This window comes from Schistocerca cancellata, chromosome 8 (genome assembly GCF_023864275.1).
Source record: "Schistocerca cancellata isolate TAMUIC-IGC-003103 chromosome 8, iqSchCanc2.1, whole genome shotgun sequence".
NCBI classification, from domain to species: domain Eukaryota; kingdom Metazoa; phylum Arthropoda; class Insecta; order Orthoptera; family Acrididae; genus Schistocerca; species Schistocerca cancellata.
The window spans coordinates 489,465,560-489,609,738 of record NC_064633.1 but is presented as its reverse complement, the minus strand read 5'-3'; the positions used below and the strand labels follow the sequence as shown (position 1 = coordinate 489,609,738).

General features: G+C 42.7%; 1 protein-coding gene across 2 annotated transcripts; it reads left to right on the top strand.

Annotated features, from left to right (window-relative positions):
* The first annotated feature begins 35,420 nt into the window (after positions 1–35,420).
* Positions 35,421–143,191, top strand: LOC126094542 (gamma-aminobutyric acid receptor subunit alpha-6-like). 2 transcript variants are annotated; one of them, XM_049908973.1, is made up of 11 exons: positions 35,421–35,503; positions 65,731–65,907; positions 76,824–76,891; positions 86,691–86,914; positions 91,403–91,485; positions 94,591–94,728; positions 108,940–109,092; positions 122,200–122,390; positions 125,742–125,828; positions 135,864–135,978; positions 139,393–143,191. In XM_049908973.1, the coding sequence occupies exons 2-11, from the start codon at positions 65,739–65,741 to the stop codon at positions 139,731–139,733; spliced, it is 1,569 nt and encodes a 522-aa protein (XP_049764930.1). In that variant the 5' UTR covers positions 35,421–35,503; positions 65,731–65,738; the 3' UTR covers positions 139,734–143,191. The 2 variants fall into 2 exon arrangements, with proteins under 2 accessions (XP_049764930.1, XP_049764931.1); XM_049908974.1 differs by lacking the exons at positions 35,421–35,503; positions 65,731–65,907 and adding an exon at positions 75,727–75,778.
* The last annotated feature ends 988 nt before the right edge of the window (positions 143,192–144,179 follow it).

Here is a 144,179-nt window from a genome sequence, read left to right as displayed (position 1 = left end):
TCTATGGAGCCCATTCTGCTGGCCTATCAGCACCCGCAGTTGTGGTTTAAAGCCAGCATCACAGCTTCTCAGTCAGTCGGTCATGATATCACTGTGCTGTGGCACTGATCTCACTACATGTTGTCATTTTGGCTCTGGCTTTACTATGTTTTGGTTTCTGATTTTCATTTACTCATTGCACTTGTTATTCCAGTAAGCCATCTTAATTGCCTGTCTTTCTCTTATTGTTATCCACTTGTTCACTCTTGGACGACTCTCTGTTGAAGCTATTGACCAGTTGGGGAGTCTCGCATCATTCCTGGTCTTGTTCGATTCTGGTCACTGTAATAATGAAACTGTAATTTGCCGTGTATGTAGCAGGACTTATCAATCCTTGAAACAAGAGCTACACTGAAATTACACTTACCAAGAAAGAATAAGCATAAAACTTAAAACAGTATTTCTACCAAGGAATAAAACTGTACAAGAAATTGTCCATGGAGATTACTAAAAAAAACATATTTAAAAGGGTAATTGAAAAGTGCTTATTAAGCAACACATTCTGTACAATGATGAATCACTTAAATAGCAGAGTGTAGGAGTTTGGTTAAAAACTGTAACGCAAATAAATAATAACAACAATAATAAAACATTTACTATTTCGCATAAGACTTCCACACTGTTTTTTCTTTCCTTCTTTCTTTAGAAAAACTTACTCTCAGGGTGATGCAACACACAATACTAATACCTTATCATCTTTCTGAGCTCAACACCTCACTCATCATAGAGGAACGCTGACAGTTTTTGAGGCTAGCAAATGAGAAGTTGTTTAACACAAAATGGAAACCAAACTTGTAGTTATGGTCTTAGCGTCAGCTGATGGTGTGTGTAGTGTTACATTATAAAACAATGTGTTTATGTGTGTGCAGTGACTGGGAGTGAGAAATGGATGCCGAGTGTTAACAGTGTGTGTTGTACATTAGTATGTAACTTCCTTGAAAAATAATAGTGTACAGTAGGGATAAACCAAACATGGCAGCACAATTTTTAAGAGGCTGGCCTTGTATTCAGGACGGTGGAGTCTCCAATCTTCATTTGACCACCCTAATTTACTTCGGGCAAATGACACAGCTAACTACCTGTCCTATCCTAGTCAAATTAAACCTGCAATTATATAAATGCCTCTTTAAGAAATAGATTTTTTTTCCTCAAAATTGTAGTACAAAGACATGGCCAACATCGTGTGTTCATGTGTAACACAACTAAGCACTGTTATATACAGTGTTCATGCGTTTCTATTTTTTCAGAAGTATAATATAACAAAGTATCATGTTCTAATTATGTAAGTACTTATCTTTCTTTTGTATATAGTAATATCTTTGTAGAATAACTATATGTGGTTGTCTTTCCTAATCAAGTATTGGGTCAGGTGGTTAAGACAGTGAATACACTGGACTCGCATTTGGGAAGAACGGAGTTTGTGCCTTGTCTGGCCATCCTGACTTTGGTTTTACCAAGTTGCTAAGGCAAATGGCGGGATAGTTCCATCGATTAGATTCTGATCGACTTCCTGCCCTACTCTTGCCTAATCCTGTCTGTTATATTCACCAGGTAGTTGATTCCTCCGAACACCAGGCAGGCCTTGAGGGCAGCAATCTCACCATGAGGATGTGCATAAATGGCTCTATGAACACTGAGATATTTTTCTTGTATGGCATGGAGTTACACATCCCCCCCACCCGCACAGCACCTGGAGGGCACCAGCATGGCTGTCAGAGCAGAGAGTGCTGTCAGCTGGGCACTATTTTGCTCCCCACATCACGTCCCCTCATAGGCCAACGATCCATCTGTGCTCCACTATTTAGACCATGAGTGGACCGCGCTAAGTGTGTTATGACCTATGCCTCAAGTTGTCAGTGATGGCAGTTCCATCTGACTGCATCAGCAGTTCAGTTCTAGCACTACAAATTGGCAGTACGAGCAGTTTCATCTCAACACCCCATGCCAGCAGACCTGACCCAATTTGTCATGGTCTTCACCACCTGCCTGCCAGCCGTCACAGCAGCAGCACTGGCCCAGTAACGTCCCATGTCTTCACACCACTGCCTACTATGACTGAGGTTCATCGTGTAAGATTGTCATAGACAATGCCATGCGAGAGAGATTTCTATTGTAAGTAGTTGTGTGGATAGTCATCCAAGGACATTAAAATTGACCTTTGTTTTGTTAATAAAGAGATATTGTTTTAATGTGCCTTTGATGACTCCTTAGTTTGAGGATACTTCACTTTCCTACTTTGCTTCTGTTTTATTTATGCATTTATTATTTCTGTTTGTATATGAAACATCCTGTACTGTTATACTGTATGGCCCAAGGATGAATAAATAAATCAAATAATAAATATAATCTTTGTAAAATGCCATATGGATCAATAAAACTACTATTGTTAGTATCACTATATTAATCCAATACCCCTGTGTTTATTACAAACAATCATTTATACAAATGATAGATGCAAAAGATCACAGTAAAAAACTAAGAAATAGTGCTTGCTGGTGATTTTAATGTGGATTTATTGAAAAGCTGTCAGTAAACAATTATTGCAATCAGTAACACTGTCATCCAATTTAATTCTTACTGTGAACTTTGCAACTAGGATATGTAAATGCTTTGAGAATCCTATTGATAACATCTTTGTACACAAATCTAGGGAAAAAAAGTCATATCACAAAACCAGTAGTAAATGAGCTATCTGATCATGACATGCAGCATCTTGTGTTAAATGTTGAAACTTGTCAGGATAAAAAATCTGTTAAATCTGAGTACAGGAGGTTAATAAATCAGTCAAAAATTGAGATGCTTAGGAGACTGTCCGAAGACACGAACTGGATGTATGTTTACAGTGCTTCTGACTCAAATGGAAAATGCAAAGCATTCATTAATAAAGTTATTTTCTCTTTTGAAAATTGTCTCCCCTAAAGATAACTCAAGTCAAACAGAAATCTAAAAATAAAACATTGGTTACACAAGGAATAAAGATATTGTGTGAGGCGAAAAGGAGACTGTATCTACTATCTAGAAACAGCTCTGATGTCAGCATTGTAATGTATTACAAAGAAAACTGCAAAATACTGGAACAAGTAATCCAGAAATTTAAGCAGCTTTGTTGTGAGAAAAAGATAATTACATTAGGCAACAAAATAAAAACTATAAGGGACACAGTAAAGGCAGAACAGGTGAGGCCAAAAAGGAAGAGGAAAAGTTATCTCTAAAAATAAACGAGACATTGGTAACAAGTGCATGTAGTGTTGCAAACCTCTTAAACAAGTAGTTTGTTTCTGTTACTGACAGCTTGGGATTATCAGATTCAGTAAACAGGGCACTGCAGTATCTGAGACCAGTCTTTACAAATAATTTCAGTAAAATGGAAATGACACTCATGTAACCCAAACAAGTAGTATCCATCATAAAATCCTTAAATCTAAGTATTCTAGAGGTTATGACAATATATCAACAAAGCTAATCAAAGAGTGCTCATGCGAGTTGAGTTCTATCTTAATCTATTTGAGTAATCAATCTCCTATCAGCAGAACATATCCAGGCTGGCTAAAATATGCGAAGTTAAGCTTCTTTACAAGAAGGGGGATAAAGAGACACTACCAATGAATTTCACTTTCTCTGGCTTTTTCAAAAATATTTCAAAAGGTTATGTAAGCATCCTCTTAAGCATTTGACTGCACATAATATATTGTCCAAGTCACAATTTCGATTTCTTCAGGGTTCTGATATTAAGAAGGCCATTTACACATACAGTGAGAATGTACTTAATTGACTATGCAATAAATTAGAGGCTACTGGCATTTCTTGTGGCCTGTCAAAAGCCTTTGTGTGAATCACAGCATTCTCGTAAGTAAATTAGAATATTATGGTGTCACCAGTAGTGCTGTGAAATGGTTGGAGTCTTATGTAACTAATAGGATATCAGGGTGTTGATGCAAAATATCTGTGCAGAAAGCAGTCAGTCTTCCTCTGTCTGGGAATTAATTACATGTGGTGTTCCTCACAGTTCCACCTTGGGTTCATTGCTTTTTCTTGTGAAATTAATATTACATTACCAGATGCTAAGTTTGTTTTGTTTGCAGATGATACAAATATTTCAATAAGTAGCAAGTCCAGTACAGATTTAGAAAAGTCTGCTAATCAAATTTTCAGTGACATTAATAAACGGTATAAAGCTAATTCACTGTCATTAAACTTCGAAATGACCCACTATATGCAGTTCGAACCTGTAAGAGATTTTCTTCAAGCATGTATATACCATATGAAGACATGCAGATCAAATTGAATGACAATGTTAAATTTCTGGGATTACAACTTCATAATCAATTCAATTGAACATACCACAGAATTGCTGAAGCACCTAAACAAGCCTGTATTTGCAGTGAGAATGATGTCAGATGGATGAGACACAAATATAAAAAGTTTGCACACTTTGCTTACTTTCATTCTATAACATCACATGGGTTCATATTCTGGGGCAACTTGCAAAACTGAGCAAAAGGTTTTAGTGTGCAAAAGTGGATGATAAGATTCATTTGTGGTGCAAATTCAAGAACATCATGTAGAAATCTGTTCAAGGAACTCTATATTCTAACCACGCTTCTCAGTATATTTATTCCTTAATGAAATTTGTTGCAAGTAATACATATCTATTTCCAATGAATAGCTCAATGTAACAATATTATGAAAAAGAAAGTTGCTACTCAATATATACCGGAGATGCTGAGTCGCAGACAGGCACAACAAAAAGACTGTCACAAATAAATAAAGCTTTCGGCCCTTAACAACACACACACACACACACACACACACACACACACACACACACAGTCTTAGGCAACTGAAACCACACTGCGAGAAGCAGCACCAGTGCCTGATGGGAGTGATGACAGGGTGGCGGTAAGGAGGAGGCTGGGTTGGGGAGGAGGAGGCATGGTATTGTGGGAGTGGTGGACCATGAAGTACTACAGGTTAGATGGAGGGCAAGGGAAAGGTGGGGAGGAGGTGGGGAGTAGTGGAAAAGGAGAGAAGTGTGATGGTGGGATGATGGCTGTGTAGTGCTGGTAGGGCGTACTGCAGAGAGAGTTCCCACCTGTGCAATTCAGGAAAGCTGATGTTGGTGGCAAGGATCCATATGGCACAGGCTGTGAAGCAATCATTGAAATGAAGGATGTCATGTTTGGCAGCGTATTGAGCAACAGGGTGGTCCACTTGTTTTTTGGCCACAGTTTGTTGGTGGCCACTCATGCTAACAGACAGCTTGTTGATTGCAGCCTAGCTTGTAGATCACATGACTGGTTTCACAGGTAGCTCTGCCTTTGCTGGGATAGGTGATGTTCATGACCACACTGGAGTAGGTGATGGTGGGAGGATATGGGACAGGTCTTGCATCTATGTCTATTACAGGGGTATGGACTGTTAGATAAGGGATTGGGAGCAGGGGTTGTGTAACGATGGACCAGTATATTGTGTAGGTTCGGTGGACGGCGTATAACACTGCAGCAGCATTTACATAGCTTGTGTAATCAAATACCAAATTTGGTTTATTACGTACTATGCCCCAACAGAACAACTAGTCCTGTCACAGAAAAGCACCATAACCTTAAAGCTGGAAGCAGGTTGTGAAATAAAACAATCTTATTAAAGCAATTATGGTATAACGCAACAGAACAGTGTTACCCTCTGAGAGGAATTTTGCTAGGTTGACCGTGTTGTACCCAACGGAAATGGCTTATCAGAAATGAAAGTCAGAATTACGTAAATATTCGAACAGTAACAAACAATATTTTTGCCTAGCTATACTGTTGAAAGAATAAGGAAAACGGTCACCAGCCTAATTAGGCAAGAGAAAGATTAACATTCTCGTTTAAGAAAGTAGGCATGAGTAACTTTAACGGATAAACACAACCTATACGTAGCCATACGCGAGTACAATGAACTCTGACACATACATATGTTTACGGTAAGATTGAAGCTAACAGCTAGAGCAACACAAACTATTGGCAAAAATATAACAGATACCGAGACACACTATTACTTTCAGGACTTGTTCAAACTGAATGGTCTTTATAAAATTACTATTTACATTCACTGCAGGATCATAAATTGGACATAGGTTAAGTCTCTCTCAGTTAAATACTTTACTATTTGAAATGGAAGTTAATTGGAATCCACTAACAGATTGCTTCTCACTATCTTTTGAATAAATAAATTATGGTTTTCATAAATAGTGGTATTCCCGTTACTTGTTACCTAGCATTAGTACAATAGACAAACTGTGGATCCTGTTATACTATTAATATGCACTTCCAATACACAAGAGAGACAAACACTTAGCAATCATAAACATATAATTTTCTACTTTTGCAGTTTTCCACTTTTACTACAGTGAAACACAATGTTAACAAAATTGCAAGAAACTGACTCACCTCTTAGAATTTACTACAGGCAGCAATGTAATCATTTACTAAGCAAAACTTTATAAACCTCAATTTTGAGAACTTTTAATTTTGAAGTTGGCAACAACACTTTAATAAGTAGTTTTAATAGGAAAATTATTTTCAGTAAGCATCATTTACTTTAACTCACTCTCTTGCCACAGTAACTTTAACTTTCTTTTTACTATGTTCAAGAGGCATTAATTAGCAAAACACTGGTCTTTAATGTTCTTTCAGTAGGGACGCTCGGTAATCACTTTAGTTCAAATGGAGAGGAACCTGAGAGGTGTTATGATACGGGAAAAATTAAGGTAGGTACATAAATTCAGTTATAAGTTACCTTATATTTGTGCACACTAAATCACCCAATAAGCTGATCCTTCACTGTACATTATTATAGTATTCCGTTACAGTGATTGCGCAATGTGGTGGCAACTGCATGTTGGTAGGTGGATTCACAGGCGGAATTGGTGGACTCTGGCCCTTCTTGGTGGCGATGATGAATACCAATTCCAGAATCGTTCCAGCTATTTATCCATCCATCTGAGGCATTAGAAAGTAGCAGAAAAAGCCTCTCTTGGAACCAGCACAAAATGCAACATCTACATGGCAGTGCACAGTTTGGTAGCTCGTCCCCGACTGACTCTTATTCCACCTTTTCTACCTAGGTCAACCACAATTTGCGCGTGCTACACAGTTCCGTTGCCGAGGGGAACCACAACGCCTTTTACATACAGGATGACTAAGAACCCTAAGTGAGGATCAGCAGTTTACAGAACAGCAAACAATCATTTTAAACAAAACATATCATTTGCACATATAGGTAGTTCTAAACAAAATTATTTAAACAAATTTCAAATGCTTACAGTAAGTTTTGTCTCCCTCCAATTGAGACAAAGAATTTAAATGACAGATACACTACATTGCATAGAATCAAACCATGACATCAAAGTTTTTACAAAAGAAAGGAGTATACAATTTTCTGTTATCAATTCAATGAAACAACATTTACAGAAGCTCAATGATGTAACATCAAATAAAACAAAAGCAAAATAAATCAATACAGCATAAGAGCTATGGTGTTACAGGCGGAATAACACTCTGTGGGAGGGGTGGGAAGGATAGTGGGGAGGACATTTCTCATTTCAGGATACAACAAAAGATAGTCGAAACCCTGGCAGAGAATGTAATTTAGTTGCTCCAATCCTGGGTTTGTACTGAGTTATGAGGGGAAAGCTCCTTTGTGGTCAGACGGTGGGACTTTGGGAGGTGGTGGGAGACTAGAAAGAAAAGACATGGGGGATTGTTTATGTACATGTTTGGGAGGGTAATTATGGTCTGTGAAGGCTTCAGTGAGCTCTTCGGTATATTTCAAAAGGGACTGCTCATCACTGCAGATGCGACGACCACAGGTGGCTACGCTGTACGGAAGGGACTTCTTGGTATGGAACGGGCTGCAGATGTCGAAGTGGAGGTAATGCTGGTGGTTAGTGGGTTTGATATGGATGGAGATACTGATGTAGCCATTTTTGAGGTGGAGGTCAACATCTAGCAAAGATGGCTTGTTGGGTTGAGTAGGACCAGATGAAACAAATGGGGGAGAAGTTGTTGAGGTTCTGGAGGAATGCGGATAGGGTGTCCACACCATCAATTCAGATCGCAAAGATGCCATCAATGAATCTGTACCAGGTGAGCGGTTTAGGATTCTGGGTTTTTAGGAAGGATTCCTCTAGATGTCCCTTGAATAGGATGGCACAGGACGGTGCCATGCAGGTACCCACAGCCGTGCCCCGGATTTGTTTGTAGGTAATGCCTTCAAAGGAGAAGTAATTGTGGGTGAGGATATAGTTGGTCATGGCAACTAGGAAGGAGGTTGTTGGTTTGGTATGCATTGGGTGTTGGGAAAGGTAGTGTTCAACAGCCGTAAGGCCACGGGCATTAGGAATCTTTGTATAAAGGGAGGTGGCGTCAATAGTGATGAGCAGGGCACCATAGGAGGGTAGGTTCTGGGTAATAGGTTGAAGGCGTTGGTCTATGAGAGCTGAGATTCTCACAGTGGGTGCACAGTAACTGCTCACAATGGGGCGTCCTGGTGGTTAGGTTTATGGACTTCAGGTAGGAGTGTGGGGGAGTGGTAGGGATGAGTAGAGAGATGGACTCTGGGGAGAAGTTCTGGGATGGGCCTAAGGATTTGAGTAGTGACTGGAGATCCTGCTGGATTTCTGGAATGGATCACTGTGGCAAGGTTTGTAGGGTGGAAGTATCTGACAGCTGGCGGAATCCTTCTGCCAGGTAATCCTAGCGGTTCAAAACAACAGTCGTTGAGCCTGGAACACATATTTTCAATAAACTGCCAGGAACCACAAAACTTGGTTTCAGATAAAGCACAGTTTATACAGAATTTGGAAGACTTTTTGATAGGCAACTCCTTCTAATCTATAGATGAATATCTTTAGAGGGACAGTTAGAACAGCTTAAGTAAAAAAGTCTGTTAGATTTCAGTTTTAACTGCACTTGGTCATAACAGTCAAGATTAAGTATTTTGTGTATGATAAATTTATCAAAAGTACATAAGTATGTTTCATTCTGACAGAGTACTAATTCTGTAAATATTAGCAGTTCCAGTTTAATGTATTCACATATTGTGTCAGTCTCCTGACAAATGACCAGTGTAGTGAGTATTATATCCAGGTGTTTCATGTTTTTTATATTTTACTTTCGGACTTGTTCCACACCCATGAGAATCATCTCATTTTTGGGTCTATGGAATGAAAACTGAATCTAATCTAATCTACGGGGCTTGTACATGCAAACCATGTCCAACTGAGCTTCTGCATTTGTTTATCCGTATGTTGACATAATTTTAATCTGTATGCAGTTGTCTGCCAAAGATATTTATGTCCATTGTTCATTTAATGTAGAGCCTTTCAATGTCTTCTTCTGGTACTGGGAGATAACTTTTCTTTGTATGAAGTAGTATAGTATGAATATTTTTGAGATTAAGACTTACAATGTTTGTTATGAACCACGAATACAGGACTTCATTTGTGAGATCTTGTTTGGCTTTCCCTGTGGATATGTTGTAATATTTTTGTGGACTAACTATATGTGGTTTTCTTTCCTAATCATATAGCAAGTGAGATGATTAAGCCAGTGAATGTATTGGATTCAGATTTGGGAGGAGCAGAGTTCGTTCCTTGAAGCCAAATGAAAGCCACACTGAAAGGCAGTTAACAGTTCATGCAAAGGAAAATGAATCAGTATTCCCTCAAATTCTTTTGAAAATGGGTGAAATGGGTCTGAATGTAGAGGTAGTTTACTTATCTCCATTTAATAGATGGAAATTAGTACAGCACATTTAAGCCTGTCAGAAAATATGCAGTCAGTGATTGATTACAAAATATTTCATGAATAATTAACAACTTAGCACAAGATTTTAATACTCTGCTGGGGACACCATAACAGCCAAAATAATTACCACATTTTAGTGACCTAATGAATTTATGAATTGTTAATTGTATTTTTGAAAGTAATTGTACTTGGTAGTTAATGACTTAGATGTTTTAGTTGTTTTTCTTCTTGAATAATACAACAAAAATTGCTAAGGCATCAGTTTTCACCTGCATTTATATACTGCTCACTAACTTTATTACATTTTGAAATGAGCTTACTGTATTTCATTTAAGCCTCAAGTGGGTGTACCTCTATGTATAAAGTGTGCCAGCCACAGATAACACTGTATTGTACTGTTCCATTGTTCTTTTACAATTTCAAGTCCATACCTGTTCCTTCATTCTTGCTTCAGCTAATACAGTGATAATTCATGTTGTCATACGTCCAAGTGAACAGCAGCATTATAAAATAAACTGTGAGGTAGGTGAGAAAAAATTTACAATTCATGCAAGAAAATGACTCAGATGGTGAGCTAGCAGCAGAATCTGACAATGAGGCAGTTGTCTACAAGATAATGAGTAACTGAATAAGCGGTTGGCTCAGATCTGATGCAACCATGCCGTTCAGTGCTAGGATTGGATGATTATTATGGGGTAACACTTGTAAGTGGCAACAGAGTGATATTATGAAAGTTTATATTATTGTTGTTTAATCAAACAGTGCTTCAGCTTGTATAGGTTTATTTTATCATTGTTTAATTATAATAAGATTAAACTGTGACTTTGTTCATACATGTTTATCTTGTTAACATAAAGACAGCTCTTCTTCAGGTGTACAAAGAATGCCGCATGTTGTCTTGTGTCATGAAAAACAGTGCACCCACTAGACGGTTAAATACTCTATTAAGGACATAACAACTTTTTTCTAGCAGATATTATTTAGCAGTTTTCCCAAAGCAACACAGCTCACATATTTCTTTGATCTCATTTGGTAAGTTATTGCAGTTTTATTCCTCGGTACTGTGGAATGTTTTAAGAACTTACTTTATGTTTTCTTTCTATGTGCAAGCAATCCCTGGGTTTTGAGTGGCATTCATGTATGGAGATGCTTGTGGTATCATACAGTAACACTTGGAACATATATTCACAGCAAAATATTATTATTCTGAGATATTTTTTCTGGAGAATTACATTTGTTCTGTATATACGATAAAATATGGAATGACCTTTGCATACAAGTTTGTCCTTTTCTAGAGACTGATAAAGGAGAGAAGTGGGAGAGAGAGAATTATGTTTTATACAGGTATATCTAATTTAACGTTACCTAACAGTGAACGATACAGGTATATAAGTGAATGAAATTTTCACTCTTCAATTATAAAGCTGTTAGTACACCTTTAATGTGTATGTATGTCTTTACACTATCAGCCTTACATCCAATAACATAGATCACCTTTTTATTTTTTTTCCCTTTATTGTTATTTCAGTTCCCAAGAAGGCGAGAGCTGGCAATGAATAAAAGTGCTTTTCAGCCATAGATTACATGAATTTAAATGACAACGGCTTAAAATACATAAAACAGATGACAATAAGTCATGATTTTTCTTAAAAACACATAGGTGGACAAAATTTATGATAGTTACAGAAAAATGGATGACTGACTGAAGATTTTACAAAATACACTGGGGGACAATATTCATTATTTTTTTAAAACTTCGTGGATGAATTTGTATTACAATTGAATAAAATCACTCAATATATGAATGATGTTATGCCGACACTGATGACATATGAAAATGATCATGCTTATGGCAAAGGTAGAATGATGAGTATGACTATGGGGCGCAGTAGAGCCACAGGGTGTGACTAAGATCAGCAAGGTGGAGGATGTGGGGTGGAGGAAAATGGAAGGGTGGTGTGAGGTGGCATGTTGTGAATGGGGATGTATATGGGATGGACTTCATCACTGGGGAGTTGTTGTTGTTGTGGTCTTCGGTCCTGAGACTGGTTTGATGCAGCTCTCCATGCTACTCTATCCTGTGCAAGCTTCTTCATCTCCCAGTACCTACTGCAACCTACATCCTTCTGAATCTGCTTAGTGTATTCATCTCTTGGTCTCCCTCTACGATTTTTACCCTCCATGCTGCCCTCCAATACTAAATTGGTGATCCCTTGATGCCTCAGAACATGTCCTACCAACCGATCCCTTCTTCTGGTCAAGTTGTGTCACAAACTTCTCTTCTCCCCAATTCTATTCAATACTTCCTCATTAGTTATGTGATCTACCAATCTAATCTTCAGCATTCTTCTGTAGCACCACGTTTCGAAAGCTTCTATTCTCTTCTTGTCCAAACTATTTACCGTCCATGTTTCACTTCCATACATGGCTACACTCCATACAAATACTTTCAGAAATGACTTCCTGACACTTAAATCTATACTCGATGTTAACAAATTTCTCTTCTTCAGAAATGCTTTCCTTGCCATTGCCAGTCTACATTTTATATGCTCTCTACTTCGACCATCATCAGTTATTTTGCTCCCCAAATAGCAAAACTCCTTTACTACTTTAAGTGTCTCATTTCCTAATCTAACACCCTCAACATCACCAGACGTAATTCGACTACATTCCATTATCCTCGTTTTGCTTTTGTTGATGTTCATCTTATATCCTCTCTTCAAGACACCATCCATTCCGTTCAACTGCTCTTTCAAGTCCTTTGCTGTCTCTGACAGAATTACAATGTCATCGGCGAACCTCAAAGTTTTTATTTCTTCTCCATGGATTTTAATACCTACTCCGAATTTTTCTTTTGTTTCCTTTACTGCTTGCTCAATATACAGATTGAATAACATCGGGGAGAGGCTACAACCCTGTCTCACTCCCTTCCCAACCACTGCTTCCCTTTCATGTCCCTCAACTCTTATAACTGCCATCTGGTTTCTGTACAAATTGTAAATAGCCTTTCGCTCCCTGTATTTTACCCCTGCCACCTTTAGAATTTGAAAGAGGGTATTCCAGTCAATATTGTCAAAAGCTTTCTCTAAGTGTACAAATGCTAGAAACGTAGGTTTGCCTTTCCTTAATCTTTCTTCTACGATAAGTCGTAAGGTCAGTATTGCCTCACGTGTTCCAGTATTTCTACGGAATCCAAACTGATCTTCCCTGAGGTCGGCTTCTACTAGTTTTTCCATTCGTCTGTAAAGAATGCGTGTCAGTATTTTGCAGCTGTGGCTTATTAAACTGATTGTTCGGTAATTTTCACATCTGTCAACACCTGTTGGGAGTTGTTGGTTGAAATCCTGGTAACAGAAGATGGATAAGGCATGAAGATGCATGGATGGCAGAATATGTTTGTATGGCATAGCAGAGTACCTGGATTGACGATTAGTGGGTGGAAAATTGTGTTTGAGAACTATGTTTTGAGATCAATGTATCAGATCTGTGGGAGCCCTAGGAAGAGAAGGTGTGGGAAGTCTTTGAGTTGCTTCAGAATTTGAGTCGGGGAAGGCAGGCAGATGCAGAAGGTGAGACGGTGCAGACGTTTTGCCAGGATTTAAAGGGACTTGTAGAATTTAGGGGAGGCAGGCATCCAGCTAAGGGTGGCGTAGGTGTGGATGGAGCGGATGAAGTATTTATAATAAGGTAGAAGGATGTACACTCCAGATGTGTCAGTTCCTTATATTTCTCAATATACTGCAATCCATGGAACATTGGCGCAGTTGAGGACGGGGCAGGTGGGGGATTTTTAGGTGAGGATAAGGTAATGGGATCCCCAGGTACCTCAGTTCATTATGTTTCTCATTATATTGTGCTATACTGGAAATTGACTCGTATCACAATCATTACAAGTCTCTGAATCGCAAAAACCCATTGCAATTATGTGACACGATTTATGGGGGGGTTCCTGATTTAATGTAAGAGCTAGTGGAAAATGTTTCGCCAGAACGGTATCCAAACATGAAGTACAATGTCAATTTGGTCACATATTTTCCGTTTTCTGACTGATCGAATTGCCGAAAGTGACACAAAATTGAAGACGAGACGGTATTCGTTTCCATGCGACTCCTCTAGGATTTATCGAATAACTATTTTAGAATAATTACTTCTCACCTCTCTGTCTGGCATAACTTTTAGTAAAAGTGTATCGGTTCTAGTGACTACATTCTCATCTCATTATGGAGTGAAACCTAACGAACAAATGGAATTCATTTGGGGGTAGGGGAAACAGTAGCGCTACAAAAAAAGAAAAACAAAAAAAGTTCAATTTGGATATATTAAGAAGTCATTAGACAAACGCTGCTTATTAACTTATTAAGTACTTACATAAACTTCTGACGAATAGCGGTGTAATGTCCAAACTATCACTTTAAATACCGTAGTTGACTTGTCGAATATCGATGTTAGGTCGAAAACATTTCAGGTGTTGCAGACTATATGTTTGTTTTATTACATCTATTTCTCACCTAATAACTCGTGTGGTTGTAATTATTTTCTAGAATGCTTTAGCTTTCATTTGCAGTTTGTAGTATTTATAACTTCGGTGTAAACAGCGCGCGAAAACTTATGTTCTGCTGATTCGAGCAGACTATTGTATATAGCCTTTGCGGGACGACTTCCCAGGCTGTGGACGAGCCTGGAGTATTTATTACTTCATGGTGTTCGTTACGTAAGATATTATGCTACTACTAAAGATAAATATCCACTGGGTTTAGCATAACATGAGTATAATAACAACAATTGTCCAGAAAAGAGTCACAATATCGCCAAAACTTCAACAATGTTGCAGATAAAGAGGATGTTCCTTACCTCTCGCATAAGTACGTTTAATAGTGAAGATACTGACTGCAGAGTTGCCAGTCGTAGCGCATATCCCTACATGAAGGGACTTCTGGCTGTTTTTCCCAAAATGAAGGGACAGATTTTCGATCCCAGCGTAAAACGAAAAGAAAGAAAAATTACATAATAAGAAATTAAATAAGAAAAAGTTGCCAAACTGTAAAATTTTTAGGCATTATATATGTCTGTCACCACTGTGTACGGAAAGTTGGCCAGTAAGGACCTACCCCACGGACGAAATGAAGTGAAGAAGGGAAGTATTTTAGCCACTGTCTGAAGAGGGTGCGTGACAGAGGAAATGCTGACATATTTGTTGCTTAGCACTCCTCGTGCCGATGAGCTTCTGCCTCCTAAAGAACAAATTTCGCACGGAAGTAACAGCCGGGAATGAGCATTACGAGACAATCATTTTTCAAATGCGCTAATTATTTGCAGCGAAGAACGTAAATTAATGTTGTTATAATACAAAGCAATATTAGAAGCAAAATGGCCACTGTTGAGGAAACCCTGAAGATACGAACAATTGGGAATAGAAGACAACCAACACGAAGGCTCCGAATCGGGCCGACACGCGACAACCTAAACCAGGGGTCCATAAGGCAAATTTTAACGCTTCCACTGTAATTGTGCACCATTGTTATTTCCACAGCTACATTCTTAACTTCCGCAATGGCGACTGTTTCTTTGTTGTGTGTCCACTTGTTGAAAAATAAAGGATAAACAGCTCGCGTAGATCAGATCAGTTACTTCAGCCTTAACATAAGCTTCTAAAGTTCTAACGTTTCATTTTTTTGGGTGTGTAACTCTAGTACTAGTATTTTTTATTTTGGTTTCAGCATCGAAAAAGAAAAGAGTTAAAAAAACCGAAAACAGAAATTTAGGGAAGTGTGGCAAGAGGAAGAACAGTTTACAAGGCGGTTAACTGCCGATCCCAAAAACAATTATTTTGCTCGTCGCAGGACGTGTGATATTAGTTTGTGTGCTGGAAGAAGCGAACTTTTGAGCCTCGTAAATCGCGAATCACACAAAAGTATAGTGTCACAATTTAATATGCAACCACCGCAAGTCTTAAGCACAGAGGACACCATAGCTGCTGAAATAAGATTAGTGACAGCGTTTGCTGAGCGCTCGCTATCCTTGTCAACAATAGGTCATATAAGTGAGCTCATAAAACACATTTTCGTCGATTCTAAGACTGCTCAAAACACTAACAGCAGCGAGTTCCCAAATAACATTGTGAATATTTTGTTTGAAAACGGTGGCAGTTCAGTGTACAAAACTGTTAAAAAAAGGGAAAGCTTTATTACCCAATACGTGGCTGTCTCTTTTTTTGTCGTCAGAGTAGATTTTTTTATATCTGTAGTCTTTCAACGCGAACGTAGGGATTTTTTCACATGTAGTGTAGAGGAATGGTCGAAAATGAGTTGGCAACACTCCCTAATGGCGGAGAAGACGACTCGCTCTGCAAGGTAGATTTCTGTAGATTAAGATCTAGTGCTGAGACGTGAGTTAGCTAAAGTTAGTTTTATGTTCCATGGATCATTTTGCACGGTAAACCATTATGACGTGGAACGAGTCATATATTGATGATATGACAATGAAATCCTCATAACTGAATTTTGTTAAATTTTACAGGAGAAGCGAAAACGGTTTCGTAAAAATGATGTTAAGTGAAACAGATAAAGTTTTTACAGTGTAATAGGAGAAATGGGTTCACTGGTTATTAAAAGTAAGAGGTTGTCGCAGACATATGGAGTTACAAGGTTTCCATCGCCTGCCATCGACATATATGTTCAGGGTGTAACCATATTTGCAAATTAATTTGCGATGTAAATGTAAAATGGCTCAATGGCTCGTTCATCATTATGTTCTATCGTCCAGAATGCTCCACGGAATATAATCGTTAGAAATTCTTACTAAAAACGTATAATTTCTAATATTATTACGATTTTCTTGTAATTACAAAGTTTTATAAAGTTCATGTTCCTCTAACAGCCTGAGACAAGTCTTAACGGACAGTCTGGCTGACTTATTTACAAAATCAAATTACCCTTAATATAACTGCAGTGGTAATCATGTTCCCGGTGCCACAGATAAGTTGACTTACCTTCTGGCTGCTATCGTTGCTCCGTGTACTTATTGAATTTAGCGATTTTCTTGAGATTTTTCTAACTGGAAACGGGCACATGTTGCTCTCCAGTCGCTTCGTCTCAAACTGTTGCTAGGCAATGGCGTAGAGACCTCTGTATTGTTGAAAACTGCAAAACGTCGCGATATGTTGTTTCCTGTAATAAGAGAGAGTACGTGGGAAACCACTGCAGCATAATTAAGGAAACTACCTAACTGTAACAATTGGGACGTAACTAAGCTGGACGATAAGGAACTAATGGCAAGAAAAAAAAAAAAACAGAAAAAACTCGACGGAAAATTAGAATAAGAAGGAATCAAAGTCTCAGGCGGTTCTGCGACTGAGCAGGTTACAGATTCCTTGACTTGCGCAAAAGGATGGAGAGGTGTCGGAAAGCATTGTAATAGATCAGGGGTCTACTACACACAGGAGGCTGCTACACAGGTACTGGGCCTGTGTGAAGTGGACTGGGCGGTCTCTTAGGTTAGAGGGTTTCGGAAAAGTACATGTAGTGGTTCAGTATCAAAGGGTGCAGATCAAATGGAGGACGAAGGTAGACTAGGAAATATTGGAATTTCAGTTCTAAATTGTCGTAGCTTTGTCGGGAAAAAAATCATAGTACCAAGCCCTCGTAGAAAACACTGAAGCAGAAATCTTAATGGGTACTGAAAGTTGGCTAAAGCCAGAGATAAATTACGTTGAAGTTTTTGCCGAGGATATATTGTGAAGGCAGGATAGATTAAATACAGTTGGTGGCAGCGTGTTTTTGCTCTACTGAAATTGAAGTAGATGATTTGAATTGTGTGAGCAGAGGCTATACTCGACAACTGTAATAAATTAACATTGCTTTTGCGGACCGCATTACTCCCCCCCTCCCCCTTTCCACCCCCGTCTCAGAAGATGTAGTTGCTGAAGGGTTCAAGGAAAATTTGAGTTATTTCGAATACATATCCGACTCATAGAATTATAGTTGGTGGTGAATTCCGTCTACCGTTGGTGTTGGTGAAAATATGGGGGCATAGGAAAAGCAATGCCTCCGAATTTTTTATCCTGTTGTCAATATCGATTGAGGTATTACATGTCACGCAAATTACTCGGTCGACATTTCTGCTTCGCTGACGCAAGTTGCAATCGTCTGCAGCTAAAGTGCTCCAGATTGTAGCGTGTAACATGGCGATGTGTGAGAAACAGTGCGTTGTAATCGAGTTTCTAGTCATCTACGTATGGGGCACCTTCTCCTTCATGACGACAATGCCAGACCACACACGAGCGTTGCGCTACGTGCAGCAGCCCGACACCATGGGTTCACTCATATCGAGCATCCTCCATACAATCCCGACTTGGACCCATCCAATTTTCAACACCTGTTGCTAAAACTTAAAGAACACCTTCGATGACTTCACTTTGATAGGGATGAAGCGGTGCAAGCAAAGGTGAGGTTGTGGCTCCGTCGACAAAGCCATACATTCTGCAATGACAATGTCAACCAAGTGGTCTCTCTTATGGAGAAAAGTGTTCGTCGTCAGGGTGGCGATTTTGGGAAATAAAATGTAAATATGAATAATAAATATGCAAAAGGTCAATAATTTTTTTTTAAGGCTTGAAGAGTTTTCTCGTTAAAAATGCGGAGGCATTACTTTTCTTCATGCTCTCGTACACGTTTAAATCCATCAACATGCTCTCGTACATGTTTAAATCCAGTGTTAGGTATAAAAAGTCGTCTGAAGTTGTTCTAAGGCAAAATTACTATGAGCAATTTGTTCAGGAACCTACATAAAATGTAAATTCTTGTGGTAACATATTAGCCCTCCTAGACACAAACAATCCAGAGCGAATAAAGTGCGTCATGATGGATACAGGGATTAGATCACAAGGTCGTTGTAGGGAGTAACATTCGGATTCACCAACAATAAACGCTAATTATATCTCTTTAAAAAAAAGATAAAAATTTGCTTCACGCCTTCCTAAGGGACAGTCTCTACTCTCCAGTTCTTCCAAACTAACTGTGTAAGCATAGATTAGATGTGGATTAAATTCGAAGACATAGCATTGAGAACAATTAAGAGCTTCGTACCAAGTAAATTAATAGGAGCCGGAACAGATCCCCCATGGTACAAAAAGCAGGTCAGGACACTGTTGCAGAAGCAAGGGAAAAAAGCCTACCAGATTTAAAAGAACGCAGCATCTCGGTAATTTGCGATGTTTTTGTATGAGCAGTCAGTTTCAGTTGTAGATCTCGGTAATAGGGCAGCAGCTTCCGTATCGCCAGCAGCACAGCAGAGGCCAGCGTTTTGTTTGCGAGTTGTGACGAGCTTCCAGCAACTACAGAGTGTTCTAAGAAATTTCGGGATTGCAGCCGGTCGTCTTAAACTTCATTCCACGATATTTCAACTGGACACCTGCCAGTTATCTTCAGGTGAGCCATCGAAGGCAGTATTCGTCAGTCTTCGATGGTTCACCTGAAGATGACTGGCAGGTGTCCAGTTGAAATATCGTGGAATGAAGCTTATGACGATCGGCTGCAGTCCCGAAATCTCTTCGAACATTTAATTCGCCGGGAAAATTTTATATTTCTCAACTACTGAGTGGGACAAATAAAAGTGGTCCGGAAAACAGAGTTTCAAGGTACAAAGAAACACAGCAGAGGCAAAGAAATACAGTACTAACCTGACTATACCAGATGTTGAAAGTGACCACCATTCATCTCTTAGCACTTTTGGGCAAGTTGCTGAAGGGGGATCGAAGCTGGACTGCTGGAATTGCTGCAGTCTCATCCGAAATGTTCTGCTGCAGTTCTTGAAGACTATGAGGGTTGTTGCGATACACCATAGTGTGGTGTCACCGCCAGACACCACACTTGCTAGGTGGTAGCCTTTAAATCGGCCGCGGTCCGCTAGTATACGTCGGACCCGCGTGTCGCCACTGTCAGTGATTGCAGACCGAGCGCCGCCACACGGCAGGTCTAGTGAGACGTCCTAGCACTCGCCCCAGTTGTACAGACGACTTTGCTAGCGATGCTACACTGACAACTACGCTCTCATTTGCCGAGACGATAGTTAGCATAGCCTTCAGCTACGTCATTTGCTACGACCTAGCAAGGCGCCATTACCAGTTAATATTGAGATTGTAAAACCTGTACAGTCAAGAGCGATGTACACCAATTATGGATTAAAGTTAAGTATTCCAGCTGCAACGTACCTTATTGGCTATATTAATTACATTGTACTGTTCCAGACCTCACGCCAGTTTGCGTGAGCTTAAACGCGTGCATTTCGGCCTCTTCTAGCTACACGGTGTTGGCTCTTCAGCCAACACATCACATAGATCTGAGGGCTCCCAACACAAGGTAGTCGCACACTAACACCTGAGGTGACCTGCGTGGCCAGCTAGGGATGACCTCTGCTAACAGCTTTGTCAAGTGTGAAGGTTGTGGAAATGTACTCCGAGATTTGGCGGGTTGTATGGGCAGTTGCTCCTTCCTGTTGAAGTAACTCTAGGTCTTTTCCTCCTCCGTAAATGCTGCCACAAAAGGATTCAAGGCACGCTCTTTCCTCAACTTATTTTATGTTTAATCAAGAATATTTTGAACAGACTGGCGGTGTCGCTATGGGTAGCCCCCTGTCTCCTTGGTGGCCAACCTTTTTATGGCTCTGAGCACTATGGGACTTAACATCTATGGTCATCAGTTCCCTAGAACTTAGAACTACTTAAACCTAACTAACCTAAGGACATCACACACATCCATGCCCGAGGCAGGATTCGAACCTGCGACCGTAGCAGTCGCGCGGCTCCGGACTGAGCGCCTAGAACCGCAAGACCACCGCGGCCGGGCCAACCTTTTTATGGAGGATTTTGAGAAGAGAGCGCTTGAATCAGCTGTCCTGAAACCAACAGTTTTTTGGAGGTATGTGGATGACACTTTCATAGTGTGGTCTCATGGAGAAGATAAATTAATGAAGTTTCTACATCACCTCAACTCCATTCATAGCAACATCCGGTTCACCATGGAAATAGAGAAAGATGGTTGTTTGCCTTTCTTGGATGTCCTGGTTCGAAGGAAGAATGATGGTTCTCTAGGGCATTCAATTTACCGGAAACCCACTCATACTGATTTGTATCTGCAAGCATCGAGTTGCTATCACCCATCGCAAACCATGAGTTTGCTTAAAACACTTGTTCATAGAGCTCATACTGTCTCAGATCTAGATAGCTTACCTCAACGACTCGCCCATCTAAAGACAGTATTCAGCGAAAATGGGTATTGCATCCGGCAGATTAACAGGGCACTAACAGTTAAAACTAAGAAGCAAGAAGTTAATAAAGAGGAGAACGTGCCGGAACAATCTTTAGCTTTTCTTCCTTTCGTTGGCAACACTTCGTTTAAAATAGCAAGAATCCTCCGAAAATTTCAGGTAAAAGTGGTTTTCCGCCCACCATTGAAGATTGCGGACCTTGTGGGATCAGTTAAGGACAATCTGTTACTACGAAAGGTCGGAATTTACAAGATACCGTGCCAATGTGGTATGGCTTACATAGGTCAAACCACACTCACCGTGAAAGAACGCTGCACTGAACATTAACGTTACACCCGCCTTTTGCAGCCAAGCAAGTCCGCTATTGCTGAACATTGCATTTCTACTGGACATTCAATGGAGTATGAGAAAACAATGCTTTTGTCCCCAGCAACATCTTTCTTGGACTCCATTATTAAAGAGCCCGTAGAAATACGACTGGCTGAAAATCTGTTAAACCGTGACAGCGGTTACCAGCTGGACAGTGCGTGGAATCCCATCATCTCCGCGATTTGCTCTAATCGAAGACGACAGAGTGCGTCGACGGCCGCGGCAAACAGCAACGCAGAGGGCGACCGAGTTCTGCTATTCCACCAGCGAGTGCGCTGACGGCGGGCAGTGTAGTTCATCTATCAAGTTTTCGACGCATGCGCACAATAGTTACAGTACGCTATATATTGCGGAACGGAGGACGTTTTCGCCCCCCTTACCCAGTGTGGCTTCCGACCCTCCTTCTCTGCTGAAGACCAACTCCTCCACCTTGTTCACCTTCTGTCCCTCCAGCTCAACTCCCGTCGCTCCGCCATTTTTGTTTCCCTTGACCTCCAAAATGCCTATGACCGTGTATGGCATCCCGGTCTCCTCTTTAAACTCCAAACCTACGCCTTGCCTATCAATTTAGTCCGTCTGGTCGCTTCCTTCCTCTCGCACCGTCCTTCCTATGTCACCCTCCACAACACCAACTCCCGTATCTTTTATCCCACAGCTGGCGTCCACCAGGGTTCTGTCCTCTCCCCTCTCCTTTATCTCTTGTACACGGCTGATATGCCCAAGCCACCCCCACCAGTCCACCTTCTCCAGTATGCTGATGACACTGCCTTCCTGGCTCTCTATCCTACCCTTCAACGGTCTCAACGTATCCTCCAAACCCACCTTAACCAGTTCACCACTTGGTGTAACCAGTGGCTCCTTTGTCTCAACCCCTCCAAAACCCAGGCAATCATCATAGGCCGCACCACTCGCTCCTTTCGCCTCCATGATTTCTACCTCACCCTTTATGGTCGTCCTATCCAACTCACCCCCACCCTGAAATACCTTGGCCTCACCCTCGACCAACACCTCACCTGGACCCCTCATCTCCAGACCATCCAGCAGAAAGCCCATTCCCGCCTCCGCCTTCTGAAACTCCTGTCTGGCCGGACATGGGGATTGCATCCTTCTACCATCCTCCACACCTACAAATCCCTCATCCGTCCTATCCTCAGTTATGCCAGCATTGCCTGGATCTCCGCCCCCACCCACTTTTACAAGGCCCTCCAAATCCTTGAACCCCATGCGCTCCGCCTTGCCTTCCGTATCCGCCTTCCTTCCCCCACACGGCTCCTGTATGAACTGATCCCCTTTCCCCACCTCCTCCTGTTCCTCCAACATCTCCGCATCCTTTACATTGTCCGCAGGCTTGATCCCCCCCACCCTCTGGTTTCCTCCTTCCTCTCCACCCCACGCCCGTTGCCACGCCTCTATCGCTGTATCCCTCCCTCTCTCCACCTCCACACCCTCCATCTCCTTCATCAGGGCAATTTCCAACGCCTTCCCCTCCCGGATGACGAACTTCGCTGTGACATCTACCCTTCCTTCCAACTATAACCTGGCCTTGTCCCCCCCCCCTCCCCAGGGCTCCCTTTTTTTCCTCTTCCCTCCTTCTCCCAGAGCGGATTTTCCTCCTTCCCCCCCTCCCTCTGAGACCCTGCACCCCATACTTGCCTCTTTCCTTCCCAGGTCCCTCCCTACCTGGCCCTCTTCAGCGCGCCCCCTGCTCATCTCCCCCATCTCTTCCCCTCCCTCCCTCCTTCCAGTTTCCCTCATCTCCTTGCGCCTGGCGGATCCTCTGTCTTGATCATCGTCAGTGTGCCACATCAGTGTTGTGTTTAGTGCTGTTTCTCCTGTGCGTCAAGAGGTGTGATTTTGTGTACTGCCTTGAGGTTCGCCATCAGTGTTTGTTATGTGCTACACCATCTGTCGATACCTTTCATGCTCCAGTCATACTGTTTCTTGTGTTCTTTTAATTGTCACAGTGTGTGGCTTTTTGTATGTGCTACTTTTAAACAGTTTTAACAGTTTTTTATCTCCATTTTACGGTCACCGCGTTTTTTGTCTATTGCCTTCCATGATGATCCCCCTTTTTTATATCTATGTTCACCATATTCTCTCCTTTGTATATTTTTAAATGTCTTCTATTGTTTGTTCTATGTCTTTCGGCTGAAGAGCAGCGCATATGCTGCTGCCAGCCCGCCCCGATGGGGAATTGAAATACAATAAAGAAAAAAAAAAAAAACGTTTTCGCCAGTCTGCGACGGCTCACCTGAAGATGACTGGCAGGTGCCCAGTTGAAATATCGTGCGAAGTATTGAACGACGACCGGCTGCAAGCCCAAAATTTATTTGAACTTCAACTTTGGCGACCGCATTTGCATTAACCATAGAAGATTCCGGGGCAGGATCTTGATGTGATAGGTGTTTCCTTCTTTTGCCCACATTTGCCATGGGGCAGTGTCTTCCAGTATATGTACCAGATGTGGCTTCACACAACCACAGCCTCACAGAGCACGCTACTTACGCGGCCAACCACTTCCATCGCTCAACTCTCACTGAATATCTCTTACCTCGCTCGCTTTCCCACTGTCCATAAACTATGCTTTCTACCTAGCTGTTACTCTCTTTATCATTGGCGATCACCCAGTAGCCTTACAATGTTTGACATTAATAATTCTACATTAGATAACAACATTTGACGTATTTACATTACAAGAAGTAGAAAATTATTACAGTTTTACATAATATCGATAACACAGTGTATAAAATTGGAGAGAAAATTAGGTGGCACTCTGCATTATAGGCGTCGCATGACCATCTGTGGTCGAGTTGGAGGTTGTTTCAAGGTGTGGCAGGCAGCAGAAGACTTTCGAGGGGCCGATCGGAGGGCCTACCCAGTTCCTCTGACGAATAGATTTCGTTCGTTAACTGTGACGGACATAGATCGTGAACCAGATGCAGTCGCTCGTCGTGTTCCAGAGGAAGCCTCTCGGCCCGCAAGATCTGGGCATTCATAGAGTGTGGGAATACTGGTAGTTGTGAGCTCCAATGTCAGGTGTGTAATGGGGCCCCTTGGGACTATGGATGCCAAGAAAGGGAAGAAATACAGAGAGCAATCTGTGTTCACTTCTGGAGGAGTCACTCCCGATTTGGAACGATATCATGAGGAGCACATGGTACAGCCAGCTGCAGCTGGTACCTTATGTAGGTACTAACGATGCGTGTTGCTTTGGATCAGAAGAGATTCTCTCTGCTTTCGGGCGGCTAGCTGAAGTGGTAAAGACGGCCAGTCATGCTTACGAGATGAAGGCTGAGCTCATCATACGTAGCATTGACGACAGGACCGATTGCGGTCCTTTGATAAGCAACCGAGTGGAGGGTGTGAATTAGAGAGTCAGGCGCTTCTATGGCCGTGTGGGTTATAGATTTCTCGACTTGTGCTATAGGGTGGCGGGGTTTATGGGTTCCGCTTAATAGTTCAGGCGTCCACTAGACGCAGAGGGCGGCTACACGGATGGAGGGCTGTGTGGTATGGACTGGGCGGTTTTTTAGGTTAGAGAGTTTCGGGGGAGAGGACCTAACGGTGCTCAGAATGGATAGATTAAATACAGTTGGTGGCGACGGGTTTGTTGGCCTTAGAAGTAGTTTATCATGTAGCGAATCTGAAGTACCTGTGACCTAGTATGGGTAGAGACTATATTTTGCAACCAGAATAAAATAATACTTGGTTCATTTTACTGACCACCCGTCTCAGATGATTCAATTGCAGAACAGTTCAAAGAAAACTCGAGTATCGTATCAAATAGGTACCCAACTCATACGACTATAATTGGCGGTGACTTCAATGCATCCTCGATATGCTGGCGAAAATACCTGTTCATAGCGGGTGACAGATATAAAACACCGGTAGAAATTGTATTGAATGCTTTGACCGAAAGTTATTTTGAGCAATTAGTTCAGGAGCCCACTCTAAGTGAAATGGTTCCGAAAACATACTTAACATGTTAGCGACAAATAATCCCGAGAAAATCGAGAGCATCAGGACGGATACAGGGATTGGTAACCACAAGATCGTTGTAGCGAGACTGACCACCGCAACATCTAAATCCTCCAAAAGTAAATGTAAAATATAACTATTTAAAAAAAGCAGATAAAAATTCGCTTTACGCCTTCTTAAGAGATAGTCTCCACTCCTTCCCAACTAACTATCTAAGTGTAGACCAGATGTCTTCTGGTTCAGATTAGGTTCCTTTGACGTCTGTCTGGAGTAGGATTTTGGAACATATGCTGCGTTCGAACATTATGAATTAACGCGAACGTAACGGTCTAGTGGCACGTAACAGGAATTCAGAAAATGCCGCTCTTATGAAACAAAACTAACTCTTTATTCGCACGAATTAATCAGTGCCACAGAAAAGGGATGTCAAGTTGATTTCATATTTCTAGATTTGTAGAGGGTGTTTGACACAGTTCCAGACAAGCGTCTTCTAATCAAACCGCCTACCTATGGAGTATCATCTCAACTGTGCAACAGAATTCGTGATTTCCTGGCACAATGGCCACTTTTGTAGTAACTGCGTGAAAGTCATCGAGTAAAACAGAAGTAATATCTGGCGTTCCCCAAGGAAGTATTTATTATAGGACCTCTCCTTTTCCTACTCTGTATAAACGATTTAGGACAGAATCTGAGCAGTCATCTTAGATTGTTTTCAGATGATGGTTCGTGTACCTTCTAGTGAAGTCATCAGAAGATCGAAGTAAATTGCAAAATGATTTATTCAAGATTCGTGTATGAGGCGAAAAGTAGCATTTGACCCTGAACAATAAACGTTGAGAGGTCCTCCACCGAATACTAAAAATATTTCGTTAAATTTCGATCATGCGATAAATAATGCAAATTTAAAGGTTTTGATTCAAGTAAATATCTAGGGATTGCAATTACGAACAACTCAGATTGGAACCATCACATAGAAAATGCTGTACGGAAGGCGAACCAAAGACTGCGCTTTATTGGCAGAACACAGAAGATGCAACAAATCTATTAAAAAGAGTACCTGCACTACGGTTGTCCGTCTACTTCGTGGTATTGCTGCGCTTAATGTGCTTACCAAATAGAATTGGCGAAGGACTTCGAAAAAACTCAGTAGAGGGCATTTCGTTATGTTGGTGGTGGGTACCGTCAAAACAAAGGCGTCTTTCTTTGCGGGAGATCTATTCAGGAAATTTCAGTCAGCAGATTTCTCCTGTGAGTTCGAAAATATTTTTATTGACTTCAAGCTGTACATAGGGAGAAATAACCATCGTGATGTAGTAAGAGAAACGAGATCTCGCACGGAAAGATATAGGTATTCGTTTTCACCACGCGCTATTCGGGATAGGAACATTATTTGTTTTCACCACGCGCTATTCGGGATAGGAACATTCGAGAAATAGCCGGGAAGTCTTACTGCTGATGTTGTTTTACGAGCATTAGGCCGTGGTGTAACGCTAACGCATAATTCTATGCCTAACGTTTGGTCTTTCAATGCTCGAGACATCATCAGGAGACGACTCAGAAAGCAGTTACAGTGCCAAACAAGCTTAGCAAATTAGGCTCAGCATTGGAAGACGATAGGTTAGGCCTTGGGCCACGGTCTGATGGTTACGAAACAAATGTCGGCAATCTCGCAAATACCGGGCGTAAAAGCCTGCATTCTGTGATTAGTCTGAAAGTGAGTCTACGATCCATGTCCTAAGGAGTGAAGTACGAACTGGTAAACTACGGAATAGTCATGTAGATATAAATGTGGAAAAACGCAATAGCTTACGGCAGTGGCGTGCTACTGAGCGCTTGCACGGTGGGCTGCCTCGTCAGCGCCGCTGCTTGTTACTGCGCACGCACCCCATGGTTCATATCGAGTGTTATAGTAACAGAAGCTGGCGCTATTTTGGTTTATTTCGCCCTTTAAGGCGCACAGCGTGCGTCATGTCAAGCTTTCGAAAGTCAAACACAACCTGAACAGAAAAAAAGTACTGAAATGAGATAAAAGTGGGCGTTGGTATAAATAAAGCAAACAGCTTGCCTAGAAAGAAAAAGCATTCGAAAAGTACTTGTGCCACCAAGAAATACAGAGGTATGGAAATTAAGAAGCAATGAAGAAGCTTATCCAACATAGAAAACATAAATGAAACACTACGAAGGAGGCGACTACTATTTTTTGGACACTTATACAGAATGAACAGCAACAGGTTAACCAAACAGATAATTAAATATCTTTGGCACAAGAAGTCAACAACAGCCTGGATTCAAGAAGTTAGGAAAGATTTGGAAAGAAACAATATAAGTGAAAAAGATGCAACAGAAAGAGAGATTCTCAAGAGGAAAGTGTTAAAAATGGTAGGATACCAAGGCAGGAGAGAGAAGAAGACAGGGTCAAAATGGTCCGAGCAGAGAAAAAGGATACATAGTGAAAAGGTGAAAGAATACTGGAGGAAAATGAAAGAACAACAAAGAGGAAAGCATTGATATGGTGCATGGTCTTTAGATCACCCAAACGAAGAAAGAAAGAAGAAGAAAGCAAACAGCACGAACTCTTCCCCGTTACACGCTCCATAATATAATTGTTCGTGAGAGAGGGATAGGAAAGATTAGGGCGGGTACAGAGACGAATACACTGCTTGACAATTGCTAAGAAACAACTGACACTTTCTAAGGAACAACTGCCAATTGCTGCGGAACAACAGACAAATGACGTAATAGAAAATGTGTTAACTGCAGCAAAACCTTTGCACAAACACTCTTTATGCGTTAAACAGTTCAGGCAGTATAGTGCTTGACGAAGGCTGTTGTGGAACCGTTTAGTGCGATATTCCGTGTGCTACGACAACATGTCTGCAAGACATTATTTTAGTGCTTACGATCGTGGACTAGCAGTTGAACGGTTCGAAGCTGGTCAAAGTGGCTACAGTAATGGGTGTGTCCAAAAGTGTCACTACGCGATTAAAAAAATACCGCTGAAGGTGGAAATGCTATGCGAAAGCATCACGGCGGTCGCATACGGACCACCACACCGCAAGAGGTCAGATACGTAGCCCTAGTAGCGAAAAGGAAGACAGCTCAACTCTAGGCAGGTCGCTCCAGACACTGCAACCGCTGCCAGTAGACGTGTGTCTGCGCGGCGATTACCAGGTGTACCGGTATGAAATGAGCGTTAAGATAGAAATGTGTCGATAGGGAACATTTTTTGTGAACGAGCCTTAATTTTTTTTTGTTTGGTTGGTATGACATCTGTCAAAGATACTTAGTATACATCAAGTCATGGAACAAACAACATCGTATGTTTTCATCGTGTTAACAATGTCGAATTTTGTACCAGAAAGTGATGATTTGCGGAAAGCATTAATTTTTTGTTTTCATTTGAAAAAAGTGCTGCAGAGTAGCATCGAATGCTTGTCGAGGCATATGGTGATCATGCTCTATCAGAAGCAACATGCAAAAGATGGTTTCAACGGTTCAGAAATAATGATTTTGATGTAAGAAATGAAGAACGTGGAAGACCACCAAAAAAGTTCGAAGACGCCGAATTGAAAGCATTATTGGATGAAGATGATACTTTGAGTCAGAAGCAAACGGCAGCAATGCTAAATATTGCACAACAAACAATTTCTGACCGTTTGAAAGCTATGGGAAAGATCCAAAAGTGTGGAAAATGGGTGCCTCATGAATCGAATGAAAGACAGATGGAAAACCGAAAAACCATTTGTCAAATTTTGCTTCAAAGACTTGAATGAAAATCAGTTTTGCATCGAATTGTTACTGGCGATGAAAAATGGGTTTATTTTAAGAATCCTAAACGGGAAAAATCATGGGTTAATCCGGGACAACCATCAACATCGACTGCAAAACCAGATCGATTCGGCAGGAAGACAATGCTCTGTGTTTGGTGGAATCAGAAAGGTGTGGTGTATCATGAGCTTCTAAAATCCGGTGAAACTGTGTATACTAATTGCTACAGACAACAAATGATCAATTTGAACTATTCATTGATCGGATAAAGACCAGAATGGGCCAGAAGACATGGCAAAGTAATTTTTTTACACGACAATGCACCTGCACACAAAGCAAAACTTGTTCAGTATACAATCGCCGTATTCACCAGACTTGGCCCCTTCCGACTACCATTTGTTTTCATCAATGGGACACGCATTGGCTGAGGAACACTTCGATTCCTACGAAGAAGTCGAAAATTGGGTATCTGATTGATTTGCATCAAAAGACGAACATTTCTATTGGCGTGGTGTCTACAAATTGCCAGAAAGGTGGTCAAAATGTATAGAAAGCAATGGTCAGTACTTTCAATAAAATGTTTTTACTTTTCAGTTCAAAATTAGTGTTTCATTTTCACAAAAAACGCTCATTTCATACCGGTACGCCTGGTAAATCGGGCTGGTTTGTATGCTCAGAAGAATGTTAAATGCATCCACTGCAACCGCGCTATCGTCGAGGGAGAGTTCGTTGCTGTAGGGAACATGTCAGTTAAGGTGAGCAACAATGGTCCACAGCGATGGTCCCCGATGGATTCCGCTTCTTTGTGACAAGTGATTCTGGCAACCAGTTAGAATGGAGGGAGAGAGAGAGGTAGGGAGGGAGGGAGGGAGAGAGAGAGAGAGAGAGAGAGAGAGAGAGAGAGAGGAGCGCATTACACACCACAGACCGTTCATGAACCTCGTCAGAATGGCCTAATTACAGGGAGATTCTTTTGGATCATGTTTGTCCGTTTAGGGGTGCGGTAGGTCCCGATTTTCTGTTTGTGGACGACACTGTCCTACCACGCAGGACGGCTGAGGTGTTGTACTCACTGGAAAGTGAAGATATTGAGCGTATGGAATGTCCTGCGTACTCCCTGGGCATAAAGCGTATAGAGCATGTCTGGGATTCTTTTGGCTGACATGTTTCTCGGCGAACAGCCCCTCCCCGAACTTAGCAACAACTGCATACCGCCTTGAGATAGGACTGGAACAATATCCCTCAAGGACTCATCAACAGTTTCGTAGCCAGCATGATAAACAGGAGCCAAATGTGCATTAGTACCCGAGGAGGGCATATTCGTTACTGAGAGTCCGACATGTACCTTTATGATGGGATTCTGACCTGTGCCAGACAAGAACATTATTTACTTATTTTATCCTGCTTTCCAATATGGTGAAATCTGCGCCATTTTTCCTCATAAATTAACCATTTCCCCTCTATTATGTATCTATTGTGTTTCATTTCGTCCATCATTGTCCGTGATTATTCCTGTCCAACAATGTGTAGATGTAATTGAAGAGATGAAGAGACTTGCTGCACTGCGTCGCTCTTTAGATAACTCTAATTGCAACTTTGTACTGCGTTTCCCTTTAGATACCACTAACTCGTAGGAGATGTACAGTGTGAACAGGCTAACAGCAGTGCAATTCGTAGGTGAAAAGCAACGGCGGACAGTGCAGCTCATTCTCATCATACTACAATAAGTTGTCCTTACAAGACCTTGACTATGACGTCATCTGGCTGACTTGAAATAATGGTCTGTACTAACTCAATGACGTCACGTTAAGATTCGATATTCAGCTTCTCACGCTATAAATTACACTAAAAAAATGGTTCAAATGGCTCTGAGCACTATGGGACTTAACATCTATGGTCATCAGTCCCCTAGAACTTAGAACTACTTAAACCTAACTAACCTAAGGACAGCACACAACACCCAGCCATCACGAGGCAGAGAAAATCCCTGACCCCGCCGGGAATCGAACCCGGGAACCCGGGCCTGATAAGCGAGAACGCTACCTCACGACCACGAGATGCGGGAATTACACTAACGCTCGCTACATCACTACGTACGAAAGGATGAACACAATAATACTTTTCGTGGTATAATGGGGTCAGTGGTAGCTATATGATTGCTAATTACAGCAACGCATCTGACTGTCAGGGTTCACTAGGTTCGAAAGATAAACTACCACCAAAGCTAGTATCGATCACCAGAAAAATACTAAATGCGAGAGTCTACGGGGAGTAGGAATGAGGTATTTACTTTACCAATGACAGCATCCTACACTGAAGCTTACTCTGTGTACTTTGACAGCACAACAACGTAGGTACCAGAAACGATAGCTTTCGTATACAATTGGCTCTTGTAGTTGCTCCTCTTTTAAAGCTTCAACGAATAATCGTATGTACATTCAATCGGTGTGAACTTTCTAATTTTTTACGTAAATCGGTGAATGTGTTCACAAGGCAAAGATATAATTTTATATTGTTTATGTCTCGTTGTCCATCAATGATAACCTCTATAAGTAGCGCCTTGCTACAACAACATAACATCCTTGATTCTATTGAAATTTTTTCATAATAAACTATTTCGTTATTCTCAACCTTTCAGATCTCAGTGGGACAACTTTTCATTTACAATTAATCACTTTTCAATAACATGCAAATTTGCTTTCCCTGTCTAAAGATTAATTATCTTTCTTTTCATTCCAAGTTGTTCGCTGAAAAATATCATTCCTTCACTTTAATTTCTTTAAGTTTTCTTTTAACGATACTCTACTCTTTTTTTTCATTGGTCTTTGGATTCACTTTGTTACGAAAAGATATATTCAAGATATTAGTCTACTTTCAAATAAGCCTTCAATTTTTTTTCTTCTAATAGTTTGAGTATAAAGGATAAGTCGGGTACTGACTTTTTTAGTTTAAAATTTTCTCTATTTCCTGAATTAAATAGGTACAAGTCAGCGTTTTATTTTAGGAGTGCTGATTCTCCATTCAAAACCCCTCTAAGCGAAAATGTAATTAAAAAAATAAAACAAAGAACGTGAGTGTCAGCGCCACTTTTCAGCTAAATGAACTTCAAATAATGACGAAGCTCAGCCAGTTCAGGCGTTGACTTCTGTGACCCACTGGTATTTAAAATTCAAAACACAGCAGTCGATAATCTCTTTCAGAGAGAATTAGCGAGTTCTCTAATAAATGGTTCTTGATTTATCGTTTAGGAACAAGGGGAAAAAGCTATCAAATTCTCAATACACTACCGGCTGTTTCTCAATAAATAACTATTACGTAGGACGACCGTTCCCTTTAATGTGGACTACACATTCAGGCCATCGAACGAGTTTTCCGGAATTTTCTATACTACGACGCTCACGCTGAAGTCACGCAATAAATCCCAACAAAATATCGAGAAGTTACTGTTCCCCAGCGCTTGCGTATACCTGTTCATCAACAATAATACAGTGCAACGCTACTATCCCTTAGCTTGCTTTAATCCCCAACCACAAAATAACTAAGCGACTTCGCGTGAACACGACTCTTCACGTACAACATACAACGGAAAATCTTACTGCCGGTCTCGGTGGCCGAGCGGTTCTAGGCGCTTCAGTCCAGGACCGTGTGACTGCTACGGTCGCATGTTCGAATCCTGCGGGCATGGATGTGTGTGATGTCCTTAGGTTAGTTAGGTTTAAGTAGTTCTAAGTTCTAGGGGACTGCTGACCTCAGATGTTAAGTCCCATAGTGCTCAGAGCCATTTGGACCAACCAAAATCTTACAAAAATATTGAAATGCGGTTCGCCTACCATCGCGTGGCTATTAAGCACCACAACGCACCATTAATCACAACTAGGAGAAACAAATCTCATACTTCAATAAATCGCAGCTTTTCCTATGTCTGGTGAGGCTACACTCTACCTAAATTGCCGAAATAACCATTTTCTTCATAAGCGGATAAGCTTTCCAAAATATCTTTCTAAACGACTTAGAACTGCTTTGAACACACTTGAGTTCTGTCCCCATTGTAGACTATTTCATGTATCGTACGTGCGAGCCGATCTAATCACTCTCTTGAGATAATCTCTCTCGAGGCTCGCTACTCGAACAATACTCGGATACTACTGCTGAAATTCTAAAAGAACAAGCCGAGAACCATTCTTTGCGAACAAACTTATCACGCTAATTCTCTCTTTAACAATAAGTGTTTCTTCTTTGCAGTCGCTGGCAAACGTTCGTAACTGCATCGTAGTTGTTATCTTTGCCGCACTCCGCGGTACAGCAGTCGGCGGAGTTTTGCAATCTCGCTGACTGTACAGGACACAGCTTTTCTCGACCATCAGGTGTCACACATCTACAACATTTTAACACAAAAATGTAAGAAATATATATAAACAACTTAATTTCTTCATTCTTCTAGCACATAAAAATCGATAATAAGTTGACGCAATACAAACAAGTGACGCGCTTTTTATGGGCTGAAGACTGGCGCATTACATTGCACAGAATAGACTGCGTGGAGAGCTACATCGAAACAGTCTTCGGTAATTTCCAAGAATTATTGCCTATCGAAGTTGGAGGGCTCCAAACGATACATATCGAACGTGCGATAGTAAATCGATTATGGAAGTCCCGTGGCGAGCGTTATGATAAATTATTTGTGATCGTCATTTTTTATCAGTTTTGCGTTGTTTCTTCAGTTCGTGTACATTACATTCCCGCCGTAATTGTTTGTGAATCGACACGGTTTCTCTTGGTAGCGAGTGTAATGTGTGCTACTTTTCAAGTTTCTTCTGCGGATTGCCTCACATGGAAAACTCTAATTCCATGCACATCCAGCATAGATAAATGTTTGACTTTTTGCCGGAAATATGGACTTCTGCTGGACGAGGAAAGGAGGGACTGTGTTGACTGTGGTGCTGCAAAGTCTGTGAAACTCCATAAGAAGAGTGTGGACACTGAGATTCCGTTGTAATTTCATTGCGGACTTTGCGGAAAGCGAACCAGCATCAGGAAAAATACGTGGTTCGAGTACTCCAAATTATCGATTCAGATGAGCGTAATTCTTGTGTCGTGCTGTATTCGAGATTACACGTTGCAAGCCACAGCATCAGAAACTGAGTTGTCGGCAAATACCGTGTGCGACTACTTCGGGTTTTGCCGAGAAGTGTGCTACGTGATAGTGACAAATGACAGTGTGCCAATTGGTAGACCGAATAAAATAGTAGATGTAGACGAATCTCATATTTCTAGACGAAAGAATCAGAGAGAACGACCTTCTAAAAGTGAAGTAGATCATATTTGGGTTTTTGGTGGGATAGAAAGGGAGTCCCACAAGTGTTTCGTTGTGAGGGTATTGTCCCGGGATAAGGTGACTTTAGTCGGTCTCATAAAACATTTCATACTGCCTGGAAGAAAAGCCATCACAGACGGGTTTCAGTTGTACCAGACTCTCAAAGCTGAAGGGTTCGACCACGAATTCGTGAACTGCTCTGTGGAGTTTGTCTCTTCAGATGACGCCAGTGTCCATACCCAGAATATAGAACGGCTGTGGAAGTCTGTCTAGTCCACCATAAAAAGAGAAGGGCGTCCAGGACAGAGGGACGAACTGTATTTGTTCCAGTACCTATACTTTCACAACTTGCGTTTGCAGGGGAAAGTCGACGCATACGACACTGCCGATATTCCTCCGCGATATTGGCAGAGTTTACCCTGGGTACGGGATAAAAAGGAATTGCCCCTGTAGCTTATACATCACGCGGACTGTCACAAGACGATAACACCGACGAGTAAGTTAAGTCGTCTCCTTTGAATTTACAAGTACCTCTCTAATGCTTCTCTTTTGTTGTTGTAGTGACAACTTGAAACATTCTCGTAACGCGCGCCAAAGACTTCCATAATCGATTTACTATCGCACGTTCGATATGTATCGTTTGGAGCCCTCCAACTTCGATAGGCAACCATTCTTGGGAATTACCCAGTCTTCAGAACGAAGACCTCAACAGCAGCAAACAACCATGCTGGTAGTTTAGTGCAAACTGCTCACTCTAAGGCCTCGGCTGTGGCGCCCTCTACAGATGGAGTCAAAACGGTCATAACGGTGAGCCCTGCAGGAAGATGGCGTGGGCGCTGCTATATGCAGACGGGCGCCGGCGCCGGCATCCGGCCAACGACAGCTGCGCGCAGTCCGTCTCGCCGCGCCGCCCTCTCCGTGTTGCCGCCTGCTCCGCGGGCCGTCACACCTTGGTTCGCGCCGTACAGCCAGCCTTCACACCCAGGTATTCACTTCCACTAGATTGCGATAATGAGTTCCGCTCACTGCAAATTCAGCGTTCTTCTGTCCTCCTGGTTTTCCACCATTCTTCTTGTAGAAATGCACGATGCAGTTATCGTCGTGTCGTCAGTTAAATGATATCTTGAAACTTCCCGGCAAATTAAAACTGTGAACCGGACCGAGACTGAAACTCGGGACCTTTGCCTTTCGCGGGCAAGTGCTCTACCAACTGAGCTACTCAAGCACGACTCACGCCACGTCCTCACAGCTTTACTTCTGTCAGTACCTCGTCTCCTACCTTGCAAACTTTACAGAAGCTCTCCTGCGAAACTTGCAGAACTAGCACTCCTGAAATAAAGGATATTGCGGAGACATGGGTTAGCAACAGACTGGGGGATGTTTCCAGATTGAGATTTTCACTCTGCAGCAGAGTGTGCGCTGATATGAAACTGTTCTGCAAGTTTCGCAGGAGAGCTTCTGTAAAGTTTGGGAGGTAGGAGACGAGGTACGGGCAGAAAGAAAGCTGTGAGAACGGGGCGTGAGTCGTGCTTGGGTAGCTCAGCTGGTAGAGCACTTGCCCGCGAAAGGCAAAGGTCCCGAGTTCCAGTCTCGCTCCGGCTCACAGTTTTAATCTGCCAGGAAGTTTCATATTAGCGCACACTCCGCTGCAGAGTGAAAATCTCAATCTGTAAATGATATCTTCTTCTTCCTTTGGTCCTCTTTCCACTCAACATCTCATCGAATGTGTTATTTATTGTTTTCTTTCTTCTCCTCCAATGTCCTGAACGATGTATTTTCCTGCTTTTAACTATTTCCAGTATTTGTCTTTTCTCATTCACTCTGTGTAACAATCTCATTTAGTATTAGGTCGGTGCATTTTTGTTTTGCGTGTTGAGATTCCGTTTGCTATGGGTTAAGTTATCGATTGCCATGTTTTATATGTAATTCACTGTTGCTGTTTGAGTTAACATATTGTCATTTTGTCATTTCGAGGTAAAGAGAGGAGCTGTGGACTCTAGAAAATGGAGTACCAAGTGGATAAATCGGAACATTTCGTCTTCTGTTTGAATTTAATAGAGGGATAATATCAGAGTGGGCAGCCAGAAACATTAGCGCCGTGTGTGGGGATAATGCAATTGAACAGAGAACGGCAAGAAAATGTTTTCTCATTTTAAGGTGGATCGTTTTGACATTAGCGACTCCCCACATTCAGGAAGACCTTCTGGGTTTGATGAAGATCGTTCAAACGCATTAATCCTCAGTGATCCATGTCAATGTACCCGAGAACTGACAAATGTGTTGAACTGTGATCTAAAGCCGGCGCGGTGACCGAGCGGTTCTAGGCGCTTCACTCCGGAACCACACGGCTGCTACGGTCGCAGTTTCGAATCTTGCCTCGGGCATGGGTGTGTGTGATGTCCTTAAGCTAGTTAGGTTTAAGTAGTTCTAAGTTTAGGGGACTGATGGCCTCCGACGTTAAGTCCCATAGTACTTAGAGCTATTTGAACCATTTGAACTGCGATCATTCCACTATCGTGCGACATTTGCATGCAGTTGGGAAGGATCAAAAATGATGTGTGGGTACCGCATGCTCTGTGCCAAAATCACACAAATCAGCAGGTCGCCATATTTGCATATCTGCTTGCTCGTCATCAATTGGCTCGTGAACGACACCGACCATTCCTGTCCTGTATCGTTACTGTTGAGGAGAAATGGTGTCTTTATGCTGTCGTAAGGAAAAGAAAGGAATGATTGAGCCCAAAAGAAGCAGCAGCTGCTTGTACAAAGACCTGCGCGCATTCACAAACGCTAATGTTATGCATCTGGTGGAAAAGCGACGGTGTGGTGTATTACGAATTGCTTGCCCGAGATGTAATCATCTCTGCTGACATTTATTGACAACAACTGAGACGGCTTGCAGACGCAGTCCAAGAACAACGACCAGAAACACTGCTTGAAGTGATGCTACCCCACGATAACCTATACTCGCGTTCTGATAGACTAATGAAAAACACTATACGTGAGATGGATTGGGAAATCATTCCGGACACGTCTTATTCACCTGTCCCTGCACCATCAGATTTTAACCGTTTCCGCACTCTATCAAACAACCTTCAAGGAACTTCCTTTTCAGACGAAATTGCGCCTCCGAACCTGGCTCGATGAGTTCTTCGCCTCAAAACCACGTGATTTCACTACAGTCACGGAACCGAAAAGTTACCTCAGCGTTGAAAGACTGTTGTAAATAGTGAAGGAGAATATATTATTGATCACTAGAGTCTCTCTTACGTGTATCTGTTGTGTTTATCACGCTTAGGGAAAATCGCCGCGAACTGGTACAACAACCCAATATTTTATCTCTCTATTTCTCACATTCCATTTTGCTCCAAATCCACATCTCAAAAATTTCTAAGCATTTCTCCTCTCGCCGCTGGAGTGTCTGTTTTGGCACCGTACAGAGCAACCCTTCATGCAAAACACTTCACTATTCTTTTCCTTAATTGTTTGGCTCTGAGCACTATGGGCTTAACATCTGAGGTCATCAGTCCCCTAGAACTTAGAACTACTTAAACCTAACTAATCTAAGGACATCACACACATACATGCCAGAGGCAGGATTCGAACCTGCGACCGTAGCGGTCGCGCGGTTCCGGACTGTAGCGCCTAGAACCGCTCGGCCACTCTGGTCGGCTTAATTGTTTATTTAATGAACCACAGAAAAGATTCCTGTAAAAAATTTCTTCTGCAGTACCTATTAGTGTTTTTATATCTTGATTACATGTCATGTTACTAGTTATTATGCGTCCTAGGCACCTCAGGTTATCAATTTTTAGCAATAACTCATCCAGATATTAACTTTTCTCTTCCTTGATTCCTCTGTAAAAACCATTATCTTAGTCTTCTCCACATTTACCTTCATTCCATATTCTTCACAGTTGGAGTTCAGTTCTTGTAACACATTGTTAATCGCCTTTTCATTTTCACTTATTAATAGCATGTCATCAGCATATCTTATTACACATCTCATTATTCTTCCTCCTTTTGCCATAGCACTTTTTCGCTGGAGACACTTATTGACTAATTCATCTAAACAGATATTAAACAGTGTAGATCAAAGACAATTGGCTTGTCTAATCTCTCCCCCATTTGTCATCTTCTATTTTTACTTCTATCCATTGTTTTATGTATAAATTCCTTATTAATTTATCCTCCCAGTCAATTCCGATCTTGTTCAGGATATGTAATAGTCTACTGAACCCAATCAAGGGCTCGTTCCAAGAAGACAAAAACTGCCAGAAGCTTCCCTGCCTTTTTGTAGCTATCGCCGGCCACTGTGACCGAGCGGTTCTAGGCGCTTCAGTCCGGAACCGCGCTGCTGATACGGTCGCAGGTTCGAATCCTGCCTCGGGCATGGATGTGTGTGATGTCCTTAGGTTAGTTAGGTTTAAGTAGTTCTAATTGTAAGTCTAAGGGACTGATGACCTCAGATGTTAAGTCTCATAGTGCTTAGAGCCATTTGAACCGTTTGTAGGTATCTTTACGCTACTATTTGTAACAGTCCAGTTGACTCACTTGTATCTTTGTCCCTTCTGAAACGGAACTACTCATCATCCGGTTCTTTCTCAATTTTAAATTGCATTCGTCAGTTCATTATTATTAATATATAGGGTGATTCAGGAGGAATGTCATTTAATTTGTGGGGCGACTCTACATGTGAAAATAAACCGAAAAAGGCCAATAAACATGAGTCTGATTTTCGATCGGTACAGAACTAAAGCGGGTTGAAGACTACACACATCCATGAATAATTGTGAAGAAAAGTGTGAATATTACTTACCGAAATGCTGTGTAGGCGCTGTGGAGGACGAATAATGGTGGGGCAGAGATACAGCCATCCTACAAGAGGTGTCTAGAAAGTCCCCCACACATTTGAGTGCACTTGTCAGTGCGTGTGAATGTGTGTGCGTATTGCACATCGATCATCAACTCGGCAGGCTTCAGTGCGGGCAACAACGTCGGTGATGTGAGCAACAAGTTCTTCTCGTGTATCCACCTTCGTTGCGTGCACATCCCCCTTTAACCAGCCCCATAAACAGAAGTGTAATGGGGTTGGGTCGGGTGGTCTGGCAGGCCAGTTAATGGTTCGGCCAAGGTCAGTTCACTGTTGAAGAAATGTGTTATTCAGATACTGGGATTCTTGGCTGGTACGGTGAATCAGTGGTCCATCATGCTGCAGGCACATTTCCCGTCGTTGCTCTAATATCACATCTCCCAGAAGTTATTAGGAAATGCGCGTATTCTGCGGCTGTCACGCAGTTTTGCAGGAACACAGTACTTTCACCAGGTCATCAATCATACCACATCAGACGCCCACTGAGAACCTAACTTTGAATCTTGTTTCCCTAATCTGTGGGTTCTCCATCGCACATGTATGAGAAGTGTGGGTGTTCATCATACCATTGCTTGTAAATGTAGCCTTATCTGCAAATAAAGTGTATTAGATGACGTCTCTGTGTCCAGCCAACCATTCACAAAATTGTTGTCTGCTTACTGAGTAGCCTGGACGCAGAGGTCGCACGGGTTGCATATGGAAGTGTGAGGTACACAATTCTCGCGCTTGTGAATAGCGAACTGACGGCTAATGCGTCGTGTACTGGTGGTGGAGCTCTGTTATACCATTGCAGTAAGGTCTTCCTTTTCCTCAACTGAGTGGACGGCCTCATGTACACTGGGTAGCGTTCGGATTATAATGTTTGAAAAGCCCTGGAAAATAACCTGGCAGAGTGGGTTCGACGATCAGGGAAACATCTGTGCTATTCTGTCACAGTTGCAGGGGCACTGCCATTACAGTACCCATACACAAAAAACATGTTTGTGTATTGTGACGGGTGAATGTATGCGGTGTATTGGTACTCACTGATACAATGGTCTTGCTCAATTAAACAACACTCAAGCACGACACATACATGAGCTCACGACTGCTCACTGAGCCAACCCCCGATTGCTCACTGGGTATACTTGCAGCTGTTGCCTCGGTGCAACATCGCAGTGCTGCCATTTGTTTCAGAACCCCCACACCTCTTGTAGGATGGATCAGTCGTGTGTCCCATCATTATTCTGTCTGCCACAGCATTTCGGTAAGTAATATTCACACTTGTCCTCATAATCATTCATGGCTCCAATACCGTAAAGATCGAAAATCGGAGACATGTTCATCGGTCTTATTCGGTTGATTTTCACATTTAAAATCACTTCACAAATTATTTGATATTCCTCCTGAATCACTCAGATATCTTTTCCGAGCGTGATATCAAGTTTTGTTAAAAAATATCGTACATTTCATGTCATTACTTTTTATTCCGAAATAGAGCTTGGTTTTGTAAACACCAGCAAACATTGAAAAAGCAAGTAAATAGAACGTCACTTACGTCATCGTACCAAGTTGTTGTTGTTGTGGTCTTCAGTCCTGAGACTGGTTTGATGGAGCTCTCCATGCTACTCTATCCTGTGCAAGCTGCTTCATCTCCCAGTATGTACTGCAGCCTACATCCTTCTGAATCTGCTTAGTGTATTCATCTCTTGGTCTCCCTCTACGATTTTTACCCTCCACGCTGCCCTCCAATACTAAAATGGTGATCTCTTGATGCCTCAGAACATGTCCTACCAACCGATCCCTTCTTCTTGTCAAGTTGTGCCACAAACTTCTCTTCTCCCCAATCCTATTCAATACTTCCTCATTAGTTATGTGATCTACCCATCAAATCTTCAGCATTCTTCTGTAGCACCACATTTCGAAAGCTTCTATTCTCTTCTTGTCCAAACTATTTATCGTCCATGTTTCACTTTCATACATGACTACACTCCATACAAATACTTTCAGAAACGACTTCCTGACACTTAAATCAGTACTCGATGTTAACAAATTTCTCTTCTTCAGAAACGATTTCCTAGCCATTGCCAGTCTACATTTTATAAGCTCTCTACTTCGACCATCATCAGTTACAGTATTTTGCTCCCCAAATAGCAAAACTCCTTTACTACTTTAAGTGTCTCATTTCCTAATATAATTCCCGCAGCATCACCCGATTTAATTCGACTACATTCCATTATCCTCGTTTTGCTTTTGTTGATGTTCATCTTATAGCCTCCTTTCAAGACACTGTCCATTACGTTCAACTGCTCTTCCAAGTCCTTCGATGTGTCTGACAGAATTACAATGTAATCGGCGAACCTCAAAGTTTTTATTTCTTCTCCATGGATTTTAATACCTAACCCGAATTTTTCTTTTGTTTCCTTTACTGCTCGCTCAATATACAGATTGAATAACATCGGGGAGAGGCTACAATCCTGTCTCACTTCCATCCCAACCACTGCTTCCCTTTCATGTCGCTCGACTCTTATAACTGCCATCTGGTTTCTGTACAAATTGTAAATAGCCTTTCGCTCCCTGTATTTTACCCTTGCCACCTTTAGAATTTGAAAGAGAGTATTCCAGTCAACATTCTCAAAAGCTTTCTCTAAGTGTACATATGCTAGAAACGTAGGTTTGCCTGTTCTTATTCTACCTTCTACGATAAGCCGCACGTTCAGTATTGCCTCACGTGTTCCAACATTTCTACGGAATCCAAACTGATCTTTCCCGAGGTCAGCTTCTACCAGTTTTTCCATTCGTCTGTAAAGAATTCGCGTTAGTATTTTCCAGGTGTGACTTATTAAACTGATAGTTCGGTAATTTTCACATCTGTCAACACCTGCTTTCTTTGGGATTGGAATTAATACATTCTTCTTGAAGTCTGAGGGTATTTCGCCTGTCTCATATATCTTGCTCACCAGATTGTAGAGTTTTGTCAGGACTGGCTCTCCCAAGGCCGTCAGTAGTTCTAATGGAATGTTGTCTACTCCCGGGGCCTTGTTTCGACTTAGGTCTTTCAGTGCTCTGTCAAACTTTTCACGCAGTATCATATCTCCCATTTCATCTTCATCTACATCCTCTTCCATTTCCATAATATTGCCCTCAAATTCATCGCTCTTCTATAGACCCTCTATATACTCCTTCCACCTTTCTGCTTTCCCTTCTTTGCTTAGATCTGGGTTTCCATCTGAGCTCTTGATATTCATACAAGTGGCTCTATTTTCTCCAAAGGTCTCTTTTATTTTCCTGTAGGCAGTATCTATCTTACCCCTAGTGAGATATGCCTCTACATTCTTACATTTGTCCTCTAGCCATCCCTGCTTAGCCATATTGCACTTCCTGTCCATCTCATTTTTGAGACGTTTGTAATTTTTTTTTGCCTGCTTCATTTACTGCATTTTTATATTTTCTGCTTTCATCAATTAAATTCAATATTTCTTCCGTTACCCAAGGATTTCTACTAGCCCTTGTCTTTTTATCTACTTGATCCTGTGGTGCCTTCCCTACTTCATTCCTCAAAGCTACCCATTCCTCTTCTACTGTATTTCTTTCCCCCATTCTTGTCAATTGTTCCCTTATGCTCCCCCTGAAACTCTGTACAACCTCTGGTTTAGTCAGTTTATCCAGGTCCCATCTCCTTAAACTGCAACCTTTTGCAGTTTCTTCAATTTTAATCTAACCAATAGATTGTGGTCAGAGTCCACATCTGCCCCTGGAAATGTCTTACAATTTAAAACCTGGTTCCTAAATCTCTGTCTTACCATTATAAAATCTATCTGAAACCTGTCAGTATCTCCAGGCTTCTTCCATGTATACAGCCTTTTCTCTATGATTCTTGAACCAAGTGTTAGCTATGATTAAGTTATGCACATGCAGCAATATACTCATTGGTCTAATAAACATCAAGATTAGAAAATTTTAAGCCCCAGAACACTGATATCTACAACGTATGATATTTTTTTACCTGTACCGGTATGCTTTACGTTAATTCTAGCAAAGGCTGTAGCTAGTTTCAAAATCGCTGTTGTCATTCTTATTGACTTCGCTAAATTTAACAGAGATAGTCACTGATAGCGCAAAGTAAAATACTGATACATATTAAGTTTTTGTAATATTTCTTGTCTTTCACTAAATTGTATGTTGACTGTTTCCACATTCCTAATGATTTCCTTTTTAAAGGGATCTGTGGAACATGATGATTGAAAGAATGAATTAACGAATTTACAACATGGATCCTTTAGTGACTCCTAACTGAGCCTTGTCAGAAGCTATGTTTGCAAAATCGTTAGTCTTCTAATAGATAAGTACCATGCTTTCCTCTTCAGAAAAATTCATTTCAAATTTCAAATTTCAAATTTCCCACATGATAATCCGAAACATGGAGTATTTACGAGAAACATTTATGCATGTACAACAACTTTTCTGTGATACCGTTCACAGTAAAATTTTCGTGGCTTCACACTTCATTTGCACATTGGAATGCCCCAGGATACTTTACTACAATGGTTTGCATACTCTTGTTGTGGTTAACTATTAATTTAACTTAAACGTTACGTTAGTGGTCACACTATATCTCATTATATTGGTTTGCCGAACGTTCTCAAAGTTGTTTAAGATCAGAAAACTATTATCACACAGTAAGTGAAGTGACAATATTAGTGGGAGAACCTTCGTACCACCCCACACTGCATTTTTACCAAATTTATTCAAGATGGCGGATCCAAGATGGTGGCGATAGAAGTGGCAACATCGCTATGATATCATGGTGGGAAGTTCATGTTTTGGGAGGAAAATAGGTCAACTGGGTTTCCTCCACTAACCTAACCTCCTCCCATGCTCTCTCCTTCCCCTCCCGAAGAAAATGGCGGGAAGTTCAAATTTTGGCGGGGAAAAAAGGTCACTTGGGCTACCTCCACTAAACTAAGTCATCCGACCGCCACTTCTTCCTAGGAATTGGTGGGGAAAGGACTCAGCCTGTGCTGGGCTGCTGGATAGGATGGGCCCCAGTCTTTATTTTGCAAGCAGTGTTTATTTAATCAATTTGAGGCCATAGCTCCATCCGGTGTGTCCACCATGAGGTCTGGAGTCCAACTGACCTAGTACACAGTACTGCCACCAGAGGGCACAGTCGTCCCTCCCGTGACATAATCCAAGAAGGCGGTCTGAGGGAAAAAATAATGGGAAAAGGACTCAGCCTGTTCTGGGCTGCTGGATAGAAGGGGTGTACTTTATTTATTTTGGAACAATTTATTTAGGGAAAGATGTGACACAGTATATTTATTACACTGATACAAACACTCGCTCTGATGTACTTGGGGTCACAATACACAGCCTACAGATGTGCAATCTACTCGTAAATCACCGAAATAGTGTAGTACACTGATGTGCAGACACGATAACAACTCGTAAATTGTCAAAATAATGCATGTAAAACTCTCTACAGACATGCTCGCTAATTCTAAACTGTCCTAATAATGCAGAGCACAGCCTACAGACTTGTTCACAAAATAATGCAACAGACACGTCCACTACACGTGGAATTGTCAAAATAATGCATGTATAACGTTCTGTCAACATGCTCACAATGCTTAAACAGCCGAAAATAATGTAGTGCAGAAAAACTCATTGTACGTAAAAAACATTTTCGAACTATCATCAGCCTCAACTTATCAGAGGCTCCAACGCACGCACATGCCTTCGCCGCCGACACCGCACAAGCACTTTGTAGCCTGCAGCCAGCAGGTGGAAGTCGTGTCTATTTTTGGGTATAGAGTTAGAGTTTTTCGAGTGTTATACTGACGTCACATGTCTATGTAAATAAGAGCCAAGTCTAGCTCTCTGAAAAAGAAGTAAAGCGCCACAGAAATAGTTAACAATCGCTTTTGTAGGAGCTTTCATTATGTCTCGGCTTGTTTGCATGGAAATTCTGGTCCTAAGAGGACCTGTTCACTGAAATAGCCCAGAATTACACTGACTGCATTCTTCCTCGCGACCCTAACGGGACAGTCTGTCCATTACTTATTAATCCCTTCTCGGAATTGGTAAAATGCCACAGAAATAGTTAACCATCAATTTTGTAGTAGCTTTCGTGACGTCCCAGCTTGTCTGCATGGAAATTCTTGTCCTAACAGGAGCTGTTCGTGAAAACAGCCCAGAATAATACCGATTGCATTCTTCCTGATGGTCCTAACGAGTCATCACGTGTTACCCTTTCCGGAAATCGTAATATCCTGCTTACAACATATGTCTCAGAAACGGTAAGCTACTCAACGCTAAAAGCCTTCATCATGTATGTGCACGTTTGTGAAAACACCGTTAATCATAAAAACATTCTTGTTATTTGGAGAGAGAGAGAGAGAGAGAGAGAGAGAGAGAGAGAGAGAGAGAGAGAGAAAGAGAGAGAGAGATACACCATGGTCACATCAAGTCCTTCCAGAAATAGTGACGTTCCATAAAAGCTTCTCATTGGCTTTATATTCAAATGAAGCTCTCTCGTTGGTTGCCTCAGTCTATATATATACACACAACCAACCTCCATTGTCCTCAGTCCGCTGCTGCCTGCCTTGTTGTGCGTTCTGTTAGCTCTCTGTGTACTTGTTTTTTTCTCTCCACAAGATGAAGAGAGGTAGCTGCAGCAACGCTTCAGAGTGTAGCGGCAAGAGGCGTAGAGTTCTGGAGTGAGTAGATAATTTCTATTTTATGCGTAGATGTTCGTGTGTATGTTAAATTCGCCTTATTAATTCCGTCTTCTTGTTATAGTACAACCCCAGGATTTTGTCTTGGAGTGGAGAGTGCGTCTCGGAGAGGGCTGGACCGTAGCAGACTCTCCAAGTCCAGCCTCCTGTTGTGGGCTCACAACCAGAATTGTCGTGTGAGTATAATTTTCATTGCAATTTGTTCTTGTATAGTAGCGATTCAAAATTTTCTTATTTAATACTTTTTTTTCCTCTAGCTCACTCAATGCAAATGGAAACTGAACAGGAGGCAGAGCTGGTGGGGGGGGGGGGGGGGGGGTGAAAAGAACTATCCACTGCAGCATCAGCAACGCTACGTGGAACGGACTCCAACTGTGGTTAACCAACAACAACACTCACGTAAGTATAGAAAAAAAATATCCATATGTGATCTTTCTGTGTAACTCGGCATTCAAAATAAATAAAATTATGCCTCGTCCTGTTACAGGAATAGCTCTAGAGGAGAAGAACGAGTTGTTGGACAGACAGCTGGAGGCTTTACATCCAGCAAATAATAAGATGCCCGAGCAGCATACTTGTAAGTTGAAAAAAAAAAAAAAAGATTACGTTTGCACGTGCCTCTAGTAGTAGTGGTAGTAGTTGTAGTAGTAGTGGTAGTAGTATAGGAAGCTTTTTTTGTTTAACAAATCGTTTATATATCTTGTTTTTTGTTGTTGTTGTAGGCGAGACAGACCAATTGCCAGATTCTGACGAGGACGATTACCTACCTGAATGGGTCAGTCAAAGGCCCTCTAATCTGGCCCTATTAGACGATGATGACTTTTGAGGTTGTGGTGGAGTCGCCTGATGAAGTGTTAACGCCTCGGAGCCAGAGCGGAAAAGGTAATAATTCACTCTGCTTGTAACCTTGTGATCCGTCAGAATTCTTTCTTTCACCGTGCCAGCAGTGGTAAGCAATGTACTATAACTATTATTTATTTTATCTCTTCTACAGCGGTCGCGTCCCCACAGCCTCAACACAGTGTGGTGCGCATACGAGTCGCGGCTAAACCTTCTTCCTCACCAAAGCGGCGCCTGGTACTGCACGCATCGCCCATAGGCGCGCCGCTATTCGCTGCGCGGGAAGCCGGCGGCGGCGCGGCCGCCTCCCGGGACTGCAGCAAACCATCACCCCTCAAGTTACCGGGTCGGGTCTACAGCAGCATCGGGAACTATCACCGCAGCCTGGATGTTCCTATTGCTCTGACCCGATAGCACTGCAACATCCTCCCCTGTCAACATCATCATTATCATCTTATGAACCTCGTCAGAATCGGCGTAAACGCAAGGTATGCGTGCCTCGGCGCATATTGACTTGCCATCTCCAACACCATCAACGGGGTGGACTCAAAATAGTATTAATATTAACATAGATGATCCTGTGGCTAATGGCAGTTCTCTCTCCCGTCCTTTCAATGAAGGACATCAGGTCAGTGATACTATACCGCAGTTAGAATACTCGGTGATTGCAGACGCCTTTGAGGAGCGAATCTTGTTCACGAGGATCGAGAACCCGGCAGGAGGGTACCGCGACCCTGTTGGTTTTGTAAGGGCGTGCCTCTGTGTCACGGAAACGGAGCTTCTCAAGGTAGTCAATGATCCACGGTATCGCACCATTAAATGCAGTGCGGCGCTCTGCATCAAATTATACCCCCCCCCCCCCCCCCCAAAGTTGATTCTGGTGTTGAAGAGACAACTCTTCATTATAACGTGATAACACGAAGTACAACAACCGAGCGAGGTGGCGCAGTGGTTAGACACTGGACTCGCATTCGGGAGGACGACGGTTCAATCCCGCGTCCGGCCATCCTGATTTAGGTTTTCCGTGATTTCCCTAAATCATTCCAGGCAAATGCCGGGATGGTTCCTTTCAAAGGGCACGGCCGACTTCCTTCCCCGTCCTTCCCTAATCCGATGAGACCGATGACCTCGCTGTCTGGTCTCCTTTCCCAAACCAACCACGAAGTACAACAATTGCCGAGTCGTTTCGTAAATCCACCTTGAGTACTATACTCGCCCGATTTTCCGAGATGAAAGTCAGAGGGTCAGCTAAAGCACTCAGCCGAATACTACACCTGGACATCCATACACATGACTATGATCCGGTAAATGGAGGGTCTAGCTATATCTAGCTCCCTAAAGATATCTTATGTCAGGGATTATCCTGTAGTTTGGCTGCTCACTGAGCTCGAAAAATTTTCATGGGAGGTTGATAAGCTTTACAGCAACAACGTGCTGACCAAATCGAAGGCTGATTGTTGAGTTTCGATGGGAGCCCGAAGACGAATGCAAGGGATTAGGTGTATGGTGAAGGCAGAACTCATATACCCTATAAGTTTGCATCATGCGCACGCCAATTTGCCGCTGTGTCCAGAGCAACTAGTTCTGCGAGGAGGCATTACGCCAAAACTGATGACAACGCTGGAGAGTAAGTGGAGATACATTACTCATTACTGTAATCTCCAGCAGTGTCTCAGCTTGGGTATGGAGCTGGTTAGAATCACCTGGGCTATCTCCTTCAAGCAGTCCCCCTGGTTAAAGGAGTATCTTCATTTGAATATGATACAGAGAGCTTCCGCAACTTGTGACTTTGAGAAAGATTTTTATAAATTAATGAATAATTCAGTTGTCGGTAAAACAATGGAGAATTTGAGGGAACGACGTGAAATTTTTATTAGAGTTGAATGGGATGGGTGTTATGGCGTAAGAAAATGAATTGCCAGACCAAATTTTAAGCAGGTCACCATATTCAATATGAACTTTTTTGCTGTGGAGATGGCGAAGACTGCAGTAGAGTTTACGAAACCTATTTATGTGGGGATGTGCATACTAGACCTGTCCAAACCCCACATGTACCGCTTTCATCATGAGTTTGCAAAACCTCATTTAGCAGATCCTAAATTACTTTCTATGGATACAGATATCTTCATCTATTGGGTGAAGAACTGCGATCCATATGAAGTATTGGGGTGCCACGGTAATGAATTCGATAAGCCCTCACACATGGCCGATAATCCTTATGGTATTATTCCACAGAACGAAAAGGTTGTCGGTCTTATGAAGGACGAGGCGAATGGATTGCTAATTGTGGAGTTTGTAGGCCTACACTCAAAAATATATGGGTATCGTACATTGGAAGGCGCCACCCAGAGGCAGGCTAAGAGTGTGAATCGTATGGCATCGAGAGCTCTCTCTATCGAAGATATTTGCGGTGCCTGTGCAGTGGTGTTCGCGGTGCTGCACTGCAGCCACCGCATATGGTACGGCAGACCAGCATTCCATTCAGTGGACACGAGGTGTACAATGTGCTGCAGTCTAAAATCGGTCTGTCGCCTCATGGCGATAAAAGGGTCATTTGTGATGACAGGATTGAAACTCTCCCGTACTCACACTACTCACTTCTAGCGAGAGAGAGAGAGAGAGAGAGAGAGAGAGAGAGAGAGTCTCCAGAGTAGTAGTAGTAGTAGTATTAATAGTAGTATGACCCTTTAGTCATAGTGTAAGTATAAGTAATTTTAGGTGTTTGTGTGGTGTAAATAATTTTGTGTAGTATGTACATGTGTGTATACATATAGAGAATGTTTGGAGAAAAAGGATAAAAAAGAACAAAACCATATGTGTGTGAAAGAAACAAAAATTTAAAAAGAAGCATAAACAAAAAAATTAAAAATGCAAAAATAGGAAAAAAATGTATATTGGTTTATTTCTTCAGATGCAATGTGTATTTTTCACCTGCCGCTAGCCATCCAAGTTGGAATAGTTTTTTGTGTGTATATATCTATTTAGCTCACTGTCTATCAAAATTGTTATTGTAAAAACCTTTGCTATTGGGGACTGTTAAAATTAGATTCTAAACGTGCACAGTCCATCAGAAATATTGTAAAAGCTGTGCTACTGGGGCTGTGGAATTTAGTTGTAGTAAAAGTATCTCCACATTAGTTTTTAGCGTAGATTTATAAAAACAATTCCTGCCAGTGTTATTGTTGTAGCGAGTAAGTTAAAAGTATTTGTGCATTGGCATAGCAGAGTCAGTTTACCTCAAAAACTACATTGTACCTCAAAAACTACATTGTACCTCAACAATTATATTGTACCTCAACAATTATATTGTACCTCAAGAACTATGCTGTATTTGTATGAACTGAATAAACGAAGAAAATAAAAATGCGTCACCATACGTCTTTGTTGTTGTTATTTACAGAAGCCCTATCCCCTATTTCGTTTTGTATGTATATGTATATAAAGGCTGTGCAGGTCATAAATGACATTAGTTTTGCTGAATAACAAAATATATAGAACCGTTTCATGGAATTATGCCTATCGTGCAGCGCGAATTGGGTTATGGGAACAGGAGGCACGTGACCATGTCCTCTTCCAAAGATATATAGCAGACATGTCTAAAATTACATTTCCTGTGCTTGAAGAAAACTACAGACATAGCATGTGGTCAAAACTATACACTGTCTCAGTGGGAACAGGGTTGAAAAACAAAAAGAATGCAGAGGTTGTGAGGTAAAAAATCATTTATTTCTCATCCAACTTAAAAATAATTTTACATTTCCAAAGCAGACACATCAACACTATTTTCATACATGTTCTTGAGTTGGTGGAGAGAAGGTATTGAATAGCAGCAAACTTATAGATTCAACGCATCCATGAGATCTTCTCCTGCCCCTTCATGTAGATGATAGTATTTGTGTGGTCGAATAATTTAAGCGCCATCGCCATATCTTTACAGGGTATGCCAGGATCATCCCAGTGAATTCCATGGTAGAAATGTGTTAACCATTTTGCACTCTTCCGTGTCGTACTTGAAAGACCTAGGTGATGCAATATTTACTGAGAATGTCTCTATTATTCCGGAATCTTCTGTGTACGATAGGAATACAACATCTTTAAATATGGACTGCATATGCTTACCATCGTAGAAACTTTGAGCATCCACAATGATGTTCACACCTTTAGATGCTATTTTGAAATGCTCTAGGTATGGTGCAGCACCTGTTCATTTACACAGCTCGTTGCACAACACCGGTGAGTGGGCAGCAGTTGATCACATGGTCATGTAGAAGTAGAGCATACATGGCAGTGTGTTCTGGGAAATTTGTCGAAGATTCAAATTCAATTCGCACATCTATAGGGGCAGACTTAATTATCTTGTTCTGTTTCGAGCAGTCTATTACGATGATCGGTGAAAGCTCCTCGTGGACTGAGTAGACACCCTTCTCCTTCTTCTTCAGCACAAAACCGTGCATACATGTCATGCTAGACTGTATACATTTTCATTCCACTGCAAGTGTAAATTGTCATATGGGTAGAATTCTGAATTCAGGTAGACTTTGGCATTAGTTAACTTCCAGTTGTCAAACACGGTGGAATCATTTACTATATTCCCTCTTCTATCAGTCTGAAATGCAAGTATGATGAATCTAGGTGTCTAGCTGCGAGGAGGTTTTAATAGCCCACGTTTGTCTGCTCACAGTCGGTAACACTGGGTACTTGAAAACCTTCCACGAGCGAAATGTCAGTGACAGAAATGTACCGGAATTCAGGACCTTTAAAAGCTTCAAATGCTCATCGTCAGATACACTGATGTGAGGCATTTTCCATATTACCTTGCTGAATGTGATCACATTCTCCTCTGGGCTCCTTGAATGTACGAGTTATTGTGCGTTGCACTCCATACCAGAATGAGTTCCTGTTTAGCGTTCATAATAATCTGTCTCATGTCCTCAAAGTACCCCATAAGCATTTTTAGAGGTATGCATGCAGTAAATCGCCTGTACTCTCCAACTGTTCTATCCTCCGGATCATCTATGAACCAGCTCACCTTTTCTAAACTATGCAGATCTGCGAGTGATGCGGAGATTTATGTTTTAAGGGTTGATGTTATGCTGACATTGCGTGTATGGTCGATCTCAGACCCATTGAGTTCATAGCCTATCTCTTGGAACAGGAATGCTAAAGCGTTACATATAAGCTTGGATCCCACTGCATCGCTGCCATCGGTTTTCTTGAATGACTCCTCTAGATATATGAAACTCTTGCATGGGAGCGTGAGTGCCACTTGGTGCTGGATGACAATCCTAATTTCATCGTTCTTGTTAAATGTGGTTGAAGAGTAAAGTTTATGCGAGAAGTATTCGTGACTTATAATTCTCCCATCATATTCTACTGGACTGGTTATATTGAGTGAGGACGCCATTGTGAGGTTCCAAGCCAACTGATTCCAAGCCAAGCCTGTTATCACTTTGCAGTTCGGCAGCGAAATGACGTGCTGTAGATTGCGTACACTGGTTTTATACTGTGCGCCCATGCTGCCTTAGATGTGATTGTATAATGATTTTCTCACCACGGAAGTCAACAAGCTGATTATTCTGGTCCACAATACGCAGCTCCAAGTAGTCCAATGTCTGAGCTGTCACTGGAAAGTTTATTGCCTTGGCATGAGTCTCAACAATCTTACACCCCGTTGTAACTGAGGGGAAAAATCCGTAAATAGTATGAATCAGAGTGTCGTTGAGATAGGAATTCGTTGCAATGTTACACTCGACTCTAACTGTGCTGACAGGAAGTATTCCACAGTTTGAGCCGACTTGTAAAATTTACTAGGATCCATCTTCAAAACCTGCCCTTTTATGAAACCCAGTAGGCGCCCAATTAAACCTTTCTGGTTAAAGTCAGTCGTTGCATTTACAGTCCTTATTTCAGATTTACGTGTATTGATGTTTGCATGTAGCTCAGTACATTTTCCATACTGTCTCACCATTAATATCCAGATGCAGTTTGTTGTTAGTCTCAGTGATATTTGGGATGCTGTTGTACGTCTCCAGTCCCATCAATGCAATATTACATTCACCAACGCTCAAATCAATTGGCGGGAAGTAATTTGCACGCAATACAGATGATCGTTCTTTTAACGTCAAAATGTACGACATTGCATCTGAACCTCAACTGATGAAGGAATTTTTAAAGCTCCTCCTTATATAGCATGCTCCTTCTTCTTTATAAACGTCAAGAGAAACATGATGCATAGATGTCCAAAGAGTATGTACAGGGTGTTTCAAAAATGACCGGTATATTTGAAACGGCAATAAAAACTAAACGAGCAGCGATAGAAATACACCGTTTGTTGCAATATGCTTGGGACAACAGTACATTTTCAGGCGGATAAACTTTCGAAATTACAGTAGTTACAATTTTCAACAACAGATGGCGCTGCAAGTGATGTGCAACATATAGAAGACAACGCAGTCTGTGGGTACGTCGTCTTTCTGCTGTAAGCGTGTGCTGTTCACAACGTGCAAGTGTGCTGTGGACAACATGGTTTATTCCTTAGAACAGAGGATTTTTCTGGTGTTGGAATTCCACCGCCTAGAACACAGTGTTGTTGCAATAAGACGAAGTTTTCAACGGAGGTTTAATGTAACCAAAGGACCGAAAAGCGATACAATAAAGGATCTGTTTGAAAAATTTCAACAGACTGTTGAACGTGACGGATGAACGTGCTGGAAAGGTAGGGCGACCGCGTACGGAAACCACAGAGGGCAACGCGCAGCTAGTGCAGCAGGTGATCCAACAGCGGCCTCGGGTTTCCGTTCGCCGTGTTGCAGCTGCGGTCCAAATGACGCCAACGTCCACGTATCGTCTCATGCGCCAGATTTTACACCTCTATCCATACAAAATTCAAACGCGGCAACCCCTCAACGCCGCTACCATTGCTGCACGAGAGACATTCGCTAACGATATAGTGCACAGGATTCATGACGGCGATATGCATGTGGGCAGCATTTGGTTTACTTACGAAGCTTATTTTTACCTGGACGGCTTCGTCAATAAACAGAACTGGCGCATATGGGGAACCGAAAAGCCCCATGTTGCAGTCCCATCGTCCCTGCATCCTCAAAAAGTACTGGTCTGGGCCGCCATTTCTTCCAAAGGAATCATTGGCCCATTTTTCAGATCCGAAACGATTACTGCATCACGCTATCTGGACATTCTTCGTGAATTTGTGGCGGTACAAACTGCCTTAGACGACACTGCGAACACCTCGTGGTTTATGCAAGATGGTGCCCGGCCACATCGCACGGCCGACGTCTTTAATTTCCTGAATGAAAATTTCGATGATCGTGTGATTGCTTTGGGCTATCCGAAACATACAGGAGGCGGCGTGGATTGGCCTCCCTATTCGCCAGACATGAACCCCTGTGACTTCTTTCTGTGGGGACACTTGAAAGACCAGGTGTACCGCCAGAATCCAGAAACAATTGAACAGCTGAAGCAGTACATCTCATCTGCATGTGAAGCCATTCCGCCAGACACGTTGTCAAAGGTTTCGGGTAATTTCATTCAGAGACTACGCCATATTATTGCTACGCATGGTGGATATGTGGAAAATATCGTACTACAGAGTTTCCCAGACCGCAGCGCCATCTGTTGTTGACAATTGTAACTACTGTAATTTCGAAAGTTTGTCTGCCTGAAAATGTCCTGTTGTCCCAAGCATATTGCAACAAACGGTGTATTTCTATCGCTGCTCGTTTAGTTTTTATTACCGTTTCAGATATACCGGTCATTTTTGAAACACCCTGTATCAAAGCCCTAATAGCGCCGATAATTGTAGAACACACGTCTTCTGCGAGTGAAGTATCGTTGTAAATCTTCTGGCGGTTGCATGTCACCAAATGAGTCGAAATAGTAGATGGTATCTGCATTTCTCATAACGTATGATACCCACTGGGTGCTGGGGCCTCCAGCAACATCTAAATTCACAATACAACATTCACGAGTTTTCCAAATAGTCTTCAGTAATGTATCCCGCATAAACACACCACGGAATCTTGGAATGTTGAATTCGTTTCTAACAAACGTAAGATCAGTATTTGTGAGTGGTAGGACCGCTAATGAGCTTTATTTGATTTATGAATAGACCAAGCCCTTTCCTAAACGGCTTCAAGTACAGTCCTTTTGCGATGGCTGCGGCTTCCATCATGTCGTTATGTCTCCTTGCCTCAGTTTTGCGCGTTCTTGACCGTTCGAGCAATAGCTGCAGCACCATCAGCGAGGGGCCCTACCGCCGAGAGCGCGGAGAGGGCTGGGCTTAGGAATGGAAGAAAACCACCACACGTCTTGGGTATTAGTAGGAACCGAGTTGCTTTAACCTATCCTCTTAATCTTTTTCCCGTACCTTTCTGCTTCAGTGCGTTTTTAGCTGCATACATCGCTGTCAGGATACAGTTCTTCAAACAGCTCAGCTTCCCGCTCTTCTCCTCCTCTTTGTTTAGTGCACAACGCGCAGCGTTCATAACTCGCTTAAATTCATCACTCCTAAACCCAACTCAATTTTTCCACGCGTGGTTTTATCAACTGCAAACGCTGCGATGTGTTGAGCTATACCAATATCCTTTCTTCTCTGTATCGCCTTAGCCTTATCAGGTAAAATCCTATTTGCAATGTGACGACTTGAGAGATCTTTATTTGCAGCGTATGCAATGTCATGTTCTATACACGCTTCGTCGAGCAGATTAACCCCCTGATCACCTCGTGCCAAGCGTTTCTGAAGCTTTGTTCCAGGTCCACAGAAGTTATACCCCGGAATGGGTAATTCCACTGGCAGTTTGTCTAGAACACCACCACCTCCTCTAATGCGTCTCCTATCAAGAATGCTACGCTACTGCGGTGGTTGTGGACTGTGCGCCCCCATTATATAGCACATCGTTAGCATCAATCCAACCATTTTGTGCTGCAGGAAACCCAAGGCATTTGACTAATGCTTTATTTTCCCGACGTCCTATGACTCTCTCCACGAGAAACACATCCGATTCCGAGCTTTTCTGCAACTCCTCGGTGTAGAAGCAGCCTGCAATTTCTTTGCCTTTACTATCCTTCAATGTATAAGTTCTAAGGTTCGTTCGTTGCACCTTAGAAATTGTAAATATCTCTGTTGAGCAGTTCGGTAGGTATGATTTCTCAAATGCTGTCTTGTGTTTTGAGATACGTACCAAATCACCTACATTACATTTCTGTCTGCGTGGATCCAGCATTTTAATGCGATAGTATACCGTTTCCATGAGTCCATTATCACGAACGTCGACTGGTCTCATTTTTATTGTGCCATGTTTGGTTCGATTACACTGAGCAACTATTTCTGGGAGGATATCTGTCCATTTTTATGAGCCGCGAAGGTTAAAACGCGTCCACATTCGAACTTTTATTGTTTTGTTCTGACGCTCAACGATACTTGTCTTCAGCTGAGTGAATGTCGAGTAGTGATGTTTTCCGTACCGCTGCATCACGGTCTTGAAACACGTATTGTAGAGCTCCCTACCGTGATCGGTTTGGAGGTTCTCTGGGCATCGATTCGTCCCTGTCTGTAGCTAACGCTCAAAAACATCGGCGACATTTCTACCCGTTTTTGTTTTAACAGGTAATGCCCAGGCAAATAACCGTTAAAATATACTTGAATCCACTATTCTCATGTGAATATTCCCTCATATCTACAAGAACAGCTTGCAATATGTCATCCAAACTTGCCTACGAGGGTATGTTTTGCGTGCTGGTCTGTGCAGTTCTCTAACTACTGTCTCTATACTTATTCGGTGATACCTCTCTCTCTAATCTCAGAGATTACTGAAACAGCCTCATTCAAATGAGTTGTATTACCTGCAGCAGCTGATGTCATGAGCAGCCGTAGTCGATCTACACGACTGGCCATTAAAATTGCTACACCAAGAAGAAATGCAGATGATGAACGGGTATTCATTGGACAAATATATTATACTAGAACTGACATGTGATTACATTTTCACGCAATTTGGGTGCATAGATCCTGAGAAATCAGTACCCAGAACAACCACCTCTGGGCGTAATAACGGCCTTGATACGTCTGGACATTGAGTCAAACAGAGCTTGGATGGCGTGTACAGGTACAGCTGCCCATGCAGCTTCAACACGATATCACAGTTCATCAAGAGTAGTGACTGGCGTATTGTGACGAGCCAGTTGCTCGGCCACCATTGACCAGACGTTTTCAGTTGGTGAGAGATCTGGCGAATGTACTGGCCAGGGCAGCAGTCGAACATTTTCTGTATCCGGAAAGGCCCGTACAGGACCTGCAACATGCGGTCGTGCATTATCCTGCTGAAATGTAGGTTTTCGCAGGGATCGAATGAGGGGTAGAGCCACGGGTCGTAACACATCTGAAATGGAACGTCCACTGTTCAAAGTGCCGTCAATGTGAACAAGAGGTAACCGAGACGTGTAACCAATGGCACCCCATACCATCACGCCGGGTGATACGCCAGTATGTCAATGACGAATACACGCTTCCAATGTGCGTTTACCGCGCTGTCGCCAAATACGGATGCGACCATCACGATGCTTTAAGCAGAACCTGGATTCATCCGAAAAAATGACGTTTTGCCATTCGTGCAGCCAGATTCGTCATTGAGTACACTATCGCAGGCGCTCCTGTCTGTGATGCAGCGTCAAGGATAACCGCAGCCATGGTCTCCGAGCTGATAGTCCATGCTGCTGCATACGTCGTCGAACTGTTCGTGCAGATGGTTGTTGTCTTGCAAACGTCCCCAAGTGTTGACTCAGGGATCGAGACGTGGCTACACGATCCGTTACAGCCATGCGGGTGAGATGCCTGTCATCTCGACTGCTAGTGATACGAGGTCGTTGGGATACAGCACGGCGTTCCGTATTACCCTCCTGAACCCACCTATTCCCTATTCTGCTAACAGTCATTGGATCTCGACCAACGCGAGCGGCAGTGTCGCGATACGATAAATCGCAATCGCGATAGGCTACAATCCGACCTTTGTCAAAGTCGGAAACGTGATGGTACGCATTTCTCCTCCTTACACGAGGCATCACAACAACGTTTCACCAAGCAACGCCGGTCAACTGCTGTTTGTGCATGAGAGATCGGTTGGAAACTTTCCTCATGTCAGCACGTTGTAGGTGTCACCACCGGCGGCAACCTCGTGTGAATGCTCTGAAAAGCTAATCATTTGCATATCACAACATCTTCTTCCTGTCGGTTAAATTTCGCGTCTGTAGCACGTCATCTTCGTGGTGTAGCAATTTTAATGGCCAATAGTGTATTAGCTCGTTGGGGTCATCATAATAAATCTACTGCGGGATTCGATTGTTCACTGCCTTATGCTCAATGCAAATACCATCACCGCTGCTGCTGCTGTTGTCTTCACCGTCAAGTATTGGTATTATAATGGTTTATATTTCTTTTGGCTCCGGCTTTTTGCATGTTATGTACATCAGTCATGTGCAGTATTTCACAGTACGTTTCCGTCCGCCGCTCGTGGTCTCGCGGTAGCGTTCTTGCTTCCCGAGCACGGGGTCCTGGGTTCGATTCCCGGCGGGGTCAGGGATTTTCACCTGCCTTGAGATGACTGGGTGTTTGTGTTGTCATCATTTCATCATCATCCAGGAAAGTGGCGAAATTGGACTGAGCAAAGGTTGGGAAATTGTACGGGCGCTGATAACCACGCAGTTGAGCGCCCCACAAACCAAACATCATCATCATCATCACAGTACGTTTCCCTATCATTAACTGCATAATTTATAGGTTCTTTTGGCAGGTCTTAGGAAAATAATATTCATTAAGCCAGGTGTTATCTCAAACCGTCTATCACCAATCTGTACTGTGTCAGCAGTTACATTTGTAGGATGCATGCCTAACATGTCCGGTCTTCCCCTGCTAACGCTGAATGTTCTATCTATCTGAGCAGGAGTGTGACGGATAATGAATTCGTCAATGGCGACGCCATGGCTATGTGTCGTTTTTGCTGAGAGCTGCCTGAGAGATTCAATAACCGGCTTAAAGGTCTCTCTTAGTGTTTGCTGTCGATCCATATGCCCAAATCTTAGCAACAGTAATTTCTCTCGAACCGCTTTCCGCGCTTGAATCATTTTCTGCTTCGTTGACATCTTGGTGTACACTAGAGAAGTTAGGTTCATCATCGAACACCACAGAAACCACTCAACGAGTCAAGTTGACTCTACCACACTATACAGGTCCCATTAGTAATAGCTATAATGTCAGCTAGAGGACAAATGTAAGGATGTAGAGGCTTGTCTCACTAGGGGTAAGATAGATACTGCCTACAGGAAAATTAAAGAGACCTTTGGAGAGAAGAGAACCACTTGTATGAATATCAAGAGCTCAGATGGCAACCCAGTTCTAAGCAAAGAAGGGAAGGCAGAAAGGTGGAAAGAGTATATAGAGGGTTTATACAAGGGCGATGTACTTGAGGACAATATTATGGAAATGGAAGAGGATGTAGATGAAGACGAAATGGGAGATAAGATACTGCGTGAAGAGTTTGACAGAGCACTGAAAGACCTGAGTCGAAACAAGGCCCCGGGAGTAGACAACATTCCATTTGAACTACTGATGGCCTCGGGAGAGCCAGTCATGACAAAACTTTACCATCTGGTGAGCACGATGTATGAGACAGGCGAAATACCCTCAGACTTCAAGAAGAATATAATAATTCCAATCCCAAAGAAAGCAGGTGTTGACAGATGTGAAAATTACCGAACTATCAGTTTAATAAGTCACAGCTGCAAAATACTAACGCGAATTCTTTACAGACGAATGGAAAAACTGGTAGAAGCTGACCTCGGGGAAGATCAGTTTGGATTCCGTAGAAATGTTGGAACACGTGAGGCAATACTGACCTTACGACTTATCTTAGAAGAAAGATTAAGAAAAGGCAAACCTACGTTTCTAGCATTTGTAGACTTAGAGAAAGCTTTTGACAATGTTAACTGGAATACTCTCTTTCAAATTCTGAAGGTGGCAGGGGTAAAATACAGGGAGCGAAAGGCTATTTACAGTTTGTACAGAAACCAGATGGCAGTTATAAGAGTCGAGGGGCATGAAAGGGAAGCAGTGGTTGGGAAAGGAGTAAGACAGGGTTGTAGCCTCTCCCCGATGTTATTCAATCTGTATATTGAGCAAGCAGTAAAGGAAACAAAAGAAAAATTCGGAGTAGGTATTAAAATTCATGGAGAAGAAGTAAAAACTTTGAGGTTCGCCGATGACATTGTAATTCTGTCAGAGACAGCAAAGGACTTGGAAGAGCAGTTGAACGGAATGGACAGTGTCTTGAAGGGAGGATATAAGATGAAAATCAACAAAAGCAAAACGAGGATAATGGAATGTAGTCAAATTAAGTCGGGTGATGCTGAGGGAATTAGATTAGGAAATGAGACACTTAAAGTAGTAAAGGAGTTTTGCTATTTAGGGAGTAAAATAACCGATGATGGTCGAAGTAGAGAGGATATAAAATGTAGACTGGCAATGGCAAGGAAAGCGTTTCTCAAGAAGAGGAATTTGTTAACATCGAGTATAGATTTAAGTGTCAGGAAGTCGTTTCTGAAAGTATTTGTATGGAGTGTAGCCATGTATGGAAGTGAAACATGGACGATAACTAGTTTGGACAAGAAGAAAATAGAAGCTTTCGAAATGTGGTGCTACAGAAGAATGCTGAAGATAAGGTGGGTAGATCACGTAACTAATGAGGAGGTATTGAATAGGATTGGGGAGAAGAGAAGTTTGTGGCACAACTTGACTAGAAGAAGGGATCGGTTAGTAGGACATGTTTTGAGGCATCAAGGGATCACAAATTTAGCATTGGAGGGCAGTGTGGAGGGTAAAAATCGTAGAGGGAGACCAAGAGATGAATACACTAAGCAGATTCAGAAGGATGTAGGTTGCAGTAGATACTGGGAGATGAAGAAACTTGCACAGGATAGAGTAGCATGGAGAGCTGCATCAAACCAGTCTCAGGACTGAAGACCACAACAACAACAACATAATGTCAGCCGTAAACGACACGTGGTAACTAGAACCAATGCAGCTTCTAGTAACCTTTTCCTGGTAGTTCGTGGTGGCAATCTGCCCGGATTTCAGCTGTTGTCATCCGTGTATTTTTCAGTGCCAATCCTGCGACCTTCTCATGGTATAGTCCTTCTGGAAGGATCTGTGCGCTCCCTTCTTGCCATACTGCTGTTCTGCGTTCATCTCGTCACCAGTCGTTCTGCATCACAGTCTGAGCTATCTGCCGGTATGGTGCATCTGTGTCTCTCATGCCAATGATTCGATGTTCCTCGAAGTCCAAAAGATGGTGATAAGGCACAAGTGCATGTCGTGTTGCTATCTCTACGTTACACACACCCAATAACCATCATGTACTCGCACTATATTTCATCTGTAGCAATGGCTTTTTCTCTGTCCTGAAAATAGGAAGGTCGTCCAGAAAGTAAAGTCCGTCTTGCATAACTAAATAAAAACGAAAGCTATCAACGTGAAGTTACAGTACCTTACTCTGTTTTAAAATGTAGTCGCCATAACTGTCAAGGCACTCATTGTAACACGAGACCAGTTTTTCAATTCCCATGTTGTACTCTGCTGACAAAGATTTGAGCCAGAGTGTCGCTGCATGTTTGAGGTCTTCATCGTTTGTGTTGTATCCACAGACCCAACCAACCGACCAACCAACTCGCGCACGAGCGCCCTGACCGTGACATCGCTGGCCACAGTTCCTGTCGCGGCCGTCGGCGTCTGAGGGCGTTACCGCCGACGGAAGAGGTCGCGCCATGGCTGAGCTCGGGTCCGCAGCGCCCTCTGCCTTCTGCATATAAGGAGGAGCGCTGGCCCTGAGAGGACAGGCTATTGTCGATTGTCTATTGCTAGCCTTTCGTGGAGTTTATAGCGGAGCCATTGCAGTGTGATATTTGCTATTGTATTCGACTAGGCTCAGTACACGGATTACTCTTAGATATTACTTGGACTTGTATTACTGGTGCACGTTTCGTCAGAAATAAAGATAAGTTATCTCTTCATTCTAGCTGGCGCAGTTCTTGTCACTAATTATTTTTCGGCCAACAGACATCTACATCCTGGTCACTACCCACGCTCTATACGATTTGTGGTGGCTGTCCCAAAAGTACCGCCGAGGACCTTGGGTTTGGGAGCCGTCACAAAAGTTTGCGATTTGTTTTCCACCCAAAAAGTACTTCAATTTCGGGAATAGGTGAATATCACTTGGTGTCAAGTCTGGGGTGTAAGAAGAATATCCCACTTAGACGTTGACGCTCGTGCGGTGTTCGAGTTGAAGAATGAGGCCACATACTGCCCTGAATCAAGAACACCTTTGCTGGCAACGTTACACGACACTGAAGACTCGTTCGTTGCACTGTCACCATAAACTTACTTTATTTGCCTATAAATTTCGGTAGTCCGGACATATTGTGCATTCAGAAAACGAATGATGCTACGCATTTCGCATTTGGCGGAGTTTTCAGTGGGCGCCGCTATTTCGAAAGGTTACACAACAAAGAAGCTTGGCCGCTCGGCAACAAAACTCGGCTCACACTGAGACGGGGGAAGCACCTAAGTGGCACACCTGCGATCGCAGTGGTGGGGGATCGGCGCTGGGTGTGCTACAGAATCGTACTTTAGTTTCTGGATGACCTTCGTAAACTAGCAGAATAAAATTTTAATCAACAAATTGTAACACACTCTCCGTCGCTTCATTTAGAATATTTATTTAGCGGTCGCAGATTTAGTTAAAGGCCGTAAGAGAATATTTGTAGTAGGGGCGAAGAAGTTACATATAGGTGGCCAGCGGAATTTCAACAGCTAAAACTAGTCCCATGTCTGTTTCGAACTTCTGCTACCGTAGGAAGCGCTGTCCATTGGAATGTAACAGATAATTGAGTGTCCTGGGATGTATTTAATGATAATCATTAAATCATTGTTTTGCAATCAAAGGCATTGTTTCCTGGATAACTATGTCAGCATAACAGCCTGTACTCACACTAGTCATTGATGTTACAAAACTATTTTTTCTTTGGTTAACGTCAGTCTTTAATTTTCTCCATGAAAATTAAATCAGACACCATTTATGACACACTGCAAGTGCAAATATCGGTCCTAAACACTTGAGCCCCAAACGTTGGAATGTAACTTCTGTAATGATTTCGTATAATATTTCCCGCTAATTCATTATTTACGAAGGGACTTCAAAAAGCTAGCTACATATTGTTATGGCAGGCCAAGTAACTTTCACTGAAGGGAACCTGGACGTGAAGTGACTGAAATTTTCGAAAACATTTTTTTTGTCCATCTGAAAGACAGTTTTATCCCGTATGTATTTTTATCTACTTTTCAGTTGTTGATTTGGTCTTAAACGCTATTTTAACAAATGTCTGCAAACCAGCCACGCTCATGCGACAGGCAAGGAATATCACGATAAATATTTATTGCCTGCTACAGTCATGGAAACAATAAAGCCAATGAACAGGGACCTTGTAGATACAAAATCGCTTAGCGAATGTCTACATGGCCGTACACAAAACCCTAATGAGAGTTGCAACAGCTGCGTGTGGCAACGAGTACCAAAAACAGTGTTTGTTGGATGGACAGTACTCAAAATGGGTATGATGGATGCTGTCATCTGTTTCAATGATGGTGTAATCAGCAGGACAAAAGTAATGGACAAATTAGGCATCCAGCCAGGAAATAATTCGATAGCTCCTCTGACTGCCATAGATCGTCAGCGACTAGTTGAAGCTGAAAGCGTTGTGGAAGCCACCACTAGTCCAGAGTAAGGAAAAGGCTCCTGAAGAAGTCAACAGAGGATAGAGAAGCAGCTGGCCAGCAAGATTATGCTGCTGGAATGTTCTGAAAGAGGTATACGGTGAATCAAAAACACTGTGAACATTCTTTTCTCATTTTCTCGAAACTACATTTTCAAAACATTAGGTACATATAGCTTCAGAATGGTTTTATCCATGTTCACCAAATTTCTCTCAAGTGAAGAATGGGATAGTATCATCGTATTATGCCTAACACATCGCAGAAATGATCTATGTTTGTCATTCTGTATATAATTTTAGCGGTATTTTTTAGACAAAATAGTAATGTGGTACAATAAGGGTTTTTCTATTTCCTCAGATATACTCCAAATTACAAAACGAGAGGCATAATGTGTTCCTATGAATGTTGACAGCAGCCCGCCACAGTTTGAATTCTGTTAGACTGATGATGGACCAGAAAATGGTACCAGAATGGGAACGTGTATTATAAAATCATCTATTAGGCAAAATACTGTAATCCTTAAACAATAACAGAAATTTCAATAAATTTCCGTTTACAGATTGATTTAATGTCATTCATTGTTGTTAAAAAACAACTTCCTCCGCATTGTGGATCAAGATTAATGTGCACTGAGAGCGAGGTATAAAAATGCAGCCCGTTTACGTCCAGAGACGCTGCACGAGACTTCAGAGTGAGACAGATTCATGACGATGTTTTTTAACGTTGTCACCAGGATTCTGTAAAGAACAGTCTGAAGGTTCTACCAGTCGTTCAATCCTCGACAATAGCAATCCGATCCTTTGTCAAGGACCTATTCTAGAACCGCCGTGTGAGCGTCACAGCACACAGTTTTAATCTGCCAGGAAGTTTCATATCAGCGCACATTCCACTGCAGAGTGAAAATCTCATTCTGGAATTATAACAATGCTTATCATTCGCACACCCAATAAAAAACATGAAAAACAGCGATTGGTATTCACCCGTTCGGGCTTATTCGTATAGCCCCGTCCCCTTATGTCTGCGGGAAAGTTTTTTATTTCTTGATGCGACGGGATCCCCTGGAGAGACATCACGTACGCTGCACTATTCACGCATAGGAAATCAACTTATGATTCGTTCAGAAACCAATCCATAGGCCGACATGCGCTAGATGCTAGGCGCTTTGTGAAACAAGGTCTTTTTCTTCAAGAATACGAATTTGACGCCCCCTGAAATCGCCGCCCAGGGCAGATAGATAGACCAGTTTGCCCCCTGCCCCTCCTCCCCCCTAGATCCGGGCCTGCTAACAGCTCACAGCCTCTCTTCTCGTTATGGCTTGTCAAATGGAAGTGTAGATGTTATACTCTCATTCAAACAGTGTACAACATTAGATTTGCTCCTGGTGCCTACAATTGCAACTAATGTTATTACAGTGTAAATCGGTTCTGCATTGACGCATCAGCATGTCTACGAAGCTAATCTGCCGTACGGTAATTACAGCCCACACTCTACCTCCGTGAATAGCTGCACTTTAATTATAGCCAATCAACACTATAGTTGGAATCACGAACGATGGCGGTAGAGTTCAGGCTTGTTCTGCGCTCTACGTCACGCATTCTCCGACAGCCAATGAGCGTCCAGAAGTTTTTGAGCACTCTGCCGCGAATGCCGTCGCTAACGGGAGCATTAAACATGATCGTAGCGAGTTGTTTAGTGAATTTCTATTCCATTTTTGCGAGTTGTCATTGCTGATGTTGGTGGGAAGCGCTAAATTCTGCATAAGTAAGCGAGGGACACAATTTGCTGGCTATACACTTTCTTCGAGCGGAAAGCGCGCGCATGCGCGCACCACAACTATCGCTTGGAATGGCCATCAATGGAGTCCCCGTCGATCCCTCGACATGCGCGAATCGCCATCGTTCGTGGATCGGACTGCAGTACTGCAGCGTGTGCTGGTGTGTGTGTTGCAGCGGCGACGATGCGGTGGTGGCTGGTGGTGGCCCTGGTGGCGTGGTGCGCGGCGCCGCCGTGCCGGGCGCAGGCGTCGTTCCGCGACTACCGCGCGCTCAGCAGTAACTTCACGCGCCTGCTCGACACGCTGCTCGACAAGGAGCGCTACGACAAGCGGCTGCGGCCCGACCTCGGAGGTCAGTCTGTGTCTGTAGTCTGCGATAGTCCAGTAGTGGCGAAAAAAAAAAAAAAACAAATGGCTCTGAGCACTATGGGACTTAACTTTTGAGATCAATCCCCTAGAACTTAGAACTACTTAAACCTAACTAACCTAAGGACATCACACACATCCATGCCCGAGGCAGGATTCGAACCTGTGACCGTAGCGGTCACGCGGTTCCAGACTGTAGCGCCTAGAACCGCTCGGCCACCTCGGCCGGCCAGCGGAAAAAAAACAACCCTCACCCTCGTAAGACATCACGCTAACGCTGTGGAACACTATCTCTAACTTAGATAATGACTTCAGTTTGGTGAGGAAGAGAGTTCCATAAATTCTTCACGTATGCCTTATCTACAGGGTGGCACATTAAATGTGTTACCAATTGTTTCTTTCACAATTTACAACACACATTAGATATCCCGCCGGGGTACAGCAGAACCAGCAGACCTTGGAAAAACAAATGAGTTACGAAATGACGTGTAATTCACGATACTGCCGCTAGGAGACTAGTAAGCAGCAACGGCTGACAATGGAAGACTGACGACACAGCAACGATCGGCAATTGTGTTACTTTTTCATGAAACGAAAAGCCTTGTTGTGACGCAGAGGCGTTTTCGACAACAGTTTAACACACAATGCGTCCCTTGCGAGAAGACCATCCACAGGTTGCACGATAAATTTGTACAGGAAGGAACAGTATTGGATTCGAAGCGACCTCGGCCTAAGCCTGTTTGTTCCCCGGAGAATATTGAAGCCGTACGAGTTCCAGGAAATCGCGTAGAAAGGCAGCAGTGCAACTGGGAATATCCAGACGCTCCGCTCAACGCATTCTTAAAAGTGACCTCCATATGTATCCATACAAGATGACCTGTGCACAGAAGCTCACTGAGCAGCAGAGACTACCGTTAGCTCAGTGGTCGGAGGATAGGGAAGAAACTCTCAACACGTTTGGTTTTCAGACGAGGTGCATTTTCATTTAGACGGTGTGGTTAACAAACAAAATGTACCCTTTTGGGCCACTGAAAACCCACAATTGCTTCACGAACGACAACATTTTGCTCCGAGGATCACAGCGCGGGCAGCAATTTCCAGTCACGGACTAATGGACCATTTTTATTTGAAGAAACTGTGAACAGCGAGCGTTATTTGAGCATGCTTCGCAATAGCTTCATTCCATAGCTTCTTGCTACTGCCTTGCCCTTCAACACGCAGTGGTTCATGCAAGATGGAGCAAGGCCACATACTGCAAACACTGTGTTGGAGTTTTTACACGAGCATTTCAGGTTTCCAGGTCGCTTCAATGACGGACAAAATTGGCTCCCCAATAGTCCAGACCTCAATCCATGTGACTTTTTTCTTTGGGGGTACCTAAAGGAAAATTTTTTCCCGAAACGTCCACGTGATTTAATGGAGCTCAGAAGACTTATTCTTAAAGCTTGCAGTGAAATTACGGAAGACATGTGCCGTAGGGTAATCATTAACTTCAGTGTTCATTTGAAGGAAGTTAGGAAACGAAATGATGGACATATTGAGCATGTGCTGAGTTAGAACAAATCTCCATGGACGGCTCTTCATTGTAGTATATGTTCCTTTCAGATTGTATTTATTTTATATTCAAAAACAAAATGGTAACACATTTCGTGCGCCACCCTGTAGCTGCAGCCACTCATGTATGGTTAGATCCCCTAGAGAAAAATTGCAGGGATGCTACCTGGCATGTCTTACCCGCTGTTCCAAATAGTCCCAGGCATTCCATATGACAATACAGTTTGCTGATTGAGTGTGTAACACCTAAAGTGCAAGATGCATGGCACCTGCTATCGATATATAACTTTTTTTAATTGTATGTAAATATTTGTAATTTAAATGCTTTCTTTTAATAAGTAAGGACATTACTTCACTGTATGTGTACATTTAGGTAAAAGTCTGTTGGCGTTTCATTGTATTTATCTGTGTTTTACTGTGAAACTTATAAGCTGTGGGAAAAAGCCAAAGGAATTGTTATTTTCATCGACTAGCAACGATAATAGCAGTACTTGTCCGTTGTAAAATCTTTGGGTAGGGAGTTGATGCGCAGAGCGCGCAGAGAGAGTGGAAGACGGGTTCCAGCGCTTGTAGTGTGCGGAAGTGCGGTGTTAACGCTCTCGCAGTAGAGAGTACCATATCGGCGGCAACATGTACGCGCGCAGGCCAGATGTCTAGTAGCAGGAGGAAGGACAGTGGACGGGCGGAAGAGGCTGTATTAATTACGATTGCCCGTTCCTGTAATTAGCCGTGGCCCCACAACAACAGCAGCAGTTCCAGCAACACAGATTCGTCGTCGGCTCCGAGTTTCGTCGCACGCACAGCACTGAAGTAAGACTGTTCGTTGGTAGAAAGTATTTACGGCTAACCCAGCAGCTCAACTGAACGTGATTTGATTAATGAACTTTATTTAAATAATAATCAGTTAAATTCAGGGCAATTGTGTCCTCATTGCCCCCAGACATTGTTACCAAGCAGGATCCTTGTTCCTTTTTTTCCCTAATATGCTAACTGAGTGTCATAAAAAACAAATTGAATAGTTACAGCCAGTTTATTAATGAATAATTTCTCTTTTAAGAATTTTAGCGTCAGTCTACTTTCAATTAACTGTTGTAGAACAGAGGCTTCAGTATATGATTAAAGTAAAGCAGTTTCATTTTTCAAGTTTGAGAATCAATCACTGGAAAAAATCCAAATCTAAAGAAATGCACAAATTAAGAGTGCGGAAGTTTTATTTATTTTACATATAGCTTGGAGCACATGGCTGTTTGGTTTGGTTCGTATTCTAGTATTTAATTCTGTTCAAGTCAGTAAAAAAGGCTCAGTTATGCAGGCAATAATATGAAATCCAATCTGCAAAATAAGTAACGGCAAAGTAAAAAGTACTTATTTTTTTCTACATTTCTTTGATGACGTTATGCTGAGGTCACTGAAAGTCATTGTTCACGTAACGAAGTTCAGTACTAACATACAGTTTAATTGCATATTTTCAAATCATTACTCGATTGCCTTTTTCAAAATATAATGCCAAACATAACGTCAGAGTGACTTCTCAGTTTTCTTTATCATTACATACTCACTTAAAATTAGTGTAAAAAAAGTGGCAACCTTTAGTTGCCACGTCAGTGTTTAATAATACATATTTTTCTTTTCCATCGTCTTGTACAGAATTTTGGATTTAAATTCCCCTAGTGGGCTGGCGACCGTTAATTACTTCCTTTTCGTTCATTAGTGTAACTTTTGGATTCATAATCAGTGGTACCCCTTTCTGTCCAGTGTTGTTCGTGAGTGAATGCACAAAATAACTTTCATTTTCCAAATTATAACCCTGTTCGGTTTAATTACTTTTATTTTTAGTAGACTTTCCCTAAAAAGGGTCGGTTGTTCACTTTCCTCCTACTTATCAGTATCACTTCTTCGAGAAGGATAGCCTTATACAATTAGAAAAAATCCATTAGGCATACATGCGATCCACGGTCAAATTTTATATCGCAAGCGGGATAGGCTGATTAGTAATAGGGAGGTAACAAGTGGACGAGTCGATGAGCGATAGGGTGCCTTACAAGGAACCCCCTGAGATCGCAAAAGGCCAATAAAGTTTAGGGCATTCGACGCAACTACAATATTGGCTGCTAAAGGTAAGAGGTGGCGGCACTGGAGGTATCCAGTGGTGAACAGAGTGTTAAGTCTACGGAGCGTAGTTGAAATGCTAAGGTGAGAAATAACTCACATCGGCGCTACAGTGCTAGTGGCGTTGATACAAAGCAGAGCAATGCCGACGATAAACAAAGGAAACATTGCATTATATCTACAACAACAGTGGCCGAAGTCGACATTTTGTAAGAAAGGAACCAAAAGAATTTCGCAGAGTGAGAAGAAGTGGCAGATGAAACATTACCGTTTGTGCAAGATGAGTCAGTGGAATGTGTTGTGTCGTGTACACTCGACTGTGCGGACAATGTGCACGAGGAATACAAAGATGAAGAGACGTGCTTAACAAGTGAAGGCGATATTGAAACATGTCATGTACTTCATCATCCTTCTCGACAGTGAGCCACAACTCCCGTCTCTAGTGGAACATAGCAAAGGACAATCGTTGTCTAGGCAGCGGGTACTAAACGTAACTACGTACATGGAAGACAATCTGTAGCATAGTAAAAAAAAATACCGTGGACGTTGTAATGTATAAGATAAACTATGGATATTCAAGGGAGCGAAAGGCGCACTTGTTACAAAACCTGGTCTTTGCGCGTTTCAAGGATTTCATGATAGCGACCTACTACGTTATGCATAGATTAAAGGGATTTCAAGGGAAGCAGTGTATGCTTGAATAATTTCAAACAGTGCTACAGAATTGGAAGACGTAAGATAACGAAATTTCAAATACAGGGTCAACTTGACGATGCACACAACAAGCTGCGGAATCTGCCCAAAAATTTATAAATGAGATAAATTTATCCGGTCATTCAGTAAGGAATTTGTTTTCAACTTCGATCAGACGGGATTTGAAAACAAAATGCATATGTGAGGAACCCTGGAAATTAAAGGTACCAACGCCTTAACGCATTTGCATACAATTATGTAGACTGCTAATTTTGCTGGAAAGTTATTTATTGTGTTGTGATTAGTCGGAGGTGCTCTGCCCCCTCCTCCCCCCCCCTTCGATTCTTTCTCGTGTGTGTGATCTTGCAAGGGCAGTAGGGAATATTTACAGCACAGCAAGCACGAGTGGGAAAATGGGCATAAGAAAACTACAGCTATCGTATCATCACGCTTTTGGACAACAGCTGGTCAAAATAACTTGTTTTTGCATGATTCCTGGTCTGCGTATAAAAATCATAGTTCTTTAGAGCAAACTATCCTTCCTGAAAAGTGTGTGACATTACAGTTCAAACCATCTGGAACCACTGGACAAATTTAATACATAAGTCCCATAGAAGTCTCTGCACCTCCCAGACATTCGTTTTCTGTTGCCCTTCTGAGACGCATGGTGAGTCATTAGCAGCTGACATTTTTCCTGTCATAGTTGTTAACACAAGACTTTCCAATGAGCCGTACTGAGTACTGATCTTGCGACCTCGCACTTAAGGGGATCCTTCTTACACTGGGCTCATTCGGGAGGACGACGGTTCAAACCCGGGTCGAGCCATTCCGATTTATGTTTTCCGCTATTTCCCTAGATCGCTTGAGGCAAACGACGGGATGTTTCCTTTGAAAGGGCACGGCCGATTACCTTTCCCATCCTTCCCTAATCCGAGCGTCTGCTCTGTCTCTAAATGATCTCGCTGCCGACGGGTCGTAAAACACTAATGTCCTCCTCCCCCTCCACCTGGTTTCTTGTTAGTGTTCGTCGAACCAGGAATATTTGCGTGCGATCTTGTGAACACAACTGTAGTCAAGATAGACGACAGGAATCTTCACAGCATGGCGATGTAGAGGAAAGAGCATCACTTTGTCAACTGAAAAAGTCGAAATAAACATGCGGGCAGCCTGAACCAGTAGGCCCAAGTCATGGCATGTATACCACCCCAGAAACTTCACAGAATCACCTCCAGCCTGAACAAAATTCTCCACGCACTATCGTTTAAACGTCTCACTGGATGGTCCATTCCAGCGACGTCTTGTATCATTCGAAAAGAGGCAAAATCGCGACGCGTTGAACCGCGCTACTCACCTCTCAGCTACCGCCCAGTTTCTGTGTTGTTTGTGCCATTGAAGACTAAGTTTTATTTGCCGCTGTGAGCGATGGCCTTCTGCGATGTACCCGGCTCCAAACGACCATTCCATGTTATTCACTTCGTAAAGCTGACTCGGAAACTGGTTGACATAGATCTGCATTCATTGAAAGCATCGTTTTCCGTCGAGTTTGAAGCCGGTTGTTATTGACAAGGCGAGACATCATCTTACACTGAGTCACATGACTCCAAGTGGTGCACCATTCCTCGTAGACACGTTGGCCAGTCCACCATGATATACCAATCAACTGAACAACTGCGTACATAATGTGGTCACGGACAAGTCCAAAGACGTCCCCTTTTTCCATTCTTTCAAATTTCCAGGTCGATGCTACGCACTGCGATGATTCCATGCAATCGAATTCCGTGCATGTACACCACTCCATTAGAATAACTTGCGTCAGTTCCAAACCGACCATTGTGCTATTTTAAGGGGCTTACTAATTTTTTTTTAAACCGGTCAGCTCACTTGGCGGCTGCAGGCCTTCGAAAAACAGAATAGGCTTGGGGTAGGTCTCGGTGGGCTCAAACTTTGCTGCAAAGAACTATATCGTAGCTTTTTTTTCAGGTCCTGTAAGTGGGAAAACTGAGGATCTGTTAGATGACGATTGGTATGTCTTTAGGAAAGGCAGTGGCGATAGAGAGGCAGTTACGGAAACAAAACTCAGGATAAGAAAGATACCTTTATATGTATAGTGGTGTAGAACGTTCGAAATTCTAAGATAATATAAAATATGGACAAGAATCATGGGGAAGGGGGGGGGGGGAATAACAGTGCAAGGTCAAGAGAGAGGTGCTCGGATACAGTCCATCTCTTCTACTGTTCAGACTCCATATGCAAGACACAATGAAGGAAGTCCAAGAGTGAGATTAAAATTCTAGGTGAAAGGATTTCAATACTGATGACGCAGCTATCCCGTGTGAAAGTGGAGAAGAATTACATGCCCTGTTGGGTAGTATGAACAGTCGACTGAACACTATCAAAGAGCAGCAGAAAAGAAATTAACTGTCCTCTAAATATCACTATTGGGGACCACGTGGTAAACAAACTGAAGGAAATCTGCCATCTTTGAAGCAAAATAGTGCATTACAGACGAAACAAGGAGAACATAAGAAGCAGACTTGCACACGAAAACAAAGCAGTTCTGTCAAAAGAAGTTTAGCAGTAACGAATATAGGCCTTAACGTGAGAAAGAAAATTATGAAAGTGTATGCACGGAGCCCAACACTGTATGGTTCAAAATGGTTCAAATGGCTCTGAGCACTATGCGACTTAACTTCTGAGGTCATCAGTCGCCTAGAACTTAGAACTAATTAAACCTAACTAACCTAAGGACATCACACACATCCATGCCCGAGGCAAGATTCGAACCTGCGACCGTAGCGCTCACTCGGCTCCAGACTGCAGCGCCTAGAACCGCACGGCCACTCCGGCCGGCAACACTGTATGGAAATGAGTTATGGACCCTGGGAAAAATGGAGAAGACGAAAATCGAATCGTTTCAGATGTAATGTTACATAAGGGCGATGAAAGTTACGTGCACTAATAAGAAATCGCACAGTTAAGAAGGAAACAAATTAATCGAAAACGCTAACAGGAAGTGCTACCGTGACTGAACGACACGACATAATTATGTTGTCAGCACAAACATGACAATCATGGAGAGCTCCAACAAACCAGGCTTCAGACTGATGACTCCTGAACCTCCCCTCCCCCCCCCCCCCTCCTCTTTGTCCTACAACGGAAACGAGGAATGGGAATATCCTATGGAATAGGGGCGGCTAGGACACAAGAGTCCTTGAGTGAAAGGCACTAAGCAAAAAAAATGAAATTTACTTTATTGACAAAATTGTGCTTCGCACTGCGCACATTTATTAACAAAAAAAGCATACAGTTGTCATTAACCACATTACATAATAGAACGTTGCAGTTTTCAATTTAATTAAACAAGACCCGACCAATCAGGATTATTAAGTTTAAACCGGCTCAATCCGCCTTTAAAACAAATGACACAAGCCAACAAATAATCCAGATTCAACTGGCCTTTCGTTACTAAATAATTACAAGAGAAAAAGATCTTAAATTTCCACAGGTTCTCAACAGTATCACCTAAAATGATTCTTACTTCCTATTGGCACTAGCCGCTTTATTGGAGTAACCACATAAGCCATACACAACACTCAAAATACTAGAATTTTAATGGGCGTGCAGCCGCCTTAAAACACTTGACTCTACTTTCCTTCTTGAACCGGCAGCAGACATTTAAATTGCCAACTACATACAATATAAAGTAAATTAAATTTACCATCGATCTCAACACTGCGCAAACAAATCATGAAGCTTAAGTCGGTACTTAGCAGTCTTTAAGTCTTCAAATGAGTTTGTCAGTTTCAATCGGCACAAGCCGCTTAATTTTTTAAACTACACCAGCAGTTTAACAAACATATTACATTTCAAGTTTAACTCGGCGCTTAGCCGTCTTTAAAGACTCCAAGGAATTTACCAATTCGTATCGACACTAACCGTTTTAACATTAGGAATACACCAAAACTTTTTTTAAGTCTTGCACTTGGCCATACGTAACACCCAAAAATTTTTCAAAACAACTTCACCATTCTAGCTGCCACTAAACTAAACAGGTTAACAATTTTTCTGAGAAAAGACAGTTGCTTAAGAGTTTCAATTTAAAGCACTATTCAAGCTAATTGCCTAACAGGACATACTCAGACATAGGCCTCGATCGACACAATACGGGAAAACAATATTTCCATTAACCGGTGCCTTCAGCGCTGATGGCACACGCCGGTACATGTGAAATCACTGCTCGATACTTAATCAGACATAAGGACTTAGACATAAGGTTACGACTTGTCAATGAATAAGCCCTCAAATCTAGCAACATTACAGGTGGAAGGTTTTAAAGGTATTCAAAGATGACAATTGAAATATAGAGCTGTGATTGAGGGCTAGACATAAACCATTTTACTACAAAATTACGCTAAAACCACGCTTATGGTAGTACTGCTAGAACATATTAAAGATGGCTGTAAGAATAATAACAACAGAGAATATTTCAACTAGGCGGCTCTACCCACTCACAAAACAACCAGTAACTCATATGGTAAATTTCCTTTGATAAAATAGTTCACCAGCCTGTGTCAGCTCCAAACGTTAAACTCGAAAATTATCAGAATAAACAACGCTGGGCTACCACTACAGCCAGACAACAGACCTTTTAACGGGGCTTTAGCGACTCTGTGTTTTAGATGCTTTTAAACACACAGTAAGTTTAACCACATAGGAAATGGCTACTAGGCACAAAACAGTATTAGCCCAGATGTAGAACTCCTGCTAATTTTAATCACAATGCTTCACATTTGCCCACTAACATGCATCTCTGGAGCATACCCCAAGACTGCGACATTTCTAGCCAAACCCGCGCAAAATTCTGCACAACTTGAGCGTTTTTTTTTTTAAAAAAAAGAAGAAGCTCCGCACTACCAAACCTTCGGGACGCCAGCCGCAGTGGCTTGTTCCGTCCTCGCCAAACAGGAGCACGCCAGGCCTCGGTGCCCCTTGGTTCAGTAAATCGATTTTTTAAAAATAAATTGCATTTTTGGATCCATAAAAGTGTTTAGAATTCACCCCTGAAACAGTTTTTCCGAATACGGAACGGAAATGTTTGTCATTCGCGGTTGAACAAAAAAATGCACCTGCCTGAAATCGGCCTTTTTCACGCATCAGAAAATTTAAATGAAAGTATGAACGCGTGTGTTTGGAAGTTAGCCCGCAAGCATTTGCATTCTGGTGCGAAGACTGTGGAGATTGCGACTTTCCTGGCAGTGAGCAGCTTCAACGAACGGTATTCACAATTCTGAAGACCATGGCAACCATGGACGTCACCCTGGGACTCTATTCGACGTAGTTCGCCAAGTATTTGGACGACCACCGGATTCAAGCTGCCGAAAACCGCTTGTCACCGGCCGTACGTGGGCTTTGGAGCAGCGCAGGATGGCCCAGATCGAGCAGAACGTCCTCCATGAGGAAGACGAAGGACTAGTTTATGGACCCGAATTAGCAGATTAAACGTAAGTTGCATAATATTGCATTTATATGTAGTCAAAACTTCAAACGAGTTTTTCTCGAAATGACTCTTTTGTATGGCGCGGTATGGTAACTTCAAATCTACTGAAGCGATTGGCATGATTCTTTCTTTCCGACGAAGCTAACTAAATTGTCTAGGAGTTGGACCACTTTTATTCCGATCCATCAACTATAAATATTTTTATTTGGGCGACGAAGTCGAAAAATCGATGAAAAAACCCTATTTTTTCAAATGGTCACCATTTTGTTTCCTATGGTCCAAATAATTTAAGCGGGGTACAACTCCTAAAGTATCTTATATACTTCCATAACGCCAACTCAATTTTGATACCAGACGAGCCGTCTGACCTGGGACATATCGCACATGGAGGTCTACATTGAAATTTTGTTTCTTTCCGACGGCACGTCCGCCTTTGCTCTTCGACATTTCCGGTCGAAAAAATTCCAGTTTGTAGAGGAAATATCAATAAACATTTTGACCAAATTTGACATTGATATCTATAACACATCCCGAGAAAAAAAAATTCTCAATGAACATGTTTTTTTGGGCCAAAGATAGTAAACGTCCTCTTAAAAGCCCGTCCTGGCGACCTCGCGTCGCGCAGCCAGCGCTGCTACTATCGCTGATGCGAATCGATAGCCAAGAACTCGGCAGCACGCATCAACTACAAAAATATTATTGACATCTCATATTTTTCACTGCTTTCGTTTTCCTTCAAAATGTAAGTAGTATGCCGGCCGAAGTGGCCGTGCGGTTCTGGCGCTGCAGTCTTGAACCGCGAGACCGCTACGGTCGCAGGTTCGAATCCTGCCTCGGGCATGGATGTGTGTGATATCCTTAGGTTAGTTAGGTTTAAGTAGTTCTAAGTTCTAGGGGGCTGATGGCCTCAGCAGTTGAGTCCCATAGTGCTCAGAGCCATTTGAGCCATTTTTGTAAGAAGTATTTTCTACATGAACATATGTCATAATGATTCCTATACTGTCCTCCTGTTATTGCCAGTACATCACAGCGATTATTCTCTGTTTCAGGACCTCCACTCAGCGTCACAGTGAACATCCTCATCAAAACCATGAGTGAAGTCTCTGAGGGAGATCAGGTAAGAATGACGATCATTTTTCAGCGATCGTGTGTGTTTATCGTTTGAGTCCCAAGTACGTCAGGTGTATTTCTGTTAAATAATGGTGGATTTCTTCTGTGTGACGGATGAAAATTTCCGAAAATTGATAAAGTTAAGACGTTATTATTGACCCCTGCTTTTCAAAGGAATCGGCCAGCCATTCACCGTAGCAAATTCAGGGAAACGATGGAAAAATTAACTCTGCATTTCCAGACGATGTTTTGAACTCCACTTTTCTCGAATGCGACACCAAAACATTAAGCATTGCGTAATCTCACTATGTTGAAGTTGGAGTACATATGCTAAAGACGTCTAACAAATTTAATCATCATCATCATCATCATTTAAGACTGATTATGCCTTTCAGCTTTCAGTCTGGAGCATAGCCCCCTTATAAAATTCCTCCAAGATCCCCTATTCAGTGCTAACGTTGGTGCCTCTTCTGATGTTAAACCTATTACTTCAAAATCATTCTTAACCGAATCCAGGTACCCTCTCCTTGGTCTGCCCCGACTCCTCCTACCCTCTACTGCTGAACCCATGAGTCTCTTGGGTAACCTTGCTTCTCCCATGCGTGTTACATGACCCCACCATCTAAGCCTGTTCGCCCTGATTGCTACGTCTATAGAGTTCATTGCCAGTTTTTCTTTGATTTCCTCATTGTGGACATCCTCCTGCCATTATTCCCATCTACTAGTACCTGCAATCATCCTAGCTACTTTCATATCCGTAACCTCAACCTTGTTGATAAGGTAACCTGAATCCACCCAGCTTTCACTCCCATACAACAAAGTAGGTCGAAAGATTGAACGGTGCACAGATAACTTAGTCTTGGTACTGACTTCCTTCTTGCAGAAGAGAGTAGATCGTAGCTGAGCGCTCACTGCATTAGCTTTGCTACACCTCGCTTCCAGTTCTTTCACTATGTTGCCATCCTGTGAGAATATGCATTCTAAGTACTTGAAACCGTTCACCTGTTCTAACTTTGTTCCTCCTATTTGGCATTCAATCCGTTTATATTTCTTTCCCACTGACATTACTTTCGTTTTGGAGATGCTAATCTTCATACCATAGTCCTTACATTTCTGATCTAGCTCTGAAATATTACTTTGCAAACTTTCAATCGAATCTGCCATCACAACTAAGTCATCTGCATATGCGAGACTGCTTATTTTCTGTTCACATATCTTAATCTCACCCAGCCAGTTTATTGTTTTCAACATATGATCCATAAATAATATGAACAACAGTGGACACAGGTTGCAGCCTTGTCGTACTCCTGAAACTACTCTGAACCATGAACTCAGTTTACCGTCAACTCTAACTGCTGCCTGACTATCCATGTAAAGACCTTTAATTGCTTGCAAAAGTTTACCTCCTATTCCATAATCTCGTAGAACAGACAATAACTTCCTTCTAGGAACCCGGTCATATGCCTTTTCTAGATCTATAAAGCATAGATACAATTCCCTGTTCCACTCGTAACACTTCTCCATTATTTGCCGTAAGCTAAGGATCTGGTCCTGACAACCTCTAAGAGGCCTAAACCCACACTGATTTTCATCCAATTTGTCCTCAACTAATACTCGCTCTTTCCTTTCAACAATACCTGAGAAGATTTTACCCACAACGCTGATTTAAGAGATACCTCTGTAGTTGTTACAATCTTTTCTGTTTCCATGTTTAAAGATTGGTGTGATTACTGCTTTCGTCCAGTCTGATGGAACCTGTCCCGACTCCCAGGCCATTTCAATTATCCTGTGTAGCCATTTAAGACCTGACATTCCACTGTATTTGATGAGTTCCGACTTAATTTCATCCATCCCAGCCGCTTTATTGCACTGAAATATATTGACCATTTTCTCCACTTCCTCAAATGTGATCCTATTTCCATCATCATTCCTATCCCATTGTACATCGAAATCTGAAACATTACTCATCGTATTTTCACTTACATTAAGCAACTCTTCAAAATATTCCCTCCATCTGCCCAAGGCATCAACAGGATTCACCAGCAGTTTTCCTGACCTGTCCATAATACTTGTCATTTCCTTCTTACCTCCCTTTAGAAGACTGCTAATTACACTCTAGAATGGTTTTCCAGCAGCTTGACCCAAAGTCTCCAACCTGTTTCCAAAGTATTCCCAAGATTTCTTCTTGGATGCTGCAATTATCTGTTTGGCTTTGTTTCTTTCTTCAACATAACTTTCTCTGTCTACCTGAGTTCTAGTATGTAGCCATTTTTGATACGCCTTCTTTTTCCTTTTACAGGCTGCCTTGTCTGTGTCATTTCACCAAGCTGTTTGCTTCATCCTACTTTTACACACTGATGTTCCAAGACATTCTTCAGCCACTTCTAGTACTGCGTCCCTGTACCTTGTCCATTCCTTTTCCAATGACTGTAATTGACTACATTCAACTAACTGGTACCTTTCTGAGATCGCTGTTATGTACTTGTGCCTGATTTCCTTATCCTGAAGTTTCTCCACTCTTATCCTCCTACATATGGACCTGACCTCCTGCACTTTCGGCCTCACAATCCCAATTTCACTGCAGATTAAATAATGATCAGTGTCATCAAAGAATCCCCTGAATACACGTGTGTCCCTCACAGCCTTCCTGAATTCCTGATCTGTTATTATATAGTCAATGACAGATCTGGTTCCCCTGCCTTCCCAAGTATACCGGTGAATGTTCTTATGTTTAAAAAAGGAGTTTGTGTTTACTAAGCCCATACTGGCACAGAAATCCAAGAGTTGTTTCCCGTTCCTTTTGGCCTCCATATCCTCTCCAAATTTACCCATAACCTTTTCATACCCTTGCGTTCGATTTCCAATCCTGGCATTAAAATCAATGAGCAGAACACTGTCCTTGTCCTTTACTCTAACAACTGCATCACTGAGTGCCTCATAAAAACTATCCATCTTATCTTGATCTGTCCCTTCACAATGCGAATATACTGACACAAATTTAATGAAAAAAGGAAATTGCAGATCTTGTGTGAAGTATGTTTAAGAAACTGCAAATTGCACCATTTTTTTTCAATATTATTGGTAATAAAACCACTGGTTAAAATAATTTCACTGTGATTTTTGTATCTTCTAAATGCAGGAAGAAATAACGTTTTCCGTATTCCAGGTGAGTTTCTCTTCTATACTTTTTTAGCGTTCCTGGATTCTAGCCCTGAGCCTTGCTTTCCGCAGGCGATGTTCTTACTGACTGAGCATGATATCTTAATTTTTTATTTGTTCCTAAAAATCCTAGGTCTCCTAAGGAATAAACTGAACGTTGTTAAATTCTTCATTTGCGCCACCATAGCATGCTAAGTCCCTTTACAATTACAAAGACAGATCAGGAACTTGTTCCTTTTTATTTGACGAAGAGGAAAACAAACATGAAATGAAGAATGCCTGTAAACCAAAATATATTCTGATTTTAAAAGTGTATTTCCTCTTTGCATTTAGAAATTTTCTGTTTGGTGACGATAAACTGTTTATAAAGTGGGGTACAATGTTAGGATTTTAATTCTTCGATCTTTGCGCATGATGTATTCATTTCTTTGGGTCAATCATACCATGATGTCTTACTCCATTAAATATAAATATGACACAAATGTTACAAAAAATGACTTAAAAGTTCTGCAGTACATGAAAGTTCTGATCCTGTACTAACTATAGTTGATGGTTGGAGAGACAACATTGCGGTTACAGGTCAACTGCGAAAACCAGTTATAGATGTTGGCCTCTGATATATCGTGTATACATATGGTGTTAACCCTCTCGGCATCAGCTAAGGCCTGAAGGTGATGCACTGAAGCACTGAAACTGGTAGCCATACAATAATTGACACCATGAAGACGGCTATAGGTGTTTCATTTTCTTACACAGAAATACTGGTCATATTTAAAGTGCACCAGCCGCAGGAGGGAATCAATACCTCCACTGTGCGATAACAATAGCGATGTCGCTGATGATAGTACCACTAAAGCAGAATTACTAAAAGCGGTTATCCGAAACTCCTTAACCATAGAAGACTAAGTAGATATTCCAGAATTCTAATCTAGAGCAACTGCCAACATGGGTAAACCTCTGATTCAAATGCTCTTTCCTCAAAATCCTCCATAAAACTTAGCCACCCACATTGATTCGTACTTGCTCTCCTCGAGTTGCCATCACCCATTCCAAACCATGAGCATGCTTAAAACCCTTGTGCACAAGCCATACAGTGTCGGATGCAGATAGTTTACCTAAAGAGCTTGCACATTTAAGAACGGTGTTCAGAGACAATGGACACTCGATTCTGCAAATTAACAGAACAATCTTAGCTAAAACCAAGAACCGAGAACAGGATAAAGAGGTGAACGCACCCACAAAGTCCCTAGCTTTTCTTCCCTTCTTTGGAAATATTTCCCTCAAAATAGAAAGAATCCTTAATAATTTTCAGGTGAAAGTGATTTTCCGCCCACCATCTAACATTTCAGACCTGCTGGGACCAATGAAGGATAATTTGTTATTGCAGAGGGCGGGAATTTACAAAATACCTTGTTAGTGTGGTATTGCCTACAGGACAAACAACACACACAGTGGAAGAACTTCGCACAGAACAGAAATGTTGCATTCGCCTCCTGCAACCCAGAAAGGCTGCAACTGTGGAACATTGTATCTCCAATGGACATTCAGTGGACTGTGACAAAACATTAATTTTGGTCACAGCGACATCTTTTTGGGACTATGTTATAAAAGAATCCGTTGAAATACGCATCGCGGAAAATCTAATGAACCACGACAGCGGCTACCATCTGGATAATGCGTGGAGTTCCGCCACCTCTGAAATTTGCTCCAGACGAAGTCGCCAGAATAATCCGATAACTGCTACCAGCGACAATTCCGAAGACAGCTGGTTCTTGCAGTTCCACCAGCAAGGGCGCACTGCAGCCGGGTGGTGACTCTCACGCATGCACGGCAATACTATCAGCGCACATATAAGGTGGAGCGGAGAACGTCTTCGTCCCTCTGTTATGCCAGCATTGCCTGGATCTCCGCACCCACCCGCTTTTACAAGGCCCTCCAAATCCTCGAACTCCACGTGCTCCGCCTTGCCTTCCGTATCTGCTTTCCTTCCCCTACACAGCTCCTGCACGACCTCATCCCCTTCCCCCACCTACTCCTTTTCCTCCAACATCTTCGTATTCTTTATGCTGTCCGGAGGCTTGATTCCCCCCCCCCCCCCTGGTTTCCTCCTTCCTCTCCACCCCCCCCCCCCATTGCAATGCCTCTATCACTGTATCCCTCCCTCTCTCCCTCTCTCCACCTCCGCACCCTCCATCTCCTTAATTAAGGCAATTTCCAGCACCCCCCCCCCCCCCCTCCTGGATGTTGAACTTCATCATGACATATACCCCTCCTTCCAACTGTAACCTGGATGCTATCTACGATCGCCAAACAGGCGTCCTGTCGGCGCAACCGGAAATGTGATCATACTAGAAACACGCTTCGTTGAAAGTACCCAGCCGGCCGCGGTGGTCTAGCGGTTCTGGCGCTGCAGTCCGGAACCGCGGGACTGCTACGGTCGCAGGTTCGAATCCTGCCTCGGGCATGGGTGTGTGTGATGTCCTTAGGTTAGTTAGGTTTAAGTAGTTCTAAGTTCTAGGGGACTTATGACCTAAGATGTTGAGTCCCATAGTGCTCAGAGCCATTTGAACCATTTTGCTGTTTGTGAGGTTCTGTAAAACCTATGTGTACCTTTGCTTGACAGCTGTCCTCTTTACAGAGTTAATGCAGCACGCCACTGCTATGCGTTTGTTTGTTTCCTTGTAAGAGGCATTTTCCGTTGCTCATGATCATTTTATATCACTGATATGGGTATAGTATGATTTCTGAACCGTAATCGAATGTGAACAGTGGGCTTTATACATCTCCAGAAAACTATATTGTGTATGTATTACAAAGGACATGCCGGCCGCGGTGGTCTAGCGGTTCTAGGCGCTCAGCCCGGAACCGCGCGACCGCTACGGTCGCAGGTTCGAATCCTGCCTCGGGCATGGATGTGTGTGATGTCCTTAGGTTAGTTAGGTTTAAGTAGTTCTAAGTTCTAGGGGACTTATGACCACAGATGTTGAGTCCCATAGGGCTCAGAGCCATTTGAACCATTTTTGAACAAAGGACATAAATTTTTCTTTGGTGTAGAAGGAAGTAATTTTATCATCTTAAAGTTTGTCACCATAGTGAGTGGGATAGAAAACTAGCAGGAGGTATGTATGTCATATATTGGACATACACTCATGCTCATAAATTAAGGGTAACTGCAGAATGGGTGCCACACAACGTGGCACTACACAAAACTGGCGCTAATAGCATAGGCACATAGGGAACACACACGATACAGATCGCAAGTCCACGGTATTGGTGATAAGTTGAGAAAACCGTCCCGAAACACATGTGCTACAGAACGCCACTGTTTCCTGCGCATGTACCCTGACATCAATATGGATATGATCTCCATGCACACGTACACAGGCCACACAACGGGTTGGCATACTCTGGATCAGGTGGTCGAGCAGCTGCTGGGGTATAGCCTCCCATTCTTGCATCAGTGCTTGTCGGAGCTCCTGAAGTGTCCTAGGGGTTTCAAGGCGTGCAGTGATACGTCGACCGAGAGCATCCCAGATGTGCTCGATGGGGCTTAGGTCTGGAGAACGGGCAGGCTACTCCATTCGCCTGATATCTTCTGTTTCAAGGTACTCCTCCACGATGACAGCTCGGTGGGGCCATGCATTATCATCCCCCTGAAAAGGCGGACATACTGGTGCAAAATGACGTTTTGATACACCTGACCTGTTACAGTTCCTCTGTCAAAGACATGCAGGGGTGTACATGCACCAATCATAATCCCACCCCACACCATCAAACCACGACCTCCATACAGGTCCCTTTCAAGGACATTAAGGGGTTGGTATCTGGTTCCTGGTTCACATCAGATGAAAACCGGGCGAAAATCACTGGACTCGTCCGTGAACATAACCTGGGACCACTGTTCCAATGACCATGTACTGTGTTCTTGACACCAGGCTTTACGGGCTCTCCTGTGACCAGTGGTCAGTGGAATGCACCTTGCAGGTCTCTGGGCGAATAAACCATGTCTGTTCAAACGTCTGTAGACTGTGTGTCTGGAGACAACTGTTCCACTGGCTGTGGTAAGGTCCCGAGGAAGGCTACCTGCAGTACTCTGTGGTCATCTGCTGGCACTGATGGTGAGATATCGGTCTTCTTGTGGTGTTGTACACTGTGGACGTCCCGTACTGTAGCGCTTGGACACGTTTCCTGTCTGCTGGAATCGTTGCCATAATCTTGAGATCATACTTTGCGGCACACGGAGAGCCCGTGCTATGACCTGCTGTATTTGACCAGCCTCCAGTCGCGCTAGTATTATACCCCTCATAACGTCACCCATATGTGTTCTCTGAACCATTTTCAACACAGTCAGCATTAGCACGTTTGAAAACGTCTGCACACTTACTCGCTGCACCGTACTCTGACATGCCCCAACACACCTCTGCGTATGTGGACTGCTGCCAGCGCCTCCGTGTGACGACCGCAGGTCAAATGCACCGCATGGTCATACTCCGAGGTGATTTAAACCCGCAAACCGCCCATCAGAGCGTTGTTTCATCATGTATCAGAATTATCCTTAATTTATGAGTAAGAGTGTATAATCAAACTTACGATTCTTTGAAAAAACTCTCTAGTTTCCAATCGCGTCAGACGGTTTAAAATTCGCGGGCATACTGTGCACTGATTTTTGACTTGATATCGTTCACCAAATAATCGAGTTCTCCGACCTACCCGCACCCAAATGTGCGACTAAACTATCTCTTTATAATTGCACAGACGTTGTGCCAAAAAAAATCCTTATGTGACAAAACAACAAACAAGTTACAACAAACCCTGAAATAAAACATGGGAAATTACCCCTCCAAACTTGTCACACATGTTGTTCTCTTCATTCCAAATATGTTTAATTATGGTGTGCGCAATCTGTTTGTCCCCCATCAAAAGATTCTTAAATTTTACTTTTCTTTTTTCACCTTCAATTTCAAAATCCAACCAACTTCCCACGCAGTTCAGCGAAGTTTTATATTTACGTAAGAAATCTGTTCCCAGCACCAAATCTTTTACAAGTCCATTCACTACAAAGCATGCTATACTAAAATGATTCTCCGTGCACTTGAATTCCAAGAGCACTTCCTGCCTTATTGTCTTACTTAAACCGCCAACAGCTGTTTTAATTTTTACACTATTTACAGGTAGTAATACTAATATCTTATTCTTTATCCTATATACAAAACCTTCCAACACTGCCAATACATTACTTACAGAATCGAGCAGTGCGTCTACTTTCCCGTCATTTAATTTAATTTCAATGATAAGCTGAACATTAATCATTTCTTTTCGCTCTAAACACTGTTCTCTCAATAAATCATTCTCTATTTCTCGTCCCTTCTCTTCCATCTCCAGTGTACACATATCCTGTTCGATCCACCCCTCAATTTCATACTCATCCCAAAACAATTCATTAAATGCTTCTTTCGCCCCGATTTCATTTTTTTCCCTACTAGACCTTTTGCTATCTTAAACTTCTCTCGAGTTCACAAATGAGGCAATAACGATCGTAATGTATTACTGTACCATCGCCAATCAGATACAGTAAAATCACTTTCACTTTTTGTATCCCGTCTGGGAGGCGGCGCGTGGGTAGGAACGGGAAAAGGTAATACAAGTCGGTAGTGCAAGAACGTGGTTTACTGGTGCAAAAGCAAGGTGATAAACGATTACATAGCTTTGTACGTGGCATCCATATTAAAAGCACTTCGTCTTCACGCCACAAGTGGCCCACCGGGACCATCCGACCGCCGTGTCATCCTCAGTTGAGGATGCGGATAGGAGGGGCGTGTGGTCAGCACACTGCTCTCCCGGTCGTTATGATGGTTTTCCTTGACCGGAGCCGCTACTATTCGGTCGAGTAGCTCCTCAATTGGCATCACGGGGCTGAGTGCACCCCGAAAAATGGCAACAGCCCATGGCGGCTGGATGGTCACCCATCCAAGTGCCGGCCACACCCGACAGCGCTTAACAACGGTGATCTGACGGGAACCGGTGTATCCACTGCGGCAAGGCCGTTGCCGGCATCCATATTAACAGTATTAAAATATACACGTCACATTTACTAGTGAAATATGCTTATTGTTTAGGTATGAAAAATTTAGGTATGAAAAATTTAGAAATGTATTGTGCGTAACTATGAATCATTTGAGATAAAATACGTTTTTCAAATATAATTCTTCGGGCATCACACGTTCGTAAACTTGTCTAATGGTTCAAATGGCTCTGAGCACTTATGGGACTTAACTTCTGAGGTCATCAGTCCCCTAGAACTTAGAACTACTTAAACCTAACTAACCTAAGAACATCACACACATCCATGCCCGAGGCAGGATTCGAAGCTGCGACCGTAGCGGTCGTGCGGTTCCAGACTGTAACTCCTAGAACCGCTCGGCCACTCCGGCCGGCAACTTGCCTAATGAATCATATTGAAAGAGGGATTTTGTAAATTACCCGTGCTCGGATAATAATTTCTGCTGACGCCAATGGCCTCACACCTGGCTCCCTGTATGTGTTTATGGGCAGGGCGCACATTGCCACAGAAGCACCGCGTGATGCGGTCGATTTGCACAGAATACGGCTGGAGTGAGGCTGAGCAGGGCGCGCGCGCGCTGTTGCAGCACTACACGCTGGACTGCTACTTCCGGCAGACGTGGACCGACCGCCGGCTCACGTTCGACTTCCCGGGCCTGGACGAGTTCTCGCTGTCGTGGCTGTTCCTGGACCGCGTCTGGAAGCCGGACACGTTCTTCCTCAACGGCAAGAAGTCGCACCTGCACCGCATCAGCGTGCCCAACAAGTTCCTCCGGCTGCGCCACGACGGCCTCCTCACCTACTCCATGAGGTCAGCTGCTGCCCTCGTCGTCTGTCGTACACCCTCTGCTACGGCGTCAGCTGTGTGAATGAATGCACTGTCTGATCAAAAGTACCCGCACACCACTATGTAATGCGAAACTGGCCATCAGATGTTACGAGAGGCGGATCAGCAAGTGTAAAATGAGGCGAAGAATATTGTATTGTCGGCAGGGAAGCAGTAGCACAAGAAAAGGTTGGTTAGGAGAGCTCAGTGACTTCGTACATTGACTATTCATTGGATGTAGCCTGAGATAATCCACCAGGGAATTTCAGCTTTTCTAAAACGGCCCAGTCGAGTGTTGGAAATATGATTGTGAAGTTAAAACGCGAAGGACCAACCACAGCGAAACCGAAGCTACGCAGATCTCATGTACTGTCGGACGGGGACCGTCGAGCATTGTGGACAGTGGTTGTAAAAAAATTACGTGAACTCAGTCGAAGGAATCACTCGTGAGTTCCAAAGTACTACCGGCAGTCCAGCTATCACAACGACTGTGAGTGGTAATTTAAAAATGGTTCAAATGGCTCTGAGCACTTATGGGACTTAACTTCTGAGGTCATCAGTCCCCTAGAACTTAGAACTACTTAAACCTAACTAACCTAAGGACATCACACACATCCATGGCCGAGGCAGGATTCGAACCTGCGACCGTAGCGGCCGCGCGGTTCCAGACTGTAGCGCCTAGAACCGCTCGGCCATACCGGCCGGCGATGATTTAAAAAGAACAGCTACAGTGGTCGAGCAGCTCCTCATAAGTCACAAGTTTGTCAGCGCTAAACAACATTTTAGGTGGTGCAAAGAGTGACTGAAAATGAGTGTTTGGAATGACGAATTACTCTATACCCTGTAGCAATCCATTAGAAGGCGATGGATTTGGCGAACGCCTGGAGAACATTACCTGCCATCATGTGTACCGTCTGTAGTGAAGTACGGGGAGGAGGTGTTATAACATAGGGGTGTGTTTCGTGGTTAGGCAGTGGTCCCTTTATTAAGGAAACGCTAAATGCAGAAGCCTCTGAAGACATTTTAGAGCATTGTCTACTGCATATAGTAGTACAGAAGAGGGACATTATGGAGATGATGATTGTTTGTATAAGCACGATACTGCACCCTCTCATATAGTTCCGTCTAAAGGCAATAATTTGTCGGCAATAATATTGCAGAAATGGACTGGCCTGTCCAGAATCCCTACTTGAAACGAATGGAACGTCTTTGGTTTGATTAAGAACGTCAGCGACTCTCCAGACGTCAGCATCCGAGGTCACTGCCTTCACTGACTTCTGCTCTTTGGAAAGAATTGGCTGCCATTCCTCCACAGACATTCAGACATCTCATTGACAGTGGCCCCAGCAGAGTTTAATCCGGCATAACCACATTAATGCCCACTAATAGGTGCCCGGATCCTTTTGATCAGATACTGTAATTCTTCACCTAATATGTTCAGAGAGAGTTCTACTCCATGCAGATGTTTTGCATTGTTCATCTTCTTGGATTGGAAACCTCTTTTTCATACTATTTTGGCCACAGAAAATAGGTAGTGGATTTAAAAGTAAACCCACACTCTCGCTGCACTTCAGTATAGCACCCCCTGTTTCCAATCACAATCTGTACAATACGGATTGTGTATAGCCTGCACAGGATACAGTGGCCGATGCGCAGTGACTGATTTTCGTCCAAAGCGCTGGGCGAGTTTATTCGTTAGTTCAGAAGGGAAGGCCAACACCACCTGAAACGTTTCGGCCGGTCGGCGATGGCAGAATCGAGGCATACGCCATGAAATCTTTCTCAAACGATTTTACAGAAACTATTTGGTAAAAAAATAATTTTTGCTTTACTTATGGCTTCATACGTCAGCTTCGTGATGGCATGCCCACCATTTCGTTAATGTTCATAGTTATTGTGATATTTATGTGGAAGTAAGACACTGCGCGAAATTCGAAAAAGTTTGTAATGAAAAACAGAGGTCGGTATGATTTTGCATGTGGTGCATATTACATAATATGTTGCAGTGTATGAAATTTAGGTAATATCACAAATCTCGAGAAAATTGTTCTGACATAGCTCACTCGCTTGTGATCACGCCGTGTCAGTGATAAAGCAAGAGTGCAATATCCACAACATTTTTCGTATTTCATAAACGGTTTGAGATATCGAGATTTTGGCAAATAATAGCACGCAAAGAGGAGAGTGTTTTGAAATATGGTTGTTATGCAAAACTTAATTATCTACCATGTTATTGCACTGACTACAGACTTGTTCGATGCAAGAATGCAATTTTTAAGCGCTATCGACAGCTAGTGAAAAGACAATTGCTGTGGATTTAGAAACAACATAAGTGAAATTACACGTTTATTTTGCATCGAGAATGTGCTTTTTCATAAGCTACTGACCTTACTGTGCCTCAGTTCCTCACTTAATAAACTTAATGGACAGCTTTTTCAGAATTCTTTTGCAACTGCATCTACACAATATGTTAGCAATGTGTGGCTGTGTAAACTCCGCTGTGTTTTAGCAAAAGAAGCAAATTTTAACATGGGAACCAGAGAAATGTGTGGGCTTTACTAAAAATTCGCCACTCTGAAAGTTACAAATGGTTAAAAAGTCAGGCGAAAACAGATCGCTGCATTTTCAGCGAAATTCTTTTTAGATACTAACCAAAGCAGAAGTGACAGCAGATCTTTTTGAATAGCCACCATGCAAATGTGGGTGTGGGCCTCCACATAATATTTACAGAAAATTTTAGAATGGCACTTCCCCTCTAGCGCTCGGCATTTCCTCTACAGCGCCTGCCCATAACCCCCACCACTACTGCTCTCCCCACACGTGCCCTGCTTGCCATCTAGTGGCCACGGCGTTCTGCACGCGCTATACACTGAAAAGTCTCTCAACACTGCTTGAAGAGTCGTTTCAAACTTGGATCATATGCTCATTGTCACTTCACGACAAGAAGGGTAGTTAGCATGGGAAGTTACTCACAGAAACCTGGTACACAATTGCGAATTCATTCCGACATTCAAATGTTGTGGTAAGACACTAAACAATGAAGTGGTCGCCTGTGGTCAGCAGCAGCAGCTGGTGATGGCTGTCTACAAATGACAGTTTGTGGACACCCCAAGGAGGTTGCAGAAGAACTGTGCTTTACCTTTATCGAGGCAACTGGGATAGCTCTGTCGATCTAGACAATGTAACCGTCTCCACACAATAAATTTGGTCTCTAGTTGTCTATCACAAAAAATATTACAAACTCCTCATCACAGTGATGCACCTGTAATGTGAGAAAGCAACACCTGCAATGAAAACCTGGATCAGTTGTATCGGGTTCTCTTCACAGGTTCGCAGATTTGTAGGTGGATGAAAATGTTTTTTGAGCCTTTTATAACCCTACTGGGAAGTTTAAACTACTTTAAGAATAAAAGCAAATTTTTGGAAAAATAATAATCTTTTAATAAGTACTTATTACTTTTTTTACGTCGTTCATACCCCGTGGAACAATATTTTGGAGTAATCCCTCACATCGGCAAAAAGTATTCACAGAAAAAAGAAAAGAGTGTAGTTAATGTGTGGGACCATCTGTTTTGGTTGTTGGGGACAGTAGTAATAGCTTCATGGTACTTTCGAAGATGAAATGTTTAAACTATCCATTTGAATTTAAGACTAAAATAGATATTTCCAAGTACATCATTGGATATAAAAGTAATTTTCACTACCGCGTAACTAATTAGACTTTTGTACAGATAGTGGCGAGATGCACAGATACAACTCTCTTTGATCATCTGTCCATCGAAGTAAAATGTTTTACAGACATAGCAGATTTCTGCAAGAATTGCTTCTCATCCAGACCTTCTTCTACACACTAGTGGCAAGAATAAGGAAAGAAGATTAGGATTTAGCGTCCCGTCGACGACATGGTCATCAGAGGCGCAGCACTGTCTCGAATTAGGGAACTATGGAGAAGAAATTTAGCCGTGTCCGCTTCAAAGGAAATATCCCAGCATTTGATTTAAGTAATTTCAGTAAATCAGGGAGAAAAAAAAATGTGGAGGAGCTATTGTGGTAAGATAATGGACTCATTTTTTGGAGGACGGCTGTTATTTTACGCAGGAGCCCTCAATTCCAAATGCGCTTTTTATATCAGTTAACTGAGCCACTAACCTAAAAAGTGCCTCTTCAGAAGTAGCGAACTCTTTTAGGCAGCCGCGATCGTGACAACACGTAGAAAACAAATCTCGAATTTTTACTGAAAGGTATAATTAATCAACTGAGGACGTAATGTCTCAGTGAACTGTGACCATCTGTTACGGTAGTGAAGAAAGCCACCGTCTGGGTCGGTTGGTATGTTTTATAGGATAACCGGTCCTGACCTGTGATACCGATAGTCCTCAGACCAGACAATGTCTTTCTTCATTGCAGATGGCATTAGCTTTCATTTGTGTACCTGTGGAACGAAACTCATGCCTGTTTTTTGTGTGTTTGCAGGCTGACAATCCAGGCTCGATGTCCCATGCATCTTCGCAAGTTCCCACTGGACTCGCAAGCTTGCCCGTTGGTCATTGGAAGCTGTGAGTGGTTTTTCACACTACATTACTATTCAGTGGCGCTCAATTTCACCGACAGCAAAAACTGTCCTGCTGTCCTGCCGTTCTCCACATTCATAAAGTAATGTCAGTTCTTACTGAAACCTTGTTTCAGACAGTCTAAGTTATAATAATGTCTTATATTCATATCCGTCTATGAGCACTACAAATTTCGTAAAAGTATTAGACATGCCTTAAGAAGGGCTTCGGCTGCAGAGGTAGGTATTTACCAGTACCATTTGCATAGCCGTTTAGCGTAGTAGGCACCCCAGCAATATTTCAAAGGTTTCTAAAGCAATTGCTAAAGTATATACCCATCCATCAAATTTGTTGGGCTAAAAGCAGTAAAGATGACCTATTACGCAACCCGTTTCACATTGCCACAGACAACAGGACTCTGTTGCAAAGTGCAAAAGTGCTCATTTTTTCAGCCTTTGGTAGAATACTTTGGTCATATGGGGAAAGAAGGGATGAGGGCAACACAATTATATTTACAAGCCTGGACCGGGAAGGCTCAGAGTACTTGAGACAAAACTAATAAAACAAACTATTATAGATGTTCCATTCCAAATGCTGCCACAGTAGGCACACTGTTGAACAGTCTCCGGAAAGCTTTCATCAGTTTTCAGTGGTCTTTTGAATGAAAGCGAGCGTTCTGTGGTCTCACGCGCTGTATAACCCCCAAGTTTCATGTCGCACCAATTTTCCCATGAGTATCCTCTCATCCTGGCAGCAGATGAATTGGAGTTGTGTTGTCACTGACCGATGGGTCTTAACATCCAATAACATTTTTTTGAAACTTCCCTCAGCAAGAGTGTTGCCAGTGACATGCAAGGGTCTCAGTCCGAGAATGGACCACAGCTTTAATCTCCCGGGAAGTTTCTAATCTAGAAGTAATTCTCATAATAATGAGTAGACTATCACTAGTCATAATCTGTTATTAGTGCAGTTTATAGAGGTAGCCTGCTGGTGTATAATTCGACTTGTTGCATATCACGGAAGGCTCTCTTTCATAACTGAATTCGCAAAACGCAACTTATGAATGAAAGTGTGATGAGACATTAGGGGACCATACTACTGTTTATATTAGTTAGCACTGAACAGCGAGCAGGCTGGACTGCTCTCGCCAGGAGTACTCCAATGGAAGCGTGCCATTGTCAGTTCGTTCCCATTGTGTTGCTACTTCTGCTGTGCTAAGCAATGTGCCTGCCAGTTCTCAAGTACGAAACTTTCGTGGACGCAAAAATGTCATTTGTACCGAGAAAGAACATAACTTTGGCTCTGATTAAAATTAAATTTTTTCCCATGCTTAGACTCTACACAGCGTAAACGATAATTGTTAACAATGTACTACAGTGGTGTAGAGGAAGTGGAGACGAACAATTTGACACGGGACACCTGAGGTCCATCAGGTCGAGAAACCACTACAAATTGGCCTACAAAAACCAACTAAATTACTGCGCATGCATGGTGCACGAAATTTTCAGTATTCTCTCCCTGTCTGCGCGGGAACTATTGGTCGCAGAGAAAAAAATGAATAAGAACTTTTTTTGCGGTAAATTTAATGTGGATTAATTGTGTACTGGGATACGTATTTGCCAGAAGTCGTAGCTTGCACAGTGCCTCGTTCACAACTTGGGTCCATGGCTTCGTGGGGTCTTACCAAATGAAATCGGGTCTCTGCTGACCAGGCCATGGTTTTCCAGTCGACTAGGGCCCAACCGATATGGTCTAGATCGCAGAAGATGCGCTGCAGCTGACTTCGTGCTGTTAGCAAAGATACTCACGTCGGTCGTTTGCTGCTATAGCCCATTAACGCCAAACTTCGCCGCACTGTCCCAACGGATGCTTTCGTTTTATGTTCCACATTGATTTCTGTCGTTATTTCACGCAGTGTCGCTTGTCTGTTGGCACTGAGAACTCTGTGTAAACACCGGTGCTTTCGATCGTTAAGTGAATGCCGCCGGCCACTGCGTTGTCCGTGGTGAGAGATAAAGCCTGAAATGTGGTTTTCTCGGCACACTCTCGACACTGTGGATCTCGGAATACTGAATTCCGAAATGGAATGTCCCATGCATCTAGCGCGTTCAAAGTCTGTTAATTCCTGTCGTGCGGCTGTAAACACGTCGGAAACTTTTTGATGTGAATCAACTGACTATGACTGACAGCTCCGCCAATGCAGTACCCTGTTATACCTTTTGTAACCGATACTACCGCTATCTCTATGTGCATATCGCTGAGAAATGACTCCTGTTACCGCAGTGTACGTGAAATGATAAGTAAATCAAGACCCTACGCTGTCGACAGGCGTTGATATACATCAACGGGGACAGTTGAAAATGCGTGCCCTGACCGGGACTCGAACCCGGGATCTCTTGCTTACATGACAGACGCTCTATCCATCTGAGCCACCGAGGGCACAGAGGATAATGCGACTGCAGGGACTTATCCCTTGCACGCTCCCTGTGAGACCCACATCCCCAACTTAATGTGCACACACTACATTCGTAGTGCCCCTGCCCATTACACTCATTCCTCGCGGCAGACAATCTTACCGAGTCCCGTAAGAGTTCGGGCAATGCTGTGCATCCGCACAGAAGAAGAAGGTCAATGGCCGGTTAGCCTTAACTATATGAAGATGGCTTCTGTTCTCTCGGACATGTCCGAAAGAACAGATACCACCTTCATATATGTACGTGGGTTCTGTAGGCCAGTTTGTGTTGATTTCCCAAGAAGTGCCCTAGATCAAATTGTTCGTCTCGGCTTCCTCTACACCACTGTGGTACGTTATAAACAGGTACCTATTACACGCAGAAGAGATCTGTGAATTTCAGATTTTTGTAAGTGAGGATTTAAAGAGTTTTTCTGTTGCTACGGATATAAGACAGATGTGGAGTCTGTTGTGAGAACGTCGCAACGTTGTACTTTAATCTTCAGATGCCAGCTAATTTATGTTGTACTCTAAATAAGTTTGAGGCAAATATCCTGCTGTTTGACTGGCACGCCGCAGACGCTTGTGCTATCCCAGGCTGCAGGCCCGGGCCTCTTGGTGGGCTGTGACGGTGAGGACGGGCTGTACGCGTGTTGCAGACGGCTACCGGTCGTCGGACGTGGTGTACCGCTGGCTGGGCGGCAGCTCCAGCGTCGTGGCGGAGGGCGTCGAGCTGGCCCAGTACGACCTGGTGCGCGTCACCACCAAGGAGAACATCAGCGTCTTTTTCGGCGACGGTGAGCACGCGCTGCGCTTCACACCTTTATGCTTCTGTACTGCCGACTTCATTTGCGTCGTATGACATTTCTTTCACGTCTGAAAATGCCTCTTGCCGACGATCGTACACTGGTATGCAAAACTTAAGGACGGAAATTGTTGTATCTACGGACCCAACCAACCAACTCGCGCACGCGCTCCCTGACCGTGACATCGCTGGACATAGTTGCTTTCAGGGCGTTACCGCCGACGGAAGAGGTCGCGCCATGGCTGAGCTCGGGTCCGCAGCGCCCTCTGCCTTTTGCATATAAGGAGGAGCGCTGGCCCCGAGAGGACAGTCTATTGTCGATTGTCTATTGCTAGCCTTTTGTGGAGTTTATAGCGGAGCCATTGCAGTGTGATATTTGTTAAGATGAACATCAACAAAAGCAAAACGAGGATAATGGAATGTAGTCGAATTAAGTCGGGTGATGTTGAGGGTATTAGATTAGGAAATGAGACACTTAAAGTAGTAAAGGAGTTTTGCTATTTGGGGAGCAAAATAACTGATGATGGTCGAAGTAGAGAGGATATAAAATGTAGACTGGCAATGGCAAGGAAAGCGTTTCTGAAGAAGAGAAATTTGTTAACATCGAGTATAGATTTAAGTGTCAGGAAATCATTTCTGAAAGTATTTGTATGGAGTGTAGCCATGTATGGAAGCGAAACGTGGACGGTAAATAGTTTGGACAAGAATAGAATAGAAGCTTTCGAAATGTGGTGCTACAGAAGAATGCTGAAGATTAGATGGGTAGATCACATAACTAATGAGGAAGTATTGAATAGGATTGGGGAGAAGAGAAGTTTGTGGCACAACTTGACCAGAAGAAGGGATCGGTTGGTAGGACATGTGCTGAGGCATCAAGGGATCACCAATTTAGTATTGGAGGGCAGCGTGGAGGGTAAAAATCGTAGGGGGAGACCAAGAGATGAATACACTAAGCAGATTCAGAAAGATGTAGGTTGCAGTGGGTACTGGGAGATGAAGAAGCTTGTACAGGATAGAGTAGCATGGAGAGCTGCATCAAACCAGTCTCAGGACTGAAGACCACAACAACAAACAACATTTGCTATTGTATTCGACTAGGCTCAGAACACGGATTACTCTTGGATATTATTTGGACTTGTATTGCTGGTGCACGTTTCGTCAGAAATAAAGATAAGTTATCTCTTCATTCTAGCTGGCGCAATTCTTGTCATTAATTATTTTTCAGCCAACAGACATAGCTACATCCTGGTCACTACCCACGCCCTATACAATTTGTGGTGGCTGCCCCAAAAGTACCGCCGCGGACCTTGGGTTTGGGAGCCGTCACAAAAGTGGGTTGGTTGGGACCGTGGATACAACAGAAATAGCTTTCGCATCATGTGTGTCTGTTAAAAAACACACGTCCAAGAGCCGGCCGCGGTGGTCTTGCGGTTCTAGGCGCTGCAGTCCGGAACCGCGGGACTGCTACGGTCGCAGGTTCAAATCCTGCCTCGGGCATGGATGTGTATGATGTCCTTAGGTTAGTTAGGTTTAAGTAGTTCTAAGTTCTAGGGTACTGATGACCTAAGTCCCATAGTGCTCAGAGCCATTTTTGAACACCTCCAAGAACTGCTACAGTGTAGTACCGAAGGCAACTGAAAGTAATACGCAAAGAGACGAATGTAAATCACACTTTTATTCAAAGACAATAATTACACTAAAGTCACCGCGATTTGTCATGATTCCCTGGACATTAAAAAAGGCGGGACAAGGTTTTTCATAGGATGTGTGATCACCACGTTGGTGAGGTGATCTTGTGGTACGACGTTCCATTTCTCCAACAGTGCCGTTGACAACTGCTGGATGGTCGTTGACGCATGTGGAAGTGCTGGGATACGTCTCCCCAACGCGTCCCACACATACTCCGTGGTGTTTAAGTCGGGGGAAGGAGCAGGCCAGTCTATTCGCCGAATATCCTCTTGTTCCAAGAACTCCATCTGCACTGTTCGATGTGGTCGCGCATCTGTGATCCATCCATTGAGTACACCCCTGACCCGTGTACGAAGAAGCTCGTTAAATCGATACTTCAGTGTAGCTCTTCAGTCTGTCATCAGCGAGAGAGGTTGCGCAGTGACTAGCACACTGCACACACATTCAGGAGGTCGACTTCAAATCCGGGTCTCACCATTCAGATTCAAGTTTTTCGAGTTTTCCTTAAATAGCTTAAGGAAAATTGCGCGACGGTTCCTTTGAAAGGGCAAGGACGATTCCCTTTCCGTTTGTGCTCTGTCTCTAATGACCTTGTTGTCGACAAAACTTTAAAACCTTAATCTTCCTTCTTCCTTTTCAATCTGGTATCCTTGTTGTTGTTGTTGTGGTCTTCAGTCCTGAGACTGGTTTGATGCAGCTCTCCATGCTACTCTATCCTGTGCAAGCTTCTTCATCTCCCAGTACCTACTGCAACCTACATCCTTCTGAATCTGCTTAGTGTATTCATCTCTTGGTCTCCCCCTACGATTTTTACCCTCCACACTGCCCTCCAATACTAAATTGGTGATCCCCTGATGCCTCACAACGTGTGCTACCAACCGATCCCTTCTTCTAGTCAAGTTGTGCCACAAACTTCTCCCCAATCCTATTCAATATCTCCTCATTAGTTATGTGATCTACCCATCTAATCTTCAGCATTCTTCTGTAGCACCACATTTCGAAAGCTTCTATTCTCTTCTTGTCCAAACTATTTACCGTCCAGGTTTCACTTCCATACATGGCTACACTCCATACAAATACTTTCAGAAATGACTTCCTGACACTTAAATCTATACTCGATGTTAACAAATTTCTCTTCTTCAGAAACGCTTTCCTTGCCATTGCCAGTCTACATTTTATATCCTCTCTACTTCGACCATCATCAGTTATTTTGCTCCCCAAATAGCAAAACTCCTTTACTACTTTAAGTGTCTCATTTCCTAATCTAATACCCTCAACATCACCCGACTTAATTTGACTACATTCCATTATCCTCGTTTTGCTTTTGTTGATGTTCATCTTATATCCTCCCTTCAAGACACCATCCATTCCGTTCAACTGCTCTTCCAAGTCCTTTGCTGTCTCTGACAGAATTACAATGTCATCAGCGAACCTCAAAGTTTTTATTTCTTCTCCATGGATTTTAATGCCTACTCCGAATTTTTCTTTGGTTTCCTTTACTGCTTGCTCAATATACAGATTGAATAACATCGGGGAAAGGCTACAACCCTGTCTTACTCCCTTCCCAACCACTGCTTCCCTTTCATGTCCCTCGACTCTTATAACTGCCATCTGGTTTCTGTACAAATTGTAAATAGCCTTTCGCTCCCTGTATTTTACCCCTGCCACCTTCAGAATTTGAAAGAGAGTATTCCAGTCAACATTGTCAAAAGCTTTCTCTAAGTCTACAAATGCTAGAAACGTAGGTTTGCCTTTCCTTAATCTTTCTTCTAAGATAAGTCGTAAGGTCAGTATTGCCTCACGTGTTCCAGTATTTCTACGGAATCCAAACTGATCTTCCCCGAGGTCGGCTTCTACTAGTTTTTCCATTCGTCTGCAAAGTATTCGTGTTAGTATTTTGCAGCTGTGGCTTATTAAACTGATTGTTCGGTAATTTTCACATCTGTCAACACCTGCTTTCTTTGGGATTGGAATTATTATATTCTTCTTGAAGTCTGAGGGTATTTCGCCTGTTTCATACATCTTGCTCACCAGATGGTAGAGTTTTGTCAGGACTGGCTCTTCCAAGGCCGTCAGTAGTTCCAATGGAATGTTGTCTACTCCGGGGGCCTTGTTTCGACTCAGGTCTTTCAGTGCTCTGTCAAACTCTTCACGCAGTATCGTATCTCCCCTTTCATCTTCATCTACATCCTCTTCCATTTCCATAATATTGTCCTCAAGTACATCGCCCTTGTATAGACCCTCTATATACTCCTTCCACCTTTCTGCCTTCCCTTCTTTGCTTAGAACTGGGTTTCCATCTGTGCTCTTGATATTCATACAAGTGGTTCTCTTCTCTCCAACGGTCTCTTTAATTTTCCTGTAGGCAGTATCTATCTTACCCCTAGTGAGACAAGCCTCTACATCCTTACATTTGTCCTCTAGCCATCCCTGCTTAGCCATTTTGCACTTCCTGTCGATATCATTTTTGAGACGTTTGTATTCCTTTTTGCCTGCTTCATTTACTGCATTTTTATATTTTCTCCTTTCATCAATTAAATTCAATATTTCTTCTGTTACCCAAGGATTTCTACTAGCCCTCGTCTTTTTACCTACTTGATCCTCTGCTGCCTTCACTACTTCATCCCTCAGAGCTACCCATTCTTCTTCTACTGTATTTCTTTCCCCCATTCCTGTCAATTGTTCCCTTATGCTCTCCTTGAAACTGTGTACAACCTCTGGTTCTTTCAGTTTATCCAGGTCCCATCTCCTTAAATTCCCACCTTTTTGCAGTTTCTTCAGTTTTAATCTACAGGTCACAACCAATAGATTGTGGTCAGAGTCCACATCTGCCCCTGGAAATGTCTTACAATTTAAAACCTGGTTCCTAAATCTCTGTCTTCCCATTATATAATCTATCTGATACCTTTTAGTATCTCCAGGGTTCTTCCATGTATACAACCTTCTATCATGATTCTTAAACCAAGTGTTAGCTATGATTAAGTTGTGCTCTGTGCAAAATTCTACCAGCCGGCTTCCTCTTTCATTTCTTCCCCCCAATCCATAATCACCTACTACGTTTCCTTCTCTTCCTTTTCCTACACTCGAATTCCAGTCACCCATGACTATCAAATTTTCGTCTCCCTTCACTATCTGAATAATTTCTTTTATTTCATCATACATTTCTTCAATTTCTTCGTCATCTGAAGAGCTAGTTGGCATATAAACTTGTACTACTGTAGTAGGTGTGGGCTTCGTATCTATCTTGGCCACAATAATGCGTTCACTATGCTGTTTGTAGTAGCTTACCCGCATTCCTATTTTCCTATTCATTATTAAACCTACTCCTGCATTACCCCTATTTGATTTTGTGTTTATAACCCTGTAGTCACCTGACCAGAAGTCTTGTTCCTCCTGCCACCGAACTTCACTAATTCCCACTATATCTAACTTTAACCTATCCATTTCCCTTTTTAAATTTTCTAACCTACCTGCCCGATTAAGGGATCTGACATTCCACGCTCCGATCCGTAGAACGCCAGTTTTATCACGTTATATTTATAGAGGAAAATACAGAAGCTTCAAAGAAGAGCGTCGCATTCCGTCAGAGATTCGTTTAGTAATCGTGAAACCATCATGGGGATTCCAATCCAGCTCCAATGCGAGACGCAAGAGAGTTTGGTACGATACTAGAAGAGTCAGCTGATATATTGGGTTGCTGCGTAAGTTCTTGCGTTTTATGGCGCTAACAACACTGGTTACCATGCCTTTTTGTTTTCAATAGCAACAGTGTATCGTCTTATCCGTTCAGTATATGCAGCAGTTCCTGGTAGCAGTTGATAATTAATATGACTTTTTGAGGGTGTGCACCATCCTTCGCGTGGTCCGTTGCTTTTCTCGATGGACTGAGCCATTCTTTCCTCTTCTTTAAGTTCACATACAGCATCCTGTAACAATGTTCCCAAGGAATGATGTGCGCTTATGACAAGCAAAATCAGCCCGGAACCGCTCTACTGCTACGGTCGCAGGTTCGAATCCTGCCTCGGGCATGGATGTGTGTGATGTCCTTAGGTTAATTAGGTTTACATAGTTCTAAATCTAGGGGACTGATGACCTCAGATGTTAAGTCCCATAGTGCTTAGAGCCATTTGAACAATTTTTTTTTGTTTACAAGCAAAACGATAATTTTCCAGCAAAGACGAACATATGGTTAATCGCTAATTTTTGCTGGTGTCGCTTAAGTATGGTACCCATTTACCCAATTTTGGCACCTTACCCACCAATACAAGTGGCGCACAATGGCTGTGTGGTCAATCTGTAATTTGTGCCAATTACTGCGTCGTTTAGCTGGAATTGTTGTGAGCCAACTGATTTAGGAGCCTTTCATTAAAAAAGAGATCTTGCATAGCATGGTTCATCACACAAAACAAAAACGAGAAAATCATTTCTGTGCTGTCCACTCACCAAATTCCTGCCTCCTGTACACACCATAAATTCTCTTGCCGGCTTCTGCAGCATTAGGTCCTCTATTACACTTGAGGATGGAACAGAGGAAAAGCATGTTTCTCACCACTGAATAACTGAAGCCCGGTTTAATTTTTAAAAAAATTGCATTCAATAATAGTAGCTTTATTGCATTTTTGAAGACCACATTCCTTAATTAGGTTCGGAGAATGATGTTGTTGAGGTGACATTCTTCTTGCCGGACACAAATTTGTATCCTCTCTTAAAAGTTACACACTGCTCTCTACAACATTTCAGCTACAATTTCCTGTTGAATGGAAACATTGAGGTCATCGCTTGTGCAATGCTTGTTCACGTACACTCTTAATTTCAAATGGCCCCACAAAAAGAAATCAAAGATCGATAGGGTGGGTGAGTCTGGGGGCCAGGAAACATCACCATGTCGTGAAGCGATATGGCCTGGAAACATTTGTGGAAACGCTTCCATGAATGCTCTCCCCATGTGATCTGTGGCAGCATCCTGTTGGAACCATATTTGTCTCATGTTCAATCGATGCCTTTCAAGTTCTTGATGAAGAAAGTTGTTTAACATTACTACGTAGTGCGGTGATGTCACAGTAACTGTGGTTCTTCCCACTTCAAAAAAGTAGGGTCCAAAAATCCCTGTGTTGGAGGTACCGCACACAGTGTTATTTTGAGCTGTGTTTTTTGTGTGGTTCATATAGGTTCACCGACCCCCTGTACCGACAATTTTGTACGTAACAACAACCCTCCAGATAAAAATTTGCTTCATCACTCAAAAATACTGGAACATCTGCATCTTACATAAGAAAAGCATCCATTATGCCACAAAATTCTCTGCACTGCACAAAACGTTTCACTTAGCTGCTGGGCAATCATTATTTTGTACAGGTGAAATATGAGATCATGTAAGATGCGATGAAGTGAACGACGTGACATATCCAACGGTACAGCCCGTAGCTTACCGATCGCTTCCGACAGCAAGAACTGCTGGTCTCATTCACTCTACGTTTTCTGGAGTTCGAACTGAGTGGGGAAGACCACGTGGTTGCTTTTCTATCGCAGATCTAGTACTTCTGAACGTTGCAACCCATCGGAGTATAATGTTTCGCTCTGGGACTGCATCTCGACGTCAGACATTAAACTTTTGACGGAAAAAACGTTAACTGTGACTACAGAATCATTGTTTCTAAAGAACTGCTCGACCGCGAAAACACGATACTCTGCACTTAAGTGCTCCATAGCGACTGAAACGGCATTGTCTGAGATGTCTGCCAAGGATCGCTCCAGGTCTGTTCCCCCACTCGTCTCAGAGTACTGGCAGTTTATAAAAGATGTTTCCTCTGCTCCACCCGATAGAAGAGTAAAAACTTTCGGAAGTGTTTTTTTTCTCCACTTGACGCTCCATTCTGATTAGCCTTTAAAATGGCTAACACGAGCTCTTAACACCATGCAAATTACTGTTTGCAACAATCAAATTCCAAACTGACGAAAAACAATCGCATCACGAAAAAAAAAGCTTCACAGTGTAATGGTGCCAAGTCAGTGAAGAAAAGCACGGATTTGCACACCAACCCCATTTCTCTTCCTCCTACTTAAATCTCACGAAAAGAACGTGGAGGTAAAATTGGAGAAATGCACTGTCATATGGAAGCGTACTAGTTCAGTCGTCGTAGGAAAATTATGGGAAAAATTCGTTGTAGTCGCAAATTTTTGTATAGCGGTAGGGGAGACTGTAATGAATTACGTACTAAAAATCCTGACCGGTAGGGCGTGGGCGTGTGGGGTGCAGAGGAGGGGGTGGGGGCGGCGGGGGGGGGGGGAGGGGAGGGACAGGCGTATAAGCCAAATTTTTTAGGTCCTTGAATATTTCTAAGACAACGGTTTCTAGCGAAAATATCAGTACAAAATTACACAACGAGTAATTTCCTGCAAAAAAAGGTAGTATTCATGTGTCTCTAAGACTAATGGTTTTTGCTTTGCAGGGGATGGAAAAATAGCAGATCATTAAAAATAGCGCAATATTGCAGTACCTGTGTTATTTTGAATTACGGTGCAAAGTTGCTTTGCGCCTGCATGAATGTCCAAACGAACAGGTACTGCGACGACTACAGCCGTTGTGAAATACATTAAACACATTCGCAATTGCGAATATGGACAACCCTCAGCTGTAGAATGGAATGACGATAATGAATATTTGTGCTGGGCCAGGGCTCTAAGCCAGATTAGTCGCTTATCACGAGCTGTCAACTTACCCTTTGGCTATCTGTGTACGTCACACAGCCACTCCCAAACTTCCATATATCGTCAAACATGCATCTATGACCTGTACTCGTACATCTACAGTATTATGTACATTCTTGTACAGATGAGGCTTTTTGAGTCACTTGCCCGTGTCGGCGGATAAATATAATATTGCAGTGCCTGTGACATTCTGAAATACGATGCAAAGTTCCTTTGGACACCCAAAGGAACTTCGCATCGTAATTCACAGCCGGCCGCGGCGGTCTAGCGGTTCTAGGCGCTCAGTCCGGAACCGCGCGACTGCTACGGTCGCAGGTTCGAATCCTACCTCGGGCATGGATGTGTCTGATGTTCTTAGGTTTACATAGTTCTAAGTCTAGGGGACTGATGACCTCAGATGTTAATTCCCATAGTGCTTACAGCCATTTGAACCCCTGAGTGAGCGAAGGGGAGGGTGTTTATTTACTACGAAGTGGTTTAAACTACATTGAACACAGATGTGAGTAACTAATAACACAATGGCAAGAAAAGCATAGTGACAGCATCTACGTAAATCTTTGCCCACTATTTCGCAATGCTCGAGGGAAGTTGAATCGTAGCCCTCCTGTACGGCAGTTGTAGAGTTCTTCCCAGAGAAGCCACTCTCCCCACCACGAGCGCCGCTCACTTTTCAGTTTACAGACAGACTGCACCTACCTATCATTTCATGTGAGTAGACAAAACAACTTCACTGAGCTGGCGTTCATATAGTGTAGTTATTTTCAGTATATTAATTGAATATTTATTATTTTTTGAATATTTACCTCCCCCATGAAACATGGACCTTGCCGTTGGTGGGGAGGCTTGCGTGCCTCAGCGATACAGATAGCCGTACCGTAGGTGCAACCACAACGGAGGGGTATCTGTTGAGAGGCCAGACAAACGTGTGGTTCCTGAAGAGTAGCAGCAGCCTTTTCAGTAGTTGCAGGAGCAACTGGATGATTGATTGATCTGGCCTTGTAACACTAACCAAAACGGCCTTGCTATGCTGATACTGCGAACGGCTGAAAGCAAGGGAAAACTACAGCCGTAATTTTTCCCGAGGGCATGCAGCTTTATTGTGTGGTTAAATGATGATGGCGTCCTCTTGGTTAAAATATTCCGGAGGTAAAATAGTCCCCCATTCGGATCTCCGGGCGGGGACTACTCAAGAGCATGTCGTTATCAGGAGAAAGAAAACTGGCGTTCTACGGATCGCAGCGTGGAATGTCAGATCCCTTAATCGGGAAGGTAGGTTAGAAAATTTAAAAAGAGAAATGGACAGGTTAAAGTAAGATATAGTAGCGATTAGTGAAGTTCGGTGGCAGGAGGAACAAGACGTCTGGTCAGGCGAATACAGGGTTATAAATACAAAATCAAATAGGGGTAATGCAGGAGTAGGTTTAATAATGAATAAAAAGTGCGGGTAAGCTACTACAAACAGCACAGTGAACGCATTATTGTGGCCAAGATAGATACGAAGCCCACACCTACTACAGTAGTACAAATTTATATGCCAACTAGCTCTGCAGATGACGAAGAAATTGAAGAAATGTATGATGAAATAAAAGAAATTATTCAGATAGTGAAGGGAGACGAAAATTTAATAGTCATGGGTGACGAGTGTAGGAAAAGGGAGAGAAGGAAACGTAGTAGGTGAATATGGATTGGGGGGAAGAAATGAAAGAGGAAGCCGCCTGGTAGAATTTTGCACAGAGCACAACTTAATCATAGCTAACACTTGGTTTAAGAATCATGATAGAAGGTTGTATACATGGAAGAATCCTGGAGATACTGACAGGTTTCAGATAGATTTTATAATGGTAAGACAGAGATTTAGGAACCAGGTATTAAATTGTTCCAGGGGCAGATGTGGACACTGACCACAATCTATTGGTTATGAACTGTAGATGAAAACTGAAGAAATTGCAAAAAGGTGGGAATTTAAGGAGATGGAACCTGGATAAACTGACTAAACCAGAGGTTGTACAGAGTTACAGGGAGAGCATAAGGGAGCAATTGACAGGAATGGGGGAAAGAAATACAGTAGAGGAAGAATGGGTAGCTCTGAGGGATGAAGTAGTGAAGGCACCAGAGGATCAAGTAGGGAAAAAGAAGAGGGCTAGTAGAAATCCTTGGGTAACAGAAGAAATATTGAATTTAATTGATGAAAGGAGAAAATATAAAAATGCAGTAAATGTAGCAGGAAAGAAGGAATACAAACGTCTCAAAAATGAGATCGACAGGAAGTGCAAAATGGCTAAGCAGGGATGGCTAGAAGACAAATGTAAGGATGTAGAGGCTTATCTCACTAGGGGTAAGGTAGATACTGCCTACAGGAAAATTAAAGAGATCTTTGGAGAAAAGAGAACCACTTGTATGAATATCAAGAGCTCAGATGGAAACCCAGTTCTAAGCAAAGAAGGGAAAGCAGAAAGGTGGAAGGAGTATATAGAGGGTCTATACAAGGGCGATGTACTTGAGGACAATATTATGGAAATGGAAGAGGATGTAGATGAAGATGAAATGGGAGATATGACTACTTCGTGAAGAGTTTGACAGAGCACTGAAAGACCTGAGTCGAAACAAGGCCCCGGGAGTAGACAACATTCCATTAGAACTACTGACAGCCTTGGGAGAGCCAGTCCTGACAAAACTCTACAATCTGGTGAGCAAGATATATGAGACAGGCGAAATACCCTCAGACTTCAAGAAGAATATAATAATTCCAATCCCATAGAAAGCAGGTGTTGACAGATGTGAAAATTACTGGACTATCAGTTTAATAAGCCACGGCTGCAATATACTAGCACGAATTCATTGCCGGCCGGTGTGGCCGTGCGGTTAAAGGCGCTTCAGTCTGGAACCGCGTGACCGCTACGGTCGCAGGTTCGAATCCTGCCTCGGGCATGGATGTGTGTGATGTCCTTAGGTTAGTTAGGTTTAAGTAGTTCTAAGTTCTAGGGGACTGATGACCACAGATGTTAAGTCCCATAGTGCTCAGAGCCATTTGAACCATTTGCCACGAATTCTTTACAGACGAATGGAAAAACTGGTAGAAGCCGACCTCGGGGAAGATCAGTTTGGATTCCGTAGAAATGCTGGAACACGTGAGGCAAAACTAACTCTACGACTTATCTTAGAAAATAGATTAAGGAAAGGCAAACCTACGTTTCTAGCATTTGTAGACTTAGAGAAAGCTTTTGACAATGTTGACTGGAATACTCTCTTTCAAATTCTGTAGATGGCAGGGGTCAAATACAGGGAGCGAAAGGCTATTTACAATTTTTACAGAAACCAGATGGCAGTTATAAGAAGCGAGGGGCATGAAAGGGAAGCAGTGGTTGGGATGGGAGTGAGACAGGGTTGTAGCCTCTCCCTGATGTTATTCTGTATATTGAGCAAGCAGTAAAGGAAACAAAAGAAAAATTCAGAGTAGGTATTAAAATTCATAGAGAAGAAATAAAAACTTTGAGGTTCGCCGATGACATTGTAATTCTGTCAGAGACAGCAAAGGACTTGGAAGAGCAGTTGAACGGAATGGATAGTGTCCTGAAAGAAGGATATAAGTTCAACACCAACAAAAGCAAAACGAGAATAATGGAATGTAGTGGAATTAAGTCAGGTGATGCTGAGGGAATTAGATTAGGAAATGAGACACTTAAAGTAGTAAAGGGGTTTTGCTATTTGGGGAGCAAGATAACTGATGATGGTCGAAGTGGAGAGGATACAAAATGTAGACTGGCAATGGCAAGGAAAGGGTTTCTGAAGAAGAGAAATTTGTTAACATCGAGTATAGATTTAAGTGTCAGGAAGTCATTTGTGAAAGTATTTTTATGGAGTGTAGCCATGTATGGAAGTGAAACATGGACGATAAATAGTTTGGACAAGAAGAGAATAGAAGCTTTCGAAATGTGGTGCTACAGAAGAATGCTGAAGATTAGGTGGGTAGATCACATAACTAATGAGGAGGTATTGAATAGCATTGGGGAGAAGTGAAGTTTGGTAGGACATGTTCTGTGGCATCAAGGGATCACCAATTTAGTATTGGAGGGCAGCGTGGAGGGTAAAAATCGTAGAGGGCGACCAAGAGATAAATACACTAAGCAGATTCAGAAGGATGTAGGTTGCAGTAGGTACTGGGAGATGAAGAAGCTTGCACAGGATAGAGTAGCATGGAGAGCTGCATCAAACCAGTCTCAGGACTGAGGACCACAACAATAACAACAACAACATTTATTAGCAGTTGTTAAATGGGCTGTTATGGAAAAAGCTCAACAGCTGAGGCCGTCAGCTGTCTACCACACTGAAGAGCCTGCTCCGTGTGTAACGTGCTGCCAATATGTTTTCGACAATGTTGATTTCGAACTTCCAGCATGCTGGAGTAATTGCTGGGCGCCACTTTGTGTTAATCAGTACAACGGAAAAACAGCCAATGTTGCAAATTCCAGTTTTATTTACTTCATGACTAGTTTCGGGTCGGGACCCATTTTCAAATCATTCGGGTTGTCAAATGGTATTTCCCAAAATACAAGTATCATGTCGTGATAACATACACAAGAACGTAGTGCAGAGATTTACATAGAATCTTTCTATATGCTTTTCTTGCGTTTGTATTACTCCAACTCATCTCTGTATTCAATGCAATGTTAACACAACTTATTCTTTTTTTAAGGACATCCAGGATGGTTTTTATCTCATCTGATGTCGGTTGAATAACTTCTTCTATCTCTTCTTCTCTCTCCAGTTCTTCTGTTTCTAACCGATCTTCATGCTCTGGTACTTTGCGATTAGTAGACGAAAGGACGTGCCTCTCCAACGGGAACCGAAAACATTTGGTCGCATGGTCGTAGGTCAACCGATTCGTCCACAGGAAAACAGGTCTGATATATTCTATACGACACTGGTGACGGCATGTGCGTCACATGACAGGAATATTTTATCGACCCACCTATCTTGTACACTTGGCGAATGGGTAAAAAGATTCTTCTACCTTGCCCAATTTAAGTTTTCTTGTGGATGTGATAATCACTCCCAAAAAAGTGATGAAAGCATAAGAGTTTGTCACATAAACTGCAACAAACGAATGTTATAGTTTCACAGTCGCACAGTTTTCCCTGTGCTCTGTCAAAACATATGTTTTTAATGTTTTCAAATTTTTCCGTGTGTAGACCGTCAAATCCTGCATATGTCCAAGCAAATCTGAACATGTACTGGAATTTTGGAGAGTGAAGTTGATTATGTGTGAGTGCCTGAACTTTGATAATTGTCTGAAAATAAAAAATGTAACATTTCGCTACAGGGAAGACTTGAACCGAGGACCTCTCGTTTCGCAGCTGCTCACGCTAACCACGGGACCATGGCACTGCTGAGCTGAAGTAGTCCTTGATTTTGCCTGTCATGCGCATGGACTACTCAGTTTGTATATTTTCTTTTATTTCATAGTTCCACACAACTTCTTCCTGTTTTCTAGATTGATCTGTGTTCAGTTTTTCAAGGCCTATCCACTGTGCCAACTTATAACTAAATCTGAAGGGGGTGCGATGGGGAGGTTCCCTTGTTAGGTGTGTCAGTCTACCTACACTGAACTCACAAGTGTAATTATTGAGATCTTACCGTTGTGGAAGAATTTCCATTGCCAGCTCAGAGTGGAAATGTAATTCCAGTATCACTTTCTTTATCATGTTATTCAAACGGACATTTACAGATCGCGACTACCTGTCAGTGGTTGAGAGTTGAGGCAGTAATAAGGAACGTGATTGCTTGCATCGGTAGTGTGCTGTTGCAGACGAGTACTCGGTGCTCCGGTGCGTGTTCAGCATGAAGCGGCGCACGGGCTACTACATGCTGCAGGTGTTCCTGCCCTGCGGACTCATCGTGTGCTGCTCCTGGGTCGCCTTCTGGATAGACCCGGACGACGTCCCCGGCCGCGTCGCTATGGGTGAGTGACGGCGCACACAGCCCGTGTCACAAGCAGTAAGATCTGTTGTAAGGCTACTCGATGGTTCGCACAGCGGTTCCCAAGCAGGTGACGTCGACTGCTAGGTTGTTTAGCCACATGGAGCTTCGCATGTATTCGAGTGATAGCATGTAACCAACCTTCCGCTAGATTTTACTGATTCTTAATTAACAGAGAGAACACACTTTGTATGAAACCTGACCGTGTTGTCTAAAACTAAAGCGTCTCTCTTTTCTTTACGAGTGTTAACTCATCAGTTATTAAATTTAAGTTTAAATTTTACTATGAATTTATTGAGTTCCTAAGCACCACACTTCCTAATAATGGCTATATCCAATTATGCTCGTATTAGCAGTTAAATTTACTTCTACTTTAACACTGAAGTTTGTCATTGCTGCATTATTCTTACCAATTAAACTATCACGTTATAAAGTTCTCGGTAGCCTTAATACGTGAACTGTTGAGGTAATAATAAGCCAGCGAACAGATGCTAATCACTAAGAATCGCAATACTTATTTGTCCATTAACTTCCGATGTAAATTGCTCACCTGTGGCGAATACACCGATTAATTAGTCACTCATTATTGCTATAACATCCTGCAGAAAACTTCCAAACCCGTATTTTATCAAATCTACAAACTCTTCATACTGCATACGAACGTCCCACGCAAAACATAAACAACGACTGCCCTCGCTTAGTATTACCAAGCCCGAACATCTTTCGCGGAAGATGGAGCTTAAAAATTTCAGAAGATATAGGTAAAATTTCAGAATGAGATTTTCACTCTGCAGCGGAGTGTGCGCTGATGTGAAACTTCTTGGCACATTAAAACTGTGTGCCGGACCGAGACTCGAACTCGGGACCTTTGCCTTTCACAGGCAAGTGCTCTACCATTAAAAAAAAATTTTTTTTGTTTTATCTTTTTTTAATTTTTTAATTTAATTAATTTATTTTTTTCTCTTATTATAGAGCTCCTTAGGAAAATGGAACTAAAAAAAAGAAAATAAGTGCCACCGCCACTTTTCATCCTGTAACAAAAAAATCTGGTCCACTTCAGACGTTGGCTCCTGACTAAATCCACCCCAGAGAGCTGCCTATATACCAGGGGAAATACGGGAATTGAAGGTTATGGCTATCCTTACAAACAAAACAAAATCTTCCTTTTTCTGAATTTTTTATTTGTATTTGTATTTTTTTGTTTTTGTTTATTTTTGTTGTGTAATTGATCAGAGGCCTTCTGCGCCCCGCTGGTAATATTTTGAGTCACGTCTTCTCGAAATTGATGCGTTCCGTTCAATTGTTCAGAAATGTTCATTGGTTCAAACAGGAAACCTTCTTCTCTCTTGGCTTAACACATTCCAGCTGCGACGCGGGTCGTGGAAAGCACTCCCAAGCAAGTTCGAGAAAAATTGTCTGTGTGTTGGGTGACGGACAACGACATAATGACGGTCATTGAGGTATGTCCAAAAGTCGAGCACAGAGTCTACAGTTTGTCCAAATAGGTAGTGAATGGCATGTCCGTGAATCTAATTCACAGCATTGGTGTTGGTCCGAGGAAAATAGTCACGTTCCGGAAATAATAATGAAAGGGGAGTAATATGATCCGGAATGTCCCGCGTTAGAAAAGCCACAAACGACGAATCAGTTGCCAAACCTCCGCCGCCGGTCCGCAAACAAACCGATGTTTGTCATTGTCTGGCACTCCACACGTGGAACATAGAGGTGATTGGGCGAGGTGGATACGATGAAGGCGAGATTGGTTGATTTGCTTACCACTGACAGTTAGGTACCAGACAGATTGAACATTCGTGTCAAGGTAACAGGCGAACATCGCGCGCCATACATGACGCCAGTCAACCTGGGGGAACTTTTGTTCAATCGGGTTAGGTGGATTACCTAATTGCAGGACATTGTATACTGCCTTTGTCTTGAGTAAAAGCTGTCTTGATAAGGTGAGGCGTAGATAACTGAGTTCAAGAAAGAAGTATCGTATATAATGGAACTGGTCCGGAACATCCGAGATCATCACTGGGGCTGACAGTGAGACCGGCGAATATGCCGACAGGAGGAGACCAGTGAGGCTCGTTGGGCAACGTCTGAATACCGTCATCTGGGAGCTGACAAATAGGGCGCGTGCTCTGTCCGGCACGTGAAACAGACCTATCCCACCTCGTTCACGGGGAAGAGTAAGGGTTGCATAGTTAACTTTGAACAACAGCCCAGAGCTGACGAAAGATGCCACCGCTGCCAACATGCGACGTGCCACAGTAAACGGGAAAGGTAGAACTTGTGCTACGTGGGGAACTCGGTATGCGATATAAATATTGACATATCGAGCTCGCTGGAGAATATCTAGGGATCGAAGGCGATGGTCCATAAGACATGCTCTGATCATTAAAAGGAGGCGTCGGCAGTTGATGGTGGCTGAATGCCGGAGATCAGATGAAAAATCTATTCCCAAACAGCGAATGGTATCAACGGTGGTGATAGGTGTAACGCACTCCACGGGAAGTCACATAACTTGTGACTTACGTACGTTTAAATAGCTAGCCGACGCCTCACCATAAGTCGCTACCCACGTCAAAACAGCTCGAATATCGTCGGCATTACGTAAACAGATGACGACATCGTCAGCATAGGCCGTGCAACAGAATCGGTAGCGATCTATGGACAACCATACCAAACGTTGTCTTAGTCCACATAGCAAGGATTCCAAGGAAAAGGCGTACAAAATCGCTGATAGAGGGCAACCTTGACATACGGATCGACCTATTGTTATTGGAGGAGTGAGTCTGCCATTGTACATAATCCTGGATGAGGCACCCCACAGAAGGCGCATCACTACCGTGATAACGGCGACTGGGAAAACCATATGGTGGAGTACGGCCGTAAGGAACGAATGGTCAACCCTATCAAAAGCTTGACTAACGTCCAAAGACGCAAGTGCCCCAGAGAGGCGTTGTGCCTGGGTAACGGCGATCATATTCCTATAGCGGTATAAAGCCGTGCAGATATTATTATCCCCTCCCAAAGATGCTTGGTCTGGCGACACAACATATCGGGCAATATTTTTAAGTCGTGCCGCCAAAAGGCGAGTGAAGATTTTCATATCAATGTTAAGGAGGGTGATGGGCCGATAATCACTGATATTGTTGCCACCATGCGGTTTATGTGCAGGAATAATAATTCCTTCCATGAAAGAGTCCGGCACAGGTACTTCCGGAGACATCAGTTCCTGACAGATGGAGGTGAAGGTGGACTCTAACAAATCACGGAAGGTGCGATAAAATTCGAGGGGAAGACCGTCGGGTCCTGGTTCCTGCCCGGATCGCATCGCGGACTCCAGCATCAGTCACCTCTGACATCAAGTCAATCGCCGAATCTCCTGGGATACCACCGAAGTTGAGCTGTGAGACTTCCTCGATCAACTCTGGGGAATGTGGAATTGCGGCGTAGAGCTGCTGGTAGTGGGCGTGAAGCACATTCCCTATTGCAGATTGGGTTACGTAGCGACGCCCTTCTTGGTTTGTTATGACGTGAATCAATTTTCGGCGTTGATTGTGGCGTTCTTGGATAATATGGTACATCGACGGATGTTCATGAGGCATGCGATCAGCAGTACGAGATCGTACTATCGCCCCTTCCAAATGCCTTCGCATGAGATTGGAGATTTGGGCCTTAGCATGGTTCATCCTTGTATGGCGCTCAGGGGAGGCTGGCATCGTGGAGCATTCTCGTAGGATCCTGTAGTAAAAGTCAATAGTGCTCTTCCTCCAGTCGACGACATCTTTGCCATACCGGATCAAAGCTATTCGAAGAGCAGGTTTTGCACACTGGATCCACCAGGATATGGTGGACGGATACGTGGGACAGCGTCTATTACATGTGATTCAAGTGTCTTCTATTAGAAGCCGACAGTCAGGTGAATTAAGAAGTCCGTGTTCAGTTTCCATAAACCACGTCCGTTCCATACTGCCTGTATTGTGAGAACAACATCACAGAAGTAAGCCTCATGATCTGAGAAAGCAACAGGCCAGATTTCAGCCTGTCTAGTGTGTTGAATTAGGGATAGCGAGATGTAGATGCGATCCAGTCGGCTAGAGGAGTGCACAGTGTAGTACGTAAAGCCCAAAAGATCACCGTGAACATGTCTCCACGTGTCGAGAAATTGCAGTCGCGTGACGACTGTTTCCAGACGCGGCAATTGATCCTGAGGTCGTTGGGTGCAGTTGAAGTCTCCACCCAAGACCCAGTCATCGTGTGGTCCCATAAAAAGGGGTGTAACTTCATTCGCGAAGAAGGCATTGCGTTCACGACGGTAGCTGGAGCCCGACGGCGCATAAATGTTGACGATGCGTACACCAAAGAGAGTAAGGGCCATACCTCTGCCGTTGGGGAGGTATAGGACATCTTCGGCAGGAAGACTTCCTCGTAAGATGATGGCAATACCACTACCGGTGACCGAAGCGGGAGAAAGATGCGCCGTGAAGCCATGTGGTGGTGAAAAATCGGCGACATGCACTTCCTGAAAAAGCGCAATATCTATGTCCGCATCATAAATCATATCGCGGAGCAGCGCTAGTTTGTGGGGCGCACGAATGGTTGCGAGGTTAATCGTTGCGACACGATAATGCTGGTGATGGAGTCCCACAGGCACAGGTGGGGCTCCTTCTTCAGGAGCGAGAGGTCGTCGATCTTACCGGTCCGCTGAAGAGGCTGCTATTGTGGAGAGTTCGCGGGCGCGGGCGCAACCGATGGGGGCACCCCATCATCAGCACCGTCCACCCCAGTCCCTTCGACCTCCACGTCGTCTGCCCACGAGATTGATACTGCGGTAGGGCATCGGCTGTGCACATCATCCACTTGGAGAGGAGACGTAGTTTTCGGCTCAGCGGATAGGCTCTCTTCAACGTCGACCTGTGGGGGCGATGGCGCCAGTAAGGAGTAGTGTTCGTTGCCAGTGGTCGCCGGTGGCGGGTCGTTCGAATCAGACTTTTGGTCATCAAAGAGCGGTTTGTCGTCCATCTTCGGGTCTGCATCCCTGGTATCCATCCGTAGAATGGATTCATCAGGGGATGTACGGCTACGTTTCTTTCTCTTTCGTGGCGATCTTTGTTATCGAACATGTCGTTGAGAGTTCGATTGCGGGTGGCTTTCGTCTGACTCCGGACCAGTCTGAAGGAAAGCAGAAGCAGGTACCACTCCCGGATCAACGTGAATCTCAGTAGCATTTTCAGTCACCGTGCTGCGAAGATTCGGCAGGTCAGGATCCGGCTTCTGTGGCACATCAGAAGGAATCTAAGTAACGGTTGCATCTACCTGATCAGACGACGTCAACGGAGCAGGAAGACCCTGTGTAGAGGTGCTACGATCCTGGGCAACCTTGGCATATGTGACAGGGATGTGAGTGATCACCGCTGGGGACGCTTCCTCGCCGACCGGCGTCTGGATCAGGCGGCGTCGCATGCAGGCGGATCTGACGTGGCCTTCTTGTCCACAACCCGCACACGTTCGGGGTTGGCCGTAGTACATGACAATGGCGCGCACCCCGCCAATTGTCAGGTATGATGGTATATGTTTTTTCAGTTCAATTTCGACCTGACGCACACCATTAAGGACATGGTAGGTCGTGAAGGTTTGCCATTTTCCCTCTACCTAACCGATGACGTTAGCGAGTGAAGATTTTCATATCATTGTTAAGGAGGGTGATGGGCCGATAATCACTGATATTGTTGCCACCATGCGGTTTATGTGCAGGAATAATAATTCCTTCCATGAAAGCGTCCGGCACAGGTACTTCCGGAGACATCAGTTCCTGACAGATGGAAGTGAAGGTAACGCAGAGACAACTTCGTCCTTCGGCACTTCAAAAGGTAGTTCAAACACCCGAATCGTGCGTTGACCGTACTCTGCGAGTTCAGGTGTTACAGCTCCGACGTGACCATCAGAGTATTTGAACTTAAGTCCATTGGCATGTCGGCGAATAGCATCTTCACACACCTCGGCGTTTGTCATTTTAATATAAACGCCACTACTCGTGATCGAAAAATGGATTCCGAGAACGTGGTTAGGATCTAAACGAACTTCTTCACGGAGGACGTTTCATCTTCATGTGCACGTGGTCGCAATGTTAAGCTGGGAAGGAAACTTTAAGGGTCGCACGGCGGTAAGCGCTCGACATGTTGCACACGGTGGACGGATACAAACCTTAAAGCTACGACGCGGAAGTAGACAACGCCGGCAGCGGAGCACTGGCCGGCGCGCGGGGCCTGCCACACGCTGCCACGGCTGAGGGTCGACTGCCATCTGATCTACCCAAGCACTGAGATGAAGAAAGAGTAACAACTAGCGAATATCTAGAAAGATAAGTATGTGCTATTTCAACTAAAATGCCAGAGATGGCACTGCTAGTATGGCTAGGCAGCTAAAATGCTTCTCCAGTTTCCCCGATGCCGAAATTATCTTCCCCAAAAATTTCCCCAAAGTTCCTGTCTCCCCTAAATGTTCCCCCCCAAAAATATTTTTTCCCAAAACTGCGAAAAAAAGCACCAATCTGTAGTTATCAGAGAACCATAGATGGTGCGACTGACTACGTCATGTATGTATGGATACATACCCTTACAACCTCTGGTCTGATTTTCGTCGTAGCTTGTAGGATTCTTTGAATGCTATCTACGATCGCCAAACAGGCGTCCTGTCGGCGCAACCGGAAATGCGATCATACTAGAAACACGCTTCGTTGAAAGTACCCCCCCCCCCCCACCCAATGCCTTTTGATTATTATAGGTTGTTGTTCAATGGATTAAAGAAAAAAATTATTGCTTTAGACAAAGCACGTGTCGTCGGCCGGGCACACAGCGACTATTTTAAGTATTATTCATATAAAACAGACACAGGCGGCTTACAATTTGCTTCACTGTTACCTGTTTTACTCGCCAGACGCGAAGATCATCAGCTACTCATTGCCCTGATGGCAGTACGTCAGAGGTTAAAAGCATCGTTCGGTGTCACAGGCAGACTCGATGTTTTTAATTGATTGTACGGGAAGAGTCCTGTTTGTGTGTTATGAAGACTAATTATTTATTATTTTATTTTTATTGTAATACGTATTCCATAGAGCCACTTTTGCTTGGTAACATTTGTTTCCATCAGGCCAATAAACAAAGATTAACAATACAAATTCAAAATAATAATAAACAATACAATCAGTAAGTTCTAATTACTCTCACAAACATAGGTTAAGACAGTATTTTCAGATCTTATCTAAACAATTTCTTACATAGTAAAAGTGACCATCTTCTTGACTTACAGATCACCAATTAATCTATTTAAAGCATCAAGATATATTGAATCAGAAATACACAATAATGTATGGTATATAATCTTAGCTGTCTCTGCTATAAAATTCTTACAGAGAACTCTTTTAGCTTACTTTTAAATAGTACATTATTACCTCGTAGACACTTAATATTACTTGGAAGTGCACTGAAGATTTTTGTGCTTATGTATTTTATACCTTTTTGCATCAGAGACAAATTTTTCAGGTCACAGTGCATGTCACATTTCCTTCTTGTGTTATGATAATGGTATGTTTCATTCGTTTCATACTGAGGAGAATTCTGAAGCATGAATATCATGATTGACAAGAGATATTGTGAAGCAGTAGTGGTTAGTATTCCTATTTGCTTAAAAAGTTTGCGACGCGAGGTTCTTGAGAGGCACTCCACACAAAATTCGGATAGCCTTTTTCTGACTTGTAAAGACTTTTTTCGGCAGTGGTGAATTGCCCCAGAAGATTATTCTATAGCACGCAAGTGAATGGAAGTAGCCACAGTATGCAAATGTTGAAACATCGATGTCTCCAGTTTTGGTGATTGTCCAGATGGAAAATGTTGCTGAACTAATAGTTTTCAGGGTTTGGTGGATGTGGTGTTCCCAGTTAAGTCTGTTATCTATATGTATGCCGAAGAAGTTCAAACAGTCTACTTTCTGTACCTGTTGGCTCTCATACCCAATGTTTATCTCCTGTGGGTTTTTGAGACCAGAATGGAAATGAATGTAGTTGGTTTTGCTGAGGTTTAATGATAGAGAATTTACTGTGAACCAATTCAGAATGCCATCAAGTAAATGGTTGGCATTTAATTCTAGGTCATGGGATGTCTTATTGTCTATCACAGTTCTTCTCTCCTCTGTAAACATTGTAAAGTTGCTTTGAGGACAAAGGTAGGTCATTGACACATATGAGAAACAGCAACTAGCCAAGGACAGAACCTTGTGGAACTCCAGATTAGATTAGATTAGGTTAGGTTAGTACTTGTTCCATAGATCATGAATACGACACTTCGTAATGCTGTGGAACGTGTCACGTTAATAAAAGGTGTCTATACAAGATATTACACTAGACAAAATATTACATTACACTCTTTTTTATTTTTTTATTTTATTTATTTATTTATTTATTTATTTTGGAGGTTGGGGAATTACCCACTTACTATATCCAAAAATTCATCTAATGAGTAGAAGGAGTTGCCATTAAGAAATTCTTTTAATTTCCTTTTAAATGCTATATGGCTATCTGTCAGACTTTTGATGCTATTAGGTAAGTGACCAAAGACTTTTGTGGCAGCATAATTTACCCCCTTCTGAGTAGTGAAGATCATCCTTTCTCCTAATATTGTAGCAATGTACACTGCTATTACTTTTGAATTCATTCGGATTGTTAATAACAAATTTCGTAAGTGAATATATGTATTGTGAGGCTACAGTGAAGATTTCTAGCTCTTTAAATAAGTGTCTGCAGGATGATCTTGGATGGGCTCCAGAAATTATTCTGATTACACGCTTTTGTGCAATGAACACTCTTTTACTCAATTATGAGTTACCCCAGAATATGATGCCATACGAAAGCAGAGAATGAAAATAGGCGTGGTAAGCTAATTTACTCAGATGTATATCGCCAAAATTTGCAATGACCCTAATAGCATAAGCAGCTGAAGTCAAACGTTTCAGCAGATCCTCAGTGTGTTTTTTCCAGTTCAACCCCTCATCAATGCATACACCTAGCAATTTTGAATATTGTACATTAGCTACCGATTTCTGATCGAAGTCTATATTTATTAATGGGGTCATTCCATTTACTGTGTGGAACTGTATATACTGTGTTTTGTCAATGTTTAATGAGAGCCCATTTGCAGAGAACCACTTAATGATTTTCTGAAAAACATCGTTTACAATTTCACCAGTTAATTCTTGTCTGTCGGGTGTGATAGCTATACTTGTATCAATGGCAAAAAGTACCAGCTTTGCATCTTCGTGAATATAGAATGGCAAGTCATAAATATATATTAAGAACAGCAGAGGACCCAAGACCGAACCTTGCGGCACCCCATTGTTGATTGTTCCCCAGTTTTGAGAAATCACCAGTTTTTTGCATATTATGTGAACTGTTTATTTCAACTTTCTGCACTCTTCTCGTTAGGTATGATTTAAACCATTTGAGCACTGTCCCATTCATACCACGTACTTGAGCTTATCTAGAAGTATTCCATGATTTACACAATCAAAAGCCTTTGTTAGATCAGAAAAAATCCCAATGGGTGACTTCCGGTTACTCAGAGCATTTAATATTTCATTAGTGAAAGTATATATAGCATTTTCCGTTGAAAATCCCTTCTGGAAACCAAACTGACATTTTGTTAAAACTTTATTTTTACAAAGGTGTGAAGCTACTCTACAATACATTACTTTTTCAAGAATTTTGGATAAGGCAGTCAGAAGAGAGATTGGGCATAGTTGTTGACATCAGACGTATCCCCTTTTTTATGCAGTGGTATAACAATGGCATACTTCAGTCTATCTGGGAAAATACCCTGCTTCAGAGAGCTATTACATATATGGCTAAGAATCCCACTTATTTCTTGGGAACAAGCTTTTGTTATCCTGATGGAAATGCCCATGTGAGCTTTTAGTCTTGAGAGAGTTTATTATCTTCCTAATTTCAGATGGAGAGGTGTGTGGAATTTCAATTGTATCATAATTTAATGTTCTCCCATCGGACTCTACCCCTCCTACCTGCGCGTTGGTTCAATCTATCACTACTTCTGTTGTGTGCCCTGTAGATAGGATTAGAGCCAGTTGTCCGTTTGTCCACAGAGTCCATAGTGGCATGTTTCCTCTATAATTATTCTATGACTGACGCAGTCGAAGGCCTTAGACAGAACGCAAAATGCGCAAGCAATGTCTTCTTGTTTTTACTAATTATTGTGAAGTTTTTTTACGTGACTAACTAACCTGACATATATGAATCTTTCGAGTACCTTAGAAAACATAGTCAAAAGAGAGACAGGACGATAGTTTGTAACATCTGAGGCATCGCCCTTTTTTTTGTAGGGGGGATTACTATAGCATACATCATCCAGTCAAGGAAGATACCTTGTTTCAGAGAGGCATTGAATATATGAGCTAGGACTTCACTGAACTGATTGCAGCAGGCTTTTAGGAGTTTGCTGGAGATGTTGTCGACACCAGTTGAATTTTTGCTTTTTAAAGAAATAATGGTTTTTCTTACTTCCTTTACTACTATAGGGGCTGTACCTATCTGCTCTATGGAATTTTGGAAATGATCTTTCAATATTTTTATGGCCTCTTCTAACGAGCCATTGTATCCTGTTTTCTCAGCAACACTTAAAAAGGGCTCATTAAAAATTTTTTCCAGGGTCTCTTGATTTTGCACTTGCCTTCCTTCATTACTGAGAACAATGTTTTGTGACCTGCTGCGGCAGTTTGCACCAATATCACTCTTTATTAATGCCCATACTGTTTTGATTTTGTTACTAGATTTATTAATTTTGGAGCACAGATAACAAACTTTTTGACTTCTGAATAACTTTACTCGGTATTTTACAGTATTTTTATAGTGATCTAGCTGGTTGTGGTTGTCTGAATCTTTTGTGGCGATGTACAGCTCTCGTTTCCTTATACCAGTGGTTATCCAGGGCATTTTGGTATGTTTTGTGGTTTATATATATATATATATTGAGAAGGTACTTCGAAATATCAGTGCCACTTCTTTACTGAAAAGATTGTACTTTGGAACTGACATTTTCTATATTATACACAGGTCTTCAGTATGTGGCGTTGACATGTGATTTAAATGTCTGGATAGTTTCATCATTAATTGTCCTAGCTATTTTCTAATTGGGGCCACTGTCATTCTCATAGATACTTGCACTATTTATAGTGAGTCTTTGCCTGTAATGGTCAGAGAGACCATTTAGGACTTGCCTGGTAGTAGTATCGCCTATTTTGGCCTGGTCTATAAATATTTTATCGATAGTGTGCTTGTACAAGAAGTTATTATAGTAGGGAAGCTAAGGACAGAAGCAAGATGATATGTGGACAACTGATTTTCTAGGTCTGATCTGTCTTTGGAATTTGTTAGAAGGTTTACACTGATGTCCCCAAGCAGTATCACATTTATTTTATGTTTGAATATGTATATTAGGAGAGCATCTAACTTCGGGATTTCGCTGAAGGTGCTCTGTACATTTTAACTACTGATATATGGGAGTTATTCAGAGACAATTCTATGGCACACATTTCCAAATCTTGTTCTAATCAATAATTCTGCATATCATTTACAAAGTGATGTTGCTAAACAATAATTATTTATCACAAGTTCCGAAAGAACAAAAACATGGCTCTGAGCATTACGGGACTTAACATCTATGGTCATCAGTCCCTTAGAACGTAGAACTACTTAAACCTAACTAACCTAAGTACAGCACACAACACCCAGCCATCACGAGGCAGAGAAAATCCCTGACCCCGCCGGGAATCGAACCCGGGAACCCGGGCGTGGGAAGCGAGAACGCTACCGCACGACCACGAGATGCGGGCTCCGAAAGAACAGATACCATCTTTATATATTTTAATAATAGTTATAATAATAATAATAAAACTGTGTACAGTATTATAATTGCTTTTATGTGGTTACTGCAGTGTCGTGCTGTCAATTAATACATTTATCTGTATCGAAGCGAGAAGTGTAGCAATTTCTAGATCACTGCGGGTACTACCTATAACTTGAAGAACACAATGTCTTGAGATATTTAGGTTTTATTACGTATATGTCTCACATTTATCATCAGCGATGAACGGGACAAACCACAACACATGTGTGTAGTGAGTGGACTATGTGAGGAACCTGTAACCTCCACTGCATTAATACTACTAACTGAGAATAAGTAATTATTGATAACTTATGTAATCAGTATTAGGCTTACAAAATTCTGTTAATAGTAACAATCTTTTGAAAATAGTTTAGTTTCTTGACTGAAATAGAATTGAATAGTTTAGTTTTTACCCCTCTGAAAATTTCATTCTACCGCTCAGGGGACAATTACCCCCAGGTTGGGAACCTCTTTCCTACACACTACTGCTTCTCAGCGGCATAACATGTCTTAAACGACACATAAAATCGCTGGAAGTGTCAGCGTACATTTGTCTCCAACAAAAGTTGTTCCCTATCATTTGATCAATCACCCTTAGGGACATTTGTCGCAAAGATTTTGAAATACCCCGTATATATAAAAATTGAAATCGTATCGAAATGTCTATAAGCTGGCCATTTGCAGGTATTTTTCTGTAAAAATGACTAATTGTTTCTATTCAAGACCTCCTGGAGATCATTTTTATCCATGTTGACGTGACAGACTGATTAATAACGTTACACTCCAATTTGACGAGGTTGTCCTGGAAAATGCTGGTAGTAAGTGTTGATAAACATCTCTGCTGTTGCTCTGCGTAACGACTTTGTGTGGGGCTGTGTTAGTCTTCATAATGGCACTAGCGAGGATGATGTGTGTTCTTTTATTTTTATATTTGTTCGACACAATCACGCGGTGTCATTACAGTTTTCGCCTGTGGTCATCTTCGGACTACAAGCGCGTGCTGCAAGCTGTTTCCGTTGCGTTGTCCCCCCCCTCCCCCCCCCCCCCCCCAAAAAAAAAGTCGAAAAAATAAAAGTGCGTAAGCCTACCATTGTACGACGAAGACAGTACAGTACCATTTTCTGCGTGTGTGGCAGGTGTGATGACGGTGCTGTCGATGGCCAACATGGGGTTCGGAGGTCGCGCGCAGATGCCGCGTGTCTCGTACGCCACGGCGCTGGACTACTTCGTCATCCTGTGCTTCTCCTTCGTCTTCGCCGTCGTCATAGAGTACGCCGCCATCAACTTCATCGACAAGACGCAGCTGGACGCCACTCGCAGCCAGAAGGTGTGGTGGCAACTGAAGCAACTTGCAGACGCTCCCTTCAGCATTTGGGCTTTTTATTAAGGCTTCAGAGTACTTACTTGTTTTAACGAAATTCACAGTAATCGTGATTAAAAAATAATGGAGTCCTTAATATTATATTCACGCAAGTCCTCAGCCTTATCGCTCTTGTCTGAACAACACAACTGAAACATTCATTACCATCAGAGTAAATCCCTTTTGTCCCATTTCATCACTCACAAGCCTTCTCTGTGTACCAAGACTCTGAAAGGACCTCCTTCACTACATCAAAAAAACAACTAACATCTGTGTAGTGTTGGCAGAAGAGCCAACACCGTGTTGCTAGAGGAGGCCGAAATGCACGCGTTAAAGCTCACGCAGACTGGCGTGAGGTCTGGAACAGTAAAGTAGTTGAGTCTAGTAAGAAAGAACGTAGTTGCTGGAATACTTAACTTTAATCCTTAATTGGTGTACATCGCTCTTGACTGTACAGGTTTTATCATCTCTATATTAACAGGTAATGGCGCCTTGCTAGGTCGTAGCAAATGCCGTAGCTGAAGGCTATGCTAACTATCGTCTCGGCAATTGAGAGCGTATTGGTCAATGTAGCATCGCTAGCAAAGTCTGCTGTACAACGGGGGCGAGTGCTAGGACGTGTCTCTAGACCTGCCGTGTGATGGCGCTCGGTCTGCATCACTGACAGTGGCGACACGCGGGTCCGTCGTATACTAGCGGACCGCGGCCGATTTAAAAGCTACCACCTAGCAAGTGTGGTGTCTGGCGGTGACACCACAATCTGCACCTTTAAAAAATAGCTAACGACATATGTACTTAAACAGCAATAGTGTCTGCCTTCGTTCTGTACGCATCCCTTATCCCATTATAGTTACCCTTTCCTCCCACCACACTCTCCTCATTTCCCAAAGCCTCCAGTCGGTGCAGTCTATCTAAACTTCTCTTCCTCAGACCTCTGCATGCTGTGAAAGTGCACTATTTTACACCCATATATACATTTTGTATGCTCTGTTGTCAATGTTATTATTATTATTTATTTCCGAACTGACCACTTAGGATCACGCTACAATTTCATTTCTTCTTTGTTGAAGTTTCCTCTTTGTCTAGTGCCCCTTCATATGGATGCTATGCTGTGACATCTGTTCATCCGTCCAGGCTCTTCCAGTCTTCTTAGTTCTTTCAACTTGAAATCCTTTCAAATTTTGAATCATGGTCCTAAATGTATCCCTATTTAACATCAGAACTTCCTGAATGTTGAACCTTTCCTCATCTTTACGAGCTTCCTTAATCCATGTCGTCGTTGTCTTCTTTTTCCGCAGGTAGTCGAATATCCTTTTGGTTAGTCTGGTTTTGTCCATTCTGCACAGGTGTCCTAGAAATGATAAACTCCTCTTTTTCATGGTCTCCGAGATTTTCTCCACCTTTTTGTAGATTTCATTGTTGCTCCGAAGCTTCCAGGAAGTTTCAACCTGGGTTGGACCCATGATTCCCCGTAATATTCTTCTTTCTCGTATCTCCAGCTTTTCTGACTTGTAATTTGGCGGCATTGGACGGGAGGCCCTTTACGGGTCAGGTCCGGCCGCCTTGGTGCAGGTCTTATTACATTCGACGCCACATTGGGCGACCTGCGCGCCGGATGGTGATGAAATGATGATGAAGACAACACAACACCCAGTCGAGCGGAGAAAATCCCCGACCCAGCCGGGAATCGAATCCGGGCCCCTTAAGACGGCAGTCCATCACGCTGACCATTCAGCTATCGGGGCGGACATAATAATAATAATAATAATAATAATAATAATAATAATAATAATAAGAGAGAGAGCTTACGGATTAACAAAAAACATTTACAACAAAAAGTGCATCTTCTGGAATGCCAAAATAAAGCACTACACTGCTGTGGTAAAAACAAAGTGCCTGTATGCCAGCGAGTGCCGTTTCTTTCGCAAAGCTGGTCACCGGTGATGCTTAAAAAAAATTAAAAAATAAACTTTGCGAAAGAAGCGGCGACACTTTCTGCGCGGCCCATCCATCTTTCCCACCTACAATGGGCGGGCGCATACAGCGCAAGCTGTGGCTTCTCCGTTCAGTGGATGGGACTGGGAAGTACTGTACCATCCACCATACTCCCCGCAGTTAAGTCCTTGTGACTTTGATTTGATTCCGAAGATGAAGGAACCACTTCGTGGCATTCGTTTCAGAACTGTTCCAGAGATTCGACAGGCAGTAGACCGCTCCATTCGCACCGTCAACAGAACGGGCTGTGCTAACGGTATATTACGCCATCCACATCGCTGGTAACTGGTTCTACACAACGCTGGTGACTACTTTGAAGGACAGTAATAGGTGCAAACATGTAACTCTTTTGTATCGGTTATGAATAAATTGTTGCCACTATTTAAGTTCCAGCCCTCGTACCATGAATCAACTGCCTGTATTAGGACGCGGAAGCCTATCAGAGGTGTGTGTATTAATTGAATCGCAGACCTATCTGTTGGTCCTTTGTGTTTCACGAACCGATTGTCACTTGTTGCCTAAGTAAACGAGATTACGAATATCTTTAAACAGTCGCCCGCCCGGTTGGCCGTGCGGTCTAAGGCACGGCTTTCCGGGCGGGAAGGAGCGCCTGGTCCCCGGCACGAATCCGCCCCGCGGATTTGTGTTTGTGTCGAGGTCCGGTGAACCGGCCAGTCTGTGGATGGTTTTTAGACGGTTTTCCATCTGCCTCGGCGAATGCGGGCTGGTTCCACTTATTCCGCCTCAGTTACACTATGTCGGCGATTGCTACGCAAACAAGTTCTCCACGTACGCGTACACCACCATTACTCTACCACACAAACATAGGGGTCACACTCGTCTGGTGTGAGACGTTCCCTGGGGGGTCCACCAGGGGCCGAAACTCATTATAACCCTGAGTTCGGTGTGGAGCGGCGGAGGGGTGAAGTGGACTGTGGTAGTCGTCGTGGGGTTGAGGAGCACTGCGGCTGCGGCGGGGACGGAACCTCTCCGTCGTTTCTAGGTCCCCGGTTAACATACAGTACAATACAATACAATCTTTAAATAGTCGGAAGTCATTGTATAAAACCACAGACATGCAAAGACCAGGTACTTCAAAAAAAGGAAAAAAATATGTTTTTAAATGTATTCTTTCTATAAAACAATGGAAATACAATTATTTAACATCGAAATTGCACTGCAGCGTTGCCCGATGCAGTGTGTTATCATCAGATAGATTAATTTCATGTAAACTTCGGAAAACCGTTCAGCATAAAATAGAGGAAAATAAGAAGCCGCTGAAGTCATCTTCTGTGTATTTATGTCTGTTTCGGTGTGTTACAGATGAAGAAGCCCAAGACCACTGCAGCACCTGAAGGACCTCCGCCAGTGCCTGCTCTCGTTGTCGAGCTGGCAAACGAGGGAACACAGGTAATGCATTCGCCGTGATGTGCGCTTATAACACATCAGCTTCTAAAGTCCACATTGTCCTGATGGTGGCCAATCTTGGTATACTGGTTCACTATAGTAGGTACTCCAAGGGGTTTGGTGCCAATTGAGAGACGACTGTTAACGCGGATCCATGACGCGATCATCGCTCGGAACGTCATTCCAGAATCCATAGACATACATATTATAAAAATGTGTGTATGTGTGTGTGTATGTATGTATGAATGTATGTACCCTGCACAACTCCTCCTAAAACAATGGACCGATTTTAACCAAAGATACTACATATCACTTACTGACTGGAAAGAATCGCTGTAGAGTTACAACCGCCTAACTATAAAGGCTGGGGGCGGGGTGAAAAAGCAGCGTAACTCAATACGCGCGAACATTTTTACTTTAGTCAACCAGCATTTGAGAATGAGAGCACTTAGTGATTTGCAATAAATGGTTCAAATGGCTCTGAGCACTATGGGACTTAACATCTGTGGTCATCAGTCCCCTAGAACTTAGAACTACTTAAACCTAACTAACCTAAGGACATCACACACATCCATGCCCGAGGCAGGATTCGAACCTGCGACCATAGTGGTCGCGCGGTTCCAGACTGTAGGGCCTAGAACCGCTCGGCCACTCTGGCCGGTGATTTGCAGCAAACTATGCCCATAATTTCAAACCTTTATGAAACAAAATGGTGAAAAGAAAAAATACGTAGTCGCGGTTCATGGAGTAAAAGTGCCCCATGAAGTACGATGTTTTAATTTAGTACCTCTTTTCTACTAAGTGTGTTCGCGACACGTTTTTCTGGCAGTATTCATATATATCGCCGTATATTATGACAAAATTACATCACATAGTTCAAGAGATATGACGTCATAAACGTTGAGCAACTTGAAAATCGAACAGCAGTCCGAAATTTGCTGCGGAGCTGGTGAAATGTGTCTACATATACGTACCATGTGTGTTAAATATATATATATATGAAAATTGTTCAAATGGCTCTGAGCACTACGGGACTTAACATCTGAGGTCATCAGTCCCCTAGAACTTAGAACTACTTAAACCTAAATAACCTAAGGATATCACACACATCCATACCCGAGGCAGGATTCGAACCTGCGACCGAAGCGGTGACGTGGTTCTTGACTGAGGCGCCTAGATCCTCTCGGCCACCCCGGCCGGCAAATATATAAGAAATATATTTGATATGCGGGTACGGGGGGAAAGCCACGGGTAAAATGCTCATCCTAAACCCCTGGAACGCTTTCAATCAAATTTGGTACACATATTAGTTACGATCTGGAAAGAATGCTGTGGGTACGAACGACCAGCCTCCTGTTGGGGTAAGGGTGATAACGTGGAGCGAGAAGAGGGGAGGAGAAGGTGGACAGAGGAAGGAAAGAGGAGGAGATGGACAGAGACAGGGGAAGGAAGAGATAGGCAGAGAGAAAATTATTAGAGTTGCAATTCTCTGTGACACGTAGGTCCGCCTCCAGAGTGCATCAGTGTTGTTTGTGTTTAGTGTTATTACCAGGGCTGGTAGGTATGTAAGGGACATGAACAGCGGCACGTTTTAAATGATCACTGTGTAGGACACGGATATACTTCATACTCATTTCAGACAGCATTATCAGTACCTGACAGAGTTTGACAGGGGTCTCATTGTGGGTCTCCATTTGGACGGTGAAGTGTTCCGCATCTCATGTGATGTAATGTGCTATAATCGTTAATAAATTTGCGGTTGCCGATTGAACTGCATCGACATTATAACTGTGTATGTCTTCGGTGATGTAGACGTCGTCATATTCTGCAACGACTCCTGTGCTGGAAGCTGAAAAGGTCTCTCACTAATCTTAACTTTCCAACGAATAATGTAGAGGCCTTCTTCGTTGCTTTCATTATATTGACCGATTCGTTACAATACTGAGACACCTCAAATAGCAACTGGTCACAAACGAGCTCAATAAAATTTCATTTGACAGTAATTGACGTTAGTTCTCTCTCGAATGACAGCTGACAAATGACATCTAAGATTCTCTAGATCTCGGTGACCTCATCGCGATTGTCACCAACGCCCTTCTTCCCTGGAGCGCGCCTAATTTGCATAACATTCGCCTTACAAGACTTCGTGCTAAAGGGATTTCATTTTGACGTCACAAGCTGTGTCGAAGACGGAAGGGCTGTCTATCGACTTTCGTGATCGTACAGTTTGGAACATCTGAGATGTACATAACGTTCAAAACAATAACACTCACCTAAATTTAAGAGAACTGGAGGTTACACTTTTTCTTTGCTGTAGGATACTTTAACCGCGATATCATGTTGTTTATAAATGTGTAAAGTTTTGTATTCATGTAGCCTGGGCCGTGGATAAGGAAGAGATTAAAGTGTTTGCAAGAATTAATTTCGAAACTTACTGCCGCGTGGCTAGAGCCTCCCGTCGGGTAGACCGTTCGCCTGGTGCAAGTCTTTCGAGTTGACGCCACTTCGGCGACTTGCGTGTCGATGGGGATAAAATGATAATAATAAGGACAACACAACACCCAGTTCCTGAGCGGAGAAAATCTCTGGCCCAGCCGGGAATCGAACCCGGGCCATTAGGTATGATATTCCGTCGCGCTGACCACTTGGCTACCAGGGGCGGACTCGAAACTTACTGAAAAGTTTATACTAACTATTTTTCCTAACACGTCTTCATAAACGCGCAGTGCGAGACGATTTGCTGATTTTCAACCAAAAAGAAGTTGAAGCCAGCCAACACTGAACCCGCTCAACGTACAGTGTATTTTCGACATTGTTCATTTATATAATTTGAAGCCATATTGACTATTAATCGGCCGTTAATGTTTCAAAAATATGTAAAAGTTTTCAAATACCGCTACCAGTCACAAAATTTGTTTACAACTAAATTATTTTTATTTGGCGACATGTTTCGAGGTAATACCTCATCATCAGACTCTATTGGCGTTACAAAAACATTTAACACATTTTTAAACGGATATTAAGTCTTCTTTACATGACTGCTGTGATCATCTTTGTCTTGTCCGCCCCCGATAGCTAAATGGTCAGCGTGACGGATTATCAGTCCTCTGGGTCGGTTTCGATTCCCGGCTGGGTCAGCTGTCCTCATCATCATATTATCATCCTCATCGACTGCAAGTCGCCGAAGTGGCGTCACATTGAAAGACCGGCACCCGGCGAACGGTCTGCTGTCTTCAGTGGGTTTCTTTGTTTATTTTTGTTCTGCAAAATTTTTGTTAATACTATCTTTAAAGAAACTATTGGTAAAAAATTCACATTTGTAAAATGAGCGATTATTGTCAAATATTTTTTTTACATTGGTTGGCATACAGTACAGAGTTGAGACATGTGTCGCTGTGTTGAATCACTCTACGTTGTTCATTTTAAAATATCTCTAAAGGTTCTAGTTATGTAGTACATTTGAAAATAAAGTGAATGTAAGCAGTTGTTTTCATACCTCACATGAAGATATGAATGTTTATGCTAGTAGCTGTAGGTGTACTACGCATTCTACAGCTTGTTTCCGAAAACACCAAAACTGTTTTATTTTTATGTTTATTATGCATTTCCGACTGAGAACCACCATGCGCCATGTTAACTAGCATGTTACTTACGGTTTCTGATGTTACGGTGTTTTTACTTTGTGTCGAGCTAACATGCTCATTTCTTGTACTTATGTCGATACACTTGCATTTCTTACGATTTGTTCGCCAGATAGAGAGTTTTCGTCGTCATTACCCGTTATTGTGGCTGTGTAGTGTTCATTTCTTTCGTGACATGTTTGTCTGGGATGTTGAGCGCGGACGTGAAGTTTTGTTGACGTTTGCGTTTTTAATTCATGTGTGCGCGTGTGAGTGTTTTGTATTGTTTCCAAGACAGGGAGGGTGAGAGAGAGAGACAGACAGAGAGAGAGCGAGAGAGAGAGAGAGAGAGAGAGAGAGAGAGAGGAGAGCGAAGGGACTTTTTTTTTAATTTTAGAGGCTGATCATACGCAGTTCTGATGTGGGTGTTATTTATGTCGTTTTTCTGTTGCGGAAAAGAGGATACTATTACACAGTGATTTCCATTCGCTTAGTACTTTCTTACCTTCTTCAGATGTTTACTACACCGACTGAGCAAAACGCTCGTGAACAAACGTGACTACACAGAAGAATTGAACACAATAAAACAAATTGTACATGAGAATGGGCATAAGACAAAGACTGTAGATAAAATAAACAACAAAATACAGAAGCAGGCAAAACATAACCCAAAACGTACACACCCACAGACACACCATGAAGCGAAGCAAGCGCTCATGCGTGAGATACAGCGGTGAGCGAGTCGGCCGGGACTTACCCCAATTCACTGCTAGTAGCGCCATGTCACCTTAACGCGTCTGCGCGTAGTGCGCAAGTATTGCACCACAATTAAGTATGAAATTAAAAGTCAAAATTTACGTTAAAAATTTGGTTAAAATCTAGTTTAGTATAATAATGTTCCAAATATCAAGTTTTATGTACCTAGACTTAGAGAAAGCTTTTGACAATATTGACTGGAATACTCTCTTTCAAATTCTAAAGGTGGCAGGGGTAAAATACAGGGAGCGAAAGGCTATTTACAATTTATACAGAAACCAGATGGCAGTTATAAGAGTCGAGGGGCATGAAAGGGAAGCAGTGGTTAGGAAGGGAGTGAGACAGGGTTGTAGCCTCTCCCCGATGTTATTCAATCTGTATATTGAGCAAGCAGTGAAGGAAACAAAAGAAAAATTCGGAGTTGGTATTAAAATCCATGGAGAAGAAATAAAAACTTTGAGGTTCGCCGATGACATTGTAATTCTGTCAGAGACAGCAAAGGACTTGGAAGAGCAGTTGTACAGAATAAATAGTGTCTTGAAAGTAGGATATAAGATAAACATCAACAAAAGCAAAACGAGGATAATGGAATGTAGTCGAATTAAATCGGGTGATGCTGAGGGAATTAGATTAGGAAATGAGACACTTAAAGTAGTAAAGGAGTTTTGCTATTTGGGGAGAAAAATAACTGATGATGGTCGACGTAGCGAGGATATAAAATGTAGACTATCAGTGGCAAGGAAAGCGTTTCTGAAGAAGAGAAATTTGTTAACATCGAGTATAGATTTAAGTGTCAGGAAGTCGTTTCTGAAAGTATTTGTATGGAGTGTAGCCATATATGGAAGTGAAACGTGGACGATAAATAGTTTAGACAAGAAGAGAATAGAAGCTTTTGAAATCTGGTGCTACAGAAGAATGCTGAAGATTAGATGGGTAGATTACATAACTAATGAGGAAGTATTGAATAGGATTGGGGAGAAGAGAAGTTTGTGGCACAACTTGACAAGAAGAAGGGATCGGTTGGTAGGACATGTTCTGAGGCATCAAGGGATCACCAATTTAGTATTGGAGGGCAGCGTGGAGGGTAAAAATCGTAGAGGGAGACCAAGAGATGAATACACTAAGCAGATTCAGAAGGATGTAGGTTGCAGTAGTTACTGGGAGATGAAGAAGCTTGCACATGATAGGGTAGCATGAAGAGCTGCATCAAACCAGTCTCAAGACTGAAGACCACAACAACAACAACAACAACATGTACCTAGACTTAATAGTTTACGTAAGCTTGACTTTTTAATAGAAAAATAAGTGGCGCTAAATAATAAAGCTAGAAAGCCAGAATTTGCTCAGAATGTGCCTTTAGAACTCATAAATAAGTGGTGCAAGTTTCAAAACCATAGAACAAATGTTAACACCGGAATCCACTTTCTTAGGAAAGATCAGAAGCGCTAAATATTGGACGTAAAAATTTGGTTTATGCTTCAGTTCACCATAAAAATCATAACTGAGAGACCATGTTAAGCTACCTCTTATAGTTATTAGTAATTAAGTAAAGACCAATTTTGTAACTAAAATATACCCATTTGTAGTAGATTAAGTAGGTACCTGTAATTTTAAAAGTGGAGAATTTTAGTTAAAGTAGATGATAAAACCTACCAATTAATAGAGCTATACTAAATTGTAGAGTTGTAGTATTAATAACAGCCGATATAAGTTCTAGTAAAGGTATGGTTCAGAGGTAACGATCTACCGTTAGTTCCAATATAAAAATTCTAGAAGGCAAAGTTTTCATTCAAGCGAGCTGAAACTATTTTAGTACTGTCAAATGGTTCAAATGGCTCTGAGCACTATGGGACTTAACAGCTATGGTCATCAGTCCCCTAGAACTTAGAACTACTTAAACCTAACTAACCCAAGGATATCACGCAACACCCAGTCATCACGAGGCAGATAAAACGCCTGACCCCGCCGGGAAACGAACCCGGGAACCTAGGCGCGGAAAGCGAGAACGCTACCGCACGATCACGAGCTGCGGACTTTTGTACTGTCAAACAACTTATCGGAATACATGTAAAAATGAAGAAGTTTCTAAATTAATTCATAACTTTGACATTAAAGATTATGTGTCCGAGAAAGCGGTCGTTCGGAGGCTGCTTCAGTATGCAGAAAGCCGTAGGCAACAGATGTTACCTCGGCCGTCCGCTCCGGCAGTTATATAAATATTGCCCGAGAGGCAGTAGGAAGGTTCACTTCGCACTCAGACACTGTAAGATCCACGTCTGTTAAACGTCGGATCGCACTCTGCCTCGAATGACGTCCGAACCGCACCGTGACGGATTGCGTATTTGCGGTAAAAACGGATAGTGAACTCACGAGGACAGCACACCGTCCTGGATCGCTTAGAATTCGCCGTCCGTGAGAATTATAAATCCGCGTGACGAGAGGCGATTATTATTCCCAATTTTATGGCGAGCATTAATTTTGAACATTTATATTCAATTGAGTATTATTAGTCAGTGCAGAAAACAATCTGATAGGGACGTATCGTAGATGTCACCTTTGAATTGCTAGTTGTGCTATTAGAATAGAAAGATTTACTTTCAACTGAACGTTGTGAATTTTCAAGTGTTGTATGTGAGATACTTTACTCAATGTAAGTAACTTAATACTTTAATTTGAAATCATAGTCCTGATCCCGCTAAGCAGAAGGAGAATAGAGACTTTTCTTTCAATTGGGCTGGACCAGAATGTGGCTGTGCAGACTGGAATCTGAGGTCAGTATGTTTCCCTTTGCTTTCTGGCTGACCACAAAATTAGTTGCCAGGCTCGCATGTGAAAGACTGCGAACTGTACAATAAACAACTTAAACATAATTTTTATCCTCCGCCCCACAACCACAGCTCACAACAAATCAGCAGACAGTAAGCAACAAATGGCACGTAATGAGTTACAACGACAAAGTTCCACACAGGGTGGGAAACATACTAAAGAGGCAAGGACTCAACATAGACTACAGAACCAACAACACAATACCGAAGAGATTTGGAAGGAATGCAGCCAACACAGCCAAAAAGATCCAGTCTGATGGATAACAACTAACTAGCAAAATCTGTCTGTATATGTGGGTCAAACATGCAGGAATTTTAGAACCAGGTATACAGAACGTCTCAGAGCACTGAAAATCAATAGCTCACATTCAATATTTGCAGATCACCTAATAGCAAAGAACCACCATCACACAAACACTGAAAAGGACTTAAAAATCCTTAAAACTAATAATGGCCTATTCCAAAAATTAACAATAGAAGAAAACTATCTCATTCAAAAACCAGCAGCCCAAGGTAATAAAGTACTAAGCGAATACATATCATTGTGTAATAGTATCCTCTTTGGCACAACAGAAACGTTATATAAATAACACACACATCAGAACTGCTTATGATCAGCCTCTAAAATTAAATTCCCTTTTCTCTACCTCTCGTCTCCCTCTCTGTCTTGGAAACACATGCACCTACCTACTCACCCATTCACCCACCCACTCACGCACAAACTAAACACAACAAATGTCAACAACACTTAAAATCTGTGCACCAAATTACACGCCATGAAACAAATGTATACTACCCAGCAACAGTGATTCGTAATGGCCACGAAAACTTTGTGCTTGGCTAACAGATCGTAAGAAATGTATGTCTATCGACAAAAGCGCAAGAAATAGTGATGTTACCACATAATACATTAAGACCATTGTGGGCTACTGAGCTCTGGTTGGGTTCACTCTGACGTCAGCGGCGCGGGTTGCTACTGCGCATACACCTCGTGATCCCTACCTTGTATTCTAGAATCCGTGTATGTAAGTACGACGAGCATTTCTGTTACACTTTCGTATGGGATATAACGACCTGTTACGATCCTAGTGGGTGTTTCTGAATTCGTTCTGTGTCTGCTGTCAAGCCTACTTAGTAAAGAGTTCAAAAGCTGGAATAATACTCAAGGACTGGTCGGACTAATGTGTTTCCTTTATAGGTACGTTGCGTTTTCCAAGAAAATCATTCCAACGAAGTTTTCTTTTCGCCTTTCCTATTACTGATGTTACTTGATCGTCCCATTTCAGATCGATCGTTACTACACTCCTGGAAATTGAAATAAGAACACCGTGAATTCATTGTCCCAGGAAGGGGAAACTTTATTGACACATTCCTGGAGTCAGATACATCACATGATCACACTGACAGAACCACAGGCACATAGACACAGGCAACAGAGCATGCACAATGTCGGCACTAGTACAGTGTATATCCACCTTTCGCAGCAATGCAGGCTGCTATTCTCCCATGGAGACGATCGTAGAGATGCTGGATGTAGTCCTGTGGAACGGCTTGCCATGCCATTTCCACCTGGCGCCTCAGTTGGACCAGCGTTCGTGCTGGACGTGCAGACCGCGTGAGACGACGCTTCATCCAGTCCCAAACATGCTCAATGGGGGACAGATCCGGAGATCTTGCTGGCCAGGGTAGTTGACTTACACCTTCTAGAGCACGTTGGGTGGCACGGGATACATGCGGACGTGCATTGTCCTGTTGGAACAGCAAGTTCCCTTGCCGGTCTAGGAATGGTAGAACTATGGGTTCGATGACGGTCTGGATGTACCGTGCACTATTCAGTGTCCCCTCGACGATCACCAGTGGTGTACGGCCAGTGTAGGAGATCGCTCCCCACATCATGATGCCGGGTGTTGGCCCTGTGTGCCTCGGTCGTATGCAGTCCTGATTGTGGCGCTCACCTGCACGGCGCCAAACACGCATACGACCATCATTGGCACCAAGGCAGAAGCGTCTCTCATCGCTGAAGACGACACGTCTCCATTCGTCCCTCCATTCACTCCTGTCGCGACACCACTGGAGGCGGGCTGCACGATGTTGGGGCGTGAGCGGAAGACGGCCTAACGGTGTGCGGGACCGTAGCCCAGCTTCATGGAGACGGTTGCGAATGGTCCTCGCCGATACCCCAGGAGCAACAGTGTCCCTAATTTGCTGGGAAGTGGCGGTGCGGTCCCCTACGGCACTGCGTAGGATACAACGGTCTTGGCGTGCATCCGTGCGTCGCTGCGGTCCGGTCCCAGGTCGACGGGCACGTGCACCTTCCGCCGACCACTGGCGACAACATCGATGTACTGTGGAGATCTCACGCCCCACGTGTTGAGCAATTCGGCGGTACGTCCACCCGGCCTCCCGCATGCCCACTATACGCCCTCGCTCAAAGTCCGTCAACTGCACATACGGTTCACGTCCACGCTGTCGCGGCATGCTACCAGTGTTAAAGACTGCGATGGAGCCCCGTATGCCACGGCAAACTGGCTGACACTGACGGCGGCGGTGCACAAATGCTGCGCAGCTAGCGCCATTCGACGGCCAACACCGCGGTTCCTGGTGTGTCCGCTGTGCCGTGCGTGTGATCATTGCTTGTACAGCCCTCTCGCAGTATCCGGAGCAAGTATGGTGGGTCTGACACACCGGTGTCAATGTGTTCTTTTTTCCATTTCCAGGAGTGTATTACCCCTAAATATTTACACGATTTGTTTGCTGTTGTTATTTTTATAAGAAGAACAGATATTGTTTTAATTTGTCTGTTTTCTAGAATGAGGTGAGGACGTGTGTGTTTGCAGAGGGGCGAATCCGCGGGCGAGGACAGCGGCCTGGAGACGGACGAGTTGCCCGCACGCACGCAGCGCTCTGCCAGCCTCACGCACGCGCCCAGGGACTCCCCCGTTGACGCACCAGGTTCGTACTGCTCCTTCTGCTGTTCTGTATCGCAGCGAATTGTATCTACTGCTCGTTGTGCTGTTCTGTGTCGCAGCGTAATATTTCAGAGCTGTTCCGAAACCAACGTACCAATTCCTGTACAAGAAACGGAAGTCAAAGAGATGCACGATGTTATCTAGACACTGGTATATATTACTTTTTCCACCGAGGTACCTTAGTTATATAATAATTTGTTTCACTGGTAGACCAGTATGTCGAAGCTGATACAAAAGGAATCAGGACCGGGCCCGAGGAACTAAGTAACAACAGCGTTCTGGACGTCGGCCACCGTTATAAAGTGGCTATCGGCCAAGTTCTTCTTCATAGGTCCAAAAAGATGTAAATCGCCTGGTGCGAGATCCGTGGTATCTGGAGGGTCCTCAGATGCAGTCCAGCAAAACGCCACACCAAATCTCATGTAACTGAGGGCGTATGCGGTCGGCAATTGTCGTGCAACAATACAACACCTTTAGATACTAGTCTCGGCCGTTTCCTCCGAATCGACTTCTGCTGTCGCTCCAGTGTGGCACAACAATTACTTGCACTCACGGTTTCTCCACAGCTGAGGAAATCAAACACCAGCTCTCCCAGAAGACTGTGGCCATATTGTTTCCTTAGATGAGAGGGCAGTGGTGAAAGAGAGCTGTCCTTATGACATTCCTGTGTTCTTCGTCTCAGGTGTCACATGACACACTCTTCCTTCGTTCTCTGTGACGAAGCGGTGTGGGAATTGAACACCCTCTCTCTGATTCCACATTAAGTGCTGGAGTGGCAAAGCCATTCACTTATTTTGTTCTCGTATGATGTGTTGTTGTGGTCTTCAGTCCTGAGACTGGTTTGATGCAGCTCTCCATGCTATTCTAACCTGTGCAAGCTTCTTCATCTCCCAGTACCTACTGCAGCCTACATCCTTCTGAATCTGCTTAGTATATTCATCTCTTGCTCTCCCTCTTCGATTTTTACGCTCCACTCTCCCTCCAAAACTAAATTGGTGATCCCTCGATGTCTCAGAACATGTCCAACCAACCGATCCCTTCTTCTAGTCAAGTTGTGCCACAAGCTCCTCTTCTCCCCAATTCTATTCAATACCTCCTCATTAGTTATGTGATCTACCCATCTCGTCTGATAGGCGCCCAGATATTCAGCGAAAAACTTCTTTGGGTAACACAATGTGTTGTGCACGATATCCGTGACACTGCGAATGGAGATGTTGACTTTGTGTACAATCTGACTCACATGAATCCGAAATTGTCCTGAATTTACATGACACACATTGTCATCTGAGGAGAATGTGCTCTGACGATCCTACCTTTGCTCGTCTCGTATAACTATTACGCATTTATCAACCTCTCACCAACAGGAAGGAAAATGTTTTATGTTCACACACAGCATTTTGTCTGGTGACGCGTGGGATGCAGGCTCCGATCACTGCTACGACTCGTGCTTCAGTCTCTGTCAAACTGGTGTATCAGTGTGATACAACTGTACTGTTAATGTTCATGTTTGTTGATGGTTAACTTTGTTGGGTATCTGCGCAATAGCTCTGTTTATTATATGATGTAATCCGTCTGCAAAACGAAATGTTAGTGGTAGAGTCTGCAACATGCAATATTCATTGTTGGGCACTGGACTATACCGTTTTTATATTCAAGGAGTGTCATGATCTGTCTTCTATATTTGACGAAATGTTTTTCAGAGCCTATGAATAATATGGTCTGTTTTACCTGTGACATGGTTGTGAGTCCTGCTTGTGTGGGTAGTTCCTTTCTTGTTAATGATTTGTCGGAAAATGGTCAAGTTAAAGAAAACACTCACACTCATTCGTTTATTGTTTTCCCTTTTGTCGACACCAACTGTTAATACACAAAAGTAGAACTGATTGCACAGCTGTTATTAATCACGTTTGGCACTTTCTCGAACAACACTTGTACCATTATATTACTTGCAATATTCGCGTCTTTCTTGCGCCCTCGATATTCTATCCCAAATATTAATTTTATCAGTATTTTTCCGCACACTCCCACGTCACCCGTCATCCGACCTACACTGAGATGGCTATGCCTCCTTCAGATGCATCCACCTGTCTCACACGCTGCAATCGTGTAAACAGTGCCCAAGGTTTGACAACAAAAAAGCAAAGAAGAAACGTGCACCATTCTCGTGATCATAAGAAAAGCAAAATACTCTTCTGGAAAAATTCTTTTCCTTATGATACATTTACAATCAAACACTTGCATCAGAGGGGCACTAAATCTGGGGGCATATGTGCTTACTCGTTTGCATAATCACAAAGAATTTTAATTATCTATGCATTAATGAAAATTTCAGGTGACATCTGAGGTCTGACAAAGTCATAACTCCGTCTAGTAGAATATGTATATCAAGTGTGAAATATAGTATATGTGTATCAAGTATAACATGTATAACAAATTTGACAGTTGTCTATAAAACACATATACTTTCTTAATGAAACTGTCAGTTGCAAACAATGTGAATAAATCCAAGAACGAGAAATGTAATAAAATTGCTGCCATGGGGGAAAAAACTAACTTAAATGTTGTTAAACTATATATGTATGTAAAGAGATTTCAGCTCTCCTTTTCTGGGTAACTGTGTCTACAAATCGTGGTCATTGTTTTCTGTGGTGATTACAGCTGGTCACATTGACGAAAAAAGAAAAAATAAAATAAAATAAAAAAAATCGCTGATGACAGGAACAGAAATAACTTCCTGGTCTTGTTACCAACATTGCTTAAAAACGTTCTTTACATTCATAGTTATGGTAGGACTAGTGACTATGTAATTTCAAGTTTCTTTTTTTCATATAAAAGCTGATGCATTTATTACAGACTAACACCAGTAATATATTTGGCGTATTCTTCTTTATATAAAAATGTTTTTACAGCAATTAAACAGGACCAGTTAATAACTAGCTACTGGGTCTGGCACATAGCAGGAATGTTTGAAGAGCTGCAACACAGAGCAGTTAGCTGAAATGCAGAAATCGGAACTTAATGTAAAACAGACCTGAAGATATAATTCTCATTTATTGTTCCATCTCAGTTACATATTTTTAATTAGGTTACATGTTTTGATGACACTGGACCATCTTCAGATTTTTGTGTTTGTGTCAGCAACCCATCTGCCAGTACTCTGATATGTGGTTCTGAGTAGAAAAGATTACTCTGATATGTGGTTCTGAGTAAACAAGACGGGTTGCTGACGCAACTAGTTAGATCTGAAGACGATCCAGAGTGATCGAATCATGTAATATAATTAATAATGTACAACTGCGATGGAACAATAAATGAGAATTATCTGAAATATCTGCACAATTGCCGAGTCTCCCTGTCGACTGAGGTGGACAAGGCGTGGCGAGCTGTTGCTTTTCAGGCGGGTCGCTGAAGGCGCCATCGGCTGCTGGTTTGCGGAGACGCAGTGAGGCGGCGCTGTTGTCGGTGCCCGGCCTGGCGCCAGTGCGCAGGCGCAGTGTGGCGGCCATGGCGTCGCTGCGTGGCTCCATCATGGACTTGCGGAGGGCTGCCAGCTCGCTGCGGCGCGAAAAGGGCGACAAGTTCTCGCGCATCGACATGGCCGCGCGGAAGGCCTTTCCTGTCGCCTTCACCTCCCTGCTCGGCCTCTACTGGCTGCTCTACATGTACTACGTCACCGACGAGCTGCCTCTCAAAGCTGCCGCCAGCCTGCTCATGGGAGCACCCGTACCTGCCAACTGATGTCACCTCTCATCACCTGATCAACTACATTCGGCACATCTCGTACTAGCGTCTGCTGACAGGAGTCTTCACCGAGTATGTGACTACATGATATAGTTCTGCGGTGATGAAGTCGTCAGATCCCACTCAGAATGTTCGCCACTCATGTGATGACACTTGCGGAGCACCTGAGTAGAAAAACAGTGCCAGTTCTGGCAGAAAACAAACCACATCATTCTGCGCTCCCTGGTAACACCAGAAGACCATTAGTTACTGATGGGTCCACTCTGTTACGTGTCTCCAGTTTTTAATTCACTAGTATTTACACCTGACTGCTTTTGGGGAGAGGAGAAGGGTTGAGTCCCAGAAATTCTGTATTCTGCTATTTTTGCATATTTATACATTCATGTAAACAAGTGTCCTCTGAAACTTGCTGGCAGATTAGAACTGTGTTCCAGACTGGGTCTTGAAGCTGGGACCTTGGCCGTTTGCGGGCAAGTGCTCTACCGACTGAGCTATCCAAACATGACTCACAAACTTGCCCCCACAGCTTTACTTCTGTCAGTAGCTCGTCTCCTACCTTCTAGACTTCACAGAAGTTCTGATGCACGTCTTGTGGGACTAGCTCTCCTGGAAGAAAGTCTATTGTGGAGATGCAGCATAGTCACAGCTTTGCGGTTGTTTCCCTTAAGGTATGTAGGAGAATTTGTGTAAAGTTTGGAAGGAAGGGGATGAGCCACTGGCAGATGCAAAGCTGTGAGGGCAGGTTCATGAGTCATGCTTGGATTGCTTAATTATTGAGCACTTGCAAAGGTCCCAGCTTCGAGTTCTAGTCCGGCATACAGTTTTAATTTGCCAGGAAATTTCAAATCAGCACGCACTCTGCTACTGAGTGAAAATTCATTCTGGAGTGTTCTCTGCTTATGTATCAGCGGCAGAGACAGCAGTTTTTGCAATCTTTGGATTTAACAGTTACCTTTGCCAACTTCATTTTTAATGTTAATAACAGGCTCAAGCTAAAGGGATGAAAGTGTCACTATTCTTACATTTTACAGTTATTGTGTGCAAATAGCAGTTACTCTCTATACATAGGTTTGAGTTCTTAGAAAGAGATGTTTTACTAAGTTTGCAATTTGTAGTTACTATATGTCAGGCATACAAGTGCCTCGCTCCTCGTGTCCAAGCTAGAGGACCACACATGTTACTTCGTTTCACTTCACACATTTCTATTCCTTGAAAGCCTTCTTTTTTGAAAAAGTGTTTTAGCTGCAGAAATATCACAACAGTGCTTCCAGTGTATGGATTTAAGCTTTAGAGATGTATTTCTTTTTGTCAGTAACTGGCTCTACAACTTTACTAATATATGTAACATTATTCAGTTACCACAATGATTATGCTACACAAGGGTTCTTTCTGTAATACGAATTCAATATAAAAGTTGAATACCTCACATTTCTTAAATCTACTAAATATGAAGGTAAATATGTTTTGCATAGCTAAAAAAGAAACAGAAATATATGATTTTATGTTTACACAAGAATTTCATCAATATGTATTAATATATTTTTGTGCAACAGCAAATATAGATAACAGAATATATATAGTATCATACATGGAATATAGGTCTATTTTAATCTTTATTTGTAAAGTAACAAGTGCTACATTTTAATTTATATGATATCGCTTGTATAATGCCCACTTTGTTAATACTCGTATATTTAAGACGACTCGTCCATCAAAAAAATGTCTGAATTCATCTTCATTTGGAAGCCTACACTACTCATATATCTTATAGTATCCGTTTTACGTTCCTTTTTTGCATGTGATCAACAAAGCACATTGTTAGGTTTTCGCCATTAGCAGCAAAGACAGGAATCCCCAATTACTCAAATGCAGCAACATAGCTCGACTGCATAATATTTCACTCTCGTGCAAGGAAGACAATATGCTCATTTGCAGGAGAAGACATGTGCATACGAAAGAAAGACTTATGCTTCACATGAGCAGAAAGAAAAAGAAACCTTGCCGTATGAAAATACACCTCTGTTAAAAGGTGCTCTATTCTTATTCAAACATTTGAATGTAATCACTTAAAGCTCACTACATATTAGGTCTTATTTTCATTTATATGCAGAAAAACATAGAGTCACCAGGATGAGTGCTCTCAAAATGCAATGCTCACCAGAGCAAAGGTTTACAAAGAAGGAAAAAGCTTTATGCTGCCTTTCTATCAGTCTACGCTACCTACTTCAGGATGCGTGCTATCAACAGATGCCTTTCTTTGAAGTCACACTGTCTCACTAAGCTCTCATTTTTGCTATTCGATTCCATACTCACTCCTGGCGTAACATATTTCAAAATCTTCTCTTTCTGTCTGTAGTGTTCACAATTCAAATTTCATTTCCATTTGTGAGATAAATACTCTTGGAAAATGCATCCTAATACTTAAATTAATATTTTGTTTTCTCAGGCAAGCTTTTCTCACTTTCACTAGCTGAATTTTATATTTTCTTTACTTGTGCCACCGTCAGTTATTTTTCTGCCTATACTGCAAAACTCAGTGTCTAACTTTATATACACACCGATGGAAATAGAAATTGTAAGATCATTAAGACCGAATCTGTTGTTCATCAAACGTTGTGGTCATGTTCATCGCATAAAGGGTATTGAATTATTACACTTTCATTGTATTAGGAAATGACGTTCGTTGTCAACATAAATATGACGTTCCCCACAGGCACAAATAAACTCTTGTGTTTGTAGTGGAATAGAAGCAGACAGCCTCCATAGAAGTAGACAGCCTCTGAATGTCATCTTGGAATTTCTTGCTATACCTGTAATACATGCAGTGTAAGTTCATGACAGTTGCTGACTGGAGGTTGGTATGAAGCTATGCGCCATCCCATCGCACCATGAAGAAGGTCTGTGAATAACAAACCAAGGGGCTGTACCTTCCTCAAAGACTTTGTGGTGTCAACTGTTGTATGGGTTCTTGCATTATTGTGCTAGAATACGGCATGTGGTACCCTGGTCATGAAGAGTATGAGAACGGCGTTTATTATTTTTACCCCATAATGGCAAGCATTGAGGCCCCCTTCAACAACTGCCAAATCAGTCCTATAGTCATATTCAGTAGCTATCCCTACTATGTCCTTTGCAGGTACAAAGGTATTGGTCTCCAAAATCGGCGCTTTGATCTTTCGTCAGGTCGTCTACGGACAGTCGGTAGCGGGACTCATCGCTGAACACTACACAATGCTACTCAATGTCTTAGTAGTCCCTGGTGTAATGTTGATGCATTAATTTGTTCTGAAAGCGGTGCTGATATTCAAGACAATAAAAGCGGGTTAAAAGCCGCGAGCTATCTGGGGAAGTTAACCTTGGATTACTGAGCAACTGTTTCACCAGGTATCCAGTTTAGCTTACCAAATTCCCAACCAGACTAACATGAATTATAATCTTTTAATAGGCATATGATAACCGGTGATATATATATATATATATCACCGGTTATCATATATATATAAGAGAATTTAAATAAAAAGAAATAAATCAGTTTATATTTGGACATTTATTTTAACATCGATCATTGTTCCGTTAAAGTTTCAGCATATTAAACTTGATTCATAACTAAACTGGTGCCTTATTTAGGATTGTGAAAATGTGAGTTTGTAATCTTACGGAACACATCAAATATGGAGCCAAGATTGGGACACTGCACACAACACTGCATTCATAAAATAACACACGACGAACGTTGAAACATTGTTGTTGTTGTTGTGGTCTTCAGTCCTGAGACTGGTTTGATGCAGCTCTCCATGCTAGTCTATCCTGTGCAAGCTTCTTCATCTCCCAGTACCTACTGCAACCTACATCCTTCTGAATCTGCTTAGTGTATTCATCTCTTGGTCTCCCCCTATGATTTTTACCCTCCACACTGCCCTCCAATACTAAATTGGTGATCCCTTGATGCCTCAGAACATGTCCTACCAACCGATCCCTTCTTCTGGTCAAGTTGTGCCACAAACTTCTCTTCTCCCCAATCCTATTCAATACTTCACCATTAGTTATGTGATCTACCCATCTAATCTTCAGCATTCTTCTGTAGCACCACATTTCAAAAGCTTCTATTCTCTTCTTGTCCAAACTATTTACCGTCCACGTTTCACTTCCATACATGGCTACACTCCATACAAATACTTTCAGAAATGACTTCCTGACACTTAAATCTATACTCGATGTTAACAAATTTCTCTTCTTCAGAAACGCTTTCCTTGCCATTGCCAGTCTACATTTTATATCCTCTCTACTTCGTCCATCATCAGTTATTTTGCTCCCCAAATAGCAAAACTCCTTTACTACTTTAAGTGTCTCATTTCCTAATCTAATACCCTCAGCATCACCCGACTTAATTCGACTACATTCCATTATCCTCGTTTTGCTTTTGTTGATGTTCATCTTATATCC

Bases quoted from the DNA above. Each gene is read 5' to 3' on its own strand.
- LOC126094542 (XM_049908973.1), top strand. From the start codon at position 65,739: ATGCGGTGGTGGCTGGTGGTGGCCCTGGTGGCGTGGTGCGCGGCGCCG. The intron at 65,908-76,823 runs GTCAGTCTGTGT...TCTCTGTTTCAG, and splicing joins GCTGCGGCCCGACCTCGGAG to GACCTCCACTCAGCGTCACA. The intron at 125,829-135,863 runs GTAATGCATTCG...GTGTGTTTGCAG, and splicing joins TGGCAAACGAGGGAACACAG to AGGGGCGAATCCGCGGGCGA.